This window comes from Phodopus roborovskii, unplaced genomic scaffold, assembly GCF_943737965.1.
Source record: "Phodopus roborovskii unplaced genomic scaffold, PHOROB, whole genome shotgun sequence".
Lineage (NCBI taxonomy): Eukaryota > Metazoa > Chordata > Mammalia > Rodentia > Cricetidae > Phodopus > Phodopus roborovskii.
The window spans coordinates 28,117,140-28,236,535 of NW_026126541.1; the positions used below are offsets into that span (position 1 = coordinate 28,117,140).

The 119,396-nt window shown below is 39.6% G+C and overlaps 2 protein-coding genes across 2 annotated transcripts; both read right to left on the reverse strand.

Moving 5' to 3' along the window:
* Positions 1-6,021: 6,021 nt before the first annotated feature.
* On the reverse strand, positions 6,022-83,676 carry Uhrf2 (ubiquitin like with PHD and ring finger domains 2). The gene is made up of 16 exons (XM_051199982.1): positions 83,377-83,676; positions 67,261-67,494; positions 51,136-51,395; positions 29,561-29,779; positions 26,191-26,300; positions 24,866-25,052; positions 19,623-19,746; positions 19,285-19,392; positions 17,806-17,910; positions 14,460-14,566; positions 12,225-12,387; positions 10,977-11,117; positions 10,237-10,333; positions 9,779-9,936; positions 8,010-8,108; positions 6,022-6,995 (listed from the first exon to the last, which is right to left on the reverse strand). The coding sequence occupies exons 1-16, from the start codon at positions 83,527-83,529 to the stop codon at positions 6,849-6,851; spliced, it is 2,412 nt and encodes an 803-aa protein (XP_051055939.1). The 5' UTR covers positions 83,530-83,676; the 3' UTR covers positions 6,022-6,848.
* Positions 83,677-96,191: 12,515 nt separating this feature from the next.
* On the reverse strand, positions 96,192-96,882 carry Tpd52l3 (TPD52 like 3). The gene is given in 2 exon segments (XM_051199778.1): positions 96,192-96,762; positions 96,764-96,882. Coding segments are annotated over 2 exon segments (690 nt in total).
* Between the last annotated feature and the right edge of the window lie 22,514 nt (positions 96,883-119,396).

Sequence of the window (119,396 nt, forward strand, 5' to 3'; positions counted from 1 at the left end):
TCCCAAGCAAGAAACCATTTTCTGGGCGTAGGCTGGCATCCGGCACAGTGGTCCTTTCTTTAGAAGTAGCAGCATGTGGAAAATAGATGGAGCCAATAGCTGTGTTCTGCTTCGCTGAAATACCCGCAGTTGGTTGCTGAGGCCGTTTCCCCAGCTGGCCCTGTATCACCTGTCTTCAGAGCGTGACACAGGTGACCACTTGTCCTGCCTTCACCCTACCTCTTGTGTTTACCTCACGCTTGCTTTGCCTGTCCTCTCCCACCTCTGGGTCTAGGCCTGCAGGGGAGTTTTCTCCTTGAAGCACTGCCCCCTCAACCTCACCCCCACACTTGGCTTGGCTCCTGTTCCCTTCATCTCAGTACCTTGTAAAGGTTTTCCTTGAATCCCTAAGAAATGGGCCACTTTTCATTTTCTGTCTCTGCAGTTTGTTATCTCCTTTAAAAAAATGTTTTTGTTAATCTTTTTTTTAAAAAACTTTGTACCTCATAGACTAAGTGCCCTGAGAACAGAACCAAACTGTTTATCTCAGTCATCACTGGACTCAGCACCAAGGGTTTCTTATGCTGTATTCAATTAGAACTAGTACCTCGTGACTAGAGGAATGATCCTGAGTCACACTGCATGGAAATCAGCACTTGCAATGTCAGCTGTGAACAGATCCTTTTAAGTGTGCAAAAACACCAAGTCTTGAAGACAGCCTCTGGCTTCTTGTAGAATGTGCCCCTAATTAAAAACAGTTTTTGTTGATTTCTCAAGTTCAGCCCTCCAGCTATTCTTAGCTATACAATAGAGTTGCATTTAGTACACAGCTGTGTGGCTGTGCCTTTGAGTAGTTTAGAGTAGGAGTCTATGAAAGGCCTGTGCCTGTGTCCTATCAACCAGGCATCCCTCTGTCTCACGGTCCTCATCTTACAGGACACAAGAGCCAAGGGGCCCTGGCTCATAATGGAAACAATGGATTCCATACGCTTGGAAACATCCCTGATTTCACTATGTAGCCCAGTGCTCTGCAGACCACCCAAGAAGCTGACATTTCTGTTTCCAAACTACTTTTCTAGGGTGACTTGTGCACCCAGAAAGGGACACTTGCATCCTTTATTTGGCTAAGAAACTCCCTTGCCTGTTTTTTAGGCAAGGGCTCTACTTCTGAGCCTCAGCCCTCTAAGATGAATCTTACTGCTTTAAAAAGAGCCCCCTTTTGGCTTGGCTGATGCTTCCACAGGTGCTCCCAAATGAGGTACTGATACTCACTGTGCACTCTGATCTATGTCCTAGGCTCAATGCTGTCTGAAACAAGCCAAGGAAACACCACCACCATCAGTTTCCCTATCTCCCAAGCAAGTAATGCAATTGGAAGGGCACCATGCAGGAGCCCAAACCTAATGCCACTGCTAGAATGCTGAAGGCAGGGGAGTGAATGTCCCAAGGCCTTAAATTTGAAAGCTAAATCTGGAGAGCAGTGTTAGTGACTGTAGCTCCAGGAATGTCATAGAAACCCCGAGTGGCGAGTGGAGGGGCTAGAGGACCGATTGTTCAATACTAGTTAAGGGTGTAGGATGCTCTGAGGTTTATAATCATGCGGTGTTTTCTTCCTGGTGCCTTTCTTGTTAATGTGATTTCGGTCTGACTTCACTGACTGCTTTGTCTCGTGCTTACTCCTTATGATGGTTAATCTTGATTGGATCTGGACATAACTAAGACACCTGTCCCTGGCAGATGTTAGAGGGCATTTCCAGGAAGGAGCCAGGGCAACATCTTCTACCAACAGCCCAGAGGTGAGGCAGTCCTTCTATGCCTGTCCACCTTTGCTCCTTGCACATGACCCCATCTACTCTGTGGCTGCTGCCACTGCCCTCCAGTACTTATTCAGCCATCCAAAGTGGACTAAGGCCAGTGGTTCTCCAGGAATCCTCAGCCTTCAGCAGCTAGTGAGTTCTCAGCCTCTCCAGTGTGCAGTCATTGTAGAGACTACCCAGCCCCTCCTGTGTAAGCTGGTGTAATAAATCCCCTTTCATAATTGTCTGTCCTATTCCCCCTAAGGACCCTGACACTCTCTTAGTCTCTATTTAAGTGTGTCCCAGCTGTGTGTCATGTATCTTCAGAAGCATGTCCCGTGAAGCCTCACCCACTTCTCAGGGAGGGCAAGAAATCTTTTATTTTAAAATTAGATTTCTCCTCTCTAATGACCCAAACAAAAGTAGATCAGAAAATGTGGCAGGAGACAGGATCTGGTGTCAAGGACTGGCAAAAGCTTTCCATAAAAGCATTGGTTTTTTGTTTTGTTTTAGAGTGTGGTGACTTTGATAGGCAAACCAGTAACCTAACCCTTTCCTCTACACATCATTGTTGCTAAGGGAAATGTTCATATAAATCCATTAAACACTATCTTAATTTACTTCCTGTCAAAAAAGATGCCTTGATTTTTCTGTTAAAAAAAAAAAAAAAAAAAAAAAAAACTTCTAGAATGTGAGCAAGCTGTTGGGCTGGGCATGTAGCTCGGTGCCAGAGAGCCGTTACTCAACATATGATAGCCTGGGTCCAATCTCCAGCACTACAAAACAAAACATAAGTAAGCAAAATGAAATGAACATTGAAAGTAGATGAGCCTTACTGTTACGGATTTGAGGAACAATAAGGAACCAATATTTGTTCATCCAATGGAATCAACACAGCACTAAGGAAGTATTAAAAGTACAGAGGCCAGGCAGTGGTGGCAAATCTTTGATCCCAGCACTTGGGAGGCAGAGGCAGGCAGATCTCTGAGTTCGAGGCCAGCCTAGTCTACAAGAGCTAATTCCTATGTTCCTCTTTTTGTGACTGGGTTACCTTACTCAGGATAGTTTTTTTCAAGTTCCATCTATTTGTCTGCAAATTTCAAGATTCCATTGTTTTTTTTTTCCCCTGGCTGAGTAGTATTCCATTGTGTAAATGGATTTTAGACCTGGAGCAAAGGATCACCAGCCTATAATTCACATCACCAGATGAACTAGGATACAAGGTGTATTCTAAGAGATTCATATAAAGTCCCTCACAGAACCGGGAAGGGACAAGTCCCCCAGAGCTCAGGTGAAGTGGGGGGGGGGGGCAGCGAATGGAGACAGAAGTAGGAGAAAACGAGCGGGAGGAAAGGAAAACATGTGCGACCAGGTTAGGAATAGAAGACAGGAGAGAGAGAGAGAGAGAGAGAGAGAGAGAGAGAGAGAGAGGGAGGGAGGGAGGGAGGGAGGGAGGGAGGGAGGGAGGGAGGGAGGGAGGGAGAGAGAGAACATAAAAGAGGGAGCCAATATTGGTTTGAAGATAAAATTGAACACAAAGAAAGGTCTAAGAGAACTACAAGACTGCTCCCAACTAACAATCTCAGCTTCCGTGGAAAGGCTGTCATAAATGCCCTTCCTGGAGAGTGAGATCAACAACTAACTTTTCCATGGAGCCCTCAACTAATGCCTGTTGAAAACAGGATCAAACACCCATACATAAACACTGAGTCAAACTAGAACCCAGATGCAGATGGAGAGGGCAAGACCATGCAGCAGAAACACATACAGACAGCTGACCTGAACAAGGAGGAGCTAATGGCCACTAGACTGATAGCTGGGAAGCCAGCATGGGACTGACTCAGCCCTCCCTGAATATGGGTCTCAGCCAGAAGGACTGAGCAGTCTAAGAGACCTCAGACAGTGGAGCCAAGATGTATCCCTGGTGCACAAAAGGACTTTGCGAACATATCCCCCATGGAGGGATAACTGCCTTAATCTAGAGACAGGAGAGAAGCCCTAGTCCCTACTTCACATGACCTGTCAGAGCTACATGACCCCAACTGGATGGCATTCCCCTACATATGGAATTGGGGTGGAGGGATGGGAGGGAAGGGTGGTTAGAGTGCATGTGAGAGGGCAGAGAGGGTAAAAGGGAGGGAAGGAGGGAGGGAGGGATGGAGGAAGGGAGGGAGAGAGGGAGGAAGGGGGAACTGGGATTGACATGTAAAATAATAAATTAAATTAAAAAAAAATGCTTTGACTCCAAAATTTAAGTTGAAGGACAAGTTACTGGGGAAAAGGATTTCTATTTTTGTTTCCACAGAAAATGAAAAGATGTGGATTCCTTCCAGACTAATGTGGTTTGATCACACCAGACCGCCTGAAACAGAGTACCAGGTGATTCTACATTCAAAACAGCTGGACAAAACAGCCCTACAGACTACAGCCAGGATATCTGAATCTTCTTCGAATCCCCCATGACAGTGCCCCTTACCAGCAGGAAGTAGTTTGGAAAGAACGACGCCCAAATTCCCAAATATTGTGTATAAATGTTTGTTTTCATTTAATTGGACTTTGTTATATAAAATAAAATAAAATAATAATAATAAAAAACTTCAGTGTTCCTTTGGTCTCCTGCACTGAACTTACATTGCACTAGTAAAAGCATCTGTGTACATCTGAGTATGACCGCTTTAATTTTCTTTGGACGGTACTTTGGATGATTATTGAGAAAAACCAAAAAACTTGGTGAGACCCAAGTATTTTTATGTAACAAATGAAGTCATGAACTCCTAGAGAACAGGGTGGAATGCAGAGGCCTAGGAATGCTCAGTCATCCTGGGGAAAGTGCAGACTCCCCTAGTGGTGCTCCCACTGAGGGTTCTGCCCCACACTGATGCACTTTCTGAGTGGCCACAGGGCCAGGGGCAGGCATAAGTGTGGCATAAAAGACAGGGCAGCGGTATAGTCAACATGTTTCTCAACACAGAAACTATGAGGAATATTAAAACTCCCCAAGACAGAAAAATCTAGATGCTTTAATTGATTAAAAGAGGCTATTTCAAAAGACAATGAGGAACATATTCTCCATAAGAGGCAGATGGACAGGCCAATAGATGGACAGTTTGCCAACAGAAAGGACAACAATCTAGTTTCATCTTGGACGAGGGATCCTCACTTGAGAAAATGGCCCCTCCCCAATGGCCTGATGGCAAGCAAGTGGGGCATCGTCTTGATTGATGACTGAAGTGGAAGGGTACCCAATACTTACTCCTTTCAATTGGAAAATTTAATAGCTAATCATGACACTGTTTCCCAGAACCTTACTTTGAATGTAGTAAAACAAAAACTAAAAATTAGTTTTCCACTTATCTTGAGGTGAGAGCCTACACAGAATGAAAGTATAGGTTACAGACGTGGACGCCAGTTATCACAGTTTACCACACAGGCAAGGGTGGGCTTAATAATACCCACCTCTTAATGGGTAGAAGGACTATGTTAATACACACAAAATATAAGTTCCCAGCATACAGGAGGCAGAGGCAGAGGCAGGCAGATCTCTGTGAGTTCCAGGTTAGACTGATCTACTTAGTGAGTTCCAGGCTGGCAAGGGATACAAAGTGAGACCATCTCAGAAAGAAAAACAAACAAACAAACAAAACCCCAGTGAATAACATGAGCTTTCAATATTCATGCTGAATATTAAAATAAATTGTTGACAACAGATGTGTATAAATCTGTGTGTTTGACCCAGTTTTTGAAATGTTCTCATTTCAGAAATATGAAGTAGCACTCAAAATACTAAAAACATAAGATAAAAGCTGCATATAACAAAGGATGGATGGCTCAGCAGGTCAGAGCACATGCTGCTCAGTTCCCAGCACCCACAGTGGGTGTCTCAAAACCACCTGTTATTCCAGTAACAGGGGATTTGACGCTTCTTTCTGGTCTCTGTGGGCACCTGCACAAATGCACAGAGTATATATACAGACATGCAAGAACACGTACATACCCATAAATAATGATTAATGAAAATCTTCAAAAAGTAGTTGGATATCATACAGCATGTTCTTTTGAAAAACATCCCCATTTACAATTAAGCCACAGGTGAAATGTGTCCTTACTGTGTCAGACTTCATTCTAGCCTTCAAACCAAAATCAGAGTAAAAAGGTTTCAACAAGACACAATGAAAACCAAAAACTGATTTATAAAACTCCACAGAACAAGCCAGAAGAATGTAAACAAGTAAAGCTAAATGTGCCGTTGTCTGATCATAAAATATTTATTAAGGAATACTCTTAGGGAATATAGTGAATATAAAATTTAGGGTCACAATGTGAAGCAGTTTCAATCTTCTCAAAAGTCAGCACAGCTCTCATAATCTGCAGATGGAAAACAACTAGTAAGAACTACTAAAAGCAGCCAGACTACAACAGAAGTGGCTTTTCATGAGCATTTACAACGAGAGCGTCAGACACCTGCCATTGCAGAACCACACCACATTACACTAATGTAGCAACAATGCATTCATATTGTTCTCATTAGTCATTAGTAGTCAATTTGCATGAAACACCAGAAAAAAACCACAATGGAGATCACAAATGAGTTAAAAAGTGAACCTGTTCTTGTAAAACACACACTGTGATGGAAATAGACATTAAAAAAAGTATTGTGCACATTACAGAAGCTGTGTTCATTCTGATAATCTCATCTGTCTTCTTTCCTGGAAAAGCAAATTACACGAAACAGGCACAACTAATATTTGGGAGGCAGTGTGTAGCTAAAATCTCATTTAACTAATTAGTCAATTTTTAAAATCCCCATATATCTTTTCTGTCCTGAGGTAGTTGCAAAATAAATCATAAATTGGGCATCAACTACAGTGGAGGCTTTGACTCTTCACTCATTAAAATGAGTTGTTACTGAGAAGAACTACCTTTTGATATCTAAGACAGTTGAGAATGGGCCTCTTACTACACACACAGGAGGATGGCTGTGGGAAAGAGGAGTAGCTGCTTCCTTCTGGATGAGAGACATGGTCCAGCACTGCTTTAACCCTCCCCACTCAATACAACACAGAAGCAGGCAGATCACCGCCCTTTGCTGTAGCCAGGGAAGAAAAGGTCAAGTAGAGCCTGCAGAGTCTCATTTGGAACCATGACATAATTCTGGCCAAGATCATGCCGACAAGCAGGGCAGGAGAAAACCTGGGCCTTAAAGGAGCGCTGTAAGCAATCCTAAGATAAAAACAAAAGAAAATACACATAAGGGAAGGGGGAAGGAGATGGCAGGAGGCAGACAGGGGTAAGCAAGGAAAGAGGGAGAAAACACTATGATTATATGGAAAAATAATTCAATAGTTATGTTCTTAATAAAAACTAGATACTCCCTGCTCAAGGGAAAGTCTAGATGAACAGTCTGAAGGGCCGAATCTGTGTAGACACCATTCTGTCTACAGTCACAGCTTTAGTAACACATGCTGTGAGATTTCAGGTAAGCTGAAGTAGCTTGTGGTTCAGTTTCCTCACCTAGTGAAGTGAGTGTTAGAGACTAGGCATGCTTCCAGAAAACTTAACCTTCATAGCTGGATTTAATCCTCCAAGAACCCCGAAGAAAAAGGTTCTGTTGCTCAGAGTTAAAATATATTATGAAATCATTAAACATGATAGGTTCTCTCAAGTATGTCTAGTTGTACTAAATCCAGAGCTTACTGACTTAATGTTAGACATGAATATGTATGTACACGATGTTTCCATTCACAAAGAATACTAAAGTTCTGGAGTTAGATCAGTGCACAAAATCACATTAGGTACAGCAAACTTCTAATCCTGCCTTGGCTAAAGCATGACTTTCCTCTTCAAGTGCATTGACAACACAATACTCAATTCACCTGAGCAGCCTGCCAGAAAGGACTTCTTATTAAATACATGTAATCTCTCAGTTTGTAGTATAGTGTGTAAGACACACCCTCACTATTACAGAGAAAAGAATAGGGCACTGTGGTCTCATTCCCCATCTTAACTCTCCTGAGTCCCAAGCACAGTAAAATACCTCTAACTATATGGATGAGAATTACTGCTATTATGAAATTTTAAATTGCATTTATCATCAAAATGTAAATAAAAAAGTTTTCTAACTAGTAAAGAGCTCGTAACTATCATTCATGGAAAAATGGTTGTTCATATGCTAAAACAGGGGCCCCCATTGTGCCTTCAGACTAGAATAGAAAGGGTAAGAGGCACTGCACTCACCTTACAGACATTGTGAAAGCACTCTGTTGTGACAGGCTGATACACCAGTTCCTGGCAGCACACACACATAAAAGACTGTTCCAGTTTCTTCAGAAAGTTCTACAATGGCGCCCGCACCCAACATGAGGAAAGAAGAAAAGATTAACAAACAGCTCAAATATGCTAATGAAAGTCTTTGTCACATTTAACATGCTTTTGACTAAGAAAATCAAGTAGTGACTTCCTAAGATAAAGTAACTTAAATGAAAGAAACGAAGGAAACTTCATCAAAGTCCCTCAGAACTTGCAGTCTAGCGGTAATGACTATTTTATTTGTTCCTGTTTTCTTTTGCGTATTGCACTTAACACAGAGAGAGGGCTTTCCTAACATAGAGCAGGCCGCAAACTATTCTTTGTTTTTGCATACTTGCAGCTTCTGCCTCTTGAGTACCACTATGCTTGGCTTGTTTGTGTCTTAAACTAGAAGAGTGGTTTTCAGTCATAAAGGTGATTATCCATTTGGTTTTTAAAGTAATAACACAAGATATTCTTTAAGATTCTTTTTTTACAAGTAGAAAGTAGAATTTATAAACTCTTCAAATTAAACAAATAAATGACAATTTAAAAGATGTCTTGACACTAAGTGGTATTTTAGACTATTAAAGTCGAGTGAATTACAAACAAACCATTAATGTAATATATTAAAAGAATATGCCACTCACAGTAACCATCAGCTGTCAAGTCATAAACAATTGGATGCAGGCAAGCCAGGTCTTGTTAAAAGCAGGGCATTGATGCCTATACATTCATGTTCACTCAGGTGGCTTTTTCCACAGCAATAATATCTGCTACTCTGTCCCATGCCCATCCCTATCTGGAGCTCACTGAAGTTACCTACCATTAACCAGCCCTATCTTCCCCAACAAATATAACTGTTCACTTAAGTTATGATCAACAACTGATGTACTTCAGTGTGGCCCAAGGAGACCCTCCAAGCTGGATGGGGAGCAGGTACCCTTTACTTTACTCCCTTCAGACACAAGAGACGTTTTAGTTGTTGCAAAGAAGGAAATAAAGGCAACAGTGATAGGAGAAAAAAAAAATCAGAGATGGTAAAATATAATTTAACTAGAGCTCACTCAAGTTACCATCATACTGCTTCAGAGGGAAAGAAGCTACATTACACACAAGAGCTCAGTTAACAAACAAAACAGGAGAAACAATAAATCAAATGCACAAACAGCTCCCATTTGAAGATTTTTAAATTTGGTGAGCTCAGCTTGACATGAAATTACATGTACATTTGTATGTGTATGTGAGGTGGGCTATCTGTGCATGAGTGAGGGCAGGCGCCCATATGGGGTCCAGAAGAGGGCAATGGTCCCCAGAGACAGAATTACAGGTGGCTGTGAGCTGGACGCTAGGAACTGAACTTGGCTGTTCTGCAAGAGCCACCTTTACTTCAAAGCTGAACACACAAGTTTCGAAAATCATACAAACTACTTAAGATACACTATTAGATATCTCTGAACTATAACAAAAATTTTTCTGCTGAGTTTTAAATTAGGCTGAATTTTACAACTGAAAATTCTTCCCCAAAAGAGCACATTAATTAGTTCATGATTAAAAACCAACATTTTAAAAGTTCAAAATAAATTTACTGACTCCTGTGAATTCTAAAAGGAGGAGGAAATGGATCAGAAAACCACCTAAGATACAGTCTGATCCGACGTGAGAAAATCATTGTTTGCATTTTTAATATCAATCATTATTGAAGAAAAACTTTATACCGGTCCTTCTACAAGAGATGCAAGCACTTCATCCCACAATTTCTGGTTCTGACAGTCTTCTCTTATTAGGCGCTGCTGCTGAGGGCTGAGTTGGAAAGCCTCCACTGCTTCTGATGACTCTGATGTCTTCAACACTTTGGAGGCACTTGGACACTCATCTAGAATTATGTATAAACTGTGTCAGCAGACTTTCATAGTTCTGCGTAGAAAATGTAACAAAGGTTCACTGGTACCCGCATTGTTTAGAAAGGTGAGCACACGGAGCAGTGTCCTCAAGTCTACAATACTTTCTCAACTTGTTGCTGACAAAGTTATGACTCTACTAAAGAGACTCATCCTCTTAGAAAACAAACAACCCCACACAAATCCCAATTGTTTGTGAACCCCTCAGTTTAGTCACTCTGTGTGTCTTTATGAAAATGTTGCTATTGGTATGTATGCTCTACATTGCTACTTACCATCTGAAGCTGGCCTCTTGGTGGCTTCATTAGTCTGTTTCTTTGACTGTCCCTTTGTCTTCTTCCCTTCCTTATCTGATGGATAACCTGCTGGATACTGTTGAGGGGAGTAAAAAGACAATGCAATCAGGGAGTCTGTATGGGTCCGAGTAGGTCCTCTGTATATAAGTTATGACTGTGTAGCTTGGTGTCCTTTTGGGACTCCTAACACACTGGGAGTAGGGGGTATCTGACTGTTGCTTGTTCTTGGGACCCATTCCCCCTTTTCTTCCTACTGAGTTGTCCCACACAGCTCTGATATGAGGGTTTTGTGTCTAGCCTTACTGTAATTTGTTATGACATGTTTGGATGATATCCCGAGACTTGCTCTTTTTTCTTTTTGGAAAATGGAGGAATGGATCTGGGGAGAAGAGGGGATGTGGGTGTGTTGGGGAGACTGGGGGGAAGGAGGGAGGGGAAACTGTGGTTGAGATGTAATGTACAAGAATAATTAAGAGAGAGAATAAAAAAAAACTTAAAAAGCAATTGATTTTCACTGACAAGTCCAGCTTTTTCTCAGCATGGTGACATGGTAACAGGATAGCCAGGAAGCCACCGTTTGTCTGGTTTCCTTCTGCATCCTTCTATACTCTTTACCTCTCACAGTCTATTGACCCACTGATATGTGTACAATGTTAAAAGCACAGAGATGGCTGTGCATTTTTATAACACATGAACAGTGCGGACCAAAAGGATCTAACCTGCAATCGCAGACACAGTCTCCTTGACCGTTCTATTCCTTCTGAGGTCCAAGGAGCAGGCTCAACATCATCTCTTCTTAAAAGATAACGCCAAACCAAGAAGCCATGACTGGATGAAATCTCTGGCCAGTATTTCACCACCTATAGCATAATATTTCAGGATTACATTGAAATCTAAAGTTTAGACTAAACACGACACCATTACATTAGTAGTTTAAGTAAATCTGCTATAATTAAATGCAACTTCAGAAGATTTACTTTACTGCAAAAACTGTAAATAAGTCAAAAATATTAACACATTTTATGAGCTTATTTCCTGTTAAATAGTTCCCACATAAGGATAACTATAAATTTAACATAGTAACAAATTAACAGAATTTTTACAAATTAGGCAGAGAAAAACGGTGGTAGCTGATTTGCTTATTCTGTATCTACAAACATGAACACATTTTTAATGCCTTGAAAATGCTATTGTAATTATTAAAATTAAAAGCATTTTAAAGATACATAGTAACCAAGGTCTATAATGGTCAAATTACATGGCTTTATTATAATACTGTATGCTAAATATAGAAATCGTGGGTCTAGAGTGGAGTGCTGGTGATGGGAGATGTCATTCTGTATATGTTTCTCATACTGGTTAATGAATACAGCACTGTTGGCCAATAGGAAAGCAAGATAGGCGGGACTAGGAGACGAGGAGGAAAGAGGAAGTACTAAACTGGGGTCAAGATGGAGAGTCTGGAGAGAACAGAATCGCCATTCCTCCGCTCTCGGTAAGACCACGTGGAAATACATAGAAATGTGTTAATACTTAAGACAGAGCTAGCCGATAAGAAACAAGTAACTGGCCAACAGAATAATATCAAATACAGAGTCTCTGTGCATTAATTGGGGCTGGCACGGCGATGGGACAAGACTAGGCGGTGGGCGAAAGAACCCTACTCCTTACAGTGCTGGCCCAAACAAGCCATGGACTAGAGCCCCTCAGTGCCAAAAAGAAACAGACAAAAAGAAAACCACCTGGGCCCAAATTGTAGCTCTGCCTTAGTAACTGCAAAGCCCTTTTTCAAAATCTTGAAATCAAGAGTACATTCACGCCATGTATCTTTTACATTTCTAGAAGCAGAAATGCCAACTGAACTAGCTTAGCCTTTCTCTAGCCCACCCTGAGTAGTTAGTTCCCTTTGGTAAACATGTCTTAAAAACCCCAGAGTGACTAAGGAGATGTCATGCCAGATAGAGCACCTTATAAATGCCATCATATCTGTTGCCTTCTTCTGGAGCATATTTGCTGATCTTCCTCCCTTTAAAACTGCGTATCACTCTGACTGGCTTACCAGCTCTCCAATTCCGAGATTCTGCTCCAATTTTATCATCCAATGGAGCATCACAGTTTAGGGCCAATGCCCTAAAAAAGATGAAACGACGTCTTTATACCAAGCAGTCTTTCTTCAAATATATAACTGAGTCATTAACTCAATTAGAAGGTAAATTATGCCTTACCTGATGACTAAGATTCTATGATTTTTTCCATATTATTCCAGACAACAGGGTTATGCTTTCCCCCACCAGCAGAGAAGACAAATCAGTTTTGTCATGTCACCCCCCAAGTAATAACATCTGTGCCACTATAATAGAAAACAACTAGAAATACATGGAATTTGTTTAAAATAGTTTGTTGAGAAAAGGGGGAATGGTGGGGAACTAAAGCAAGTTATTGCTTTAATAGTTAATTTGATGAAATGAGGTAAATTTCTGGAATAATGTAGAAAGAACCTAGAAAAATAAATGTGTCAGCAAGGTACAAATGGCTTTTCTAGATTTTTCACATTTTTTGGGAGTCTGAAGTGTAGAACAAGATAAAAGAAATGCAATAAAGTTCTTTTATTATTGTGTATATAACTCCAACAACCATCCTTGAATGGCCCTGACATAAAGAACATCTGGGACACCTTGATGTTCTCTCTTCACTTTCTGAAGCAGAAGAGTTGGGAGGAAATGGGTGTGGCTCAGAAGCAACAACGTGTCAAACATCCTCTTAGTAGAGAAGCAAGAATGAATTGTTAAGTACACTGCTTGGAAAAGAGTATATGTTTGGGGACCAAGCTAAAGGCTTTTCATTTTAGTTTTCATGTTCAGAAGACAATATAATTCTTTAGAAGATTTATAATCAATCAGTTGTCTAAAAATCTTTAACTGGATGTTAAAGTCTATAAGATAAGTCAATTACAAATTGTTTTCAGTCTACTTCATTTTTACAATCCTCTTTTTAGAAGCAATATTTTTATTGTTGCCAATCATTTTAAAGAAGGTTCTAACATTACTTACTGGATTATCCAAAAATTCAAAAGGAATGTACCATGTATACTCCAAGTGTTGGTAATTATAAAAGAAAATTCACCAAAGCAAAATCCTTATCTAACAGAAAAATAGAATTCTTATACTTGCTAACCCAAGCCATTGTTAATTTAAGATGCATGTACACTGACAAAAATGTGTCAGGTTTCTGACTTCTAAGTTTATTTTTCTTACTTTGTAGCTTTTACTACAAGGTATTATACTGCTATCTCAGGAATGAGATTTCACCAGCAAATCCAATGTCTCCTCTGCTAGTTCAGTAAAATAACCCTACTGTCAGAAATAATACACAAGATATGAAAACAAGATTCTATGTAACCTGGTATGTAATAAAATCTTGAATTAATACTGGAATTTTCTTTATTTGACATAATAATAAGAAATTAAAGAGACGCTATTTAAAACTTAGTTCTTTATATTCAAAGTGCAAAAGTAATAATTTTCACTCAATGCCAAAGTACTCTTTATAGGACATAAAGACTCTTAGCTTTTATATAGTTCATAAAATTTTTACTGTGACAAGTGATAAAGCTATCTTTGTTGTCTAGGGTTTTAGTTATTTTGTTAACACCAGCATGCATTTACAGAATAAAATGCTTATAAATTAAAATTTATATCCTGTGGTAGTAAGGATTACATTAATATTAAAAGTCAATGCAATTGGATCTTTTGTAATAAGGGAATTTAGTGTAAAAAGATCACTTTTATAACTAACTTGAGGTCACTTTAACACAAATCCTAAAAGTGCTTGGAGTGCAGCATGATTAAGCTACTTCATATTTCACTTACTATTTTCACAAGCCTATTTCATGTGAGTGAGTCAAGCTTGCACAGAAAGGAGAAATGTGTCGAGGAGAGCATGACTTCAGTTTTTGACTTACAGCATACTAAACATGCCAACTTATCTTCAATTTCAGTAAAATCATATAATTTGCTTTCTTTCAAAGGTATCAACATGTTTCAACATGTATCAAGTAAGGGGAGAATAATGTCACTTAAAATTTAACAGTATAAAAAAGGTGGAATTTTAATTTCATGTAACTCCTACAGCTAAATAGCAGCCTGTACTGACAGGATCTAAGTTTCACGTAACCCTTGGTTATACAGCCTTTAGAGCAGCACCTGTTCATGTTTGTCAGGGTCTGATCAGCCGATGGTGCACCAATTCTTTTATTACCAGCAAGATTTTTACCACCACTTCCAGTGTACGTGAACTCATCACCTCGGTCCTACAGGGAAAGATATTTTTATGGTGAGATGCTTAAACCTGAGTATAATTTCATCAATTCTCATTTTAGAGTCAGAACATTAAGTTAAGATGTTATTGACATGTTTCTCAGAGAATTTACTAAAATAAAGCAAAATACAGCCATGTGTGTCATGTACTTTCAAGTTACATCACTTGATGTAAAGATTTTGCTTCAAAGTTCTAGTTTCCAACATCTTCAGTTATTCTCATGTGTGTATGTATCTAAGTAATCCACACCGTTTTACAAATAAGGGTTTATGGATTAGAAACATTTAATTCAATAGTAACTGAAATATCAACAGTGGCTTGCAGGTTCTTTATGAAGAGTGTCACTTTCAGAAGCCTTCCATGATGGAATTCTTGGCTGTCATTTACAAATATAGAATTGTTCTGATAAATATTCAAAACTTGACAAGGACATTAAATTTTATGAACCAAATTTACACAAATGCTTTGATAGATGTCATTCTGTAAATATGTTTCTCATACTGGTTAATGAATAAAGCACTGTTGGCCAATAGGAAAGGAAGAGAGGAGGGACTAGGAGACAAGGAGGAAATAGGAAGTAGTAGGGAGGAGTTAAGATGGAGAGTCTGGAGAGAGCAGAATGCTGGCAGCTTCTCTCCAGTAAGATGAGACCACGTGGAAATACATAGATTAACAGAGATGGGATAATACTTAAGATAGAGCTAGCCAATAAGAACAAGTAACTGGCCAACAGAATTATATCAAATACAGAGTCTTCTCGGTGTGTTAATTGGGGCTGGTGTGGTGGGACTAAACTGGCAGCAGGGGGTGGGGGGAGGTGGAGAACCTTACTCCTTACAATGCTTCACCTTATATTTCTAATAGCAGAGCAATTTTTTCCATATTCCATATTATGAATTCATCAATGCTACATTGGGGTTTAAAAAATAAGCATTACTACTATTAAGAAGAAACCTGGAAAATAATTTGAAAGTTAAATGTAGTGTTAACCACCTATTAATTTGATAAATATGCCCAAAGGTGATGTTGGAAAAACCAACAACTCAATCATTTCTGTGGCAGCAACAAATTTATATAGGTATAACTAAATCTTAGCTGATTCAAAAACTCAAAATAACTTAAGAAAAGTATCTATTATACTTTACTGTAACAATACTAGCTGGGTAGTTACTTGGCTTTTGAAATTATATTATAATTAATTGAATTGGGAGGTGGGGTATGTACATACCACAGCCCATGTGCAGAGGTCAAGATGTCAGAGGACAACTTAAGAGTCAGTTCTCTCCCTCTACCATGTGAGTCCTGGGAATCAAACTCGGGATGCCAGGTCTGGTGGTTCAGTGCCTCTACCCACCAGCCCAGATCCCTTTCTTTCTTTTCTTCTTCTTTTTTTTTTAAATTATAAAATTAGAATGAACTTAAAGACAATGATTTTTTTTCTACTAAATTAATTCTTTTTTGAAGTTTATTTCCATACTGTTTTTTCCTTGGATTAAAGCCTATCTAAAACCATGCGCTTTTTAAGTGTTTTTAAGAGACAGACATGGTGGTGCATGCTGTAACCCCAGCACTGTGAAGGGTGAAGAAAGAAGACTAGAGTTCACCGTTTTTAAAAAAAGAATAAGGAGTCAAATTTAAACTATAGTGTGTATTCTATTTGAAGAAGCTCTAATAAGCAAATACATCTATGATGGCCCAGGTCTGTCTCTCTCTCTCTCTCTCTCTCTCTCTCTCTCTCTCTCTCTCTCTCTCTCTCTCTCTCTCTCTCTCCCCTTTCTGTCTGTCTGTCTTTTGTTTGTTTTTGAGACAAAGCTCAGGCTGGTTTCAAACTTACTGTGTAGCTGATAATGACTTTGAACTCCTGATCTTCTGCCTCTAACTCCCAAGTGCTGGAATAACAGGCATGTGCTATCATACCCTACTAAAACACTTCCTAAATTGATGAGAAACAATCTTTCACGCTGTCTCTGGAATACAAATTCATAACCACCAAGTCTTTAAGTCATAATGATGAGAGTGGTATAAAGAAAAAGCAGTGAGCACATAACAGAAGAGGCACAACCGACTACAGTGATGGAAACAGAAGAAGAAAAATATTCCGAACATTTTTCCAACAGCAAACAAGGAAATGATGGTTAACTATAACACTAACACATATGCTCAAGGATTTGATGCTGCCACCACCAAGAAACAAAATTTCCCATACTCCCATTCTGATACTAAACCCACGGCCTTGTTTGTTCTAGGCAAGTACTCTACCTACCACGGGGCTACATTCCCATTCCACAATTTTCCAATTTCTATTCTACCTTACAATTTGCTAAAGGATCTACCTAAAAATAAACTGTTGTGCCAATTCCTGCCATCAGCCTAATCATACAGACCATCAACTTCATCTTAGCTTCCCCAACTTATTACTAGTTCAAAGCTATCTAGATATGGCCTTAATTTATTTCATAACACTCTCAAACATAACATTTTTATGATCCAGAAATTATGATCCTTGACACAATTACTGTATACTATTTTTGACTGAAGTATTATTTCTAACAGTCAAAAACTGAAAGTAAACCAGGTACTCTTCAATAGGTAAATGGTTTAAGTGTGACATATTCATAACATGGACTCAGAAATAAAGAAATAAAGAGATACAAACTATTAGTACACACCAGAGAATCATTCTGAGGCACAAAAAAAAAAAAAAATCTATACCCAAAGTTACAAACTACATGGTCCATATATGAAAGTTCTTGAAGTGACAAGACAATACAATGGGAAAGAGATTAGTGGTTATCAGGGGTTCGAGGGCCTGGGGACAACATAATAACAGAAACTGTGAGAACAGAAACATTTGGCATCCTGACTGTTGGAGTCAAGATCATGGCATTGTTAGTGTCTAGTAAACAATTAGCAAAGGACTACTCTTGGGAAAGGATGAATACCATTTCTAATGCTATTAACTATGAAAGTATAATTATTTTAAAATGGATTTATGTTTTTTTAAAAGATATAAGCTCTGCAGAGTATATGCTTTCTTTATATTAATTAGTTACCAACTGTTTAGGCTAAGCCAGCATATGTAAAAAATAAACTGCTAAATCTTATACTTTATATAAGAACCAATCACTTCAACAAAAGCTATGCTAAAAAGGACACCTGCTTTTTATGTATTTTAGACACAACTATTATGAAATGGTCAAGATAGGTTCTAAAGATCATCTCATTACTTACAACTTCATCTGCAAATCCTCCAGCCAGGACAAGAGAATAAGCCCCATCATTGCTGCGACCGTGAATGCCACCAACGTGAGGCCTATGAACACCCGCTTCGCTCACCTATGGGGTAAAAGGGAAACAAGGTCAAAGGACACTATATATGCATGAAACTATGGAAATAAATACAAATAACGACTAAGTTGGCCTTAAAAATGTATTATTAAACTCTAAAGTCCAATCATGTTTCACCTAAAGTTTTCTTTCTCATTTTAGTTTGCCCAAATAAATCCTGGGAGGTCCTGGGTTTTTTCTGGTTCTAGACCCAATCTTGCTTTGGGACCTGCCCACTAACAGATCCTTCTACACTGTCTTATTTTGCTCCTTTCAAATTCAGTCTATCATAAACAGAATGATCCTTTTATAGATTTATTTCTAGACACAGAGTCTTACAAAGTAGCCATGATTGGCATTGAATTCATAATGCATATCAGGCTGGCCTTTAACTTGCAGCATTTTTCTGCTTTTGCCTTCCAAGTGCTGGGATCATCACAGGCATGAGACACCATACGTGACTCAGAATGGTCTTTATATGGGTAATTTTTGGTTGGGATGGGAATATGGCTCAGTGCCACATAAGAAGACCAATGTTTGGGTCTGAAATTCCTGCCTGAGAGGCAGACAGGAAATCCCTGGAGTAAGCAAGACTAGCAGCATAGGCAACTTGTGGGTTTCATTAGGAAAGGTAATTCTTGACAGTATAAAGCTAGTCAAAAGCCTATAGCTGGGGAGGTCAAAGACCATATCAGAGCTGTTGTTGTTATTTTGCTACCAAGATAAGATGTACCCATCACATTGCCTTCTAAATAACTTTATTTATGACCATACATTATTGCTGCTGTCAGCTGTTGTCACAGAAGGTTCTTTTCTGCAATGGCCAGGGATCACTGCAGACTCCCCTAACAGGCAAAGTACTGAGAATAAAGGACTGTTGACTGCCCAGCCATTAGTAGGACATCTATATTACCTATTCTAAGACTCTATGAACACTGTCAAAAAAGGAGGGAAAGAACATAAAAGACAGAATACGTGGGGGAAGGGGAAGATTTTAGTACTGAATTAACTGGCACTAACTGCCTCAAACAGCTTAGTATTTATTCAAGAAAAGTCTCAAAGAAAATGTTTAAAAGGAAGCCTAAAGTTTAATGACATTAAATAAGAATTTATCACATAACTTAAAATTCTTTTAAATATTGATTTTTCTAAAAGAGAAAGCTTGCCAGTACCCATGCAAAGCAGAGCAATGAAGCAAGGTGACAACAAAGATAACTGCTGCCTCTAATGGTTGCTCTTCTGTCTGATCATGTCTGGGGAAAGCACTCATTTTAACAAATGAATGATACGTGCTACTTAGTTGAGACCCACTTGTAATTTAAAACAAATGTTAACATCGCTTCACTTTTAATCATTTGAATTCTAAGCCAATCAGAAGCATACCTGAACTCTGAATCTCCAAGTTGATCCAACAGGAATACCAGGGATAGGTCCATAATGGTTGGAAGGGACAATAGTACATTCTTTTGTACGACCAACACAAGCCATTCCCTGTAAGGCACAAAATAAGCTGTTGGAGAAATCAATTACGTAAATTTTTTTTGAAGATTTCCAATTCTCATAAGATGTGAATTAAATAACTGGATCAATGAAATCATTATTTATTCAACTTAATTAACAGATATTAACAATTCAATTGTTTAATCTCTTATACCACTGCCAATATTGAGACACTATTTACTATGAATTGTCAGTGAGGAAATAAGAAGCTTCATTTTTACCCTGCCCCAGTCTCTCCGGCTTTCTGTACTAGCTGAAGGCATCTTTGCTTTCTTCTTACTCATCTTGAGTCTTTCCCCAGCTTTTACAACCTCACTGGAATCAGTTTTACAGGAAGGACAATACCTTAAAGGAATAAAAGAGAACAAAGAATATTTGGTAACATCATACTAAAACCAGTGACAGAATAATGACCTGCCTACATTAGGAAGTTCTAGAGCATATTGGGTTATACTACAGAGCAGCAATTGTCACTAGAGTTCTAAACTTCTCAAAAATATCTACATAATAAAACTAATAGCAAACAATAAAAATAAAAACTAAAAAGTACATTTCACTTTTAGAGAAAGTCAAAATTTTGTTTTATTCAATTCAAAAGCATGGTGTGCGTGGTGAATGTGGGCGCGCGCGTGCACATGCACACACACGTAGGCATGTGCATGTGTGTCTAAGACTTGAATTCTACCACAACATTTAGTCTTACTTATTAACTCTAAAAAATATTCTTTTGAAATTATTATAAAAATTAAAGGAGAAAGAATTTTAGGCCCACCAGTAAATTGTGCAATGGATATATCTTTCTACCTAACTTGGTTATTAGAATTCAGGGAGTAAAATTGTCTGCCACCAAGCCAGCTAATCTAACCAGTTCAATCCCCCAGGACCCACACAGTAGAAGGAGAGAAATGATTCCTTCAAGCTGATCTCTGAATTCCATACTTGTACTGTGGAACACATACACACACCCCAACACACAATAACTGAAATGCAACATGCGTGTGTATGCATGTCCATATGTATGTGTGTATGGTATAGCTCTTTGACAGAGTTTCAACACCAAAAAGTCTAGTTCGCTGTAGTAAGTGTACAGGACAGCAGCTCTCATTCTCTTTCAGTTTTCTGTGCTCATTTGTCCTCTCTCCTAAGTTGCTTTAATATTTTTCTAAAACTCCTGGTCTATAGACTGAGATAAGGATTCTCTGCTATCAAAAACTAGAAAAGGCTACAGTAGTGTTTCTCAATCTTTCTAATGTTGTGACCCTATAATAGAGTCCCTCATGTTGTGGTGATACCAAACCATAAAATTATTTTTTTAGAGACTGGTCCTATAGCACCATAGCTGCAGGATCTCCATGACTTGGGGCAACAGCAGGATATCTGAGTTTTGGTGTGGGTTCAATGATGATGGTGTACCAGAAGCCAGAGGCCTTAAACCCAGACCAACAACAAATTACACAATGAACATTTGCAAGTAAAGCTATCTGTCTTGTCGACTGTGTCCTTTGCCTTACAGAAGCTCCTCAGTTTCAGTAGATTCCATTTATTAATTGTTGACCTCAGTGTCTGTGCTACTGGTGTTATGTTCAGGAAGTGGTCTCCTGTACCACTTTGTTCAAGGGTACCTCACACTTTCTCTTCTAAGAGGTTCATTGTGGCTGGATTTATGTTGAGGTCTTTGATCCATTTGGACTTGAGTTTTATACATGGAGATAGCTATGGGTCTATCTGCAGTCTTCTACAAGTCAGCATCCAGTTATGCCAGCACCATTTGTTGAAGATGCTTTCTTTTCACTACTGTATAATTTTATCTTCTTTGTCAAAAATCAGGTGTTCATATATGTGTGGATTATTATCAGAGTCTTCAATTCGATTCCATTGGTCTGCCTGTTTTTTTTTTTTTTTTGTTTTTTTTTGTTTTGTTTTTTGTTGTTTGGTTTTTTGGTTTTTTTTTTTGCCTGTATCAAGCTGTTTTCATTACTATAGCTCTATAGTAGAGCTTGAAGTCAGGGACATTAATGCCTCCAGAAGTTCTTTTATTGTACAGGGTTGTTTTGGCTATTCTAGGTTTGTTATTTTTTTCCATATAAAGTTGAGTATTGTTCTTGCAAGGTCTGTGAAGAATTGTGCTGGGATTTTGATAGGGATTACATTGAATCTGTAGATTGCTTTTGGTAAGACTATGTTGATCCTACCTATCCAAGACATGGGCGATCTTTTCATTTTCTGATATCTTCTTTAATTTCTTTCTTTAAATCTTAAAGTTCTTGTCATACAGGTATTTCACTTGTTTGGTTAGTTACCCCAAGATATTTTATGTTGTTTGTGGCTACTGTGAAGGGAGATGTTTCTCTGATTTCTTTCTCGGCCCCTTTATCATCTATATATAGTAGAGCTGCTGATTTTTTTTTTTTTTTTTTTTTTTGAGTAATTTTGTATCCTGCCACTTTGCTGAAGGTGTTTATCAGCTGTAGGAGTTTCCTGGTAGAGCTTTTCCAGTCACTTATGTAAACTATCATATCGTCTGCAATTAGTGAAAGTTTGACTTCTTCTTTTCCAATTTTTATCCCCTTGATCACCTTCAGCTGTCTTATTGCTCTAGCTAGCACTTCAAGTACAATATTGAAGACATATGGACAAAGTGGAAAACCTAGTCCCATTCCTGATTTTAGAGGACTCAGATTGTGTTTCTCTCCATTTAGTTTGATGTTGGCTGTTGGCTTGCTATATATTGTCTTTATTATGCTTAGGTAAGGCCACAGAATGGGAAAACCTTCACCAACCCCACATCTGACAGAAGGCTGATTTCCAAAATATGCAAAGAACTCAAGAAGCTAGTCACTAAAACACCAAATAATCCAATTAAAAAGTGGTTACAGAACTAGAGAATTCTTAATAGAGGAATCTAAAATGACCAAAAGGCACCTTAAAAAATGTTCAACATCCTTAGCCATCAGGGAAATGCAAATCAAAACAACTCTGAGATACCATCTTGCACCTGTCAGAATGGCTAAAATCAAAACCGATGACAGTTTATGCTGGAGAGAATATAGAGAAAGGAAACACTATTCTGATGGGAGATGTCATTCTGTAAATATGTTTCTCGAATTGGTTAATGAATAAAGCACTGTTGGCCAATAGGAAAGCAAGATAGGTGGGACTAGGATACTAGGAGGAGAGGAGATGTAGTTGGAAGGAGAACTAAGATGGAGGACAGGGAGAGAATGCCAGCCCCTCTCTCTGGTAAGATGAGACCACGTGGAAATACTTAGATTAATAGAAATGGGTTAATATTTAAGACAGAGCTAGCTGATAAGAAACTAGTAACTGGCCAACAGAATTATATCATATACAGAGTCTCTGTATTATTTGGGGCTGACATGGCAGTGGGACCAGACCAGCAGGAAAAACCTACTCCTAGCACTACTCCACTGCTGATGGAAGTGCAAACTCATACAGCCACTTTGGAAATCAGTATGGCAGTTTCTTAGGAAAATGGGTATCAGTATACCTCAAGATCCAGCAATTCCACTCTTGGGCATATATCCAAAGGATGCACATTCATACACCACAAGCACATCTGTTCAACTATGTTCATAGCAGCATTACTTGTAATAGCCAGAATCTGGAAGAAACCTAAATGCCCCTCAACTGAAAAATGAGGGGAGAAAACTAACTTTTAAAAGTGTGTGTGTGTGTGTGTGTGTGTGTGTGTGTGTGTGTGTATTCATGGCACACATGGAGAAGAACGTGAGGGAGTTGGTTCTGTCCTTCCACTATATGGGTCCCAAGGCCTGAACTCAGGTCACCCTTGACTTACTGTCTTTCACTACTGAACCATGTCACTGGCCCCGTTCCTCCTTTCTTTTACCCTGTAGTTTCTGTAGTAATACAGCCATCACAATTTCAAAGGCCTAGAAACACTAAAGAAAAGAAGTCTGTTTTCACATTCATACTTGCTAGCCACCTGGGACATTAGTGTGAGTGTGTGAGTGTGTGTGTGTGTGTGTGTGTGTGTGTGTGTGTGTGTGTGTGTGTGTGTATGGATGTATGGATGCATGATTTATTTTACCATTATACCTCTTGCTTAAAACCCTTCCATGGTATAATGATGGGAGAGGAGGCACTACAGAAATGGCTCAGTTGTTAAGAGTACATACTGCTCTGTTAGAAGACCAGAGTTTGCTTCCTAGCACCCTCATGAAGAGGCTCACAACTGCCTCTAACTCCAGCTCCAAGGGTTCCAATGCCCTCTACTGGCTACTGAGGGGCACTGCACATGTTCATGTGCCCACAGGCACAAAAGCATACATAAGTAAAACAAACAAACACATGTAACTTTAAAAGTACTTTTCAGAAGATTCTTTAATGTGATTTCTTACCAGCTTATTATGCCTGGACAGTGGTAGTGCATGCCTTTAATCCCAGCACTTGGGAGACAGAGGCAGGCAGATCTCTGTGAGTTCAAGGCCAGCTTGGTCTACAAAGTGAGTTCCAGGACAGGATTCAAAACTACAGAGAAACCCTGTCTCAAACCACCTCCCCTCTAAAATAATTCTTTAAAAATAGTTTATTATAATTAGGCACCTTTTCCTTAATCTTGTGTAAGTGGTTTGCTTACAACTACCACTGCACATGTAAATTTAGGTTATGGCAAGTATATTTATTTAATATTGGAGCCTTGTTCCATTTAAGAGCTCTGCAAGATTAGATAGATTAGATACAATATCCATATAAAACACTGAGTATATATTAATTATTTCATTATCATGAGTATAACAGGAAACCCAACATACTAGAAGTAGAGAGCCATAAAAGGCTGATTAGACATAAGCAGAAAAGTGAAGGATGATTATTATCTTGAAGCTAAGCACAAGAGAAAAATGCTTCCAAGAAGAAAATGACTCGTATGAACACAGAGGAAAGAATATGACTGAAAGAAATGAAAGAGAGTCAATCTGGCTAGAATGTAGAGTATTTAAGGAAATAAAGGAGAAAAATATTATGGCATACAGATGAAAAAACAAGTAAGTAATAGCATTCCAGGTCCGTTAAAGGCAACCTAAGGCCTCTGAAACAAAGGCCTAACAATCAAATTTGCTCTTCTGAATGACTCCATACCAGAGCATGACCAGATAGATAAAAACCAGAGTGCAGCTCAGAGTTGTTATAGTAAATGCATAAAGGAGGTATCAGTGCTAAGTGATGGCTATCATTTTAAATACTTTAATGTACTATGTATCTTTAGAAATTCATGTTTGGCCAGCCATTGGTAGCACAGTCCTGTAATCACAAGTGCCTGGGAGACATAGGTAGATGGATTTTTCTCAGTTTGGGGCCTGCTTGGTCTACATAACAAGAAACTATCTGAAGAAAAACAATAAGAGGAAGAAGTGGATGGAAGATCCACTTTATTTGTAGAAAAACAGTAATTAAAGAAAGAAAAGACAAAACCCAGTGATGATACCAGTATTCTTCTTCTGGGACTTTATCCAAAGGTGGACTCAGGCAGTAGATATGGTATGCCATATTACACTCGTCACATAGAAGCTGCATGTTGGGGTCTCGTTTCTCTCCACATTTATGACAAGAGCACATGTGACATGTTTTATCTGGATCTCCACCACACAGGTCACATTCTGGGTCATTTTTCCCTATAAAGAACAAAATTTTAGAAATTTTATCTTTTTTTCTATTATTCTCATAAAGAAAAAAAAAAAAAAAAACCACTGAAACAGCACACAACCTTTTCTAATTGAAAAAAAAAAAAAAATGTACTGAAAATAACAACCCAGGATAGGTTTCAAAAGTGCCTCGGGCTAGAGAGATGGTTTAGTAGATAAAGGCACCTGCTACCAAGCTGGGTGACTTGAGTTCAATCTTCATAACACACATGATGTAAAGAGAGAACCAACTCCAAGAGTTCTCTAACCTCTACACTTGTACTGTGGCATACACGCATGAACATATACAGACTCTTCAAAAAAGTGGGATGGATGAACAAATTCACAATGTTTCATTCCAGACTTACTAAACCAGAATTTCATGAGATGGGCCCATTGATATAGGAGAGTGTGTGGGACGGGATGCAATGGCAACAAATGCAGTATTTTGCCATTAACTCACAGGTTTCCCCAACTGTGCACCCGCATTCCCATAGGAAGTACAGAGAACTCACTGAGTGCTATATGATACCTTAGAGCTTGTGGGCCTCTGATGCTAAGGATGATAAGGACACTGAGAAATAGCTGGTAGTGATGCACATAGAGTGCCAGTGAAGTAGCTCAGCAGGCAAAGGCACTTGCCATCAGGCCTGAGTTCAAATCCAAGAATCCATACAGTGGAAAACAAATTTCCTAAAGTAGTTCTCTGACATAAACGTGCATACACATGTAAATAATTTTAAATAAAACACATTTTTAAAAAGAACACACACATGCTGGGCAGTGGTGGTGCACACATTTAATCCCAGCACTCAGGAGACAGAGGCAGGAGGATCTCTGTGAGTTTGAGGCCAGCCTGGTTTACAAGAGCTAGTTCCAGAACAGCTTCCAAAGCCACAGAGAAACCCTGTCTTGAAAAAACAAAACAACAAAAGAACACACATGGGTAAGCATTTGAAAGACGATTTTACAAACATTAACTTACTACAAACTATTCACTTTTCCTTGAAAAGAGGTAAATTTGTATGGTCTATTATTTTATAATTCTTCCAAAAGTATTCATTGGTCAATAAAACTAAATTTCTATCCCACAGCACATTGAGTCTAAGCCTCAAAGAGAAACTCATACTTAAAAACTTTCCATCTGCAAAGGAAATAGGACGGGCTCCAGGCTTCTCAATCTTGAAGATTTCATCTACAAATATCACCCGGCAGTCATTTAATGTTCCTTCAGAATCTCTGTTTAAAAAGAGAAGAAACATTAATTTCTGACAGCAAAATTTAAATTATGTGAAAATAATTTTAAGTCATTGTGGAAATTCATTTTTACAACTTATAAATTGAGCTTATAGCTATTATAATTACTCTGACCTTTTGTTTTTAGTAGCAGTTACTCATCAAAGTTAGATATAACTTCTGAGTAATATCAAAAAAGAAGAAATTCAGAGACTTTGTTACTTAAGATTATCTTGTAATTAGAACCTGTCTTATAAAATAGCACAAAGACTATATAAAATGCTTTCCTGTTAATTAAGATTCAAATATACTTCCAATATCTCTTGGCAAAAATAAGGGGCCCTCTTATTAGATCTTTTTAAGCATTGCATCATCCTTAGTCTACTCACCAAAGCCGTTTTCTACCTCAGGATCATTTAGAGAAATCTTTTTTAAAATAGCAAAATTTTCTTTTCCTTTAAGTTTATTTATCAATATATTTATTACTATGTAGGCCTGGTTGGCCTTGAATTCACAAATCTTCCTACCTATGCCTTTCAATGTTCCAATTTAAAGGTGTACACCACTATGTAGTGAGGTATCCACCCTACCCATACCTGTGGCACTGACCACTCCCATTGGGGCATGGGGACAGGTGTGGCATGACCTGGGGGGACTAAGTCTGGGGTCCTGGACCTCAGCTTTCTCTCTTGCTTCTTGGTCAGAGACAGAGAGCATCTGGAGGCATCCTTGGGACGGGAACCTCCTTGAATAAAACATCCATCAGCCTATATCGTTCCCACAGATTCTTATTTATCCACATTATACCACTATACCCCAGATTATTTTTTTAAAGCTTAATGCTATGATTTTTGTTATCTGTTGTACACACCTTTGTTTTATACTTCCTACAATCCAATATATTATACGGTTCCCTATATAGTAAGGTTACTTTGGTGGTTTCTTCAGATTTGTACATACATCTGAATTTTAAGTTGTTTAGAAATCTGTAATTCTGTTACATCCTTAGTTGAGTAACAAAATCATACTTGTATTTCTGTAGAAAGGTCTGAAATCTGTGCCCTAAAATATGAGCTTTGATTCTAATATTTCAATATGAAAACAATAAAGTTAGAGCTTTCTCAGCCTGCCCTAATTCTCTATCCTTACTTCTGGGTTAGTAACTATTTTCAAGAAAGTTCAGACAGTTTAAGCTGTGCAGTCACGTGATCTCAGTTGCAGCTCCTCAAGCAAAGCTGTTGGTACAAAACCAGTGGAGATAGTAATCCACAGGTTGTGTTCCAGTAAAACCTTATTTACAAGCATAAGCAGCTAGTGGGATTTCTACTAGCAAGCAGCTAGCCTTGCTTTCTACTAATCATAAATGTTTGCTTCTCCGAGATTTGCCACCTTAGCTGTTAATCCAGTTAAATAACACATGAAAAAATATATAAATTTGGCTCTCTTAACAAGCAAAATCTGTTAATATCATGCTAAATTCTCACTGCTTAATACATCAAATCTTGTATATATTCATTATAAAGAAAAGAGGTCATACAGAAGGAATTTATAAGAAAAAATTTAGAAACTCCTTACTACATATTATCTATTTAAAAGGCAACTCATTGATTATTCAGTCAATAAACAAACGAGAAGCAGCTGCTTGGTAGTGGTGCAAGCCTTTGACCCCAGTACTCAGGAAACAGAGTTCAAGTTCAACACCTGCCTGTTGTATAAGAATGAATTCTAGGACAGGCTCCAAAGCTACAGAGAAACCCTGTCTCAAAATACAAAGACCAAGAGAGATAGAGATAGAGAGATAGACAGTCAGAGAGAGAGACAGACAGTCAGAGAGAGACAGACAGTCAGAGAGAGAGGCAGAGAGAGGGGTGGTAGTAATCATTTCTGTTATTAAAGTTCTCAGTGAGATAATACCTACTACTTTAATCACTTGAAAATCCTGCGAAGTTACAAGCTACAAAAGACGTTAAGCTGTCATCTACAGCCACCTTGTTAACATGGTTCCTAAGTGTTTTTGTATATTATTGTTTCATCTATAAGAATTCTAAGATAGGTGGTGGTTCACACCTTTAATCCCAGCACTTGGGAGCCAGGGGCAGATGGATTTCTGTGAATTCAAGACCAGCCTAATCTACAAAATGAGTTCCAGGAAAGCCAGAGTTGTTATATAGAGAAATCTTGTCTCAATAAAACAAACCAACAAAAAAGAATTCTAGATGTGAGGTTGCTAAAATTCCTAGCAATAGTGGAGAGGGTGCCTGAATGGGTCTTCCCCTTTAATCAGATTAGTGACTACCCTAACTGACATCATAGAAGCTTCATCCAGTAACTGATGGAAGCAAATGCAGTGACCCACAGCCAAGCACTGTGCTGAGTTCCTGGAGTTCAGTTGAAGAGAAGGAGAGGGATCTTAAGAACAAGGGAGGTCAGGAGCATGATGGGGAAAACCAGAGCTAGTGGGAGCTCACTGACTCTGGAGACTGACAGCTGGGGAACCTGCATGGGACCCTCTGAATGTGGGTGACAGTTATGTGGTTTGATCTGTTGGGGGGAGGCTCGCAGGGGGACCAGGACCTATCCCTCCCTATGCAGACTTTGTTGACTCCCCAAGGAAGGCCTTGCCCCCTCTGAGAAGTATATGGGGGTGGTGGGAAGGGAAGAGGTGGAAAGGGCAGGAAAATGGGAAGGAGGGGAACTAGGCTTGCTATGTAAAATGGAAAAAAAAAAAAAAGCTTTTAAATAAAAAAAAAAAAAGAAAAAAATTTCTAGGAAGCACAGTGTAGTGGGATATTCACTTTGTCTCCTTCTGTGGCACTGACCACGCCCATTGGGGGTGGAGCCATGGGCGGAAGTGACCTGTGGAAGGAGGTGGGGGGGGCAGGAAAGGCTTCTCTTTCTGGCGTGACTTGGACAGGAGAGGATCGGGTTGAATTTCCTGGTGTTCATCTGTCTAGGTTGTAAGTTATTTCTCCCTGAATAAACATCTATTCGGCCTATTTGTTTATCCTGATCCTTATTTACCGCAATACACAGGCTTCTCTATTAAAACACTTTCATATAAAAGTTTCTCCAACATTATCTTTAATCTTAGAGATGAAGATGTATTCGGTCTTAATAAAAATTCAAGAATTTATAAAAATATTCTCCTACAAAATGGAAATTACTCTTTAATCCCACCTTCTTTAATAGGAATATGTGCTTCACATCTGAGAATTACATTTCTAACTGAATAGCTAAATGGCATTTAGTGACAAGAACCTTACCCCAGGAAAACTTTCACTCGAACCTCCTTTTTGGTCCTTGAGATTGTCTTCAGTGTGGTAATTTCAGCATCATACCAAAATCCTCTTTTGCTTGGATTTTCTACATTGTAATTAACCATTACCACATCCCCAACATTCAGTTCATTCCATTTTAAAGTGGTTCTTGCTCGTGGCCGGAGATCCTTAACATTCATTTCTAGTATACCACTTTCTGGATATCTGAAGGAACAAGAAAAGACAGCTCAGAATTATTTTCACAGGAGGCTGAAATTGTATACAATATACAGAAAGAGATAATTTGCAGAGTTGAGAGGAAAAGTAAAATTTCCAGTGTGGGTGGTGGCACATTTTGGTAGCATATGCTAAGGACATGGAAGCAGGGAAATGAATCTGACTATACCTTAAAATGAATGCACATCTATAAAGTAAACAGGCAGCACCATCTCTTCTTACTGGGTACATTTCTCATATGTACTGTGACATTCACAGGCTGGTATCTATAAGTGTGAAAATAAATGATCTCTTCCCATCTAAGCCTTGGACAGGTACCTTTGTTCATGGCTTCAGTGTTAGGCAACTACACATCCCATGTTCTGTATCCATCATCATACTAAGTTAGGGTTCCTTTCCAGACTCATTTTTCTTTTTTGTGTGCATGCATTTGAGTTTTGACAACTCAAACTGTGCATGCTGGAAGCCAAACTCAAGTTCTTTGGAAAGGCTAAAAGCACTCAACTGCTGAGCCACATCTCCAAACCGTGGGTTTTTATGTAATGAACAGACTCTGCCACTTATTACTGTTATAATATTCTAAATGAGATAGTGTATTTTTCTTGATACTTAAGTGATAAGAAGTAATGATTTTAATTATCACAGAAAATTCCTAAAAACTGAGGAAAATATTAATCACTAAGAGATAGAGTATTTAAAACACAAAGTCTTGTTTCATACTTATGTTTAAGAATGACATCAATGGGGGCTGGAGAAATACCTCATAAGTTAAGGGCATTGGAAGACCTGGGTTCTATTATCAACACCCACAGGGCAGCTCACAACCATCTGTAACTCCAGTCCTATGGGATCCCACACTCTCTTCTGGCAAACACACAGTGCAGGGACATACATGCAGACAACATCCATACACACTAAATAAAGTCAATAAGGGCTGGAGAGACGGTTCAGCACTAAATAAAGTCAATAAGGGCTGGAGAGACGGTTCAGCCACGAAGAGCACTTACTGCTGCAATAGAGCATTTGCTCTTACAGAGAACCAGCATTCAGTTCCCAGCACCCACATAGCTGTTCAAAACCGCAACTCCAGTCCCAAGGGATCCAACACCCTCTTCTGAGCTCATGAGCACCAATCACATACATGGTAGTACAGACATACATACGGGCAAAACGCCCATTCAATAAAAGTAAACCACAAAATTTTAATCATCACCATCATTTTATCAGACCTAGATGCTGGCTTCTCCCTGATCTTAGAGCCAGTTCATCAAGTGTCATCATTTGTTTATTCATGAACCTAGCTAGCATGGCCCAACAGCATCAATTTTCCCAGGAAAATATTTCTGTTAAAATTATTGTTCTTAAATGTAGTAATGCACCCTAGTAATGTTTAAGAGCAAAATAAATAAATAAACAACCCTCCATGAGTTTATATGTAGAGGAAGTAGAAGCATGGAGGGGGAGAGACACCTAGCATAATCCTTGACCTTAATCCCTTAAGATTTATTTTAAGTCCAGCATAGTAGTTCATGTCTTTAATCCCAGCACTTGGGAGGCAAAGAGATCTCTGTGAGTTTGAGGCCAGACTGGCTACATAGCAAGTTCTAGGACAGCCAGGACTACATAGGGAGACCATCTTTAAAGAATTATTTTTTTCTTTTAGGCCAAACTTGTTGACATCATTAAACCAAAGGCAGCAATCAAACAGTACACCTTGGCTTTCCATAAAATTAGGACCTGCTGCGCCTTTGTATATTAGTTACTGCAAAGAAATGAGTAGTACCTGCTTTCACACCCTAAAGTGTCCAGTCAATGGAGATGAGCCACACTGCTATGTGTCGTATACAAACTAGGACATTACCACCTCGCTAAAAAACTCTCTAAACTGCAAACTCTCTAAAAAAACACATTCTCGAGCTACACTTGAGGCCCAAGAAAGGAATTCTGGAAATGAGACTCAACGTTAAACTTTTATAAATCCTTTCAGTCAAGTTAACCACATGTTATAGGAATACAAAAATATTCATTATACCCTTGAGAATCAGCATTACTAAGGCAGAAATTGTTGGGTGGTGGTGGTACATGCCTTTTATTCAGAGGCAGGTGGATTTCTCAGAGTTCAAGGCCAGGCTGGTCTACAAAGTGAATTTCAGGACAGCTAGAGCTATTACATAGAGAAAACTTGTCTAGAAAACAAAGAGAGGGGGAGAAAGAGGGGAGGGAGGGAGAGAGGGGGGGAGGGAGAGAGGGGAGGGAAGGAGTGAGGGGAAGGAGGAAGGGAGGGAGAGGGAGAACAGAAATTAATGAAAGAAAACTGGCCCGGAGCCAAATAAGAATAGCATGTTCAGATACAAACTGATCTGTAGTTGGAAGCTGCTCCAGCAGCTGGTCATGGGTCTTTCAAGTCAAACAAGGGCTATGCAAGCCCATGACTCTTACAACATATCTGATTTGATTACAATGAGGACCAATACTGTACTCTATCTTCAATCACCCAGTTTAATCAAGTCTCTGCATTTCAGTTAATTGAACCAGGGAAAGTCCAGTACTGGTGAGTGGTCCCAGAGACATTCTGGTCCATTTATTCTCAGTGCCATAATTCCCTTTGGCAAAGCTTTGGAATAATTAGCTACTTTTCAGACAACAAATGATGCAAGTAAAGCCTTGTCCTGACACAATTCTGACTCAGGAAAAGAGAAGGTAGTTGATACAGAACCAGAGATAAGCATTTGGAACTTATTCATATCTTAATCCCATGAAGAAATCCAAACTCTCTTCAGAACAAAGCACTTTATAGCCTTAAACTTTCAACTCACATAACAAAATTCTTATTTCTTTACTATCCTTGGGTCTTCATTCAAAATATGTTCCATTTCTACCTTGCCTGGGTTTAGAATTCCAAATTGGGTTTCTTGCTACTGTGTACCTTTGGGAAAGCTATTCGAAATCGCTGTGACTATTCCTCATGTATAAAAACATAAACTTAGTGCCTTACCTGGTGGTTTTAAAAACTAAAGGTCCTTTGAGTGCTAAACACAGTACATACTAAACATAAGTTGCTTTAAAAAAAAAAAAAAAAAAAACCTAAAGGAACCTTCTTTGACAAGTGCCATTATATTCATAGTTCTCTTCTTCTACTTCAATGGTCAAACCTGAATGTATAAATAACCAACATTTTCCTCAATATATAAAACTAAGTTAGATTTGTTTGTTTTTTTAGAGATGGGGGTCTCACTGTAGTCCATCCATACTACTTGGAACTCACAATGGAATTATAGATATGAGCCACCAACCCAGCTAACTAGATGTTGTAATTCTTAAAATGTGAGTTCATTTTCTACCTCATTTTAAGGATAAAAAGTTTCTGTTTCATATGGGATTATTTTCACATTATTTTATTAATGTAAAAATTATACTTTGACACCTAACTTTATCATAAGTCTAAAACTTAAAAAACAACAGCGAAGAGCATGTTTCAACAGCAAAAACCACCCTCCATTTGTTCAAGTTTTTCAAAAAGTACATACTCTGAATGTAAACATTTTGAAAAAAATAGAGCTTGAACAAACTTTTTATCCTTATTTGGATGGTTTTTGTAAATCTGAGATAGGACCTTACTTTGTAGCTCAAACTGTTCAACAATTTGCAATCCTCTAGTCTTGGCCTCCAAGTACTGGGATTACAGTGTACCACCCCATTGGCCTCCTATTTTACATAGATAGGAATGAATTCTGAATACTGACAAATTAAATGCTATTGTGATCATCAGGCTTCATGTAGGATTTATGATTATACATTATGTCTCAGAGTTCTTGAGACCATCCATAGGCAAGTGTCACTCTTGGAGCTCTGAACAGCATGCCCACCAAGGACACTAGGATGCTACTCTGTACTTTTTAGATGCTTACTCTACCTATCCCTCCAATCTACTCTGCTCCTTCATACCTTCTACATAGCACATACCAGGAATTATTCTAGCTACATATTTTTATAACAATCCTATGACAGAAAATGCAGTCATTTTATCTTAATCCTGCAGATAAAGTGCAGAAGTAAAATAACTTATTTAGATGGTAACAAGCAGATACTTCAAGCTTATTTTGTTTTAGAACCCATACTCTTATTAAACAAAAGCTGATAAACTTCCTTGTTCTTGTAAGCACATTATACTATGTGACTTTTAAAGTCAGTGTTTTAAACACAGTGACTTCTTAGTATTCATAGCTAATTATGAAGTATAGCTTAACTTGATTTTTTGTTTTCCTGCTGGTAACTTTTCTTCTTGGTTGCTGCTTAGTGTTGTAGATTCTGTCAGTTATAAAGCTCTTCTGTAATTTTTTAGATTTTCTACTAATTATTCATTTGGGATTTTCAAAATTCCTTTCCCAGAATGTTCTTTCTTTTCCAACATGAATGGCCTATGCCAATTCCAATATTTCATGGTGGTATCTCCTTCCATTTTCTATTGTATTAATGGTTCTTATATACTCTACACCTCTTTCTTGGATTAAACACAGCACAGCAGAAATGGCTAACCTGCCCCCTAACACAAATTAACCAAGTCAATCAACCCAGGCCCCATTCACATGCCTACTTCCAAAGTACTCTGGAAACTTAATGTCGGAGCCTTTCTAATGCTCTCCAACGCTAATTCATTTCTGGTCCATTGATTTCAGTTTTTTCTGGAATATTGCCAGGTCCCAAAATTCATCCTAATTAGTCACCACCTGGGAATACCAGGAAAGAGCACAAACATTGTGAAAGATCTTAGAAATACTATAGTTGGCTGCTATCAGCTAACTCAGTTCTTGAAGCTCATCTGAGTTCTGGAGATACAAGGAGGGTGTCCACCAAGGTCACTTATAAAGCATTCAAACAAATGGTTCTTAGCATTCAAAATTTTGTGCTTTCTCTTTTCCTTCCCTTCACTAGGGGTCATTTACTTATTCTCTTACTGTCTTCTTGGAATTTACAGAAAAGGTAAATAAACCAACCAACCCATGCATCTTACTCTGGATGTTGAATTGGAAATATGTGTTTGTCATGTCATGCTGTAGTCTGGGCTTTCCTGGAATTCATTATGTAACCCAGCCAGACTACAAATTAATGCTCCTTCTGCCCACAGACTCCCAGGTACAATAATACTCATAATTTTTAACATATCTTCTTCTTACCACACACCCTTGGCAATCTACTCTTAAGCTCTTATACGTCAAGATCACAGAAATACACATTCTCTCTAGCTTGTACTCCAATTATAGTTTATCACAGCTCTAACAGAGCAAAATGCCAAGTTTTCACTAAGAAGCAAGCAGGTAACCTGTTGGCAGTTTACGGCACTTGGGATATACCACACTGAAGAATATTTGGGTACATTCAGCTCTTTAAGTATTAAAAAAAGAAAGGAAAAAGAAAACACCTGCTTTAATTAAACTACTTTAAAATTTTTTCATTTCTTGTGTATGTTTTGCCACCATATATGCACATGGACCATGTTCAGGTTAAAAAAAAAAAACAAACAGATGCATGCATCTCTCTCTGGGTGTTTAACCTGAAGTATTTATTTGTCATCCAGACTTCCCTAGTCTCCAGAGGCCGAAAGAAGGCAACCAGGGCTGACATTGGAGTTATGTATGGTTCTGAGTCATCTTATGAGTGCTGGGAATTGAACATTGGTCCTATGCAACAGCACTAACTGTTCTTAACCAGAGCTATTTCTCCAGCTCCAATGTTTCTTAGTCAAGTATTATACACAGTAACCACTATACTTGAAATAGATTTTAATTATGCTATTCCCCTTATTCCTAAGAATCCTTGGTCTAAGTAGTTAGGTGGCAAATTCACTGGTCTGTATGCATCACTGTAACAGCCAAGGTTTCAAAATCTCATAAAGAGGGTTATTCATTTATTTTTTTTAATTATTTTTAGTTTGTGTTCTGGTCATAGTTCAAGATCAGGTGGGTTCCATTGAATTCTCTCTGGTGAAGAACTAACAGCAGATTTGTCACAGTGGTGTAGCACAATGATGACAGCATGTGTGAGAGGAAGTGAGCCCATTTTGAAATATGAAGTCAAAAGACTAGGTCACATAAACATTTCAAGGGCATCCCTCCAATTGAGCTAAAAAGTAGGTTCCAACCTATAAAAGCTTGGTCAAAACAGTTCTCATTCTGTCAACAATCAATATGCTTCAACCGTACAAATCCCTGGGTAACAGACATAAGCTATATCCAAACTATATCTGTGGGGAAAAAAACAGTCTATGCAGTGTTAAGAACAATTTACTTACTTAAACTTTTGTCTTCAGTGTTCTTAAAATATCAATATCTATAAGTAGCTAAAATCTTAATTATACCAGAGCTTGATAAAGTCTATTTAAGTGTAGGCAATTGCTAACATAGCCTTTCCTTTTCCACAAGTGTTGAAGTTATTGCAGATTGGTCCAGGCAGCTATTTCTTCCAGCATTTACACTGAGAAAAACTAATGGTGTAAAATACACCAAATATTCTAGGGAAAATGGAAGCTTAATCAACTTCTAAACAGCTTAAAGTATTCATAAGGAACTGGAGCAATGCATCAAGGGCAACATTCCCTTCTACTGTACCAAGAGAGCAATCTTTACTCTTATGGGAAGAAGAACCTAAGATCCTTTCCCGTTTCTCAGAACCTGGAAGTCAAGGAATTATTCCACAGGTCCAAGTAGGTACATCTTGGATTTTATAGCACTTTCATGAGATTCAGATTCCCAATAACATTAAATAAACCAAAAGCTTAAGTTTTCCCAATAAAATTGCATTGAGTTATCCTTTGAGTTATCCTTTGAGCACTTTCATGAGATTCAGATTCCCAATAACATTAAATAAACCAAAAGCTTAAGTTTTCCCAATAAAATTGCATTGAGTTATCCTTGAGTTATCCTTTGAGTTATCCTTCAGAGTATGTATTTTTAATTATCATTAACTAAATGACATCCTTATTAACTAAAAACAACTCATTTTTGCTAACACCTATTGATGAGTAGAGTCTACAGAATTCCATTTCAGGGGAATGGAAATAAGTTTGCATTTAATACTGAAATTTCATTTTAATAAGTGTCTTTTAAGCTAAAAATTCCAAGACTCAAAACTATTAAACAAGGCAGTTACCAATGAAACCCTATTTCTTCAAAAACTGCTTCCTGGAAGAAATGTTGAAATAAGGACACCATTCATCTGCAGGCATGTTCTAATTTAGAAAATCTTTAATGTCAAACTGCATTCAAAAGAAAACATTTCATATTCTAACAGAAAATATGATGATATCCCATATCTTAAATTTAGAGCGTATAGACAACAGGTTATTTAGAACTACTTGTATTGGGATTTTACAAATTATATGGAAATACATCTCATTTTCAAACACATTAGCAATGATGAATTACTATTTTTATAAAGATAGGAACACAATTTAGTTAAATATATTTAAGCCAAAAATACAATAAATACTTACCAAAATAACCTGAATTTATTCAATAGTTTAAAAAGGCAGAGCATTCCACTGTTATTTTTTCAAAGTTAAAAAAAAGACTTCAACTAGATGTTTACAGAAGAAAATTAAATAAAAATGTTTACTTTTTTAAAAAAAAATATTATTCTATGTAATACACACAGTATTAAACTGCCCTGAGATGTTCTCATGGTACTCACTCCATAGACCAGGCTGGCCTTGAACTCAGAAATCCACCTGTACCCAGGGCCTTGTGCTCACTACCCCTGAGCTACATTACCCCAACCCCTGAGTTCTCATTACTGCCATAAATAAGTGCATCCCTTGTTCCTCACCAGAGAAGAGTATTTTGGCATATGATGGTTAATACAGACTCAACAGATGTTTAATTGGTAGAGAGTAAGACTGTCTTAGTGCCCAGCTCTAAATGGGATGGACCTATCACAATCTTCACCCCAAGGCACAAGAGTTGTAATAGAAGAAAGGATGGAAAGATGATAGTAAGAGCTACAAGTAAGGGATGTTTCTAGAACCACATAAACCAGTGTGGTAGTACACATTTCTTATCCCAATATTCACACTCAAGAGTACAGTTAGATGTTCAAAATAATTCTTGACTTGTTTAAAGTAAACAGGATATATGAGACCATGCCCTAAAACAACAAAAAGTTTTCAGACAGGCTTCATCTTTCCCCAATAATTAGGATTTCATATTGTGGGGAAAGTGATATAAATGCCCTCAGAGGTAAATTGTGTATGCTCACTAAGAGTGTTTTAAAAAAAAAGACCTTAAGGATTCAGCAAAATCTAAATCTCCAGATAATAAATATCCCTCCAAATACCATGTTGGTAAGAGTTCTAATAAACAAGAGGTTAATAGTCAAGTCCGGGGAGCTATAAACAACTACTTTTGTACCAGGCACTTTGTTAACTGCACATACCTTATTTTTAGCTGCAGCAAGATGTCAATCACAGCTAATAGCCTAATCTAGGCTGTAATACTGACAAGCTACACATTTCTTCCTAAGATGTCTTCAGCAATTTAGCCTATGTTCATCAACGAATCTTCAGAAGAGACATTAACATCAGAAAAACACATTAAAATGTTAGTATAATCCTCTCTCTCTCTCTCTCTCTCTCTCTCTCTCTCTCTCTCTCTCTCTCTCTCAGGCCCTCTCCACATAAACCTGGCTGTCCTGGAGCTCACTATATAGACCAAGCTGGACCTGAACTCAGAGATCCGCATGCCTCTGCCTCTGCCTCCTGAGTGCTGGGATTAAAGGTTTATGCCAGCACCTGACTTGTATTTATAATTCTGAGAAAGAAAATATCAATGATTTCAATTTTTCTTGATTTGTTTTAAAAGTCTTTCTACCTAAAAAAATCTTAACTATGAAGCATTTATAATTTTTCATATAGATTAAAAATTGTTAGCTCTGACCAGAGTAGAAAAGAACTGAAAATGCAAGGGAATACCAATTTAACCTTGATCTGATTCAAGTAATTTTGTTCCAATGAGTTTCCTTCTGTAGAGAATTCATTTGGTCTGATAATATATAAGATCTAACTTTTATTATAAAGATAGCTTTTCAAAGGACTGGGGGGTTTACATCAGTAGTAGAGTATTTGCTTAGTTTACTTTTGCCCCCAATTCAATCTCCAACCTCCAATATGGGGAGTGAGGAGTTGTTCAATCCTAGAACTCTGGAAACTGTCTAAAGGATCCAGAAATTTGAGGACTCTGCCTCCAAAGAAATGGTTAATTACAACATTAACTTTAGAGTAAGAGTAATTCAACTTTAAAGTGGCGATCAAACGCTTATATCTAAGAATCCCTTTGTTGAGTTCCCCTCAGTGTTAAAGCAGTTTATGTAAGCTCCTGCACTTGTCCTATCCAATGTAGCGCTCATAAGTCTTTGCTCTCTCTTCTCTCCCTTCCTCTTATTTTCTGCTCCCAGTGTCTCTATTTCCTTTTCCTCTCACTCCCCTTTCTAAATGAACTTCTCACCCCCCCCCAAAAAAGCTTAATGTAGTAAGTTGTAAGTAAAATCACAGTTCACTGCACTTGAGAGGAAGAGGCAATCAGATCTCTTTTAAGTTCAAGGTCAGCCACCCTACAAATAGAGTTCAAGGACTGCCAGAACTATTACACAGACAAACTGTCTTGAAAACCACACACACACACACACACACACACACACACACACACACACACACACACACACAGGATGATTGGTAGCCTATCTGAAATATGAAGAGTTCTGAAAATAAAAATTATAGTGAAGACTAACAACACTTAGTGTAACTACTAACTTTACAAATTCTCTTTCAATCTATATTCTCTGTGCATCCCAGTCTACAGCTGAAGAACAACCATTTTGTTTATTCAGTGGCCATATCTCAAGTTAAACCATTCTTTATTTTCAGAGATGTGAAGTTTGGGTGTTCCTGTAGTGTTGTACAGAACCTCTTTCTAGATGAAGCTTTCGCAATAAAAGTTTATCATGACTCAAGTTCTTCAAGTTGAAGATTTAGTTCTCAATTGTTCTTCATGACAGTTTTACATTCTTACATTTTAAATTTTACTCTGAATATGTGCCTGATTGAATAGGTGCTGTTTTAAACACAGGATCTGGAACACAATATTCCACACAGGGAACAACCAGTCCAGTATAACTGTAACACCCCCTATTTGACAGTCACATTCTCCTGCCTCACACAGCTTCTATAGTGGCATTAGCCTGATCTACTTTGGTAGCTGAAACAAGATGACTGTTTGATACCAAGAGTTTGAGGCTAACCTGAACAACAAAAAAGAGCCCGTCTATTTTGTTTCTTTGGCTACATTCTGGTTTATTTTAAAACTAGTGTCTTACCTAGGCCTGGTGGTGCACACCTTTCAACCCCACACTCGGGAGGCAGAGACAAGATCTCTGAATTCAATGTCAGCCTCATCTACATAATGAGTTCCAGGATAGCCAGGGCTACACAGGGAAGCCTTGTCTTAAAATAAACAACAACAACAACAACAAACCCAAACAAACAAAAACCTGGATTCTTGATTTGTGGCTCTGAGGCCTTAAATCCATGATACTCCTGCATCTGCTTTCCACGTGCTGATGTTCCTCATGAATAACTGATTAAACATAAAAAAATTTTTTTAAAAAAGCTTAAAATCTGTTTATGTGGGGCGGCGGGATGAGAGGTGGGGAGAAAGAACTGTGGTTGGAGTTAGAATAAAATTTGAAAACATAAATTTAAAACTCTGTTATTTGTACTACTAGAGCAATACTTTTAAATGCATTTCCCATCCAGAGATGAACTTGTCTGATGATGTATTAAAATCAACGAGTAGCTCATTCTATTTTAGAATTCATTGTTCTAATGGCCACAAAAGCTTAACAAAATTTACTGCCAGCTCCATGTTATGTCATAATGATCATCTTACATGCTTTTACCAGCCTTTTGTTACCAAGGACTTTGTCACAGGAGCTCAACTGTTTCATACATAATATGCCATATTTTAAACAGTTGTTTTCTCTTTGTAAAAGGTGTGATGACATTTATTTTCCACTAAGTTTCTGATATTTGTTTCTCAAAAGTCCAGCTATATAATTATCTTTAAGTTGCCAGATGAAGCATTTCATTCTACCATTTAGGATTTATTGTAGACTTTCTGTGCATGTTCATTTAGACTCACTTCTAGCATTAATTCTAATCAAGAAAAATTTCAACCTAAAAAAACTTAAGCTAAATAAAGGTTTTTGTGTTTTATGTTCTAAAACCAAACTAAATCACACATCCTATACTATTTTGGGGTGGTGGTATTTCTAAACCATTTTCCAGGGCCTCTAAAATTATAAAATTGAATAAACACTGGTTTACTTTGTATTTAATTGTTTGAGGTCCTATTCCTGTGCCTGCCAAATAATAACATGTGTTAGACAGATTAAAGTCTCAGGTAGCAGTTTTCCAAGCTATTTTTTCAGTTTATCAAAATATAAAACTCCAGGCCAGAGAGACAACTCAGTGATTAAGACTACTGGCTATTTACTCCTCCAGAGGTCTCGGGGTCAATTCTCATCACTTACAATGCAGCTCACAACTAGTTGTCTATTGTTACTGATTTCTTTTATGTTTATTTAACTTAAAACTAAAGAACAGAATATAAGATAAAAACCTGAGGTGGGTTACAAGCTACTACAGAAAAGCTCTACCTCTTGCTGTCCTAATGTCCATCCCTAACAAAAACCCAGCCTTTTGGACCAAATGCTCCTTTCAATTGGCTAGCAGACCTAGCCTGCTATTTCCTGTAATATTTCCCCCATTTTGTCTAATTAAGAAGGATAGGTTCTAACTCTAACACAATAAAGCTACATTCAATAAGAACTATCAAGTATTGTCTAAATAGAAAGGAAATAACCTTAACAAGAAACTACAATCAAGAACAATTATCAAGTAAGAAATGGATTCTCAACCTAGTCTATAGGATTAGCAAATTTACAAATTATTCCATTAGCTGTACTTTCCTAAAGAGTCCAAAGTATGCTTTTAGCCAAGATTTGTGAGAACTGTAACTGCTTAGTCTTCAACCCCACCAAAGACCTAAGAAGGAAATAATATTATCTGAGTAAGTAGGAAGTGCAAGCAAGCAACTTCCAAAAATATGTGAGAAATTACAGAAACTGCTGGCTGCCTAGACAGTCACCTAAGGTTCCTCTGCAACAATGGAGCATCCATCTTTGGCCTACAGGCCTATAATACCTGACAGACTTTTTTTTTTTTTTTTTGAGAAGCAGAAAATTTTGAGGGACTATCCTGCATTTTGGCAGTCACCTTTCTTTGAGTCTTGCTTGTTCAGTTTGGATAACATACTGTCAGCAGTTAAGGCAAGGGCAGTTTCTTGCCCTAATGACTAGCTTTTGCCACAAAGAAAAACAAACTCCATATAGAGTTTCTTCGATGCACATCATCCTCTTTAAAAGTAGACAGGTGTGGCCAAGAACAGATGTGTCTCATGTCGAGAAAGTCTAAGCTATTCAAACATTTTACATGGCACATTCTGTAGGTCTTTGAAGTGTTTGAAGATTACCTACCTGAAATATATGTCTGTACAACTAGAAACCTAACTAACATGACTATAATTTTGATAGTTATGCGTGACTATTAACCTGTATTTCCTTATTACCCTAAACAGCTTTAAGGGCTAAAACTTCAAATTGCATAATTAAACAAGCTGTATAGATACAAGCTATATAGATAATACCTTAAGCAAAAATGGAAACAGATGTACAGTATGAGGATGATAACCTCAAATTTGTAACACTATACAAATAGCTTAAATAGAAGTAGAAATCATACAGTGTAATAAAATAACCTAAATTTATACCAATGTACAAAAGTTCATACTAGTGAACTAGGGCCCCATCATCTTTTTGGAGGTTTCAGAGGTCAGTGATAGAAATCTTATTGTTCATTGTAGAAAACTTAAACATATTAATTTCATACACTGTAAATCTCAGGATCATGATCTATTAAATACTTTGGGGATATCCAGGTTTAATTCCCAAGTATATTTAAATTCAAGACTGAAATCACATACAGGAAGCTACATGAAGCCTAAGTTAGTACTTAATAATATTAATATCAAAACAGAAAGCTTATATTTTGAGATTGTACTTATAATTTAGGTAAAGTTTTAAAGAGTCAATAAATTCAAGAGGTATGAGATTAGTGACAATAGTCCCTAGATTTTGGTTTTCTTCTGTCCCAGACCAGATGACTCTTCTAATATGAAATACAGACTTTGAATTTTCTTTTAACAGACATATTTGGGTCTAAAGAAGGAGAGAGCCACACTCCAACTCCAAAGCCAGTTATAGTGATTGAGTCAGGACTACATAAAAACTACCTGTCTAACATGTCTGTACAGACAAAAAAAAAAAAACAAAAACATCCATTTGACAGGTTTGAGAAAGTTTACCCTGTAAAAAGCATTCTATACCATTAGGCCAGATTACTCTTTTTCTTGGTAATTTTTATTTTTCATATGGTTCTCCCTTTTGATATCTCATTTGTCCAAAGGTCTTTAGATTCCTCAGTTGGATGTTTTTTTTTTTTTTTTTATTTTCCTGGAAAGATAAAAACAAAAATCTTCCCAACCCAAATTTGGTGGGTTTTCCCATTCATCAGGTTGAACCACCTCATCAGTTGGTGAACTGAGAGGTCTCTCCTGTTGGAATCAAATCTTTATCAATTCTGATGATAACCACAGCTTTTCTTTTCATGTACAAACAAAAGCAAACCTCTTCTCCAATGTAATACATCTTTAAAATATTCTGTCTGATTTAGTTCAGTGGCTTTTTTTTTTAATTATTCAATGTCCCTCTGCAGATGCTGTTCCCTTTTCATTAACATTGAAAAAACTTTAGTAAGTAAAGCATTGTACAATCTATCTCTAGTGGTCATTATTACACCTTTTTGTTTATTAAGCATTTTTAAAAAGTGCAACTAGATCTTTCTATAACTGCTTGTCCTGTAAAATTATGTGGTATACCTGTAATATGTTTTATGCTGTAACATGCAAAAAGCTTTCATTTTACTACAGACACATGCTGGAGCATTATCAGTCTTAATTTGTACAAGTATCCCCAAGATGGCCATAACTTCTAATAGATGTGTAATTACAGAATCAGTCTTTTTAGAACTCATAGTTAACCCATTGATATTCTGAATATGTAACTGTGTTATGGTTTACAAATTTTAATTTTCTAAACTACAAAATGAAACCCATCCACTTCCCAAATTCCATTTCTTTGAGAACCCTTTGGGTTATTCCTACAAGCAGTAGAGTTATACAGACAACAAGCAGCCTCATAATTTCCTTGGCCTGTTGCCAAGAATAGAAGACTGCTTTTTTCAAACCCTTGCTATTAAACATGCTGTTTCTTATGGAATTATGAGACTTACAGCACATTTCCTACTATATTTCCTACAGCTGATCAATTTCATCATTACCTTATGCAAAGTGGCGTGGCAGACCCGGATGAGATTTGATATATATGGGATGATTCCTATTCCTGTGAAATTAACTCTGAATCATCAGAAATATAAGTTCAGTGGTTTCAATATGTAAAATAACATTTTTTGTTTTGTTTTGTGTTTGTTTTTTGAGACAGGGTTTCTCTGTGGCTTTGGAGGCTGTCCTGGAACTAACTCTTGTAGACCAGGCTGGTCTTGAACTCACAGAGATCCACCTGCCACCACCACCTGGCATATAATAACTCAGCATGTTCAGAATCAGTTGCTATACCGAGAGGTTCTGAAAGAATCTAAAACCATGAGAACAGCATTAATACTGACTTTTGAACGGAATCATAAGGGCTTTGAGCCACTTTAATTTCCTATTCATAACCTGCCTTTGCCGATTTATTTGCATCAACATAGAGTGTACCGGCTCCAGATATTAGTGTTCCCTATACAATGAGAGGAAGGACCCAATTGGTTCTTTTTATAAATCGAGGACTCTTGCATTTGGGATATTTGTTGTTAATCTTTCCCTCAAACTACTGTAAGTTCTTTACCAGTGTTCATTTTCTACCCATAAAAAGTAAATTTCAGCATTAAAAAAAAGATACTACAATTTCTGTTGGTCCCATCCTGTTAGGTAACAAAGACTAATTTCCCTTTTAAAATCTATTCAGAAACCTTTTCTACACAGGTCTTTAATTTTTGATTTGTTTGTGAGGCAAAAATATCCATTCCAGAATGTTATCTTTTTTCTGGATAAGAATTCCAGAGAATGTGTAGACGATAGAATAACCAGGACACAATCAAACTCTGGATCCAAGAGACCCACATGTGCATCCTGTAATTTTCTCTCTGCCAGAGCCAATTCTCTCTCAACTTCCGCCGGTAATTTTCTTAGACTATTTAAGTCCCTGTCACCTTGTAAAGTTTGAAACAAATAAGTTAGTTCTCTGAGTTGTTAATCCAATTGTGGACCAAAGCCAGTTAGTATTTTGGAAGTCATTAAGAGTCCAAAATCGATCTCTTCTGATTTGTACTTTTTGTGGTTGATTTTTTTTTTTTTTTTGTAAACTTATTTTATATCCTGGGTAAATAAATAATAGCACCTCCTCTTTGCATTTTTTTCAGGAGTAATCTTTTTAATATAATAATTTATTTAAATTAGAAACAAGCTTGTTTTACATATTAATCCCAGTTCCCCCACCTCCTCTGTTCCCCCCAGCAACTCCCATCCCATCCCCTTTTTGCTCTCTAGGAGGAGGGTGAGGCCTTCCACAGGGAGTCTTGAAAATCTGTTATATCATTTGGAGCACGGCCCAGGCCCTCCCCCGTGGGTCTAGGCTGAGAAAGAATGGGCTCTCAAAGTCCATTCATATACTAGGAATAAATACTGATCCACAACCAGAGGCCCCATAGACTGCCCAGTCCTGCCAACTAACTCTGTATTCAGGGAGTCAGGGTTGGTCCTATGCTAGTTTACCAGCTATCAATCTGGAGTCCATGAGCTCCCCCTTGCTCAGGTCAGCTGTTTCTGTGGGTTTCTCCGGCCTGGTCTTGACCCCTTTGCTCATCATTTCTCCCTCTCTACAACTGGATTCCAGGAGTTAGGCTCAGTGTTTAGCAGTGGGTCTCTGCTTCTGTTTTCTTCAGCTACTGGATGAAGGCTCTAGGATGGCATTTAAGGTAGTCATCAATCTTATTATAGGGGAAGGGCATTTAAGGTAGCCTTTCCACTATTGCTTAGATTGTTAGTTGGGGTCATCCGTGTAGATCTCTGGGCATTTCCCTAGTACTAGATTTCTCCTTAGACCTATAATGGCTCCCTCTATTATGTCATCTCTTTTCTTGCTCTCCTCTATTCTTTCCCTGACTTAATCTTCCTACTCTCTCATACTCACCTCTGCCCTTCTCTTTTCCCCCCACTCCATGCTCCCAATTTGCTTAGGAGACCTTGTCCCTTTCCCCTTCTCCAGGGGACCATGTATTTCTCTCAGGAGTAATTTGTAATCCCCAGTAATGCAATATTTTCTTTACTTCCTTAAACATTCCTTCTAAGATACCTATGTTTGAATCAGCTAGTAAGATTATCATCCATATAACAACAAATTATGGGTTAAGGAAACTGAATTATTTATAACTGTTGTAGAACATATTGGTGGCGGTGGGGGGGGGGCTGTTTGGCATCCCTTGTGGGAGAATTTCCCATGATAACTTTTAACAATCTGTAATTATAAGTAGGTATCATGAAGGCAAATTTTTCTCTATTCCATTCTTGTAGAGGTATAGTAAAGAAACAGTCTTTTACATCAATCACTACACTAGACTATCCTTTAGGCAATAGAGAAAGCAGGGTGTAGGAGAAACTTCGGCCAGCCTACCCAAGCAGCAAGCGCCCTGCCTCCAATGCCCAGGCCATCCTGAGTGTATGGCAGACACTTTCTTCCTGAGCCAAGGCTGCCAAGTCTGGCTAAACGCCCAGGAGAGACACCTGACCCAGAGACCAATGAGGAAAGGACAACGTAGCAGAGTCAGCCAACTGAGCCAATGGGATCTTGGGAGGGGAGTATGAAGGCAGCTCTAGCTTCCTTGAGTCTGCAGCACAATCTGATACTCACTGACTCCCAGTGCCTGAGTTGTTGCTGCTGAGTCTTCTCACCCCCTCCCACAAGGGGTGTCTGAACAGGGTATCCCTCAACAGCACAGGAATTCCAGGTTGTAGAAAGCCCATCAGTTGAATAACTTTATGGCTCTCAAATCTGTTAACATTGTCGATTTTCCAGCATCTTTTTGATGACAAATACAGGAGAATTTCAAGGACTGTGGACTCTTCAGTGTTGTTGAGCATTTAGCTGCTCCTACACCAGCTATTCTAAGGCCTGTAATTTTTCTGATGTCAAAGGCTGTTGTTCCACCCAGAAAGATTTAACAGTTAACCATTTTAAAGGAGTTGTTGGCACTTTTGAGAAGTCACCAGCTGTTGGATCTTGTTTATGCACAACTTTAAAACTTTTAATATTTCTCCTTGAAACATTCTCTACTTTATGGTTTGTTTCTGAAACTGGAAGAATGTTTTCTATGTCCTCCACTGCTGTTATAAATCACATCCCTGTAAGTTCATTGCTACATTGGTCATATACGGTTTTAATTTTTCTCTCTGTCCTCCAGGTCCTACGCAGCCAACTCATCTTGCACTTTATTTCACCTGAGATGATAAGTTTCAACCTCTAGAAGCTGAATGTTTACCCCATAGAGGTCAATCTGGATGCCAAGATTTTGTCACAATTATAGTTACATCTGCCCGTGTCTATTAGAACCTCAGTTTTAATGCCATTCATTTGTATTGATAACCGGTTTTTGAGTATTTATAGAAATTTTCCAAGGCATTTGTTTTATGGTTTCTCTTGGAAATTTTATTTTATCTTCTAAAGCTATTCTTTCATTTTTTTTTTTTCCAATAAGCATTAGGAAACTCCTCCATGGAGTTTCTCCCATGATGACACGGAATGACTGAACGAATTTTGACAAGGGGACCTGTGAAAGGACACCCCCCTCCTCCGGTGTTTCACGATGGCAAAGGTATACCTTGCCTGTACTTTTTTAAAGCAGCATTCATTGTTCAATGTTAGCCTTTGCTGCACCTTCTGCATACTCTGCAAGGCTGGGGCCTTCTGTTTCTTCTATTTCTAGAAAACATTGTTTCTAGGAATGGCCTGCCTACAATCCCTTTTTAGATTACTTTGTTTACCACAATTAAAACATGATAGTTTAATTTTTCTTCAAGCATTTGGAAATTACCTCTCCTATCCAACTTTCATCATGGGTATGAGATTTATTATTGACTATAAATGTCAGATCTATTCCTCTATGGATGCTGATCTTACCTTTAAAGGCTACCTCACTGTTTGATGGTCCTAGCTTTATCGCTTTACCAAGTAGTCCACTGTAACTGAGGATCAGATTCCAATACCGCTGCAACTAAATCTTTCCAGTCTTGTAGAATAATTCTGTCCCAAGTGGTCATGAATTTAATACCTGCCTCACAAAAAGGTGAATGCATATCATATCAAACTATTACTTCCTTAATTAAATCTCTTCAAATGTAACATTTCTAAAAGATCCCAGTTAATTTCCTTGGAGAATAGCCTTGGGGATACCTATTATCTGGTGGTCATCCTTGAATGCTATCTGGATAAATTAAAGTTTGTTTTCCAATAACCTTGGGCTACTCCTCTCTAATTTCCACAGTGTACTACTAGTAGGTTGCTTCTCTTCTAAATTCTTCTGTGTGTCTGAATATTTTATTATGTTTTAGTTCATTTTTGTAAGGCTTGTAACTTATTAGCCAAAATGGTATTATATTCGGTAAGTATTTGTAGGGCTTGCATATTATAAGTAGTAACCTTTCCCTTTTTAAAAAAAGATTTATTTATTATGTATACAGTTTTCTGCCTGCATGTATATGATTGCAGAGAAGAAGAGGGCACCAGATCTCGTTATGGATGGTTAGGAGTCACCATGTGGTTGGTGGGAATTGAACTCAGAACCTCCAGTGCTCTTAACCTCTGTGCCATCTTTCCAGCCCCAGTAGTAACGTTTTCTAAGGCTTATATTTACTTGAATTGTGCATTTTTTAAGGTTTGCATAATCAGTCAGATTTTCACTCTCTTTATCAGTAAATATTTATCAGTCAAAACTGTATTATTCTCCTTAGAAATTATTTGCAAGGCTTGCAGATTATCAAAAGTAAGAGGATTAGATTGTGCAGATGTAGTGATGATGTTTGACCAGCAGGTGGAGCAAGTGCAGCATCAGGACAGCAATTGGAGGTTCAGGTAGGGGGAAGCTGCAATGACTCAACACTGGCTGTCCTCAGGCTGGTGCTACCCCTGGTGACAGCATTGGGGAGGTTTTGCCAAGCAGCCAGGCAGCAGGCAGAACTGGCCCCAGAGGTGTGGCTATGCTAAGTACTTTGACTTTCTGCCCACTGCCAGTGACTTGGTAACAACAGCTGCAAAGTTCCAAGTCTCAAGAAGGTCTCCAGTTAAGTGGAGCCCAAGGTGAGCTGAGCTGCCTGAATGTGCATCAGAGAACCCATTTATGCAGGAAAGCAGGCCAAAGGGGCTGGTGGAAGGACGCTCACCCTCCATTACAGACTGGCTCAGCAGTTTGGATGTCTTGCATATTTAGCAGTGGCAAACATTGGGCATCAGATGTTACTGTTCTTTTTGCTTATTTATTATAAAACTATAGAACAAAATATTTTAAGATAAAAACCTGAGGTGGGTCAGGTTTTTTTTCCCCTGGCTTGAAAAGGCCCATGTACCAGTACCCCCTCCCCAGATCACACCCATCCCCAATGAAAACTCCACCTCTTGGACCAAAATGCTCCCCTCAATAGAGTAGCAGTCCAGTGAAAGAATTCCTGTAACTCCATTTCCAGAGAATCCTATGCGTTCTTCCGCACTTTGTGGGCACCAGGCACACATGTGGTACACAGACACACATAAAGTTTTTAATTAAGAAAATACTCTTTTGAGAACTTAAACATTACTTGTTGGCAGTAGACAAGTCTACCACTATAGTAACTTGTCTCCATACCCTATGCTACAGCATTTATTTATCATCACCTCACTTTCTACACTAGCACCAACTCGCCAATACTGCCAGTCCTGGCCAAAGCTACTATCTTTATATGCATTCCCATTGTTGGTCTCCTACCATGGACTAAAATTAAAAGCAGTATGATGACTCATTTGAGATAATTAGTATGGGTAGGTTAGCCAAAACCATAAGTATCAGAAGAGCAAAGATTTTATCTACTTTTGCTTCCAAATATCTTGGAAATTGAGTTTCTGCCAAGTTGTTGCCTTCTTTTTAAAAATTCTATTACTATTCTTAGTATTGTTATCATCATCATCATTATATGTGTATGAGTATTTTTGGGCTACATGTATATCTGTGTACTTCATGCATTCCTGGTTCTCCATAGAGGCCAAAAGAGGTCCTTGGATGCCCTGAAACTATAGTTACAGTTTTTAACATTGAAGCTGGGTCCTCTGGAAGAGCAGTTAGTGCTTCTAACTTCTGGGCATCTTTCCAGCTGCCTCTACTAAGTTTTCTTTTAACCAACTTGTACTAGAAAAACTGCACTCATTCTAAGGTTTGAGTTCATAGCATATGGCAAGAATTTTCTGTGTGCTTAATAATATTTAGTGTATCCAAATAATAACTTTTGCTCCACATTTTTAATAAGAAAATCTGGTGCTAGAATCTGGGCTCTCTAAGCCAAGTTCCAACATAATATTTCAGAATATAACTTTATTTAGACAAGAAGACTGGAGCATGACTGTCAATGCTTATGAGATTTCTTATTTTATGGTTAAGAGTGGTGAAAAATGTCTAAACTATGTGCATAATCCTGTGAATGTATTAATAAAAAAAGCAACAAATTATTCCCTTCAAATGAGTAATCACTGTAAATTATCAAAAAAGCAGTTTCTGTATTTTTTCCTCATTCTGATATCTAATATATACTATAAAATGCTTCCTAAGATATTAAATATAACCAACAGACAAAGAGAAACCTGAAAGTCCTAAAATAAGCCAATAGCAGGATGATAAAAACAAGTCACTTAAAAGCCAGAGATGACTACCAGTTAAAGGGCCCTTACTTGTTAGATAACAATCACTAAGCAAGCAGAAACAAAAAGATTGAACATGACCTCTAAATAACTTCTTCAGAAAGACTATTCAAAATAATCTTGAAATGCAAAGCTTTGCTTCTATACACGAAAACATGAATGAAGTCCTCAATAATATGAGCACTTACTCATCATACTCGATATGATAAATAACGTCTTCATCAGCAGCAACAGAGTCTGAATTAGACGTAGAGGGTACATTGTCCAATTTATTTGTGTTCTCTTTGGAATTATGATTTACATTTCCATTAGTCCTTTTATAAGAATTGCCATTCTTCAGTGGAGTTTTGCCACGTGAATGTCCATCAGAAGCTCTAGTAACACTATGTATATGTGCTTCAAACCAAGCACCAAGGCCGGCATCTCTGGCATCCACCAATTCATTTACCTAAAAAAAGTTTAAAATTAGTTAATGAAGCTTAATTTCATCTATTGCTTCAAAAACTTCAATATAACTCATTATATGGGAGTTATTATTTTACAGTAAACAATATTTATCACTACTCATGTTTGAAATGATTACAAATTAGATCATAGCTATTCTTTTAAATTTTGTTGTATCATCTAATCTTGATATTTACTAATATAAAAGTTGAACCTCTTCCCAATTTCCTCCAGTGAAGATGTTTTAATTCTTTCCTACCCATGTCTACACTCTACTTTTGAAAACAGTGATTATGTATCTAGGAGTCATGTAAGAACACCACCATTACAGAACCAGCACTTTTAGATATTAAGGCATCAATTTGTTCTATTAATTTCTTCATAACCTGTAAAATAACTTACATGATCAGTTCAAAAAGAAGCTAAGTGAAAATAAAACTTGAAAAGGAAAGAATTATTCATAAATAAAAACAGGAAGAGTCTGCTAAAGTAACAAATACAAATTGGGGAAAGTTCTACCTTACTCACTGAGCAAATATGTCCATTTATTACTTCAAAGAACAAAGACAAAGTGTATAGAGAGATGTAAGACAGAAGATGTCCAGTAATGATCCAGATCTAACCAACAACTTATATGTAAATCAGAATTAAGAAACAGAGTTAGGTTAAAAGATTTCTTGTAGTACTTTCTGTTGGATTGGATTTGTAAAAAGGTAATAGCTTAAATTTGATTTTATCATGGAATATCTTGTTTTCTCCTTCTATGGTTACTAAAAGTTTTGCTGGAAGGAAGACTTGTTGGACACAGAAGTGTCAGGAGAACATGGCCCACAGACATCAACCAAGTAGGGCTTGCAAGGGCTGACAGAGACTGAAGCAACAATCACAGAGATTATGTGGGTCTGTGGTAGGTCCTCTGCACATATGTTGTGGCTGTTAGCTTGTGGTTTTGGGGGACTAGTAACAGAGGATGTGTGTGTGTGGGGGGGTGTCTGACTTTCATTTGCTCTTGGGACCCTTTTCCTCCTACTGGGTTGCCTTGCCCAGCCTTAATATGAGGGTGTGTCCCTAGTCTTTCTGTATCTTGTTATGCAGTATTTGGTGGATATCCCTAGGAGGCCTGCTCTTTTCTGAAGGAAACCAGAAGAATGGATCTGGATGAGAGGGGAGGTGGAGGGAGAAACTGGGGGAAGTGGAGGGAGGGGAAAAAGCAGTCAGGATGTTCTGAAAACAAATACACTATTCTAAAAAGGTGGGGACACTGGTAAAAGGCAGAGGTTTTATTTATTTATTTCAGGTAAAAGAGAAATCTCTTGAAACTTTCTTTTTTAAGTCTTTACAAAAAAAAAAATCTGAAATTGCCAACACATGATCATCTCATCAATCTAGCTTTCCCTTCAAGGCAAAAGAAACTGCTTAATATAATTCTAACAGATGGTGATGGCCAGTTTTTATTGTCAACTTGATAAACCTAAAATAACCTGGGAAACGAGAAACTTGAAGCAAGAAATGCTTCAATCAGATTGGCCTGTGGCAATGTCTGAGACATTATCTTGATTGATGAGTGATGGAGGGGGTCGTAGCCCACTGTGGGAGGCTCTATCCCTAGGTCAGCAGGCTTGAGATATAGAAGAAAGCTAGCAGAACAATTCATAGATCCAGACAAGTTAAAACAAAACAAAAACAAAACAAAAAAAAAAAAAAAAAAAAAAAAAAGAGGGCTGGGAGGGGGAGGGCACACAAATCTCAATGGGAAGGGGAAATAGAATAGATATTCAGGTGGACCGAGGGCAGGAACAGGAAGGACCAGGTTGGGGAGGGTAGAGAGAGAGAATACTGAGAGTGATAACTGGAACTGGGATGAATTTCGGGGTGAGATAGAAACCTGGTGCAATGGAAACTCCCAGGAACCTATGAGGATAACCCTAGCAAAGACTCTTAGTAATGGGGGATAAGGAGCATATCATACTCTGTAACCAGGCATGGCTTCCAGTGGAGGGACTGGGACACCAACCTAGCCACAAAACCTTTGACCTACAATTTGTCAGGCCTGCAAGATGTGCTGGAGTAAGAAGGGTGGAGAAGAAATTCTGAGAATGGCCAACCAATGATTACTCAAACTTGAGACCTATGCCACAAGAGGGAGCCCACCCCGATACTGCCTGTATGGCCAGGAACCAGAGGCTGGATAGCCCAGAGTCCTAGGATAAAACTAAACATAACTGGCATAAATAAATAAGCAAACAAATAACTAGGTGTCAATGAAATGATTCCTAATTACATTCTGCTATATACATAGATAAGTGGTAATTCCAATTGTCATCAGAGCAACTTCATCCACTAAGTGATGGGAACACATCCAGAGACCCACAGCCAAACACTAGGTGGAGTTTGGGGAATCCTGGGGAAGCGGAGGAGGAAGGATCATAGGAGCCAGAGGAGTCAAGGACACAGAAAACCTACAGAATCAACTAACCTGAGCTCACAGGGGGTACACAGAGACTCAATCAACAATCAGGAAACCTGCATTTTGATACAGCTTTCTCTTAATTATTAACTATTAACTATTAATTTGTGTATCTTCACATAGCCTTATCTTAACAGAGAATGCCTGGGCGACTAACCTTGCCAGTGACTATATGGTATTTCCCTCTGATTCTCCTCATCTGGTAGCCCTGCCTATATTTCCTGCCTGGGTACTGGTCAATCAGCATTTATTCATCAACCAATAAGAGAAACATACAGAAGGACATTCTCCATCACCTCTGCATATATGTTAAGGTTGTGTAGAGTGGTCTTGTGGTATTCCTAACACTGGGAGCAGGACTGTCTCTGACTCCTTTGTCTGCTTTTTGAACCCTTTTCTTCACACTGGTTTGCCTTGTCCAGCTTTAATGAGGAGAAAGAAGGTACTTAGTCTTATTGCAACTTGTATGCCGTGTTTGGTTTATATCTCTGAGAGGGAAAGGAGGAGGAGCCTGTCTGATGGAGAGAGGTGTTAAGTGCTATTTAAAGAAAATTTCAATTCAAGGCCACATAGCAAAGCAGCAGGTTTGCTCAAGAGACAGAACAAACTAAGAGGAATCATAGCCCAGTGCCTTTACTGTGTCTTCTTTGGGACAACACAGGGCAGCAGGACAAATGATCAAAAATTAGTGAGTGTGAATGGGCTTCAGTGAGTAACAATGGGCTTCAGGCTATTGGGGAGGTCTCTAGTTGTCTGACACCTTGCCACAGATGATCAAAACAGGATACTGTCTTAATGTGTGTGACAGATTAAAGAGGATGGTTGGGATATGGACTCAGAATTACCTACTGTATATGAAAGACATGCTTTCTTTTTTTTTTTTTTTATTTTACATATCAATCCCAGTCCCCTTTCCCTCCCTCCCTCTTTCCCTCTCTTCCATCCAACTACCCTCCTCTCCCTCCCACTCCACATGTAGGGCGATGCCTTCCAGGAGGGTCATCTAAATCTGTCAAGTCATTTGGAGTAGGGTCTAGGTCCTCCCTCCTGACTCTAGGTTAGAGGAGTATCCCTCCATGGGGAATGTGCTCCCAAGGTCTTTTTGTGCACCTGGTTCCACTGTCTGAGGTCCCTTGGACTGCCCAGGCCTTCTAGTTAAGACCCATGTTCAGGGGGTCTGAGTCAGTCCCATGCTGGATTCCCAGCTATCAGTCTGGGGGCTCATTAGGACATGCTTTCTAACAATGTGCCACTTATTTGTAGGAATTCACAAAACAAAAAGAAATTCTCTAGTTCTAGGAAAGACAGTCTCTTCCCTGCCAATAAGGTTACTTTACAGATGCCCAAATAGCAAAACAATGAACAGTATTTTATATAGTTAAAAACTACACAATATATATGAAAGAAATGAACAGTTATTTAGGACTAGAATTTGGGATGGAGTGGAAAAGTCACTCACATGAACCTGTGATGAAGAACTGAACTTAATTCTTATAAACACACACACACACACACACACACACACACACACACACACATCTATAAGCACAAAGTGTGGTAATACACACTTGTAATCCCACAAGGTTTAAACATACATGTCTATTTGTACCTTGAAAGACTGATTCAATCTTGTGTGGATCTGGGTGGCCTTGGACTCAGAGATCCTGTCTACCTCTTAACCCCAAATCCTAGCTAGGATTAAAGGTATGTACCACTACCTCCTAGCTTCTGGCTGCTGGGATTAAAGGTGTGTGCCTGGATTCTATGGCTTGTGGCTGACTCTGCTTTCTGAATCCTCAGTCAAGCTTTAATAAATCATAAATATCACTACATATGTGTTAAAAGGGTCACAAATAAACCTTTCTTTGAAAGATGGTGGTGTGTGCCTATAATACAAGTTCTCTCAATACTGGGGCACACAAAAAATACAAGGTAGCTTGGGCTCTTGTCTTAAAATGCAGAAAACAAGCAAGCATACACATGCTCTACCGTACTATTGAACTACAGAATTATCTAAAACAAACAAATGAGAAAAATTCTCTTCACTGTGTGCTCATGCTCTGAACTTCTAATTCTCTAGCTTCAGTACCTAGCCTGAGTACCTAGGGTTACAGATTTGAACTACCAGGCCTAACTCTTTGTTTTGCTTTCTTTTCATTTTTTCCTTCATCTTTGAGAGTAATGGTGGGGAACATAATCTCACTGTGTTGTCCAGGCTGCCTGAAACTTGTGATGTAAAATTCAGGCTGGCTTTGAATTTGCAATCCTGTCTTAGCCTCCCAAGTAGCTCAGACCATCACATATATTTCTAAGCACTTCCTTTGTTGTGTGGAAAGCACAGATCTGCAGGTAAATCAACATTCACATCTTTCAATGGTACAATTTTTAAAGAGTTTCTCTGTCCCATACTTTTGCAGTTTTAAAATATACCTATCAACGAATTTAAGAACACCCAATCCACTAGGCATGTAATTAATGTGCAGATTGAACAACTGTCTTTTTTCACTAAGAATTAGCATATCCAAATCTGACTCATTAAAACTAAGCAATCTTATTTTCCATCGACTTCTCAGTAAACATTAACAGTTTTTTTATTATATAATTACTTCATTCAATAATTATAATATGAAATCATTCCCATTTTTCTAATAAAGTATAGACATGAAACATATTTGTCCTCAAAAGACACACAGTGAAGAGCTGGCGGAGATGACTCGGTGAGTAAAACACCTTGCAGCATCAGCATGAGGACCTGAACTTGAGTGTCAGGAACTCATACAGAAGCTGGTGACACACAGTAGGACAAGGTGTAATCCCAGTTCTCCTATAGCAAGATGGGAAACAGAGACAAGAGAACTCTCAACAGCCTGGGAACCAGCCAGCTGGTATGCAACAGTGAACAGTAAGAAGACTCTCTCAAACAAGGTAGAAAGGAAAGACCAACACCTGGGGCTATCCTAAAACCTTCACACGTGCCATGGCTCCCACACTTAAGGTACATGAACATATACATGTACATACATCTGGTATAAGATGAAAAACTCATAGCTAAAAAATAAAGTGAAGTGGGAAACATGGGTTTCTCTAATTCTAAACACGACTCTTTCATATTTAATTGGAAATACAAATTTTATAAATGCAATATGCTTCTATTTACATAAAACTCAGAAATAGCCAAATTAGGATAGCATAAACAGGTTATATTAGTAAGTAGTTAAAAATTGTATAAAGACCACAGAAAAGATTACTATAAATGTTTGGGTTAACAGTTGCAAGAAAAGAATATGAAGTTAGGGGCTTCAGAAGGCTCAGCAGATGAGAGAATTCACTGTTCTTCCCAAGGACTGAAGTTATCTACTTCAAACATAGATATACAAATGCATGTATATAGCTTAAAATAAAATGTTCTAAGGATATGAAATTATAATTAGGAAAAGGAAAATAGGGAATTCTTGGGGTATGCTATTCTGTTTGACCATTTGGGTTCTGTTTAGAAATATTTACTATTGTTACTATTAAACTGCACAATTACATTGTACTATAGACAAATGGAGACAACATACTAAAATATCAACACCTTTACATGAATTATTGATCATTTGTCTTTTCTGTATTTCCCAGTGAACCAAATAACATGCAAAAAGTTTACTACACATTCAGGTAAACATAAATGCTTAGCACTTTAAACACATCATTTGAACTGGATGACAACTATTTCAAAGACAGAAACATACCTGAATCATAGAATCTTTCCTCATTCACAAACAAAATTAACCAACTAAGTACCATGTTTTAGAAAACAAATTTATTCATAATCTAGTTTCAGTATCCAATATGTGTACAATGAAAAATGGAAATGGATAATCCTGGCTCCTACCCAAGCTAATGTCTCCATGCTCTTCAAATAGGATTGAGACATAACTAGCTCATAGCAACATGCAGCAAACTGAAAAAGCTGCTCACATTATTACTCAAGGTTAGTAAATATAGCAATATAATAATGATGCTGAATAATTAAAACTTCGTGCCAGCTTTAAAATTAGCTCCTCTTGCTGTTTAAACAATATTTAAGTCAAAAGGAAGGGGGGGATGTTTGTGTAAAACAAGGCAATTTTCATTATAGAGCTGTACATTGAAAAATGGGAAATCTGAGGCTAAGAGGTGTTTAGTTGAGTTGTAGAGCAAGTCCTAAAAGTCCACAAGGTCTTGGGTTATAGTCCCAGCACTGTTCCCCACTCCCCTAAAAAAAAAAAAAAATCATCCTTACAAAAGAAAATGCCACAGAAGCCCCCCCCCCCATACACACATTCAAGATGAAGGGAAGCTCCTGAATTGTTTGTTGATTTATTTATTTTTGAAGACATGGTTTCACTACATAATCCTGGCTAGTCAGAAACTCCTTATGTAGACCAGTTCAACCTTGTTCCACTTACAGAGGTCCATCTGCCTCTATCTCTGAGATTAAAAGTGAAGACCAACATGCCCAGATACTTTCCAGTTTTTAAAAACCAAATTTTTATATACTAACTAATCAAAATTTCATTACTGGAAAGAAATTCAGAAATAATTAAAAATAACAGCTTTCCTCCAAGTTTATTTTTATACATGAGTGGTTTACCTATTTGTCTTTATATGCACTGTGCACATATAGTTCTCACAAAGGTCAGAAGAGTATGTCAGAACACCTTGGAATGGAGTTACCGATGACTATGAGCCACCAAGTGGGAGCTGGGAACCAAACCCAGGTCCCCTGCAAAATTAGCAAATGCTCTTAACTGCTAAGCCACTTTTCTAATCCCAAAGTAGTAGCATTTAAAAGTGTTTTTAGTTTACCTACAAAAATTAACAGTTTAATTCTCAGGAGTCAGAGCAAAATACCATTTGTCTACTTCTCTGTTCCTAATACCTAAACAAATGTGCACTAAATACAGTAATATTCGTACAATAAATGAACTATCCAGAAATAAGTACTTCTATAACAGGAAAAATTTCAAAAATTATTTTTTTCCAAAAATTCTTAATAGTAACTTCATTTTAAACTGAAAAGAGAAACAAATTCATCTTAGTTTCTGCAGCCAAAAAAGCTAATTGTATGTAACTTTAAATTATTATAGTATGGCCAGGTTGTGGTGGTACACATCTTAAATCCCAGCACTCCAGAGGCAGAGGCAGGCAGATCTTTATAAATTTGAGGCCAGCATGGTCTACAGAGTGAGTTCCGGGACAGGCTCCAAAACTACAGAGAAACTCTGTCTTGAAAAACCAAATAAAAAAAATATAGTATGAATACCATAGTAGCATTTTTAGAGAAAAGTACCAAGTATACAATATTGCTAAATGGGGGAAAATGAGTAAATTGCCTTGTAAAAGTTTATACAACTAATGAGCAAATTAACTAGAATTTGAAACCATCTTTGATAGTGAAGTCTCTTTTGCCCCAATTGGCCAGACCATGTAGTAACAAAGATACTTAGCATCTATATTATATATTAACATGAAATATATGAACTATTAAAAAAAGCCAGACAATGGTACAAAGAGCCTGTAACACCAAAAATTGGGTGTGCTAAGGCAAAAGGCTCACAAGTTCAAGGCCAACCTAGAATCTAAATACAGAAGACTTTACTCAAAACCAATAAATTAGTTGGCAATCAAAGCATTAACATGGAAAGTAAAAAGAGAAACCTGCCAAGAAAACTAGTTTCTTATGAAGCTCTTATCGGTTAGTCTAGAAAAAGAGGAACAGAAAGAACTGTTAAGTACATAACTGATTACCATCTCTTCTATGAGAATCAGTTTATCCCTTCACAGCTTTCAAAAGCAGTGGCTTTGACCAAGCATGATGATGTGCACTCCAACACCAGCATTCGGGAGGGAGAGGCAGGAGGGTCTGGATTTTAAGGCCAGCCTCAGCTGTAATTTGGTTTAACACTACAGAAAAACAACTAACATAAAAGCATAACATGGTGTCTCTACCATCCTACCTACCATCCACACCACCTCCCAAAAAAGGTAAAAAGTGAGGCAGAAGAAACGATTCAGTGGTTACTAACACTCCTACGCTTGCAGAAGTTACAGTTTTGGTTTCTAATATACAAACGATGGCATACAATAGTCTGTAACTCCAGTTTCTGGGTTTCTGGTGCTGTCTTGTGGCCTCAGTGGACACTGCATGCACATGGCATATTCTTACATGCAAGAAAATGTTCACATTCATAAAATAGAAATAAAAATATTTTTAAAAAGGTAAAAGGTGATAATAAAGTTTAATACAGACATCACTAGTGGCATATATATTCAGCTATAGTATATGTGAATATATATACACACACAAAATACTATTTTTAAAAATTTCCTTGCTCAGTTCAGGGCCTTTGATAACCCAGGAACAAGAAACAACATACAAAATTTAAAAAATACTTTTAAAACAATTCCTTAATGTGATTAGAACTTTATTATAATGTTGGCTAAGTACCCTTCCCCTAATCTTTTTTTTAAGTGGTTTGTTTCCAACTACCAATACACATGTAAATTTAGGTTATGGCAAGTATATTTAATATTGGAGCACTGTTCTACTTAAGAACTTCATAAGATTAGCTAGACAACAGTGGCAGGCATTGGTAATTCAAGTGCTTGGGCTGGGGTAGATCTGGCATGCTTGCCACCAACCAGCCAGCTTATTCAATCACTTGGGCTCTAAGCTCAGTGACAAACACTGCCTTACAAAATAAGGATGAAAGTAACGAGAAACATATCCAACATTGACTTCTAACCTCAATAAACAAAAGCACATATGTACACTCAAACCCACATAAACCCATATACACTGAGGAAGGAAAAAGAAGAGAAACTAGTACCCCTTGGAGAATAGCCTGTTGCATTACTGTAGCAGGGAATATGCAAGGTAACTCTGAAACATCTTACAGTACCAGAAAACAGAAAGAAACCTAATGATAATAGTATAGTAAGGAGAAATAAGGGACATGTTTTAAAAACAAATAGGTGAGAAAAGACAGACCTCCCATGTTGATTAATTCTTTTTATCTCCTTTATACTCTGTCCTCAAGGAAATGAAATACACAACTTCTGTCTGCAACACAAGCTACACAGTAACACCCTCTCAAAGAATTAAAAAAAAAAAAAAAAAAAAAGGAAAGAGAAACTAAAACTGCTATGTCCTGAACTACATGACCATCATGGTCAATATGAAATAACCCTAAAAGGCCCATGTACTAAATGCTTAGCCAGTCATAAAGTGCTAGCACTACTTCAGGAGGTTCTGTAAACTTTAAGAAGTGGTACCTAGCTGGAGGAAGCAGGTCACTTAGGATGAATCTCTGAATGTTACACCTTGTCTGTTGCAGAATATTTCTTTACACTGTGTGAAGATATGTCACTGTGACTGGTTTATTAAAGAGCTAGGCTGTCTGTCAGGTAGGCTCAGTGCTACCAGGGTACAGAGGTGAAGAGGGGTAGAGCCAGCCACCAGCACAAGGTGCTGAGTGAGGTGATAAGAGAAATGCTTCAGAAATGCAGTCAAAAACCAACCAAACAAACAAACAGAAACAAAAATAAAAAACAGAAAACATGTCCAGGCTGAGAAAACTTCTGAACAGGTTACAGTGTGCTTGGAAACGTACTTACGTGCTGAAAACAAACAAACAAACAAACAATGGCATAGACAGTCATAAATAAATAGTTTAAAAATAATAGTCTTTAAAGAAAGAGTAAACATGCATGCATGTGCACACGCACAGTTCCTACACATACATTTCCCATTCTTATGTGGCTTAAGATATATGGGATCTAGTTGCAAGTTTTTATAATCAGGGAAAAAAAAACTAAGCAAAGTAGATTAAGGATTTCTTTCTGGAAATAAAGAAGGAGGGATATGAGAATGACAGGGTAAAAGACTAGATTACTGAATCTACTTTTGGACTAAAATGTAACTACTAGTCTCAAACATCTTACATTGGCACAGATTCTTGTATACTGACTCAAATTTAAGATTATTTTTGTTATACTATAAAGTTTCTACTCTTTAAGATATTGTAAATGAGATAGCTCATTTAAAAATGTAAAGTTCTAGTCCTTGAGAGCTATTATTGCAAACTGTTTAGGATAATTTAAAAATGCATGTTAATAGTCATCTGTAACAAAATGGTAGTCATTACAAATTACAGAATGTATATCTTGTTTCTCTCATACAAGATAATTTTTGGACTCACTGATGTGACTAAACTCTAAGTCTATGAAACTGGTTTATGGGAGAGATTTGGAAAAGTTTGGAGACACCAACTAGAGAAGCCTTAGAATGCTGTAAGCTCAACTTAATGGGAAATTCTAGAATAAGCTTAGAAGACCAGAAGTGATAACTACTATGCAGACTAGGCTGCCATCTCTCAGATACATGCCCATGACTAAAGACTTGAGGAAAGCTGAACATCTTTAAAATATCTATTTTTATTTTATATGTATGGGTGTTTTGCCTGCCTGTAAGCACACGATGTGCACACCTAGTATTCATGAAGGCCAGAAGAAAGAGCTAGATTCTCTGGAACTGGAGATACACATGCCATAAGCTATCATATAGGTACTAAGAACAGACCAGGTCCTCAACAAGAGCAGCAGCAAATGCTCTCAACCACTGAGCCTTCTCTCCATCCCCTGTGGAAAGCCAAATTTCCAGGGAGACTGACTAGAAAAAAAAAAAGTTTGAAAGAAACTGCAATTTGGTTAGAAAAGCCTGTTTAAAGTTGGGGCTATGGGACAAATTTTCTGAATAGCTAGATTAGTGTTATTAAAAAGGAGCCAAATACTTTGACAATAGGAAAGATGCTTTAAGGGTGGGTTAGGAATTGGTCTTTCTTTCCCAAATGAAAATTCAATGGGTATCACCATTTAAATTCCTTTGAAAATAGAGTACCTCCAGGATAACCTGCTTATACCAAGATGGGCCACTGAGAATTCCCCTACATTCATCAATCCAAGCCATTGCAGCTATGGGCAAAGGAGACTGCTCAGGCTGGTGGCAGACTTTGCTACTGACATTGTTCATGTGATTTTATAGACATACAATGCAAAAGTGGAAGAAGCTGCTAGTAAGATTTCAACACAAGGCCGGGAGAAGTCAATATGTGGGAGAAGTACAATTCAAATAGGCAACCCAAGGGAACAATACATAAAGCTGTAAGGGTAAAACCTAAGCTCCAATGAAGAGTCCAAGGTATTGAAGATACTGAACATGTGCTGAGGAAGCCACAATTACTAAAGTCATCAGAGAGTTGCCATGTGGGCCTTAATTAAATGGCAAAGCCATAGGATGAGGCTGCCTAAGCCCGCTGCAGCTCACCTGTTGACATCACATGTCCCAGATGCTAGAAATGGAACTATAGAACTCAATATCCGCACCTCTGGGTTTTAGTATTGCTTTAGTTTAGCCCTTCCTTTGTTTCTCATTCCTCCTATTGCAGTGGGAATGATTACTCTGCATTAAGTATGCTTTTTCCTGACAGGCATTCACAGTAAAGATTCCACTTGCAGTATCACAGATGACTTTGAATTGAAGACCAATGAATAATTCTGGAACTGTTAAAATAATGGAGAAAGATTAGTAACTATGAGATGGCCATGGATATGAGATGTCTCCATCACATTGGTGGTTGAACTCTTGGTTGAAAGCACTCTTTAGGAAGGTTCCAAAAACTTTACGTGTTGAAATAGATTTGAAATCAGGACACGTAGGGGTGTGCCTTTTAAGGTCATATCAGCTCAATCATTTCCCACCTTACTCTGGCCCCATAAGCAAAGAAAGTCCTCTACCATAATTCCCCACAGCCATGATGTTCTGTCAAGATGCATGGAGCCAAGCTACCATGGACTAAACTTCCTGAAACTATAGGTTAAAATAAATCGTTCTTCCTTTTAAAGTGCTTGTTAGGCACTGGGTCATAGCAATAAAATGTAACTAATACATCCTTTTAAAAAATCCACTTTAAAAGTAAAAATATGGAAAAAAAACTAACTACATGAAAAAATGTAGAGCATTAGTGTTTGGAGTATGATTGCCCCTCTAAAGATGGTATTAAGAGTTCAATCCTCATCAAGGTGAGATATGAAGAATGTAGAAACTCAGTCAGGTATGGCATGTCTATTGTCTAAGCTACTCAGGAATAGGATGAAACAAAAGGATTAATGGAGCCCAGAAGTTCCAGGACAGTTTGGGCAACATAGAAAGACCTACCTCTCATAAATAAATGTGGATGCTTAATTTGTTAAGACCACATATACATATACACATACATACATACATACATACAGTCTTTTTGTCACATGTGGACCACCAGCAAGAAAGGCATCACCAGATGCAGCTCATTAACATTTCACTATAACCAAAAAACAAAATAAGCTTTCCTATACATCACACGTTCTGCATTACTACTTTATTAGCAAGAAAACAAACTAGGATAGATGTCTACAAGATATGAAAAGGTAGTGTAGACAAAATGGCAAGTTGGTTTTTGGTGCTTTAAATACAACAGAAGTAGTAATACACAGAAGTAGTTCTTGTTGAAATCTCCATAAATGAAATAACTCAGTTGTTTGCCAATGTAACTACAGCACCTGGAATAGCAAATTTACATTATGTGCTCTCTAAGAAGTATTTGTTGAAAAGAATACAGGAAAGAAAGGCTTATGGAAGGAAGAGAAGACTGGAGAGAAGAAAATACACAGCACTTATACAGCACTAGTTTTCCCAAATAATACAGAAATCTACCAATATTAAAATATTAGCTTTGGGCATGACTATGTTATTGAGGGCTCATGCTTTAAAACATTTATCTTTTCCAGCTGTCCCAATAAACAGTCACTTTGTTTGGTTTCATGGTGATTTTGTTCACCTGCTATTATCCAGCACTTCCAGAGATGTCAAATAACAGCAACTTTGGTTAGCTGTCTTTTCTGCCTTTCTCTATACTGCCATAAACTGGTCTCATGTAGTCCAGAAAGACCTTGAACCTCCTACATCCACCTACAAAGTGCTGGAACTACAAATGTGCACTACCATACTGACCCATTAACTTGCTTTCTGATTGGCTGTTTCTAGCTTTTTCCCATCACTGAACATGATGTCAAGTGTGGTTTAACATAGTCATCTATTTTAAAATTCCACTTCAAATCATGAATGGACTCAAATTTGCATTTAGATACAGAAAATATTTTATACTGGGTAAATTTTCTTTAGTTGATTACAACATTGAATTTATACTAAAACATTTTGAATAATTAACTATCTCTACTTTCTGACAAACTATATTTTGTCATTATAGTTTGTAGCACATCATCAGGATACTACTTGATTCCACTTGATAAATATAAATTGTATTTCAAACAGTATGAGAATACCAAATTCCTTCTGGTCATGTTTTAGTAATAGTGTTTCATTTCACGTACTATCAGAATCATCTACTCCTTAAATGATAAAAACAATCCACCAGTGCAGCTGCACTTGGCACTACAGCTCTTTACTAATGTTCTTGACTTCTATACTTATGAATGTTTGCACTTTTCACAGATCCTAAATTATTTCTAATTAATTTATTTCACAAACAAATTTTTAATCTTGAAAATCTAAGTCTAGGTACCCATTTAACCCAAAAGAAAAATGAGTTATAAGGACCAGAAGGGATAAAACAAAACTGTCTTTATTAACAGAATTTGAAAAGCTCTGAATATAAAAGTCAATAAATAAGCTAACTGAATTTCTATTTGTAGCAGAAAATAAATGGCCATTTAAATCACATCAAAAACAGTTATCTGAAATAAGTCAAGCATTCATTAAAAGATGTCAAAAAGATAAACTAACAGAGAGATCTCTGTGAATTTAAAAACTCATAAACTTGTTAATTCTATAAGCTATACAGGCAACCCCCAATTAAAATTTCAGTAAGGTCCTTTGTAGTTTTATATAAACTAATTCTAAATTTTTATTACAAGTTTTGCAGACAGCCATAAAGACAAGAAATCCTTGAAGAAGCATTACATTTGGGAAGTGGGAGAAAGAAGTTACCAAAATATTATAGTACTTAGAATAGGATGGGCACAGGGACAGACAAATAAACCAATTAAAACAACATAAAAATCTTGATAGCATACTTTGAGTAAGCCATCAACACCTTTTTTTTTTCAATAGAATTTTTTAAAATTCTAGAACATATGTGATGATATTTTGTTTATGATCTAACAAACAAAGCTTGCCAGAAGATCAGAGTTCAACACTAGGCACACTAGTTATCCATAGAGGCCAGGCAATAATGGTACATATCTTTAATTCCAGCACTTGGGTGACAGAGGCAGAGGGATTTTTGTTAGTTCAATACCACCTTGAACTACACAAAATTGATCCAGTCTAAAAGAGAAACAGAGCTCACACAAGGTGAACCCAGCACTTGGAGTGACATGCCTTTAATACCAGCACTAAGGAAGTAGTGGCAGAAAGGGATATGGCTGAGTGGAGAGAGAAATATAAGAGGGAGATGGGGGCTCAGGATGAAGTCTGAGCAGCAGGCAATTAGCAGTCAGTCTGAGTATGCATTCAGTATGAGGACTCCTGGAGACAGGATTGTCCATTTGGTATGAGGTAGAGATAAGAGCTAATGGCTGGCTGATTTCACCCTGATAGCTGACTCTGAGTTTTTATTATTATGAACAACTAGAATTTGTGCAACAGACACGCATACCAGGGTACTTATAGATTGAATAACATTGTTAAAAACTGAAGCTAGAACACTGCCAAGGCATCTAATAAATACACACTAGACATATGGTAGGTAGCTTGTTGATAAAGTAGAAAGTAATAATATAAATGAATAAAATACAACTATATACATAAGAAACATCAATGTCAAGGAAAAGCAGAACTTCACTATAGAGATTCGGCTATACATAAGAACAACATATTGTTTAGACATGTATATGTAAGTAATGAAGAAAAAAGAAAAAAGAAAATTTGCACTTAAAAGGTCACTGTAAGTAATTCCCCTGGGAGATGAGAGAGGCAAGCAAAGCCCTTTCCAGAGTCCTTTATCATTCCACTTCTTCACCAGGATGGAACTACACAGGTGTGTTTGTTTTTATTATCCTTTGAACATACATATTCAGTTTACACTTTCCATTACAATATCTTTTTCTTCCTGGTAGTGCTGAGGATCAAACCCAGAGTCCCTTATCTGTAAGAAAATCACTCACCAGCTCAGCTGTATCCCCAAACCCATCGTAAATTTTCAAAGACTACTTCTGACAGAGTATCAACAGTTGCTGCAATCGTTACTTAATGGAAATCAATGCTTACTTATTCAATGCATCCTGAAGAGAACAGATAACAAGTCTGAAGATAACATACCTTATACAGTCCAAAGCCAGGATCAATAAGACAAGTGCGAGCTGATGTAGATGGCTGAATGGAAGATCCCCCTCTTGCTGTTTTCTTTACTTTAGGCTGATTATTAGAACAGGGTTTAGTCTGAACATCATTCTGCTTGGATGTGCTAGGAAGACTAGAGTCTGGACGAACTAGCAGCTGAATTATATCATTCAGTCCAACGTCGTAGTCAAATAAAGTATATCCATTCTCCAACTAGAAAAAGAATAGACAACTATACTGAAGTACTTACTGCAAAACTTACATTTCTACATGTTTAGTTTGTCCAAATATCCTAGATATACTATTAAAATTGACAATGCTACAAGTTAATGATCTTGAAATGGCTTCTAATATCAACATCCTCTCTGAACCCTAATAAATCCTTAAGAACCATTTCAAATTAACTACTGGTTAATGCTGCTTGCCATTAAAATAAAATCTGTATTATAGTTGCTTCAATCTCATGCTATAATCCCCCCCACCAAAAAAAAAAAAAGCTTCTCTAAACTGTATTTGACTTGTCATTTTTTGTTCTTGTTTCCTAGTTTATTAAGTCTCTTTATACACCCCAGGTTAGCCTCAAACTTATATGCTACTACAATTACAAGTATACGAAAGCCAGGCTCTCTCAAAAAATTTTAATCAACAATGCCTAAATCCACCCCAAGTATGGGGAAAAAATAAATTTAGAAAGCGAGAAGTTTTGTATTTTCACAACCTAAATAAAGTAATGGTTATCAAGCACTTTATCTTTTTAAAGCACAATTAATAACTTTTTAAGTGAAGCAAGATTTTGAAAAACAAATCAGAAATATATTCCAATTACACTATATTCCATTTCTCTACAGTTCTCTAATTCAATCCATCTGCAAATATTATCAAGTTTTATTGCAAAGTCATTTAGGATAAATAGCACATAAATTATCTTGCAATTCACCCACATTTTCAGAAGGTTATGAACGAATCTGTTCCCACTGCCACTGCCACCCCCAACTCCAAAAATATACAATCAGATATACTGGAAGTTCTACTCCACAGTACCTCCAAGGGCTGAGAGTGTAGTTCAGTGGTAGAGTCCCTACATGACATATATAAGACCCAAGGATTCCATTTCCAGCACCAATTAGGCTTACCTCGGGTCAATTTTTTTTTTTTAGAAATGGGGTCTTTAGATTTAATCCAAGAGTGCACTTGACTAAAGAAATTCAAAGCCTATATGGACTGATTTGAATCTCCTAAACACTTACATGCTAAAGTCCTAATTTATAATGCCTCAGAATGTGATCCAGTTTGGAGATAGGGTCTTTAAAGAGGTAATATGTAAAAATGGGTTCAATAGATGAACCTCTAATCCAGTCTGATTGGTGTCCTTACAAAAACCATGGAGAAAGACAAGGCAAGAGGACAACGGGAAGAGACAGAAGAGAAAGTCGTGTAAATGGAGTGGTAACTTAAAGCTAATAAACTGTTTCCCCAAAACAGAAGCCTAAAGACAGTTCCCCTAGAGCTAGCTATCACTGAGCACGTTCCTATTGATGACACCTTGAAATATTACCTTTACAACTGAGATTCATTTCTACTGTTTTAAGTCATACTGTCACAATTTGAATGTATTTGGTCCCCATAATGTCATAAGGAGTGGCAATATTAGGAAGTGTGGGTTTGCTGGAGTGAATATGGCCTTGTTAGCGGAAATGTGTCACTGTGGGGGCAGGTTTCTTATGCTTCAGGGTACCACTCAGTGTCAACGGACTTCCTGTTGCCTGCAAGATGTAGCAGTGTCAGCTACAGCATCACCTCTGCCTGCCTGCACACTGCCATGCTGCCTGTCATGACAATAATTGACTGAACCTCTGAAACTGCAAGTGAGCCCCTTCAACTAAATGTTTTCTTTAGTTACCTCATGGTCATGGTGTCTTTTCACAGCAATAGTAAACCCAAACTAAAGCACCAATCTTCTGTTTTGTTTTTCAAAAAGTGTATTAACAGTAGTTGACTATTCGACTGGTACATTAACACAGGAAAATTAAAACTCCTTAAAGATCAAAGCTGTAATTTCTTCAGAAATAATCAATTTAAGTACTGCATTCACCATTCTTATATTCAATATCCATCACCACTCATGACTGTGTAATATAATAACATATTTAAGAATTCAACTACAGAGAAAGGGCAGAGTAAAACATCTGTCCTTTAACTCACTAATGTGAGATTTATTTATTAGGTGGCAGCCCAATTCTACAGGTTATAAGTATTCATATTCATTAAATAGAACACGGAATCAAGATTTTACAACTTTCCCAGTAGAGGGATTAAGGAATTAAGCTAGGTACCATCTCAGAGATTAGTTAACATATTTAACCAGAGAGGCTCAAAGAAGCTCATAGACAGTACTCTTCCTGGGTTCAATCCTCCACAAAAACAAGAAGCCAGGCAGTGGTGACACAAGCCTTTAATCCCAGTAGTCAAGAAGGAGGCAGAGGCAGGCAGATCTCTGTGAATTTGAGACCAGCCTGGTCTACAAGAGTTAGTTCCAGGATAGCCTCCAAAGGCACAGAGAAACCCTGTAACAAAAAACAAACAATAAAAACAACACCACACACACACACACACACACACACACACACACACACACACTCAGTACTAAAGGCAGTAAGCAAGTAAGCCTTCATATGAATAGCAATGTTAATATATTTAAAATATAAACACCAAGTCAGCCACAAATCCTTTATCTACAATGGTATACTGCCTGCAAGATATATGCTAGGACAATGGTGATACATAGCTCGTGGGAATAACCAACCAACATCTGTTTTGACCCCATGAGATAGAACCCATACCCAATACTACTTGGTTGAGCAAGAATCTCAGACTAGATAGCCCAGGGACCTAGGGTAAAACCAAATAATACTGGTGTAAAGAAAAGGAAAAAAAAAAAGTGATGATAAAATGACTCCTAATGATATTCTGGTAAGTACATAGACCAATGCCTTGTTCTGTAGTGAGATACTCACTTTTCTTCTGTGGCACTACCACACCCATTGGGGGGTGGAGCCAGGGGAAGTGACCTGTGGAACTAGGTCTCAGGAGGAGCCTAGTAGCGCTCTCTGGCACAGAGAGGAGAGCATCTGGTGGAACCTGCTGGTGTTCATCTGTCTAGGTTGTAAGTTATTTCTCCCTCAATAAATATCTATTCGGTCTATTTGATTATCCTGATCCTTATTAAACCACGATATCTGGTATCAGAAGCAGGATCAGTTATTTTCATGGGACCTGGGTTTCACCCAGGTGGCAGACGCCATTCCCTTTCCCCACCATCCCTAAACAGGCGGTTGCCTTGCCTAACTAGGGAGACACACCACAGCTTGTGGGACATTTGTGTCTGCCCCACAACCCCTTTTATCTCCACCGTGGCCCTGAGACCACTGCTCATCTCCTCCCCATTTCCTCACATTGCATTCGCACAGAGGCCTGAGGCTCCCCTGCCCTGTTAGTGTGCTCCTGTGGCCAGGCGGTGCCAGTTGGGAGGCAGCACCTGTTAGCCCTGCAGTCCCAGCAATTTGCACAAGGTTCCGTTTCACTACTATTTAACAAAATTTCGCTTTGCCTTAGTTTGTTAAGAGCTATTCTACAGGGACCGTAGATCCCTGTAGATCACAAGGATCGTCTGCTGCCGGACACTATTTAAGGGTACACTTCTGGACAGAACCGGGATCAGACAGATCATTTGCTGCCGGATGCTATTTGGTGGTACACTTACAGGCGTAACTACCACAAGTTGACATCTACAACTAAAATCATCAAACTTCCAGGTCAGCAGAATTACACCTAAGGTAACTGTAACATCCTTTGCAATTTAATCTGACATAATATCTGGGATCAACTGTTCCATACTTATGGTGGATAATTTTACAATGCAGGACATTAGGAATTCTTTTACTTCATACATAAAAGGGATTTTATCATAAAAAAATTATGACTGGAACAGTATATACATTTTTTTCATAACAGCAATGGGTTTCATCATTATATGATATTCTTCAAGAGATGGTTTGAGATTACAGCAAACAATAAGGAACTTGTACAAACCATAGGAGACTTAGTAACAAGAATTCAAAACATTGAAAATGACAGAACTCAAAACATAGAATGCTTAGAAAAAAAAGGTTCAGATGGCAATAGTGAGCTGACAGGTAGAATACAAAACGTGGAACATAAAAATGACGGAGTAGAAAACAGAATTTGTTCCATGTCTGATGCCTCAATAACCAAAACAGAAACAATGTAATGCATTAACACACTAGCAGAAGAAACAGCTCGTTCCTGGTGGGATGAAGCTACTAATAAGGTTAAAAAACTAGAACATCAGATGGAAAGACTAGCAGATAGACTCTGTTCCATGTCTGAGGACAATGGCAAGATAGTAGATAGAACATTGTTTCTTGAAGGCAGTTTACATGCCATTCAGATAATATCTAAGGATGAGAAGATTAAAAACATGGAATCATTTGTAGTTGGAGAAAGTAAGAAACTGACTGATGCAATGAAGTTTCTAGAAAGTTATTTGATTCAAGAAGTTCAGACACTCAAAGAAACAATGGTGAATAGATTCCTGACTCAGCATAAGTGGCAAAAAACCGCAAGGCTTTTAAGAAACTCTGCTAGCAATTCATTGGTGTGTATGAGAGCTGGCAATGGCAGGAACCACATCTCCAAGCCGGCAGCATGCAGACCAAGGCAGTGAGCACAGTTCTCATTGCTGGTAGCAAAATAGCCGTCGCCATCTTTGGTAAAACGCGGCAGAAACAACAATGACTTTCATTTTAGCAATGTTGTTGTTTAACAGATAAAGTCTTGTGCCTACAAAAAGATAAAGATTTACAGTAAAAACAGATGCACATTAAGTAAAAGCTAAAGGTTTACAGTGTGTTTTAAAATAAATGTAGACATGGAAAAAAAGAATAAAATGGTTTTAAAAAGACAAAGAAGAACTAGGTGTGGTGGCACACGCCTTTCAGCACTTGAGAGACAGAGGCAAGCAGATCTCCGTGATTTCCAAGTAAACCTGGTATGCAAGTGAGTTCCAGGACAGATAATAGTTACACAGAGGAACCCTGTCTCAAAAAAAATAGAAAAGAAACAGAATAATAAAAAGCCACAGATGGAGAGAATTTATATACTGTATGGTATTATATTGTCTTTGTATTGTTTGACTGCTGAGGAAACAACAACTGTTAAAACAAATGCTGCTGGATCAATTCAATTTATATATTTTAAAAATGTTTTGACTCCAAAATTTAAGTCTAAGGACAAGTTACTGGGGAAAAGGATTTCTATTTTTGTTTCCACAGAAAATGAAAAGCTGTGGATTCCTTCCAGACTAATGTGGTTTGAGCAAGCCAGACCCCCTGAAACGTCCCAGGTGATCCAACATTCAAAACAGTTGGGACAAGCCAGCCTTGCAGACTACAGCCAAGATTGCTGCATCTTCTTAGGATCCCCATGACATCGCCACCTATCAGCAGGAAGTAGTTTGGAAAGAACAACGCCCAAATTCCCAAATATTGTTTATAAATGTTTGTTTTTATTTAAATGGGGTTGGTTATAAATGGTTAATGATCACAACCAATATCTTTTTAAAGGTAAAAAGGGAATTATGGTATAGATATGAATACTTTGTGTTGGAATGGATTTTCATTTATTGATACAATTTAAGGTCAATTTTGTGATGTATATATTTTTCCTTTTGTTTAGGTATTGTGTTTTTATAGCTCATTTAAAAATGTAGTGTATAACTTAGTACAGATTTTAGATAGTTACCTATGATAGTCAAAACTTATAGTTAAGTTAGTTAGGTTTTTCAAGATACACAGAGATGTATTTGAGATAGATAGGAATTCTTCAAACCTTTCAAAGACCTACAGAATATGGCATTTAAAATGGTTTAGGGTTTTTCTTGACAGGGAGACATAACTGCTCCTGGCAATGCCACCTGCGTCAGAAAGGAAGATGGACCTTGAAGAAACGTGTTATGGAGTTTGCTTTCAATATGGCAAGACTAGCCATTTGGACAAGATACTGCTCTTGTCTGGACTGTTTGACTTTATTCTGTATAAACTAGACATGCAGGACCCATAGAAAAGTGACTGCTGATACAAGATGGACATTGCTACAGAGTTCCTGCTTCATGGAAGAGTCTGCCAGACAGTCTGCAGGACACAGAGAAAAGTGACTGACAAACTGCCAATACAAGAAGACAGTTTAAAGTTTCCTACTTTACTGAAGAGTCTGCTAGACACACTATGGCCTATGGGCTGAAGATGGAAAATTACAGAACTTCAGGTGACTGACAAATTAAGATGTCTCTGTCATTTCTAGAGTTTATATATTATCCTTCCGTGTGGTCTTTGATGGAGTTGAAGACAGATAGTTATGGTTATAGTTTTCCTTAGTTAAGCTTAAAGATAAGTTCCATATAGGACTTTAGACTCACAAATATAGGATAGATGATAGAATAGTTTCTTTTAATCTTGCTAAATGTTAATGGACTAAATATTGTTAACTGTGATTCTTACTTGATAACTGTTGTGTTATATATTTTGCTATGTTAAAGTTAAAACCCTTCTTTTTATTTAGACAGAAGAGGAGATGATGGGAGATGCCATTCTGTATGTTTCTCATACTGGTTAATGAATAAAGCACTGTTGGCCAATAGGAAAGCAAGATAGGTGGGACTAGGAGACAAGGAGGATTGGAGGAAGTAGGAAGGAGGGTCAAGATGGAGAGTCTGGAGAAGGTAGAACCGCCAGCCGCCTCTCTCTGGTAAGACCACATGGATATACATAGAAATGGGTTAATAATTAAGACAGAGCTGGCCGATAAGAAACTAATACCTGGCCAATAGCATTATATCAAATACAGAGTCTCTGTGTGTTAATTGGGGCTGGCGCAATGGCGGGACCAGACCAGGCGGCGGGAGAAAAAAACCTTACTCATTACAGATCCTTCCATGCATTGTAAGAAAACCACCTATCTCTGGAGTTTCTACATTCTACACTGATGCAAACAAATCAGGTAAGGTAGGATATAAATCAGGAAAAATAAGTAAAGTGGTTCAAAGCCCTTACAATTCTGTACAAAAGGCAGAAGTGTATGCCATTCTCATGGTACTTATGGATTTTACAGAACCACTCAATATAGTTACTGACTCTCAATACGCAGAGAGAGTCGTCTTACACAGTGAGACTGCAGAATTTATTCCTGGCGATTCAGAATTAACTTCATTGTTTGTATACAGTTACAAGATACTATCAGAAAGAGGCCTCATCATTCATATATATATATAAAAATAACACACATCAGATCCCATACGAGTCTGCCAGGCCCTCTAGCACAAGGCAATAATGAAATTGATCGGTTACTGATAGGAAGTGTGCTAGAAGCCTCAGCGTTTCATAAGAAACACCACGTGAACAGCAAAGGTTTAAAGAAAAGATTTTTCTATCACTTGGCAACAAGCCAAGGAAATAGTAAGGAAATGTCCTACTTGCTCATTCTATAACCAAACTCCTTTACCACCAGGCAGTAACCCTAAAGGTATAAACAGGAATGAAATACTGCAAATGGATGTGTTTCATTTTGCAGAATTTGGAAAATTAAAATACGTACATCACACTATAGATATTTTCAGGGTTTCAATGGGCCACTGCTCTGAAAAGGCTCATTCTGTTATCACACACCTACTAGAGGTAAAGGCCATTAGGGGCATACCTGCACAAATAAAAACTGACAATGCTCCGGCATATGTCTCTAGCAAATTGAAACAGTTTTTTGAGTATTATAACTGGTATACCATACAATCCTACAAGACAAGCAGTAGTTGGGAGATCTAATCGTATTTTAAAAGAGATGCAACATAAACAGGCAGGAGGAACCCAAACACCCAAACATAGATTATATAATGCTTTATTAATATTAAACTTTCTTGATGCTAATGAAAAAGGAAAAACAGCTGCAGAAAGACACTTAACAATAGAAAAAAACTTCTGAACTAAATCAGCCAGCGTACTTCAAGGATGTAGTGACCTCAGAATGGAAACCAGGATATGTGTTATGTTGGGGTAGAGGTTTCACATTTGTATCTACAGAAGAAAAGCTATGGATACCATCTAAGTTAATCAAGACCCAAGTTGAACAAGAGAAACATCTTAATGAAGAGAAATGACAAGTCATCCAACAAATTAGGTCCCATGAGATGTGGAGACCTCTCAAGGTAGGGAAAGTGTTCTGTTTTTGTCCTTACAGGAAAAAAAAAGAGAACACCTATCTTCAAACAGCCAAAAGACACTGAACATGTAGATACCTACAGAAGAGAAGATAGCTCTCCAGAAACAATCACTTAAATGAAGAGGTATCTGATTTATGCAATCTTTGAACTCTCCAGAAAGAAGATAGGGCCCCACTTCGATATTTCCACTTGACTCAACCTGATCTATACTACAAATATCACCCTAACACTGGTTTGAGACTGGTTTGCTCGAGACAATTCCTGACTAGCTAGCTGTAATGGTGCACCTTCTTATTACACCCTGGCCAGAATTTCAGATAGACCTACAGTCAAGAATTCCGCCATACGGAGAGTAGCTATATATGTCACAGCCAGTCCTGTCCAGAAATTTGGTTACTAAAAATTTTCTTCCTACAGGATCCCATGGAGCAATCATTGTCCCATTTCAGCAGGAAGTAATCTTAAGATAGACAATGATGCCCCCCTTCCCCACTCTTGGCATTTAGGGATAATATTCATCCTCGAAGGGTTGTTTTTAGTTACTTAGGGTTAGGTATGAAAGATGATGCTTAGACTTGGGTATCTATTTTAGACAGGGATAGGGAATGGTTGGGAAAGGTATGGTTTAGAGTGGATATAGATAGATTAGCCTATCTTCTTGTGAATTATTTTAGTAATAGTGTGATATTAAGCTTATACAGCTTACAGTTATATATCCTTATTTGTGGCAACCTATGTAAAATTAAGTTTATATTCCCTTCCCAGAAGAATTGTATATTTTGTCATACTTTGTAAAATCTTTCCATTTATGGTGTTTTATGCATATTATCCTTACCATATTCTATGTATGTATACTTTTACTTATGTTCAAGACATTTTGTATATTGATGCAATTTAGGATATTTTTATCATACTGCCCTTTATAGTTCTACCTCTGGTCTAGACATTTCTACTCTACCTCTATTTTAGGGATTTAAATGTATATAATAAGTACATAGTTATATTACTTAGGTATTTGTCCCTGCTTTACTCAGGGAAGTTTCAATCAGTTTTTAGCTAAGTTCCCGAGTAGTACAGATTATCTTCACTCATGTTTCCTTTACTTATGAGATTAGCCAGACATAGATGCTTAATCTTCAATCACTTCATACACATGCAGAACATGGCATTTAAATGTTTTAATATTAGTACTCTGTTGACATGAGACGCTGTTGCTCCTGACAGCACCGTGCACTTTCCTGAAAATATGTTGGACACTGTTGTCACTCCTTCTGGAGTTCAATCTCACCTCAGCTAATGGCCTGCTGGGCAAAGAATTGCCCCCACCTTGACCACTGATTTGGACATGCAGTCCTATGTGCTTGCAGGAGACAAATATAGAAGACTGTTGGACCTTGCCAAGTCAGGGTAAGACAGCCATTCTATCTCCATGCTGTTGTTGTGGTCTGTCCAGTACTCTTGGCCTTAACTAAAACTAGCTGTACCAACATTACTGTGAGACCTTGGGTGACCATCCTGGTAGCTTGCTGTTTCTGTCCTCACTGCACCTTTTGGAAGTTGCCCATCCACACTTTCTGTCTACCTCAGTATTGTTATTTCCTTCTCAGGTCTTGATGAGGTTGAAGATTAAACTATCACAACTATTATTCTCTCTTCCTAGTTAGATATATTAGGTACTAGACTTAAACTTTCCAGCTTAGGACAACTCTATTGTAAATTCTGTTATGCCTTCACCCTAGGACTAGATATGTAGGTCCTTTTTGTTCTCGATTTTCCTTTTCTTAGAACACACTTGCTATTCACTGTTTTGTATATAGTTTTGTATCAAGCCTAAATCTTTTCTTTAGACTAAATGGGAATTGTAATGAGATATTCACTTTATCTGCTTCTGTGGCACTGACCACGCCCATTGGGGATGGAGCCAGGGGTGGAAGTAACCTGTGGAACTAGGTCTCAGGAGTGCTCGCTTGCTGGCAGGATGTAGAGAGCATCCAGTGGAACCTGCTGGTGTTCATCTGTCTAGTTTGTAAGTTATTTCTCCCTGAATAAACATCTATTTGGCCTATTTGTTTATCCTGATCCTTATTAAACCACGATAGTGTTCAGCTATCTTCTGTGATGCTTCCTCCTGCGGCAGATGCAAATACAGAAATCCACAGCCAGACATGATGAAGTGAGGCACCTTGGAATACTCAGCCCTATTGGGATCAAATTCCTCCCCTCAGAGTTCAGTGGGGGGATGAACAAGCAAATCTCTGACTCGTGCCTATTCTTTCCTTTCTGATGGTCTGTTTCATCTGACTGATATAATTTTTATCCTACTTTGTTTTTTATATTTGAAAGAGGGAGGGAGGGTGGAAGGGAGGGAGGGAGGGAGGGAGGGAGGGAGGGAGGGAGGGAGGGAGGGAGGCGGAAGACGCTTGCTGGGAGAGGGAAAATCAGTTTTCTCCAAATCACTCCAGCAAAGTACCTAACCAACATAATGGACTCCAAGGTTTTTTGTGTGCTTTTATTTGATTGCAATTTGGTGTATCTTTTTTTCTTTCTGGATGTAGTTTTACTGGTTTCCTTGGTTTTGGGAGATTTTGTTATATTGAGTTTTTTGGTTTTGGTTATTGATAAAGAACTTAAAGCTGGGAGGGTAGAGAGGGGGACTGGATGTGGAAGGATTTGGGGGAGGGGAAGGATATTATCAAAAATATATTAAAACTTTAACTTGTTTTAAATAAAGGGGGAGGGGCTTTGAGATGGCTTAGAGAGTAAAGGTTTGGCTGCCAAGCCTGAGGACCTGAGTTTGAGCCTCAGGATCCACATGATTGACTGACTCCTGCACGTAGTTCTCTGATCTCTACAAGTGTTACATACAGCACATGCACACAAATAAATAATTAAAACAACAATAAAGAGAAGGCACTCTAGTCCTAAACCTTCCCCAGAAAGGAGGGGAAGCACTCAGAAGAACAAAATGTGGCCTTTCCCTCATCTGCAGACGGTCTTTAGAGGCACTCAGAATAATCCAGTGTTTGACCAACCCTCATAGGCCTTCCTACATACAGCCTCCAACCAAAGTAGGCTGTCTTAAACCCCCAGCAACAGGATTGTTTACCTTTAGACCAAGGAGGTTGGGAAAGCACCTAATTCACATGTGGGGTGCACCCAGGTAGATTTCCAGGGTTCATGCTGTGAGATTAAAAGTCCTTATGAGATTGTTTAAGAGAAAGAAACATGTCAATGTCAGTAGGGCCTACTGTGGTTCCATGTGTGCCAAGTGTTTTCAGACAGGACCAAGGGGGCTTTCCTTATTGAGGAGCAGAAAACTGTTGTGAAAGTGTTAAAGGCACAAGCACAGTCAGAAAGTTAATAAATATGCAGCTTTTTTAAATAAGAAAAGTCAAGGTTTCATCAAAAAACAAAAATAAAATGTGCCTTTATACTTTCATTATGGCATTCTTTAATAGCCAAAAATAAAACACTCTAATTCTGAAATAGTTAAAAATGTACAACTTTGTCTAGACAATGTAATGAAAAAAATTACTTTAAAATTTTAAAAGTAGAAAATCAAAACCCTAAACTAGCATAAACAATCCAAATAAAGACAAGACATTAAAGAAGTACATTAAGATAAATATTGTAACACACATAATCCTTCCACTCTGTAGGGTGAGAGGCAGGAGGATCCCAAGTTTAAGGTCAGCTTACCGGGGAATTAGTGTTAAATAACTATGAAGTGAAGATACTTCCATTACAATTTGTAATGATGTCTGAAGCATAAGAGCCAGAGACCTTAGGAGTAAAATTACCTACAAACCTTAACTATTTTCTACCCAATAACTGCCAAGAATGACTAAGTTGCTATCAGTGGTGCTTTCTGAGCTTACTATGACAGGAAAAGTCACATCTAAAGTTAGAGTGGAACACTAAGCATATCAAGGCAAGAAACTCTAATAATAAAGTCAACTTTCCTCATGAAAGCTAACGTGTGTGTGCGCTCTCTTCTCTCTCTCCCTTCCCCCCTCACTCCTACGTCATAGACATCATTCCAGTCCTTTAAAAGTAACTTTTTCACTGCACAGAGCCAGTTCTATTCAGTAATGCCTCACATTCTGTTGAGTTTTTAAGAATGTTGGAATAATTTACCTAGACTACTGAGAAGTTCTTCCATATTTAATATACAGATCCAAGGTTATTTGTTACACAAATTATGTTCTGGAAGGAGAAAGTGATAGGGTCATCTAGAACCCAGCTTCTTAAAACTGTTTGTCGTGAGTCCATATGGGGTCCCATAACTGAATATTGGGGGAAGGAAATATCACATACACAAACAAAAATGACAATAGTAAATGTTCTTGAATGTGCAATGTCCAAAAACTAATTCAAAATAAAAAGTATTATATCTAAAAATGAGATGTCTCTGGCAGAAGTCCATGCTACACAGCAGTGACTCCAGTGCACTCTTGGTTCTGAAAACACAATGTGCACTCTGTATTGTGTGTGTTGTAGTAAGAGACAGCACCAATGGACATTACCTGGAACACCCTCACACAGAGTCAAAGCCAGGTAGTAGGTCATGAACTTCGAGGTTCTCTGCTTTTGTAGAAGCATAATGGATTAACTGTAGAAAAGTGACTTTCGGTATTTTCCTGCCATCATTCCTCAGCCCGTATCAAATTAGTCTTTATGCTGTTATTTTGTTTAAATGTTTGTATTTTAAAGACTGCTATCTGAAATACTGACCTAATTCATTTTAAAGTGTTGAATTTATGATTAACACAGAATTTCAAATATCTTCTAGAAGTACCCTAAACATATTTGTCATTTTGTGCCACACATTTATGCAAAGCAGCATTCTCATCATTGACAATAAAAAAATCAAAATTATCAAGTGTGCAAAATGTTGAGATGTTCTGTTCTGAAGTATCAGATATCCAATCCAGATTTAATTCTTTATATAAAAATAAGCACATCCACCAAATGCAAATTTGCTTTTGTTTTAACAAATAAGAGTACCAAATAATTTGAAAATTAACTGATTTATTAGCAATGTATTTGACTGGTATACCTACCTATTTTCAATACTTATATAACCAATGTTGCATAAAAATTTCTTGGGACAAAAGGAGTTCCAAGTAAAGTTTTACAAGCCCTGATCTAGAAATTCCAAATACCTATAGGCTCAAAGTATAGAACTGTAGTTCATCATCTTATAGAACAGTTCAGAACTACCTTTTAAGAAATTCAAGGTGCAAGACAAGAAACAGAAATGGTTAAGACTTTGTCAGATACACTACTGAATTTTTACTGTGTTAAAGAAGAAATTCCAGGAAATAGGAAAGGTTGCAAAAACAATTCAAGGGAAACCAAGGGGGGTAGGAGATGAACTGGAAGTGGCCAAAAAAGTAATAGGGAAAGTAATTTCCACAGCACTGAAGAGTACTAGGAAGACGTTGCAACTGTTATTTATCAGTCATAGACTAGAGATAAATACATATACACAGTATGGTTCTTATTCCACATCTACAATATATTTAAGGCTATACCAATAGTGATGACAAGAGAAGGCAGGGAAATTGAATTCTTTTAGAAGTCGAAAGAGCTCTAGATTCTAAGATTTAAAGATCAAAGCTTGGTGTTTGGTGTGTATGGGTAGGATTCACTCAGTGGTTAAGAGCACTAGTTACTCTTCCAGTGGACCAGGGTTGATTCCCAACACCCACATAGTGGCTCAACAACTGTCTCTAATTTCAGTTCCACATCTAATGCCCTAATGTTCTCTTCCAGCCTCTGCAACAACCTGAGGTTGCACATGGTGCAAAGACATATATTCCTGCAAAGCATCTACCATACTGGGGGAAAAAAAAAGTGGAGTTCCATGCACTGCTTTTCAAACTTCATTTGTATACAGAACACCTGGGGACAATGTAAACCACAGTCTGCTTCAGTAGACCATTTTGAGGTATCCATGCAAAACAAATGCTATTGGCCCCAAGAATGCAGAAAGCACACTTTGAATAGAAACGGGTAAGAAGCTAACCCTTTGAAGTTCATTTCAAAGTCTGGTGTACATAAAAATTTCCTGTGAAGTTGGGAGTTGGTGCCATACATCTCTCATCCCAACACTCAGAGGTAGGCAGATCTCTGGGATCTCTCAGCTCAAGGCCAGCCTGATCTACAGATTAAGTTCCATGACACACAGGGGTACAAAGAAAAACCTTTCCTGGGGGAAGAGGAGGTTCCTGTGAAATTTGGTTAAAATCAACTACACTTGAAGATTAAATGCAGTAGAAATAACATGTTGAGACACATTAAAATTGGATACATGGTAATTTTTTTTTTTCAGACCAGGGTCTCACTGTGTTTACCCAGGCTCCTTAAAATCCTGGACTCCAGTGATCTATCTTCAACCCAGGAAGCATTTTCTGGTATTAGTGTAAGTCCATTTGTAAGTCTACCAATGTCTACCTTTACATTAACACATCCAGATGAGCTCACATCAGCATTATTTCAATATTACACTCTTGGGCTGTTGTGAACTAATATATTCTCATCCCTCATGTCTATCCAGTGTTGAACTCAACCAAGTATCCTAGGAATCAACGTACAGTATTATTACTACTTAGAAAATTCAAATATGACTACTTAGCTTTGACTGGTAACCACAAGGAAAAGTTATCAGCCACTTGAGGCACAGTAACACAATGCTACTTAGTATTTAATACAGATACAACTGTTTGAAAGAAAAGCTTTCCAGTAAACTGGCTACAACAGAAGCAGAAGTACTATAGGTTCACCACAAGAGAGGCCCTACAAACACTAAAACAAAATCCTGGCCTTTCCTTTCCCATTGTATAATCTGTCACTTTGAAATTTGAGTTCAGCCTTAGAAGTTATAAACCTATGAAAGGAACAAAAATATTCCTTCCAAACCCTCTGTGGCTTACAGGCTACTTCCACCGAATCAGAGGACTGTGTTTAATTCAAACCCCAGGCCTGGAGCCAAAGTGTGGTCTATGGACTGCAAGATGCCAACATTTTAGTGGACTAAAAGACAACACAAAGACAAAGGCAAGAAAAACAAGATGAGTCTGGGTATCTAAACATAGACGCTGAGACTTTACAGGATAGGAAATATCTTATCCTGATCATGCAGGGCGACACTTAAAATTAACGGAGATGCCCCTTGTGGTCCAAAACTACTTTCTGTCTTTTGAGTCACGGCTAGTTATGCCGAAGGGCTGAGTTTTAAAAGCGGGACACAGGTGAGAGGTAAAGTCTGTCTCTACTCAACAGATTTAAACCCGACTTCCGGCTACAAACATCGTTCCTTAAACCCAGGTCTCTAAGCTCGCACAAAACCAATTCCCAGTCTGAGACTGCCAAGCAGGAAGAGAGAGGGGCCGAGCATTCGGTGACCTTCCGAATCTTCAGCGTGCCCACAGTGAAGGCGCCTCACTTTCCATCTCGCATCTGGGAGGCCGGGGCAGGAGTCAGCGGTGCGGATAAAGCCAGCTCGTCCCTCCTGGCCCCGGCCTGGCTGCCCCGAGCCCCGCTGCCCTTCCTGGCTCCGATCCCCCCAAGAGCGGAAAGAGGCACCCGGGGACATCGCCATCTACGCCTGCGGCCGCTGCCCGGCTCCACACAACGGCCGGGCCTGCCGACCCGCTGGGCGCACCTGTAGTTGGGGCCCCGCAGCCGCAGGCCCGCGCCCCGCACCCCGCGCGCCCCGGGCCGCGCCAGCGACCCAGCCCGACACCCAGCCTCGCCCCGGTGCGCCGTCTGCCCGCACCCGCGCTCCCCGCGGGATGCCTCACCTGCTTGCCCCGGTAGAACAGGCGCTGGCACTCGGGCCGCACGTCGAACAGCGCCCACACCCGCTCGCGCAGCTCCTCGATGGTGGCTTTGCGGGAGACGTCCTCGATGGTGCGCGTCTGGGAGCCATCGATGGTGCGGACCTGGATCCACATCGCGGCCGGGGGACGGGGGTCCGGCCCCGCTTTGTCTGCCCCTGCGCTCGGGCCGCCGCGCCGCGCCCCGCCCGGCCCGGCCCCCGCAGCCTCTCCCGGAAGGCTCGGGTCCTCCGCCGCGGCTCGGCGTACGCGAGTGCGGGCGAGGACGGACGGCCCTGACCGCGCGGCCGCCCACCCCTCCGAGGTGGAAGGAGACCGGAACCCGCCGCAGGGCTCGCTCGCTCGCTCGCTCGCTCGCGCAGCCTCCGCCTCGCAGGCAGGGACAGACCGCGGCGCGGCCGCGCGCAGTGTTTACTTATACCGCTCTAGCTCCCACATGGAGGTCACGGCGCCAACCCGGATCTCGCGAGATCCACGCGGGGCTCCGCCTCACGCACAGCCCCAGGGTACTGATCTGGGAAGGGGCGGGGCTCTCGGAGCCGTTACTCGGTGGGGGGGGAGGCGTGGGGGGGGGCGCTCGCCCTAGGCCCTGCGGCCTCGCGTGCTGCGCTCCTGGGCTGGTAGTCGCGTGCCCACGCTGGAGCCCGAGGCGCTAGCTATGGTGTCAAAACCCACACTAGAAATAACTAGCCCCGATGCGCGCACGACAAACGGGGGGCGGGGGGGCACAGCCTACGTCTCCGAGCCATCGCGCGAGGGTGTGGGAGCCCGCCGCCGGGACAGCGCCCGCCACTCGGCCTAGCGGGGGCCCGCGAAAGGCCCCGGGCTGCATCGGCTTCGTGGACACGCTTCCCGCGCGGCCTTCCCGCGGAAACCCGCTTCCCGGAGGCTCCCGCGGGGACGCCCAGCTCCACGCGGCCCCACACAGGCGCAGGCCGCTTGCTTCGCGCAAGGCCGCGGCGCTCCCACTACCACTTCCCGCCAGGGCAGCAGGGCCTGGAGGTGACCGACTCGGCCTCCTGCGCAAAGGGCGCCTTTGGCCGCAGGGATTCTGGGTTTGCAGAACTATAGGCCTCCCAGCAAAGAATGCGAAGCTCCCAGGGGGAACAGGGCCCCCAACAACACGGGGCCAAAGCAACATGAAAAGCTATTGAGAAAAAGCAAAACAAACATGTATCCTACGTTCACCAACACCGGTAACGTGTATCTTCAGCCCAGGTGCAAATTTGCAACAACCAAGTTAATTACAGCCAAGATGGCCTAACGGGGAAAGACAGAAAATGTATGTACACACTTCGTGTCTCTGCCAGCTTTCTAGGAGAAAGAAAAATAAAATGTATCCACCTGCTTCCCAATTAACTAAAACATCTGGCAGACTAAGCGATAGCTATGTCTGAGCACACCTGATCTTACCCGATCAACTATTTGGTGCCATGAGGCTTTGCAAGCATCTTGGGCAGTTAAAGTGTACATGATGCAGGCTGAGTTTAATGGCGTGGTGCAGTATGAAGCCAGCGCTGAGTGTTGGGCTCCTGGGTTGTAATGCTTTTTCTGCTTAAAATATGATCTTGAACAAATTGCTTGGATTTCCTCCACGTAAAATAGTGCATATAAACACCTAGTGAATGTTAGCTTCCTGCTAATCCCTTAGTGGCACACAATAGGGTAATTCAGAGCATTTGTTATCAAGAGAATTTAGATAAACTGGGAATATTCAAAGAAGACAGGGTGCTTAAGCAAAGACACACATTTCACACATCGAAAAGACTGCATATCAGAGAGCTTGACTAAATAAAGAAGGGCAATGTGTGTACGTTAGCATTCAAAAGCAGACTTTCGTAGGCCTCAGGGGGGAAACCTAGGCTTTTCAAAGGCTGCATTGATGTGTTTAAGTATTTAGAATGACAGCAGAAGAAGTGTAAAAGGGTGCCTTAGGGAGAAAGCAAACCCTGGGAAGGTGAGTGAGTTTGAAATTTAGCCAAGAGGCAGCTGTTACCCATTTTGGGAGAGAGAGAGAGAGAGAGAGAGAGAGAGGGAGGGAGGGAGAGAGAGAGAGAGAGAGAGAGAGAGAGAGAGAGAGAGAGAGAGAGAGAGAGAGAGAATATTCTTGAGTGTTCTAGGAAACTGAGCTCCTGAAATTTGTAGAATTTGTGGATGTGAAGAATGAAGAGAATGGAATGTTGACAGCAATTCTCAGAGACACCTAAGTGGATGGATTGGATAAATGGTGTTCATAACTAGAACAGGAAGCAAGCTGGGGAATGCTTTGGTTTCCCCTTGAGTTGTGCTGCATTTGAAATAGATCCCAAATGTACCTAAGATGAAGCTGTCTGATAGTTGGGAATAACTGTCCAGGAGAGGGAAGGGAAGAAGAGAGGTTGAGAAAAGGACTGGTGTTTTGGTTGTAATGGTGTTTGATGGAGACATATTTTGGGGAATAGAGAAATCAGTGATACTGATATGAGAATATAAGGGGATATTCTGGTTGGTGGTAATGCTATAACCTGTGGAGTGACTGTGACAGGGGTGGGGGGTTTTATGAAAAAAATATGTTGAGCATTGACTGTTTATATGTTGTATTTCATATATTTTTACAATCACATTTATATGAAGATCACCCCCCAGCAACCCCTCTCCCGATTTTATATTGTGTTTTATTAGTGTGTGTGTGTGTGTGTGTGTGTGTGTGTGTGTGTGTGCCACAATGTGTGTATGGAGGACAAAGGACAACTTAGTAGAGCCGGTTCTCTCCTTCCACATTAGTGTAGCTTCTGGTGATCCAATTTTGATCTTCAGTCCTGCATCCTTCCTACTTTTTACCAGCTGAGCTATCTCAGCCAGCCCATCATTGTGCTTCCTGTGCTCTGTAGTGAGCACTTAGAACAAAACTAAGAAACAAGATAGAGGCACTCTTGCTCAATGTCCAGACATCAAAAGCAAGCAGTGGGAATAATCAGCATAACCCTGAGAGCAGATGCCCCTGCACCAACCAGGAACAGGGACCAACAAACAAGTTTGCAAGGACAAGATAAGTCCCTGAAGGGCCATAAATCCCAGGCTCCAGGCAGCTCAGCAGCCGATGATCTCCAATGTCCTTCACACACATTAGCAACAAGGGATTCTTCTGGTGACCATGTCAACCTATTAAGATAACTGTTGAGACAGGGTTTTCTCTATGTAGCCCTGGCTGTCCTGGAACTCGCTCTGTAAACCAGGCTGGTCTCAATTTTATAGAAATCTGCCTGCTTCTACCACCTGAGGACTGGGATTAAAGGCATGTGCCACCAACATCCGCCCCCCCCCATTTTTGTATGTGAACAATAAGCCATTCTTTTTTTTTTTTTTTTTTTTTTTTTTTTTTTTTGGTTTTTCAAAACAAGGTTTCTCTGTGTAGTCCTGACAGTCCTGGAACTAGCTCTGTAGAGTAGGCTGCCCTTGAACTCACAAAGATTCACCTGCCTCTGTCTCCTGAGTGCTGGGATTAAAGGTGTGCCCCATTGTCTGGCTATAAACCATTCTTTTAAAAAAGACATCCACCTGCCTTTCTGTGACAGATTAGTTGTGTTCAAGAGAGCTTCATTCGCAGATCTTGCCATCTTCTAACAGAGACAGCAGTTGTATTGAATTAGGACCCCATCCTAATAACCTTATGTAACCTTAACTGTCTCATCAAAGCCTTTCTTTCCATATGTAGTCATACCAGAAGCTAGGTTTTCAAAACATGAATTTCAACATACTAAGTATGTAAATAGAGGGCACAAATAAGTTCACAGCAGATTTCTAAGAACCTTCCAGGACTGTCTGGTATGACTCTATATTTATTTAATTTATATGTGTTTTAACAGACATGTGGAAGTTAGAGGACAATTCTCCTTGGTGTTGCTTCTTTCTTTCTAACACATAGGTCTGGAGTGTCAGACTCAGGTTATTGAGCTTGGTGGCAAGCAACCTCACACACTGAGCAAGCTCTGACAAGGGCATGCTCTCTGCCACATCACACTCACTCTCTTTGAATTTGCTTTGTATTTTTTGACAAGGAAGATTCAGTCAGCATATTTGCTGGCATTGGATAATATGTGTATAAATTTCAGCCAACTTTATTCCCTTAGTGGTATTTGGGATAGATTCCCAAATAGGCCAGTGCTTTATTGTCAAGCTACATCCCTAGACCCTTGGCCACATTCCCTTTCTAACCCATGATTTTTCTACCACGAATAATTCAGACTAACTGCCACCCTCAAGGAGTATATTTTTGATGTAGCACCCTCTTTTCAAAAGATCAGTGGAGTTTTGTTTTTTAGTGTGTGTAGGTGTGTCTGGAAAGACAACTCGGTGGATAAAGTTTACACAGCTGTAATAGAGATAACATTCTCCTCCCATTTGTTCTAATAGCCACACAAAACCTACTTCTTATGCCCTCATACATGCACTTAGTTCCCTGAATTCCAGGGTTCGTGGATGTTTGGGGCAAGAACTCCAGGGTCCTGTTGACTCACCTAGATCCAGTGGATAAGGAAGTCCAGCGGTACTATCATACATGGGGCACATATGACTACAGAGGGAACTGGCAGGACTTTCCTCTCCGTTTCTCTGACCATGGCTTGAAGACATGGTGGTTCAGGCGGCCACACTGGAGAGGTCTCCGACATGGAGCAGCTGTACATCTTATGCAGCTTAGCGGGCTCCTTGTAATATCCACTCCCTTTCCCCAGTGCACTTTCTTGACATTTTGCCTTCCACCATCACACAGATCACCACAGATGATTTGCCACTCTTTGATGGCAGTAGTGGAGGAAATTGAAGCTAAGAAAATGGGTTCAGGAATTAGCCCTAAAAAGCAAACTTTCAGGATGGGATTTCAGTTAACCTACTTGATTGAAGGCAATAAGCAATTCACTGTTGATGGGAAGCCATTTTTTAACCCCCCACTGATTAGCCTGTGGTTTATTGGGAAGGAGAGTCAAGGCATTAGGAGATCAGTAAACAGGAAATAACAATCCTAAAGTTTATGAGATGGGTGGCTGTTTCTGTAAGTCATATAAAAAGAAAACAGTACACCCAGGAGAGCTAACTGGTAGCTTAAATACCCCTGGATAGCAAGTCTCAATAGCAGTTAAGTCTAGAGGTAGAAGGGGCTGAAAAATTATATCCAAATACTAATTATAAAGATGGTAGAGATGTACAAAATACAGCTGAATCTTGAATGAATAAGCCACACTGAAGCTAACATCTAGATGGTGAGGAAGTCATTTAGATCCGGAGTGAGGACATTTGAATAAACAAAACTAAGGATGCTGAGCTGAAAATGTCCTTGAATGTTTGGAGGGCAATGGATTTTCTCTGCTCCTTCTCATCAGCGGAGAGCAGTTCCCCCTTGCCTTGACACTTTGAACCTCAACTGAGGCAGGCACCCAACTGGTTGATAATTGTACTACTCAAACGCTGCCTCCACTCAATTTGATTTGTTTGTTGGGATTATCTTGGTTGGTTGGTTGCATTCTTTGTTTGTTTGTTTGGTTGATTTGATTTTTCCAGTCAAGGTTTCTTTGCATAGCTCTGGCTGTCCTGTAACTCTGTAGATCAGGCTGGCCTTGAACTCAAGAGATTCATCTGCCTCCGTCTGCCTCTGTCTCCCAAGTACTGGGATTAAACCTGTGCCAACACTGCCTGGCTCCAAATCTGATTCTTTCCAGGCCAATAATAAGAATCAGTACAGTGCAGCCTGAGAGGGAAGGTGCAGACTCCACTTGTGAAAGAACTAGCTTACCTAAAAAACAAATAGCAGAATCTGGCAATTCTGTCTGACAGGAAGCAGAAGCATGTATGGGAGTGGATTTTGAAGACGCCAGATTTGGGGAAGATCACAGCACTGGGAAGGGAGAGTTGGCTGGTAGAGGATAGTCTCCATGACTAAGGGACTCAGTGTTCTAGGATCTAGAGCTTGTTGTGTTGGCTCCTTGACACATTGGCTTAGAGTGTGTGACCCCAAATTACCAGAGATCTTGACATTACACTGAGCACAGGAGACCTGGATCAGAGAAGAAGCAATATCGGAATGGCTTACCTGAAAACTCATTACCATGTTCCCTTGGAAGGAATAGAGGGACATTACTATCCATAAGGCAAGAGAAAATATTCTAGAACTAGGTACATTAGTTTACTTAGGACATCAGGGATATCTGTTTTCTGCAAGCAAAGCTTACAGATGTGGCCATGGAGTTAGGCTGCCTAATATCAGCAGGATGGTAGGGTACCAGAGTGACAGAAACCAGTGTCAGGACTTAATTTTGAGAGGCAAGCTAACTGTAATTATAACAGGCATCAAAACCAGAGTAGCAATTAGAATGCTTTAATCTATACAGATTTGTGGCTGTTTTAGGGGAAAGGCAGACAGAAATCAGACAAGGATAATGCTTGATTTGTAAGATAAAAGAAATCAAAGACATGGAAAGCAGAAGGCTGATATCAGCGTTGCAATGGGGTTGCCACCCAGTTTCCAGAGCCAAACCGAGTCACACACCATCAGAATCTACTGGTGAAGTGAGAGACCCCTGAGAAGAATCTTGATAATGTTGCCAAGTAGTACTCTGAACTTTTCCTAAATAGACTCTGAGCATTTGCAAGAATACACCTGTCCTCAGGTCTATCAGCCTGTACTAGGGAAATTGTGGAACCTTTAGGATATAGGTTCATGATATCAGCGGGGGTGCTAAGCCCTTAAACCACAGTTCAGGATCTTTTCCACGCATACATTCAAAGACAAGGGCCTGTTCCAGTCATCCAAGCAAGAGAAGACAGAAACTACACACCTGTTATAAGGCCAACAAATCTGTCCATGTAGTCTTTTGTTTCATTAGGTGACATCAACTTATTCATGAACACTCAGATTCTTTATATCCCTGCCTTTGGACACCTTCAGTTACTCCTTGCTGTCTAATAAATTGAATCTTACTTTTCCTAATGCCCAACTCAGCTCTGTAATCTCAGATAGACCTAATAGCAGTCTATCTTGACAGATTTCAGATATAATACCTTTTTTTCTAGCAAACTATGACTTAGCTAGACCATCTGACTTCTTGGTGTTTTACATTAGTCCCTGTCCTGAGAAATAAAGTTCAAAGATATAGGAGCCAGTTCCTGTGGTTGAGCTGGAATTAAAAGATCATTCTTCAAAGATACCAGGGAGAGCAGATCTCTGGGAAGCTAAATCTATCCTCATTCACCCATCCAGAAAAATTTAGACACAGTTCAGTAAAAGTCTCTGAAATGACTCATAACAATTCATGACTGTCAGATACTGTGGTTGGGAATGGAAATGAGGATGAGAGCTGGGGGTTACAAACTGATTATGTTTCTAATACTGAAATTGAGGAGCCATGGAAGATAATTGCTCAGATCCTGGAAACTCAATAGCTATTTTCATAGGGGGTGTTTGGGGTACATTCACAGGAACAGTCATCACCCTTTGTGGGGAAGAAAGGGCTTATCTTCTAGAGCCTTATCAGCTGTCCTGGAGGAGTAAGCATATGGTCCGTGACTGAGACCTATCCTGGAGAAGAATGTGTGACAATCTGCATAGGTCAATAAGCTCCAGTCCCGCAACATTAACAAGGTACAGTGGGGTTCGCACAGTCCATCTCTTTCATTACTTTCCTCCTGTATTCCACTCCAAATCCAAACTCTCATGTTTCCATCACCACCTGCCCCCAGTTTGCCCAGGAGCCCTCTCCTATTTCCCCTTCCCAAGGAAATCCATGTGTCCCCTCTTTGGTCCCTTCTTGTTACCTAGCCTCTCTGGGACTGTGGATTGTAGCATTTACTTTACAGCTAATATCCATTTATGAGTGAGTGCATATCGTACTTGTCTTCCTGGGTCTGGGTTACTACACTCAGGATTTTTTTTTTTCTAATTCCTGATGTTTCGTTATTTATTTATTTAAATTTGAAACAAGCTTGTTTTACATGTCAATCCCAGTTCCCACACCCTCCCATCCTCCCCTGTTTCCCCCACAAACCTCCATCCCATCCCCTTTCTGCTCCCCAGGGAGGGTAAGACCTTGCATGGAGAGTCCTCAAAGTCTGTCATATCATTTGGAGCAGGGCCCAGGCCCTTCCCCATGTGTCTAGGCTGAGGGAGTATCCTTCTATGTAGAAAGGGCTCCCAGAGTCCATTCATATACTGGGGATAAATACTGATCCACTACCAGAGGCCCCACAGACTGCCCAGTCCTCCCAAGTAACACCATATTCAGGGAATCTGGGTCAGTCCTATGCTGGTTTCCCAGCTATCAGACTGGAGTCCATGAGCTCCGCCTTGTTCAGGTGAGCAGTTTCTGTGGGTTTCTGCACCCTGATCTTGACCCATTTGCCCATCACTCCTCCATCTCTGCAACTGGATTCCAGAAGTTTGGCTCAGTGTTTAGCTGTGGGTATCTGCTTCTGCTTCCATCAGCTACTGGATGAAGGCTCTAGAATGGCATATAAGGTAGTCATTAATCTCATTATCAGGGAAGGGCATTTAAGGTAGCTTTCCACTAATGCTTAGCATGTTAGTTGTAGGTCTCTGGGCATTTCCCTACTGCCAGATTTCTCTTAAAACCTATGAGTGGCCCCATCTATTATGGTATCTCTTGTCTTGCTTTCCCTTATTCTTTCCCTGACTAAATTTTCCTGCTCCCTCATGCCCACCTCTCCCCTGCTCTTCCTCCTAACTCCCTCTCCCCTCCCTCCATGCTTCCAATTTGCTTGAAAGAGCTTATCCCTTTCCCCTTCTCCAGGGGACCATGTATGTCTCTCTTAGAGTCCCTCTTGTTTCCTAGCTTTTCTGGAGGTGTGGACTGTGGTGATCCTTTGCTCTATGTCTGAAAACCATATATGAGTGAGTACATACCATGTTTGTCCTTTTGTGACTGGGTTACCTCACCCAGGATGGTTTCTTCTAGTTCCATCCATTTGCCTGCGAATTCCAAGACTCCGTTGTTTTTGTTTTTTTTTTTTTTTTTCAGCTGAGTAATATTCCGTTGTGTAAATGTGCCACACCTTCTTTATCCGTTCAGTTAAGGGACATTTAGGTTGCTTCCAGGTTCTGACTACTACAAATAATGCTGCTATGAACATAGACAGATGTCCTTGTTGTATGAATGTGCATCTTTTTGATATATGCCTAAGAGTTGAATTACTGGATCTTGAGGTAGACTGATTCACTTTCCTGAGGAACTGCCATACTGATTTCCAAAGTGGCTGTACAAGTTTGCACTCCCACCAGCAGCGGAGGAGTGTTCCCCTCTCTCCACATCCTCCCCAACATAAACTGTCTTTGATGTTTTTGTTTTTAGCCATTCTGACAGGAGTAAGACGGTATCTCAGAGTTGTTTTAAGCTGCATTTCCCTGATGGCTAAGGATGTTGAACACTTTCTTAAGTGTCCTTCAGCCATTTTATATTCCTCTATTGAGTATTCTCTATTTAGTTCTGTACCTCACTTTTTAATTGGATTATTTGGTGTTTTGGTAACTAGCTTCTTTGTATATTTTGGAGATCAGCCCTCTGTCAGATGTGGGGTTGGTGAAGATGTTTACCCATTCTGTGGGCTGCCGTTTTGTCTTGTTGACTGTGCCCTTTGCTTACCTATCCAAGAGCATAGGAGATCTTTCCATTTTCTAGTATCTTCTTTAATTTCTTTCTTTAAAGACACATTGGAAGTCAGTCTACCTCAAGACCCAGCTATACCAATATTGGGCTTATACCCAAAGGGTGCTCAATAATAAACATTTTCTTTTTTAAATATTTTTTATTTATTTTACATACATTCCCCCTTCCTCCTCTCTTCCGGTTCTCTCCCCAGCTTCCCAGGACTCCTATATACCTCCCTCCCCATTCACTCCTCCTCTGTCTCCATTCTGAAAGGGGCAGGCCTCCCATGGGCTTGAATTAAGCATGACGCATCAAGTGGAGGTAGGACTGAACTCCTTCCCCTGCATCAAGGCTGGGCAAAGTAATCTAGCATGGGGAACAGGTTCTCAAAAACCAGCTAAGCACCAGGTACAAGTCCCGATCTCACTACTAGGGGCCTTACAGACAGACCAAGCTACACAACTGTCACACACATACAGAGGGCCTAGGGCAGCCCCATGCAGGCTCCTTAACTGTTGGTTCAGAATCCATGAGCTCCCACATACTCAGGTCAGCTGTCTCTGTGGTTTTCCCCATCATGACCTTGACCCCCACACACCTCCCTTTATTCAGGAGGACTCCCAGAGCTCAGGCCAGTGCTGGGTTCCCTGCATCTGCTTCCATCAGTTACTGGATGGAGTATCTGATTAGAGTAGATGGCCAGTCCAGGCACCCTCTCCATTATTGCTATGAGTCTTAGCTGGGGTCATCCTTGTGGATTCCTGGGGGTTTCCCTGACCCTGGGAATAAACCTTTTCTTTAACTCCTGAGGAATCAATGGATATCTTGGCCAGTGGCCTCAGAATCTTTTAACAGTTTGCCAAGAGAGTGGGTGGGTACATACTTTTTGATCTTTGGAATGATCAAAGGCAGCATGAGAAAACTCTCAAGCAAAAGGGACATTCAAACCTTCTTTGTTCCACAAACTTAACAGTGAAAAAAAAGTTAAAGTATCTTCCTTTAATTGAGAGTTTCACCATCCAGTTCCATATCAGAATGGCAAGGTTCTAGTAGCTTATTTTCAACCAAATCACCCTGATTCAGTCTCTCTCTCTCTCTCTCTCTCTCTCTCTCTCTCTCTCTCTCTCTCTGTGTGTGTGTGTGTGTGTGTGTGTGTGTGTGTGTGTGTGTGTGTGTGTGTGTTTTCTTTCATGGTTGTTGACATTCATTGTTTTTCCTATCCTGCTAATCAGCCTAATCTATTAAGCCTTTGCCTGGACATATGCAACCACCATCTTGTGTTCCTTCTTATATGCAAGCTTAAAAAAGGTTGCTTACAGACACACTTCCATAGTCTTGTGGGCTTGAGGACCAGTGGGTGCCACTTGAAGAACCCCAGTTTGGGTGATGGACAGGTGGGAAAGGGTTGAGATCAGCAATGGAGTTAGCATAGCAGTGAACAAGCAGCTTGGAGCTTATAAACATACAGACTCAGCCCCCAAATATGCTGCCTGGCTACAGGATTGCCCTGGCTCTGGGCCATGATGGAGGCCCAAGATGATGAGGAATATTTCAGTTTTTGGATTGAACCTCATTGAAGGGCCACCATGGCCCCTGATGTCACCGACAGCCATGTGTGGGTCAGTGGCCCTGATGTGGTGGGGGCTAGGTTCATGTTCAAGGCTAGTGTTACTACCTAGTGCATGTGTATGTCCATGGTCCATGCCATAGATGAAGCCATGTTGATGTCCTTGAGCCATGCTGCTGTCAGGGACCATGTTGATATGTATGGCTTGTACTTCCATTTGAGGCAATGGTAATTTCTGGATCAGAGCTGTCACATAGGGCCATGTCTGGGTCTGAGGCCCTGTCGCAGATGGGGTCTGTGTTAATTACTAACCCATTCTTGTTCATCTAATATTTCCATGTGGTCTCATCTTACCGGAGAGAGAGACTGCCGGTGTTCTGCTCTCTCTGTCTCTCCATGTTGACTCCTCCTTACTACTTCCGCAAATCCTCCTCATTTCCTAGTCCCGCCTGTCTTGCTTTCCTATTGGCCAACAGTGCTTTATTCATTAACCAGTATGAGAAACATATTTACAGAATGACATCTCCCATCATCTCCTCTTTTCTGCCTAAATAAAAAGAACGGTTTTAACCTTAAGCATAGCAAAATATATCCCACAATAGTTATCAAGTAAGAATCACAGTTAACAATATTTAGTCCATTAACATTTAGCAAGATGTAAGAAAATATCCCATCATCTATTCTATCTTTGTGAATCTAAACTCCTATATGTAACTTATCTTTAATCCTAACTAAGGAAAACTATAACCATAACTATAACCATAAGCAAGATAGGCAGGACTAGGAGACAAGGAGGAAAGAGGAAGGAGTAGGGAGGAGTCAACATGGAGAGACTGGGGAGAACAGATGCCAGCCCGACTCTCCAGTAAGATGATGAGATCATGTGGAAATACTTAGATTAATAGAAATGGGTTAATAATTAAGATAGAGCTAGCCGATATGAAACAAGTACCTGGCCAACAGAATTATATCAAATACAGAGTCTCTGTGTGTTAATTGGGACCAGCGGGACCAGACCGGCTACAGGAAAAACCTTACTCCTTACACAGTTTTCTTGACTACATTTTAAAAACAAAAGCTATGCAGCCAGGGATGTAGTTAAGGAGTAGGGAAATTGTATAGCATATATGAAGTGTGGGGTTATGTCACCAGCAGTACACTAAAATAAAGGTTGCAGGTCAAGTGAGTGATGCTTGAAGAAAATGGGAAGAATACATACGAGGTCATTTTACACCTTTTCCCAATCCCAAATATAAACCTCTCTGGCCTTCTAATTGGCGAATATTCCAAAGAGTCTGGTCTGGGATGCCCCTGGAGCCATTACCCTGTCTGTTAAACTTAACCCCAGAAGAGCTAACAGATGTGTTTCATTTACAAACTTGTGTCAACTTGGGCTTCTCTCTCATGTAAGAGCGGCAAATATCTATACGCAAATGGATATTCCTGTTACCAAAACTGGACTGTGACCTCGCCCAGAATTTTAGTAGCTTTACCATTGTTGGTTGATTGCTTGTTTTTGTTTGGCAAGTGGAAGAGGATTTCTCTACTGGTTCGGCAGCCAAACAAGGCTAAAAAAGGGCTTACTCTGGCTTCAAGATGGAAAGCAGTTGATCTCCAAGCTCTGGAACAGCTTCATAGCCCCTCCCTGGAACTGAGTGTGGAGCAGTGACACTCGCTGGTGAAGAAAGAAGGCCACTACCAAGCTCTCTGCCACCTGCAACTCTTGACTTGACCGTCTCCATCATCCCCTCAAGAGATCTGAAGGTGGATGACTTCTTCACGTCTTCAAGCTTTCTGCAAATGCCAGAGCCCACCGAGGTCAAGGCGGGTGAAGTCTTTTCCTTCATGCAGGCGTTGGAGGCCTGGGCATCATGCCAGTTCTTGGACGGATTCTGCCTTAGTCCCACCAAGGCCACGCATCCTAAATTCTTCCTGAGTTCCCCACACTGCTTCTCTTTGGCTGCCAGCATGTTGCGTAATGTTAGGATCTCTTCCTCCAATTTAGTGAGCTTAGATTTGAGCTCCATTTGTTCAGCCTCGGTCAAGTCTGGTTCTGAAGCTGGGTGGGATTCATATGTGGATGCAGAGGGCTCTGCCATGGCATCTAGAACAGAAAGGGAAACGTTTTCATCCAGGGAGTCCAGGTCCAGCACTGGTTTGTGGAGAAGTAGGGCTGGAGGAGTTGTAGTCTAGACCTGCAGGCTCAGAATTCTCACCAGTGAGATAGGAGTCTAGGTGAGACGGGTCCGTATCTTTGGCAGCAAAACTCATGCGCTGGCTAGCGAGTCTGTGTCCTTGCGAGAAGAGTGGATGCTTAGAATGGGGATCCACTTCCCGTTAGTAGGGGTTGGATGTGGGGGAGGAGGAAACCATAGACTTCCGGCCCAAAGGGCTGCCAGTCATCCAGCACCTTTCTCCATCGAGGACTGCTCTGTAGAGGTGTTTCAGGGGATTGTTTCTGCATCACAAGTACCTTGTGAGGTAGACAGAGCCCACATTATTGTTGAGAGAAATCTCTTTTCCTCTAGCAGTAGTGACATAGGCCAGGTGTTCACACCAAAGTGTGTGCTGCCCCTTTTCTACCACACAAGTAATTTTCAAACCCTCAGAGATCAATAAGAGGTTATGCTAACAGGAAACTCAGAGCATAGGTAACTTAAGATGGGGTGTGGAGCTCAAAACTTCCATGCTTGCCCGCCTCCCCATCTTCTGGACCCAGGTTTCCAAAGAAGCCCCGAGAAACTCCGTCAACTCTTAAGGTAGATTTGAAAGAACCACAGAAATTAGTACTGGGTAATACAATCCCAGTGAGGTATCAGCAGTGTCGGAGGGCTGCAAAGCAGTGTTCGGAGAGTAAGTCTGGGCAGCCATGGTTGGCTTAGTTTGAGTGATGAGTGGAAGAGAACAGTAAACCGGGAATAGTGGGTTTTATTTGTTTGTTTGCTTTGGGTTTTGCTTTGTTTTAGATTTAGACTCTTTGAAAGTAAAGACTAATTTTTAATACCGAGGTTGTGTTTTCTTTTCCCTACCTGCATCTATTCATACTTATGAAAGCATGCCTGCCTACATTTAATGGTTGTCAGTTGTGGGAGCTGGTCTACCCAGCAAACCAGAGCCTCAACCTCAGATGGAGTCTGAGAGGGCAACCCACTCCTTGCCTCAGTTCATCCAGAGTTTGTAACTCATAAGCAGAGGGATCAGAACGCTAATTCAAGAAGAACATGTGTCAAGTATCACTTAGCTCCTTGTCTGGTTGCCTATACCCAGGAAATATCATTGATCAAGCCTTAGACCTAGTGATCTTGTTGAATATTCTGCTTATCTTTGCAAGCATGACATTGTGGAACATAATACATCCCTCCACAATTTTATTTATTTATTTAAATTAATTAATTAATTTATTTATTTAATTTTTTATTTTGATTTTTCAAAATAGGGTTTCTCTGTGTAGCGCCGACTGCCCTAGACCAGGCTGGCCTCAAACTCAGAGAGATCCGCTTTCCTCTGCCTCCTGAGTGCTGGGATTAAAGGTGTGTGTCCATAGCTGCATCCAAGCCAACTTTATATTCAGTAACCCTTTCACCCAACCTGGTAGTGCTTTAAAAAGGATATTTATTTTTGTTTTATTGAGTGTATGAAGTCTGGGGGGCGGTAATTGCCTGTGTGTACGAAGTCCTGAAAGTACAGCAACACATCCCTAAACCCTGTTTTGTGTCTGGATAGACTTTTCCTCCTTTGCCTATTTAAACTCTAGTGGTTGCAATACTTCCAGACTCGGACTGCTCTCTGCTCATCCACAACTGATAATTAAAGGTTTTTTAAAGCAAAAATCCCCTGGATTAAGCTAGTTAAGTTAACATGGCCATACATTGGTCATTCAGAATTGACATTTCAAATTACCAGGTCGGAACTGGAACTTCTACCTGATATTTTCCCTCCTTGGATTGCTTTGACCACTAACCTCGCCGTCCATTTTCTTGTGTTTTATGTTTCCCCACTCTTCACTTAAAACCACAATTCTTTGTTAGCTTTGATTCCATTTGATGCAGTAATGATTTTTTTTTTCTCATAGGAAAACTGAGTTGGCTCATTTCTAAGCACTGGTTTCCAGATCCCAGATCAAGACATGGCATCTCAAAGGAGGCTCCTAGTTGGCAGTGTTCTGGCCTCCCAAGCAAACCTAGATAAATAAGAGGAATAGTGGGACAGCCTATTCTGTTAGGCTTATGTTTAACCATATCCAAAATATTTATATTTTGAGAAGGATCTATTAAATGAAGCTTTGTTTAGTTTACAGGATTCCTAATCAGTCATTTTCAAAGCTATCCTTTTAAGGTATAAAAATAGCACACAGTGAAATAAATCTGTGTGACATAAAAAGACATGAAACTCCTCATCAGAAACTGAAAGCTTTTTGAATCTATTTAGTCAACAACAATTCAGGAACAAAGCCGAAGCTGTTAATGACATATATTTAGTAATTTGATAAACCCTTTATCAAAGTCCCTCCAAATGTAAAAAGTAAATGGAAATTTAAAGAAAAAAAAATTTGTATGTGTAGAAACATGTCTATTTTATTAATAAAAATTCTTGAATATAAATTCAAACAGCCCCCCCCCAACTAGAGAGCCTATCCAGACATTTGGCTAAAGTTTCTCTCTTTACATACTGGGAAAGTCCCTTTTAACATATTGGGAAAGGATAGCATTGTGGAAAATAAACCCTACAAAAGAATGTAGATAAAGCTGGCCTGCAAGTCAGGAAATGCTTGGTTCATTACTTAGGGGTAGATACAGGTTGTCTGGCCCTGTCAAAGACAAACTTGGCATATTTCTCTACTTATGATCTAGAAATGCAGAAGATGCTCTAGAAGAGAGCTGGGGCTGGACACAATTCAGATTTCCACTCTGTTCTCATGACCCTCCAGCCTACATTCTGCCTGAGTGGCATGCCTTTCCAGCAGAGGCATAGACCATGCTATACCCTAAGGAGCTAGTGGCATGTTTCTGTATGTATGACTCATTAGTGAAAAGGAAAGTTTGTCTGCAGACTATGCAGATCTTGAGTATCAGGAGACTGGGTTCTGTAAGGGCAGGGTTCAGAGTGGTGGCAGGCATCCTTCTCTGAAGTAGCTGGGTACAGGGTGTTTGTCTGCCTAAAAAAGAGAACTGAGATACCAGAAGTGTTAACCCTGAGCAAAGAGGACTCCCAGAAATAACAGAGAGGAGATTCAGAGTGGTGTGTGTGTGTGTGTGTGTGTGTGTGTGTGTGTGTGTGTGTGTGCGCGCGCGCGTGCATGCATGCATGCATGCATGCATGAACAGCGTTTATATGTGCCTGTATGCTACAGTCCCGAAGCTCAGCATTGAAGGGTTAGAGTCAGCAAATTGGGACCACAGCATTCTGACTCTTGTTTCTAAGGCTGCAGGTGCCTGAAGGCTATCAATAGAACTTCCAGACCTTTTAAAGGTTATGATCACTGTGGTGGCTTTGCTGCAATGCAAAAACAACCCCACCATACCCTGGACTACACTCCATAGCAGCTTCACTCCATAGCAGCTTAGCTATTCTTGTCTTAAAACTGCCATGCCTGCTATGGCAACGGTATGATAATTACTATTTTTCTCAATCCTGGGGCACAATCAGTTATACGGCACATCTTCACTTTACTAAGAGCTTTCTAGAAGGAAAAACCAACAATATTAAATTGCAGGTTGATTTCTAAGATGAAATTCTGATTTTGGAGACGATAAAATGCCCCCAAATAGATATTTTGAAACTGGGGAACTGCAGTAGTGATCAGCAGCTGCAGACATCAGCACCCTTGGTTCTGCTACAGCTGAGGCTGGGCTGGGCTGTCAGTCTTCTTCCCATTCTGAGGGAGGAGACAGGCGAGGAAGTGCTTTTTGTTCATCTCCGCTATAATAATAAATCTAACGGAAGAGGAACAAAGGATATTGATATTTATGTTTGGAAATGCCACAATGAAACCCTTTATTTTACATACCAACTTAAAAATTAAAACAACAGAGGCCAATATGTAAAATAATAAAAATAAATAATAAAAATGAATGAATGAATAAATAAATAAATAAATAAAATGGCAGAGACAGCTAATGTTTACTGACTATGCCTCAGGAATTGTTAATGTTTTCACATTAGTTCGCTCCTTAATATTCTTGGTTCTTTCTTTCTTTCCTCATCTTTCTTTCTTTTCTTTTCTTTCTTTTTTTTTTCTTTTTGAGATAGGGTGTCTCTGTATAGTCCTGGCTGCCCTGGAACTCGCTCTGTAGACTAGGCTGGTTTTGAACTCAGAGATGCCCCTGTCTCTGCCTCCCGAGTGCTTGGATTAAAGGTGTGCACCACCACTGCTTGACTCAACCCCAAATATTCTTGAGATAGCCATATAAAAATACTATTAGGGGCCTGGGCAGATGGCTCCACAAGTAAAGTACTTGCTGAACCAGTGTGAGAACCTGAGTTCAAATCCCCAGACCAGTGTAAAAGCTGGGTTCAGTGTTCTACAGCAAGATGGGAGGTACAGACGGGAGAATGCCCTGAAACTTGTGGGCCATCCAAACTTGGTATATGCAACAATAAACAACAGAGACACCTTACCTCAAGCAAAGTAGAAGGCAAAGACTGACCTTCACATGTGTGCCTTGGCATGCAGATCTATACTCACCTACATAAATGTGTGCATGCACACACACATACATACATCACACATATGCAATGTATATCACACATTTTTACACACATATACATCATATACTTTTCTAGTTTACTTTCTGTTGCTGTGTAAATACCCTGAGCAAAAGTAACCTTATGCAAGAAAGGACATATTTGACATACAGCTCCCAGGTCACAATGTGTTATTAACTTGCACACAAGCCTGCTTGGTGTTCCAACCAGCATTATCTCTGACCAAGAAGTTCACTTTATAACAACAACAACAAAAAAATACAGCAGGAAGCATGAAGGTTCTGCTTGCCGGCTGGCAGGCAAATATGCTCAGCTAGCATTCGTGTACAGTGTAGGACCTGGTGCCTAGGGCGTTGTGTTGCCCACAGTGGGCTGAGATCTCTTATATCAATTAATAATTGAGACTTTCTTCCCAGATAATCCTAGATTACATCAGATTGACCAGTTAAGACTAACCAGGTAGTAGACACACACACACACACACACACACACACACACACACACACACACACCCCACACACACACAGAGTATGAAAAATGCTAGAAGCTGTATCAAAGGCTTTAAAAAATTCTTCCTGAACAGCCAGGTAAAAGTTATTAAATAATCCAGTCTTTTTGCTAAATCATAGTCTGAATCTGCCCTCATGTTGCCAGCCTTCTCAAAGCATCTTTGTGCTTGACTGAAATGAAAGTTCCCAGAACATGAGCATTTCAATAACTTGAAGCCTTTATGTACATGGCTATTTAACCCACCAGTGCCTGCAACAAAACATTTCAAAATCTAAATGCCAATGAAGAGAGCTGAGCTGCCCAGGAAAAGCAGCACAATATGTATCAAGAGAAAGCCCAGGCTCCTCATGATCCCATTTTGTCATCCAACCTGTCAGGTGGACGTCCGGTGGGTCCCAGCCAGTGGAGCTCTGAGCTAGAGGTTCTTGCATTTTTACTATGTGGGGGCCAGGAAGAGGGTGTAGGTAGGAAACACATGCATCCTGAGTCAGAGTGGAGAAAAGGGTCATCAGGCATGCCTCCCTGTAAGTAACTGAGAAAGGCCTCTGTTGCTGGAGCTCCTCTCCTCCCCCCCCCCAACAAAAAAAGAGGCAAGGAAGGCAGATTCAAAAGGTTCCAGCTGGCCAGTGGGACCTGAATCCTTGATAGAGGCTCATGTCTGAGATCACGGTACTTGGCTGTGCTCCAAGTCTGGCGTGGGAGGGCAGATTTTCTCCCCCCATGTATTCTGTAATTGCCTCTGGTCAGGCCTGAGAGATCACACACAGGTTTTGGGGCAGAGGTCAACTTCCTCCCTAAGATTAGAAACGAAATGTTCCTCACTGGGGTACTGACCATGGCAAACCCTTACAATGTTTTATAGCGTCGTAGAGAAACCCGAGTGTGTGGCAGCTTGGTCAGGAACTTCACCCCGGAAGTAGATTGAGATTGAATGATTGAGAGAGTGTACTAGGTATGAGGTGGCAGCAGGCCAAGCAGCATGGGGGTTGTTCCTGTCCCTAGATCTGACCAAGTGCAGGGCAATGGTGATTGAGGCTCCTTAAGGGATGTGTGGTTCAGTGGATGAACATAACTGCTTTCAAGCCACAGCCCAGCAAGGTGCCTGGCTGTAAGTACCCAAAGGGGACACTCCACAAGGAAGACATCTGTCTTCGCCTAATGCTTTTTAATCTGCCTCACCTAACTGAAGCCAGAGGGCCAGGAAACATGTTTGATGTGGTTTGCAAATGAGCGGGGCATAAAAAGTGGAGAAAGAAGAGAAGGTTGAGGTTGCGGAGGCAAACAAACTGTACGGTTCAGCAGTTTTGCTGCATGTTCAATTTCATATCCGTTTAGTGTGTTTGCACATGTACCCTTTGGCCACTATCACGTCATTTAATGAAGTGAATGCATGCCTGTTCTAATTTCTCTAAGGTGGATGGAGAAGAGTGGCTGATAGACCTCCGGAGAGCTAACACTAACTGCGTGTGGACCAGCCTGTCTCCCTGTACCTTCGTTCACTCTAAGTACAATTATTGATCTTTGCCATTTTAATAGAGGGAAATACAGACTTGCTGTATTAACCAGCATGTCTTTGACTAATAGTTTTTCATAAATATATAAGACCAAGTTGCTTTTGGCGTACCACATCACATATGACACTAAAGCTTCCCAGCTGGAAAAAAAAAGCCTCCTGATAACTAATGGTAAAGCCCACAGCAGAGTTTTGCATTAATGTTCTAGATGCTCATTTTGTTTGTTTGTTTGTTTGTTTTGTTTTGAGACAGGGTTTCTCTGTGTTGCTCTGACTGTCCTGGAATTCTCTCTGTAGACCAGGCTGGCCTCAAACTCACAGAGATCCACCTGCCTCTGCCTCTCAAGTGCTAGGACTAAAGGTGTACATCACCACACCTGTATATCTTCACTTTCAAACATGAGCAGGCAAAAAACCAAAACAAAACAAAAAAAGCAATCAAATATTTGAGAAAAGCTGTATAAAGGAAAGATTACAAAAGACACAGAGAGAAAAAATAATTTTGAGGGTTGGAAATAAGCTGAGTGAATAGAGGCTCTTGTCACCAAGTCTAAGGACCTGAGTTTGGTCCTTTGTACCCATATAGTGGAAGGAAGCACTGATCTCCACACATGTGCAATGGCTTATCCTCAAATAAACAAACTAATTAATTAAAGTAATTTGGAGAAGACATATAGTGTGGGGCTGGTGAGATGATAGCTCAGTTGGTAAGTATGCAAGCATGAGGACCTGAGTTTTATCCCCAGCACACCCTTAAAAAGCCAGGAATGATGGGACATTCCTGTAATCCCAGTGTAGACAAGGCAGAGTCAGGTGATGCCTGGAGCCCCCTGGCCACCAAGCTTAGCCTTCCTGGTGAGCCTGAGCTCCCAGTGAAAGACTCTGTCAAAACAAACTACAAAAAAAAAAAAAAAAAAAAAAAAAAAAAAAAAAAAGATGAAAAACAATGTAGATGGCTCTTCAGGAATGATAGCCAAGGTTGACCTCTGGTGTCCACAAGCACACACACACACACACACACACACACACACACACACACACACACGGTAGCCATGTGTGCATCCCACACACATGCAAACCTAGGTACGAGTATCTGTACCATTCCCTCACAAAAGACAATTATAACATTGAATTTTTATCTTTGTGTTAGGATATTGAGTCTTTAAGGCCTATGCCAAGGAGTGGTATAGTTTGGGATGTAATAGAAGACCTATCTACTTCTCCATACTGATTTTCATAGTGGCTGCACCAGTTTGCAACCAAAACAAGAGTGAATGGGGGTTCCTTCTTGGCATCCTTGCCAGCATTTGTTGTCATTTGTCTTCTTGATCCAGCCATTCTGACTGGAATGAGATGCAATCTCAAAGTACTTCTAATTTGTATTGCTCTGATTGCTAAGGATACTAAAGACCCCTTTAAAACAATACTTTAGTTTTATTTTCTGTGCATTGGTGTTTTGCCTGCATGCATGTCTGTGTGAGGGTGTCAGATTCCCTGGAACAGGAGTTACAGACAGTTGTGAGCTGCCATGTGGGTGCCGGGTATGGAGCCCAGTCTTCTGGAAGAGCAGCCAGCTCTTAACCACTGAACTGCCTCCACAGCCTAGATAGTAAACACTCTTACAGGTATTTCTTTCTTCTTTTTTTAATGGGGTATTTATTACTGGCTTTTATTTCTTCTTGCAAGAACTCTGCTCAGATCCACAGACAGTCTGTGTTCCCTCTTCCCTCCACTGATTGTTCCTTTGCTGTAGGAAAGCCTTTTTGTTTTATGAGGTCCCAATGGTCAATTGTTGGCCCAATTCCTCAGCAAATGGAGTTTTATTCAGAAAGCCCTTTCCCGCGCATGTATCTGGTAGAGTCCTGCCTGTGCTTTCTTCTAGCAATTTCAGCACTTCTGATTTCACACTGAGGTTTCTCATTCATTTGGAGTTACATTTTGTGACTAATCTCATTCTCCAACATAGTGGTAAAAATATGCTATTTATTGAAGATGCCATCTTTCTTCCAGTGTGTGTTTCTGGCATTATTGCCAAATATCAGATTTCTGTAATTACATACATTCAGGTTTGGGTCTTTTGTATTTTTCCATCTATGTAAACATTTTGCATTTTATTGTCTATTTGCATGTGCATCAAACATACCAGTCTCTGAGGCCCCAAGGCTTAAGTTGTAGCCTGTGTATTTAGACAATTCCCCAAGTAGACTCCCACTTCCCTTCCACTGACAGGGGTCATGTGCTTGTGTGGTGATATTTTGTTTACAATCTAACAAATAAAACTTGACTGAAGATCAGAGTGCAAAGCTAGCCACACTAGTTAGCCACAGAGGCCAGGCACACACCCTTAATCCTAGCACTCAGAAGATGGAAGCAAATGGATCTCTGTGAGTTCAAGGCTACCTTGGGTTACGCAAAATTGATCGAGTCTAAAAGCAAAACAGAGCTCACACAAAGGTGATCCCAGCACTAAGGAGATGGAGACAGGAAAGGATATGACTGAACAGAGAGACAAATATAAGGAGGGAGGAGACAGCAGTCTATTGCAGTCTAGGCAGTCAGTCTGAGCAGCATGGTTGAACCTGTGATATGAATGTGATATGAATGCCCTGATACTATCTGTGTTGGTGACTCTACAATGGATTCTCCAATCACCAATTAGAAAAGTGCCACTACTTGTCCTAATGTCCTTCTCATGTTTAAGTTGGACCTTTTGTATTTCTCCATGTCTGTTTTACTCAACTTGATTTGCCTATTTCCTTGTATCAAGGACTTTATTCTTAGCTTAAGCTATTTCTCAGATTTTCCACATAAATTTCATATATAGTCACTTCATTTAGTGCAGAACCTATATGATAACTACATAGATTTGTTTTAGTCATTTCTTTTCCCCGTTTCATTGTGTTTCTCTGAGTTTTTCTACCTAGGGCACAGGGGAATTAGAATCCCCATGTTTCAGGGAGAAAGAACAGAGAGAGGTTTGAAGATGGCTGTTCATTGCAATGGCTTAAAGCTGGAACTTCTGAAACAAAGTACCATAGACTGTGACTCTCACAGTTCCAGAAGCTGGAAGATGTAGTATGAAGATGGTGAAAGTTTGCGTCTTGGTGACGACCTCCCTCCTGTCTTGTTGCCTTCTCATATGGCCGGAGTCCCCTGGTGGCTCTTCCCCACTCCCATGACCTCATGTGTAAGTCAGCCTTTTCAACACAGTGACACAAACCTGCAAGAACAATGTAAGAAAAAGAAAGCTTTACTTGGGATCATGGCTTCGGAGGTTTCTAAGGCTGCCCAGATCTTTCCCGTTGGACCTGAGGCAAGGGGGCACACCAGGCCAGTGGGAACATGTGGTAGAGAAGGCTGCCACCTTCTAGAAATCAGGAAGCAGAAAGTAATAGGAAGGGACCAACGTCAAGCTATACACACTTGGAAGGTGTCCCACCAGTAATTCTCTCTCTCTTATACTCACTGTCTCCTAAAGATGCTACCACATCCCACAATAGTGCACCGTCTGGGGACTAAGCCTCAAATACATAATAAACACATTGGGAACCTTACACACACACACATGCACACACACACACACATACACACACCACCACCACTACACACTCCATACATACACCCCTCACATACCACACACACACTCGTATACACACATACATACACTGTACAATACACCCCATCATACACTACACATCACACACCTACACACACACACACACACACATCATACGCACACGCATATACATCATACACACACAGACACATGCACATACATCATACACACACATACATCATACACACACACATACATCACACACACACACACACACACACCACAACCACTACACACTCCATACATACACCCCTCACATACCACACACACTCGTATACACACATACATACACTGTACAATACACCCCATCATACACTACACATCACACACCTACACACACACACACATCATACACACACACATATACATCATACACACACAGACACACGCACATACATCATACACACACACACATCATACACACACACATCATACACACACATCATGCACACACACACATACACACACACATACATCACACACACACACACACATACACACACCACCACCACTACACACTCCATACATATACCCCTCACATACCACACACACACTCGTATACACACATACATACACTGTACAATACACCCCATCATACACTACACATCACACACCTACACACACACACATCATACACACACGCATATACATCATACACACACAGACACACGCACACACATCATACACACACATCATACACACACATCATGCACACACACACATACACACACACATCATGCACACACACACACCACTTTGCCAAAACAGAGGTTTGATCAGAATTCGCAACACCGTCTTTGTTGTTGTTACACTCATATGTTTCACTGTCGGCAAAGGAGCCATGATGCTGGTTCTGTGATTGGTGTGCTGAACTCGCTCCTTCAGAAGCACTAACCTGACATGGCCACGTCAAGCCACCAACGTTCACAAGCTTAGTGTGATAAAAGGACTCTTGTAAGAAAGCTAGCACTCAGATGTTAGACTGTTAATCAATGGTAAGTCCACCATGGCATGACCCTATACCCAAAGGTCACTTTAGAGATCACAGCAGTTCCCTCCTAGGTCAGGGGGATCTGTTTGTATTGACTACATTGCTCACTTGGTTGAAATATTCTGTAGGGCACAAATGTTTTCCCTAAATGAGCCACTAGATGGTAGTGTGAACTCTCCTGACAGTGGACTAGTTATTGAATTTAGCTCAGAGAAATTCAGGTTTGTATTCTGTATTTGTACCCATGTCCTGTAACTTTCCGAACTGGTATTCATTTGTGGGGAAGCTGAGACTTATTCCCACCCTGGAGAAACTGTTATATGATCATTGCTTTTGGCATGGAAAATTTAATAAGATGGTAAGCACAAGTGTAGGAACTTTATACTTAACCTTCAAAGAAATAGTCTGCTGAGTGCAAATAACCCGATTTTAAAAATGGGGTACAGAATTAAACAGGTAGTCTCAAAAGATGAGACACAAATGGCTCAAACACTTAAAGGAGTGGTCAACGTCCTTAGTCATCAGGGAAATGCAAATTAAAAACTATTTTGAGATACCATCTTATAGCAGTCAGATTGACTAAAGACCAATAAAACAAGTGACAGCTCATGCTGGAGAGGATGTAGGGAAAGGAGAACACATATTCATTTCTGGTGGGAGTGCGAACTTGTACAGCCACTATGGAAATCAGCATGCCAGTTCCTTGGGAAACTGGAAATAGATATACCTCAAGATCCAGCTATGCCTCTCTTGGGCCTATACACTAAGAACTCTACGTCCTACTACAGAGACACTTACTTGCTCATCCATGCACCCCTTTTTTGGCTTCTTTATTAATAATAGCCAGAAATTGAAAATAATTTAGATGCCTATCGGCTGATGGATGGATAATGCAAATGTGGTAATTTACACATTGGGCTATTAAAAAATTATGAAATTTGTAGGTAATTAGATGGAGTTAGGAAGAATCATCCTGAGTGAGATTAACCCAGACCTAAAAAGACAATACTACATGGTTTGTCTTACATGTGGATGTTAGCTTTCAATATGCGTGCGACATTCCATATAACCACGTAAGTTAGGTATCTAGTAAGGCAGTGGGGGAAGAGATCTTCTAAGGAAGGATACATATAATATATTGTTATGAAAAGACAGGGTGGGCCCTGGAATGGGAGGAGTAAGTGGGGAAGGGGGAAAGAGGAGATTTAGTGGTTTGAATGGGAATTACCCCATATGTTTAAATGCTTGGTCTCCACTTAGTGGAACTTTTGGAGGAGAATTAGGAGGGGTGGCCTTGTTGGAAGAAGTTGGTCACTGGGGGTGAGCTTTGAGGTTTAAAGTATCTCTTCCCGATGCCTGTGGATCAGGATGTAAAGCTCTTAGCTACTGCTCCAGCACCATGTCTGTCTGTTTTCCTGCCAGGATGATCATGGACTAACCCTCAAAAATTGTAAGCAAGCCCCCAATGAAATGCTTTCCTTTACAAGAGTTGCCTTGGTTACAGTGTCACAGCAATAGAACAGTATAACTAAAATTGGGCAGGGGGAGTAAAGGAGGAACTATAGAGAGGGACAAATAACACAAGGATTGTTTGACGACCATGTGGAAATCTACTACTGTAGACGCTTCCTAAAAATATACATATATGAAAGAAATCTAAGTGAAGCCACCAACAACGGCAGAGAAAATGCCTCAACTAGACATCTAACCCACTAAGTGAAACCTCCACTGCCAGGAATATGTTACATGTAGTTGAATTTCACACCACAAAGGGCATCAAGGAAACCCCCAAACATCTCAGGCCTTTGCAAAGGTTATTGGTTGTGCTCTCCAAACTGATGGTAAAGCCCTATTGCTAAAGACAACACTTACTTATCTCATTGAATACAGAGAAGTTGAGCTGGTACCTAACTAGGTAGGGGCTTTACGCCTGACTATTGTTCTCTGTACTGTCAGGCACTTAGCACACAATTAGAGGAGAAATGTAACCATTAACCCAGCTTCAAACCCTGAGATATACAATAGTGACATGCTTGCAAGCTGTGATGCCTGTGGAATATTGGATTTAAGACTCACACCACAGAGTGAAACTCATCCATGACACTGCTCAGGTGGCTAAGAATGAGACTGGATAGGTCATGGACTTAAGGGGAAACCAAATACTCCTGTCCCACTGAAGGAACAAAGCAACAAGTCGACTCCTCGTGATAGTGTGTTACACCCTTAGGTCAGTGCCTTACTCATCCATTATCAGAGAAGCTTCTTCTTGTGAAAACTTATGCAGAGACCCACAGGATGATATTGCACAGACGGAGATTTTGGAGTACTCTGTCCTAAGTGGGACATTTTCATCAAACCCTCACCTCAAGCACAGGGAACCCTGCTGAAGAGGAGGCAAAAAAGACAAAAAGGAGCCAGATGAATGGCACCAAGGAAACCGTGTTCTCCCCAAACAACTGTTACACAAATTAATTCACAGACTGTGGCAGTATGCACAAAGCCTGAACAGGTTCAAGCCAGATGGGGTCCCAGCACTGAAAGGGGGAGGTGGACAATGGGACAACCAAGAAGCTATTTGAAATTTGATGCCCACTTTCAAAGGAAACAAAATTACATTTCTCCAGTGAAATCTCATTGGGTATATTAACCACATTTCAGGATAGGCCCTGTACCCAGCAGTAGATAGTCAACACAAAATGAATTCTGTCCCATGAAAAATAAAAGACCCAGAGACAGATATTGGGGCTCAAGCTTCAAGCTGGAGATCAGAAAAGCAAAGAAGCCAAGTCATTAGCGCTTACCTCTACTTCAGGCTGAAAGGGCTGATCCTGTCTCAGACTGCCTCTTCTCAATGTGGCTGGAGAATCCAACTCCACATGAGGACCTTTGCTTTGTATAACTCATTAGTGCTGGGATTAAAGGTGTGTGATCCCAAGTGCTGAGATCATCTTTGTGTGAACTTTTTCTCTTTAAGACGAACAATTTTATATAGCTCAGTGTGGCCTTAAACTAACAGAGATCCATCTATCTCTACCTCCCAAGTGGTAGGATTAAACATATGTACCACTACCACCTGGCTTCTAAAGCTAATTAGTATGGCTGGCTTTGCTTTCTGTACCCTCAGTTAAGCTTTAATAAAACATAAATAATATAACACAACAATTCCCTTTTTGTCTAATACAAAAAGACTACAACTAACATAAAGACTATAGATAATAAGTACAATATGTATATACAATATATACAGGCAACAAGTTCACTAACAATGTCTGGTCCATTTGAATTTGACAAATTCAGGGAAAATACTCCATTATCTATTCTAGCTTGGTTAGTCCAAATTCTTGAACCTAATTTATTTTCTATTCTAATTTGCATTATTAAATTATCTTTTCATATCTCTCAAACATTTATACTTTACATATCATTAGTGAGTTTCTTTTCTTAGACTGGTAAACAAAGAAAACTATAACTGTAACCATCTAGTCTTCAACTCCCTCAGAGACCCAAGAAGGAAATAATATTAAGCAGGAAGTGTGAGCAAGCAACTTCCCAAAAAAAAAAAAATGTGAGACATAACAGAAATAGACAGCTAGCTGCCTGGACAGTCACCCAAGGTTCCTTTGCAACGTTGGGGCATCCACCTTTTCTTGTCCAGTGGCTTACCTTTGCCACAAATAAAGTAAACTCTATTTGGAGTTTCTTTGATGCCCACTATCTTCTCTTTAGTTCCTTCAATGCCCATCATCTTCTCTTAAGTAGATTGGTGCTGCCAGGAGCAGACATGTCTCATTGTCATAAAAAAGAACCTATGTTATTAAAATATCTTAAATGATGTATTATGTAGATTTCTGAAGTGTTTGAAGATGACCTGTCTATTTAAAATATATTTGTTTGACTTTGAAAACATACTTAATGTGACTACAAGTTCTATTGTAGTAGGTGACTAATTACGAGTCTGCATTTCCTTATTGTCCTATCTAGTTGGTTATAATGACTTTCAAGGACTAGAAATTTGCATTACATTCATAAATGAGCTGTATAGGTACAATACTTTGAATATGATTAGAAATATATGTACAGTATGTTTTAACAAGTTAGTCTCAAATTTGTATCAATATACAATATTCACATACAATATACTAAAGTCCAATCCAATGTAAAATATTTAAAACTAGTAGTTGCTTTTTAAAAGTAGATTTAATAATCTGCCTTTTATCTTATCATATCTATATCTTCCCTTTTTTCTTTTCAGAGTGGATTCAATAAGCTACCCTTTTCATCCTATCATATCTCTATTCCTTTTCTTTTTTCAAAACAGAAACCTAATCCCCTTTGTTCAACTATCTTGACCATAACCAGCAACATTTTATAACCAATCCCCTTGAACAATGACAAATAACCATAACCCAATGAGTGACCCAAAACCACCAACCCCCACCTCTTGAGAATGCCCATGGGCACCATGTTCTTAAGTGAATTCCTGCTGTCTGGGGGCTGTGGCATCTTTAGGGGATCCTGAAAAGAAAACTTTGTGTTAACTGTCAAGCTGTATCATTTTTTTCCAGTCTCTGCATAATGGTCAAGTGTCACGTTGAGGAGAGGTAGCAGTCTGAGGCTTGGAGGAGAGCTTGTGGAGACAGGAGTGATATGGCTGGGCAGGAAAGAGGAATGTAAAGAGGAGACAGGGACAAAGAGCTTTTACCTCTAAGGATTCTTGAAATTAGGACAGCCCTTTCAGCCTGGCTGCTTTGCTTCTCTGATCTTCAGCTTGAAGATCGAACTCTAATATCTGATTCTGTGTCTTTTATTTTTCATGCTACAGAACTCAATGGCATTTTTGTCGACCTTTTGTCTCATATTGCTTTGTTTGGGAATTTTTCTTTTGTCTTGCTATTCTTCTACTTGTATATTATGGTTTCCATTGTGTGTGTGGGGGGGCGTATGTGAGCTTATTATTTTTTGTTTGTTTGTTTGTTTTTTTAAGACACCAAGACATGGAGTTGGGTGGCTGGGGAGGAGAAAAGTGTGACCAGATATATTGTGTGAAATTTTTTCCAATTAATTTTTTTTAAGAATAAAAAAAGAAATGTTCTGTTTTGTATGATTTTTTTCCTTAGCTGCATTAAGTGTGGAAGCATGACCTATGCATGTTCTACTAGCTAATGATCTCTTTTCTCTCTCTCTTTTTCCTTTCCTCCTTTCTCTATTTCTATCTCTTTTCCTCATCTCTTCCTCTCTTCTATTCCCCCTTCCTTTCTGCTTCTCCATATACTCTCCTGATGCATACAACTAATAAGGGGACAGTTATAATAGCTTACTTTAGAATGACCATTTTAGCATACAAAAAAGAAACTGAGTTAAAGCAAATGGAAAGATAACTAGAAACCACTTACAACTACTGTGGCACCACAGTACAGCTTCCCTGAGGCCTTGTGAAAGGAGATACCCATCTTTGCCTGCACTATTGTGTCTCTAATGGTGGCCACAAGTTTTGCCACATCATAGGCACTTGATAATAGTTTTAGTTGAATGAATGACTGGTTTTGAAATCTTACAAACAGAAGGAAAGATGAGCACTTAGGGTTACAGGGTCAGGAAAAGGTATGACAACCATATGCTCAGCAAAAAGGTCAGTATCCAAGGTCCACACACGAGTTCTACAACCCAGCTTTAAAAAGTTCAATCAAAAGATAAATCTGTGGACAGGACTGGCACAGGAAAGCTAATGAGTTCATTAACCTGTTAAACCTCCTCAATCATCAAAGAAATGCACTTTATTAAAACAGGAAGAGAATGACACCCAACCAATGAGATTGCTAAAAAGTTGGTATTCTAACAACAAAGTGTGCATAAGAACATAAAGCCAAAAAAGAGAATGTATTATATATTATGCATAGTAGTGTAAATTAGATAACCACTTTAGAAAACAATGGTGTTTAAAAATTTCTTCTACCCAGGATTCAAGTACCAGATAGAAGTGACCTAAAGGAGAAAGACTTAATTTTGGCTCACAATTCAAAGGGATACAGTCCATCATGACTAGATGATACAGCAGCAGAAGTAGCCCAGGGTTGAGACAGTAGAAACATGAAGTGACTAGTTACATGGTAGTGGCCAGGAGGCACCGTTGTTCAGTATAAATGTGACCCTATCTTTATGCTCCTGCAGCTAAATCCCACATCCAAAATGTTCCACAGCCTCCAAAACAACACCAGATGAGGACCAAGTATTCAGATCCACAAGCCCATGGAGGATGTTTTCATCCATACCATAACATACTCCTTGAGAAACCCTTGCACATCTGTAGTTGGAAACGTGAGAAAAGTATGGGTATGTTCAGAGCAGTGAGGTTTATAATGGAAAGAAACAGAAACGTGATCAGATACCTATTGGCAGATCTAAGTCTCACTATTGATGAGCAAAGAAAGACGACATGGTGATGCCAGCTTCTGTGTAGTCCCTGAACAATATCTTCCAAACTGTCCAACCAGAAAATGCAGAATAAATGATCTCTCAGTCAAGCAATGTTGTTTATCATATCCTTTCTTTTTCCTTCCACTTTCAAAAATGATTTATAAGCCAGATGTGGTGGCTTTAATCCTTGCTTTAAGTCCCTTTAAAGGCAGACAAAAGTTGGAGTTCCAGGCCACCCTGGTCTACCTAGAGAGGATAATATACTGAGACTCTGTCTACAAACAAACAAGCATCAAACAAACCAAACCAAAAGACTTACTGAAGAAAGTATGGCTGTAAAAGAGAAATAATTTGCCAAGTGGAAACCCTGACTTGAGAGAGTCTAGAGTGTGAGTATTCAAGAAAATACCATTTTAAACAGCTTCATGACCAATTTTGATATTGGCACACTGACTTCGTCTTCATTTTGAAATCACTTACACCCTAATAAAATGAGTTACACAAGCCATGGGGAGGGTGTGGTCAGTTCCTTTTGCAATAGTAATGACCTAATGCTTGAGAGAATTGTCCTTTACTCATAATTGAGGCCACTTCAGCCACTGATGAAAACAGCAGATGTGTCCCTTCCTGTTCAGCTGATATGAATGGCTCTCTCTTTGAAGGAATCAGTGCCAAGGAGTCTGTTTACTCCACTAAGCCCAGTTATGAGAATACCAAATGTGCCCTCAAGAAAAGCAACATCAGAGTTAAGGATTGAATTCCATCTCTCAGGAATAGAAGGAAGAGAAGGAGGAAGGGAAAAAAAAAGCCTTCCTGGGGAAACAGGAGACTGAGTTAATATGGTAGAGGAAAATCGTGTTGCATTCTTAGATTATCTTATTATGTAAAACAATAGGCTCCAAGCAAATAGTGAAAAGATTAGAGGGGGCCACACACATTTGACTCCTACTGCTGGTTATTGCTAACTCGTCAAACTCTGGTGCTAAGTAGTTTCGAGAAAGCTGCCTAACATGTTAGACCTTGGCTCCTTTATTTGTAGCCTAGACAAAATAGAAGAGCCACCTTGAAAAGTTATGAGAATTAAGTAATGCCCACTTCCACTCCATGGAAGGGACACAATGACTTTAAGAGGGTTCCTGGGTTCTGAGTTGAGTGGCCTATTTTATTTACCAAACATTGCTTTAGAAGTCTCTTAAAAGGTCTGTATACTGCCAAGTTCGTGTTTTATATTTAAGCCACAAGCTAACGATGACTATCCGGAAGGCACTATGACAATGTAAACCTGCCACTAAAAGTGGATTAGGTAGCAGCCAACCAACAATGGTGCAGATTTTTATCTCTGTGACACCTGCAAACTCCAGAATCCTACCTAGAAGGATTTGTCTGACATCTGCACATGTCAGGCCCTTCTAACTTAGCTCATCCAAACTGGAGCTCTTCCATCAATGAGTCGATCCTTTCTCCATCTCAGTAAACTATGTTTTTGTATATCCAGATGTTCAAGCCAGAAATCTTAGATTCATCTCCAAGTCACTTCATCCCTTTTAAGAAAAATAATTTTTAAATCTTTGAGAATTTCTAATAATGTATTTTGATGTTCCCCCAACTCCTTCTAGACCCATCCTTGCCCCTATCCACCCAGTTTCTAGTTATCGTCTTTTTCATGTTCTTCTTCTTCTCCTCCTCCTTTATATTTATGGTTGTGAGCCTAGCCTTTAACAACTGAGCCATCCCTCTAGCCCATTACCCAACTACTCTTGGGAGTGGGTCCTGCCTTAGAATGTGATCATCTATCACGGATCATTTAAGAAAACTGACTCTCCTTATCACAGCAGCTATCAAATGCCAATAGTTCCTAAGTTAGCAGTGGGATCTCATGTCCACTCCAGCCCCTCCCATGATAGCACTTTGTGTGGCTTAATCTAAAGTAGTTCTTGTGCATGCTGTCATAATCGCTGAGCTTATATGTGAAACTGCCCTACTGTGTCCAGAAAATAGTTTCCTTGAAGTTACCTATCACCTCTGACTACTGCAATCTTTCCATCCCCTTTTCCTTGAAGATCCTTGAACTTGAGTGGAGGGGTTTGGTATGTAAATCCCATTTATGGTTGAACACTGCAGTGTTCTTATTGTTTGTATGATGACCAGTTGAGAGTCTCAGTCTCAGTGTTAATTGCCTCTATCACAACCAGAAAATTTCCTAAATTCATCCCTTTAAAAATTAGATTTTCCCCATCCGCATCCCACTCCACATCTATTTGGAGTCCCCAGAGTCTGGGATACCAAGCTAAGGCAGGACCAAACCCCTCTCCCCTAAATCAGGCTGGGCAAGGTATCCTACCATACGTTAGAAAGTCAATAGTATATAAACCAGTCCTTGCTAAAGGTATTTAATAATGAAGATAACTATTTCCAGGTGAATTTCTCACCTGGTCTTTGCTTTCTCTTGATTTGTTCTGCGTGTCACTTAATGAGAGTTCTCAATAAGCCCTTCCTCCCCTGTATATGTGTAAGTCATGGCTTCCAGGGTCACTTCTATTCCTGTCTTCACTGGGGTTCGTCTTGTTTCTCTTTGCTTAGCATTCTCAGGACTTCTTTGATGGCCTCTCTACATCATGATAAAGCTGTTCTCCCCTTCTTGCAGGTCCTCTCAACTCTGGACCATATTCATGGCTTCCAATAGTTGATGGCTTTTATAGGAAGAATGGGTCCACTTGTAATTCTCTCCAGAGCTCTCTTAGATTTAGAGATCTGGACTTGGAGCAATGGAGATGTCGTTTAGTAGTAGAACACTTCCCTAGCATGTTCAAGGCCTTGCATTGAGTTGAGCCCTCCATACTAAGAAGGAAGAAGGGAAGAAATGAAAGGGGGTAGATGGATGGATGGATGGAGGGAGGGAGGGGAGAATTTTCCTTTGCTCTATTCCTTACTTCTAGAAAGTTCTTCATAAACATTTCTTTCTTTTGTATTTGCCCTCTTCAGAGTCACTGTTATTTCCTGAACAGTTGTTTTTCTTTCCTTCTTTACTCTTCCTTGTGCATCCTGAAGTTTCCAAAGGGAGAGAGAGGGAGGAAAGAAGATAAGGTTTTTTTTTAAATGAACTTTGTGTGTGTTTAATTCTGCTCTTCTGCAAACTTTTCTTTTTAATACATTTCCCCTTCCCTCCTCTCCCTCCCCTCCATTCTCTCACTCACCTCCCTTCCACCCTCTCTTTCTGCTCCTCTCCTCCCCCGCCCTTCCCACCCCTTCCCTCTGTTCTTTCCAAGTCTATCACATTTCATGAGAAGCTTTGCTTTTGTCTGGTTGTCAGTAACATTAAGAACTCAGCTAGGCTGGTCCTCACCCCGAGTTGCAGTGGTCTCTTGTAATGAGCCTCTTTTTTTACTCATTTCTCTCCACTACACCGTATTCAGTACAAACCCCCTGTTTCTCATCTCCCCAGTCAGATCTGTGTTAGCATGACTACATCTGGGACAGGAATGGGGTGCACATTCCAAACCTGAGCAATTACTCAAATGCCAGTCTCAGACGTTAGTGTCACCTTTGGCATATTTTGGAGGGAGCTCCTTTCTGTCATTCTAATTTGTTTTCTTAGGATTTCTTTCTTTGTGTTATGTTTTAGTTCCCCACAGGGCTTCACACAGGAAATTTAGGGCATTCTTTACTTATTCGTGGTAATCATCGGATGATTTTTGTTCATCAAACTACAGTTGTATCACTGTTTTTTTCATCATACAATATTTTCTGTTCTGCATCTACACCTTTTTGATTCTGACTTTTGGGGAAGATGAAAGTCTGGTTCATAATACATGAGGCTGACTATGGGGTTCCGCATCCTGGGGTCTGAGCTGGAGAGGGGAGTGGTTAGGTCTGTGAGCAACACAACCAAGTCCTGCTGCCCATCAGAACCTCCGGTCCATTGCTTCTTAACCTGGTGTGCTACTGGGGAATTTCCAAGAATTTGGAACACACTTCCCCAGAACTGTGGATAAGGGCCAACCGAATCTCCCATCTCTGTTCATGTATTCTGAAATGAAATCATACTTTTAAATATTTTAATAATGTAAAAAAATTTGTCTCAGCATTCCAAAGCACATTGGTCTTCAGAAGGGTGTTGACAGCTAAAGGGAACTTTACATCTGTCAGTAGATCTTATTTTAAAACCTGAAGTGAGACGGATGGGATCAAGGTGCAAGTGAAATTGGAGGGCTGTCAATAGCAGAAGCGTAACGGAAGAGTTCTTCCTAATGTAACCTTGATAAAAATGCAACGGATTGCTGCAAACCAAGATGAACTTCTGTCCTTTGTGTATTATGTACATATGTAAATAAACACATACACACACCCAACACACACACACACTTGTGTAACACCATTAATAAAAACACAGAGACAAATATTGGGGCTCAAGCTTCAAGCTGAAGATCAGAAAAACAAAGCAGCCAGCCACTAGCTCTTCCCTCTACCTCAGACTGAAAGGGCTGACCCTGTCTCCACCAAGCCTCAGACTGCTGCCTCTCCTCAGTGTGGCCGGAGAGCCATCTCCACATGAGACCCTTCACTTTTATTACTCCCCTAGTTCTAGGATTAGAGGTGTGCAATCCCAAGTGCTGAGATCACCTTTGTTTGAGCTCTATTTCTTTTTAGAACTAGATTGATTTGTGTAGCTCAGTGTGGCCTTGAACTAACAGATATCCATCTACCTCTACCTCCCAAGGGGTGGGATTGAAGGTGTGTGCCACCACTGCCTGACTTCTATAGTTAACTAGTGTGTCTGGCTTTGCTTTTTTGTACCCTTAGGCAAGCTTTAATAAATCATACGTAGTATATCACCACAAACTTTCTCTCATTGTGTGGCCCTGGCTAACCAGACTTGCTATCTAGACTGGGCTGGCCTCAAACTCACAGAGATTAGCCTGCCTCTGTCTCTTGGGTTCTGAGATTTAATGCGTATACCACCATTCCCAGCTTGTATAATACTTTTATTAAGTGTTTCACCTAGTTGGCCAAGTGCCTTTACACACATGATCTTATCT

Excerpts from the sequence above, each read along its gene's own strand:
- Uhrf2 (XM_051199982.1), bottom strand. The coding sequence starts at position 83,529 with ATGTGGATCCAGGTCCGCACCATCGATGGCTCCCAGACGCGCACCATC. Across the intron at positions 51,396-67,260 it reads CTGGCTTTGGACTGTATAAG|GTAAATGAATTGGTGGATGC; the intron begins GTATGTTATCTT and ends AACTTTTTTTAG. Across the intron at positions 29,780-51,135 it reads TATCATATCGAGTATGATGA|ATATCCAGAAAGTGGTATAC; the intron begins GTAAGTGCTCAT and ends TTGTTCCTTCAG.